Raw genomic sequence first — 144,179 nt, 5'->3', positions numbered from 1 at the left:
AAATTCAACCTAAAGATAGGTAGTAGCTAAAATTCTTTAGATTCCTCTCTATGGGCCCTTTGCTCTTATTCAGGCCCAAGTCCAACAAGTGCATTGGCCACCAACACAGAACATTTAAGCCAGGTTTAGCCTTCTTAAAGGGAAAATACCCTGACATAAGATCACTTAGCTGGGCTGAAGTAAAGAAGTTGCACCAAACTCTGAATGTACCTTTTTCATTTAAACTACATACGGACACATGTGAAGAAATTATGATAGTCTGACTTTCAAGGACAATTCACCGCACCCCACCTTAGGCTGGCAGTCACTCAATCCTTCCATCACCTAGTTCCATGTTAAGATGGATTTGGGAACCTCTGGCTTCCAGAGCCGCCAACCATAGAAAGCAGAACTTCTTCAAGATCCACAATCCATCAATATGGAACAAGGTGAGTGAGGGGTTGAACAGCAGTGTAAGGGGTGTCAGGCATCCCATCATGGTTTCCTCTCACTATGTGTGCAGATTAATATGAATCTGACAGGGACACTTCTGGTATTTTGGGTTTGGCTCTTTATTTAAAGTATTTAGAGGTTTAGTCAAAGCATAACAATATCACATTTTGTTATCACCCTGATAGAATAAACTTCTAAATAGGTGTATTTTGCCCTCCAATGGCTGTCCCTTTCCCATCGGTTTCTACATGAGACTGAAGCATTATTATAGCTGAGGGAATGTGACAGTGTAGCCGAGCGGTGAGGGCTGACAGGGAAGGAGCCCATTAACAGAACACGTGTATCGGAGGCGCTATCAGCCCAGCACTACACAAAGCAATCGCCCATAATCGCGGCTGAGTCGCTGAATGGCTACCGGTGCCTCCGACCCGCATATCCCGCCTCACCCTCTAGCGGCTTCCAAGCTTTTAATTAGTTTCTTGATCTTCCATATCTCCACGTTCCTATCTGCGGCACTCGGATCATCCGCCATCTTCTCTCCACCCTCGCTGCTCTGCAGAAAGAAAACGAACAGTTGGCCGCAAACTATAACCAGCCTACAGTGGCCCGCATTAAACTCGAAGCCGATCCCTAAAGATCCACCATATACCCTGTCCGCAGCGCAGCGATTCTGCCCAGAAAAGATCTAAATGAAGTCGCCCAGGCTCCCAGATGTGACGTAAAACCCGGCTTCTCCCTTCTAACTCGCTGCTACATGTGTTGCAATGCCAGCCAGCTCACATGGGCACAATCCGTCACTTCCGCCTGCAACAATTACCGCTCAGAGCGCACAGCGTCATGTAATAAAGCGGCCTCTCATTGGCTGCGGCCTCACACCTCACGCTTCTAAGCCCACCTTTTTTTTTTTTAACCTGTTTGTTGCTGGCCAAAGTTTGCTCCTCAGCATATTCCGACGGGTTTGCCGAGCGGATTTGTGGCATTTAACCAAGCACACATTTCCTAAGAATTTAGTAGAAATTTAGTAAGCTTTCTACTTATGTACAAATTAGTGGGTAATTACACTTCTGTATGAAAACACAGACGTGCAAGTATATTAAAATGAAATATGTGCTAACAGTAACAAGTAAACCACATTTTGAGAGTTTGAATATACATCTAATGAGCTGTCTGCTTTTAACCTATGTATCCACATGGCCAAAATGTGTGCACTTTTGCCTTCCAATTTGTGCCTGTATGTTATCCACCTACTTGGACTGTAAGCTCTACAGGGCAGAGACATCCTTCTTACTGTGTTTCATACCACATGGTACTTTCTCTTGTATTTATGATATTTCTCTTCCCTCTGTACTTCTGTATACTGTAAGATTTCTGCATATCATTGTAGCACTTTATAAATAAAGTTATACATTTCACTTTTGAATAGGTTTTTTTTTTCTCTTTAATGGGTGACGTATGACCAAACATTGCTGAATGCAATATTTGTAAACCAACAACTACTTTCTTGTTTCTGATAAAGTCCCTAACCACATGCATGATTCTGTAACAGGGTTACGTGCAGTGTCGGACTGGCCCTCAGGATACCAGGAAAACTCCCGGTGGGCCCAGGGGTCAGTGGGCCCTCCTCCTAACCATTTGGCCTACTTCATGGTCATTCACTATTTCTGAATGGGAACAATGAGAAAAAAAAATGGAAGGATAGATGTTAGCATGTAAATAAGAGAGACTTGGAGAATAAAGTGGTTAAGTGAGGAAAAATAGTTTAGAGAGTGGGCCTATGGTCTACAGCAGTGATCCCGAACCAGTGGCTCAGGAGCAACATGTTGCTCCCCAACCCCTTGGATATTGGTCTCAGTGCCCCCAAACCAGGTAGTTATTTTTGAATTCCTGACTTGGGGGCAAGTTTTGGTTGAATAAAAACAAGATTTCCTACCAAATAAAGCCCCCTGTAAGCTGATATTGTGCATAGAGGCCCCTAATAGCCAATCTTAGCCCTTATTTGGCACCTCCATGAACTTTTATGGTGCTTGTGTTGCTCTCCAATACTTTTTACATTTGACTGCGGCTCACAAGTAAGAAAGGTTGGGGACCCTTGGTCTACGGTTTTCTGGTAGGCCCCTGGGGTCCCAGTCTGACACTGGTTACATGAAAACTGAATCTTGAAAAGAGCCCATCAAGCCCATCTTGGTCTAAGTCTCTAAGGAGACCCGAGATGTTCCTGATGCTCTGAATAGGCTAGGATAGCATGAAGTGCCCCTAATGCTTAACAATTCTCTGTCACCAACATCGTAATTACATTTTGATTACAAGAGGTTTTTTGGTTTTTTTCTCCTTAAGGCCAGCCTTTGAGACAGGACAGCCTCAGCCACTTCTGAGTGTAGACTTCAAGTATGAATGGAAGAGCAGGATCAAGATGAAAAAGGATTAGGACAGAAGTAAAGTAGTTTATCAAAATCTGTACAGTACCATTTTAAGCACTTGCAGTGTCTCAGTTTCTCAGCATTCCTTGGTGGCACACCCTTGGGTGTGAACCTATGGGTTCATAGCGCTCTAGCATTTGTGCCCCAGACATCAGTAAATCAGTTGTTAAAAATGTATTTTTTTTCCCCTCATTTTTAATTTGTTGCTGATGGGTAGTATAAATAGGCTGTGACATCAAATAAGTGAATTGTGTGACTACACTTACCACCAGCATCAAGGGGCATAGCGGCAACCATTCAAAGGAGAAAAGGTACAGGTTACTCAGCAGATAACAGATAAAACACCATTGTACTCTACAGAACTTATATGTTATGTAACCTGTGCCTTTTCTCCAGTTTGAACGGCTGCCCCCATGGTTATACAGCAGTGTATTTATATAAACTATAGCAGTATTTCTGAAGGAAAAACACAAATTTTACTACAACAGTACATTATATTATAATTGCTATAAAACACTTTACATTTTTGATGTTACTGTTCCTTTAACTATGCCTGGTAATGTATGCTCAGCTACTTACCAAATAAGTGTTGTAATGTATGACCCATAGGAACTGTAAATATAAAACTTACCTGGAGATGGGTTTTCTAAATCAATAAGTAACCTAGATATTGCTCTGTTTGCAGATCTTCAGATGTAAAAAACAGATATCTGTGGTACTATATTTCATTGACTACCTCACTGGGTGTCTTAAATTATTTAAACACTGTAGGAACCCCTGTAAGATGGTAAAGCTATTTTGGCAAACTAAAATGCAATCATCAATGTAACTTTTATAGATGCAGTACACAGAATGATATAGTTAAAAATTAGACAAACAGTAAACTTATAGTTAAAAATAGCAATGGATGAACATTATAAAAAACATGCAGCTGATAATTTAATGATTACTCCTGTATTTTTCTGTCTGAATTAGCGCTCTGTGAACTTTGTTTTACTGCTTGTCTGAAAAAGGTTATAAAACTCCTATTTGAAAGATATTTCTTTGGAATGTTAACCTTGTTTAGTGGATGTCTTTCTTCAATTATTACCTGTTTGTGTATGTGCTGTATTGATCCAAGTTTGATTTCCTTTTGAACCCATTAACCCAGAACTGGTATTCCCTGACCTTAACTGTCACTCGTATATTCATCAATTTCAAGTCTTTGTCTTACATGGCTTATGGGACTTGTAGTTTCTGATATAACTATACAGTTTTTCGAAGCACTGGTCACACATTACCATGGCAACCACAGATTGGCTGTCTGATCAGATAAGGGCTGGAATATTGTGATAATGAAAACATTGAATTATGTGAAATGAATAACTAGAGTTGGTACGAAGCATTATTATTTCCCACAACAGAAATATGAGACCTAGCTGTGTAGTTTGATTTATATGGAATTATCAGAAGGCTTTATTGCCAAAGATCCTGGATCCTTTCTTTAGGTAGAGGCGTCATGCACACAAACCCTCTACTCTCCACAAAAAGGTGCATAAATCATTGAATGATCCCACTGGCAGACCTATAGTGAACCCATATCTAACCTTGCTATACCTAGATTTGTCTGAATAGCTATCTGTCCTTGAATTGTTTTTTGTGAATACTTCTGTGCAAATGCATTTGGTTTATTATGATTAAGTTGATGCATTCTTATATATATATATATGGTTATTAACTATGTGATTCTTTTGGTTGTTCCATCTTGCTATAAGATAATATAATCTGTGACTAGGTAATAGTATTGTTTTAGATAGATTCTAAATATAATTGGGGGCCCCCATTTATCAGGAAAATAATTTCCCTGGATCAGCTAGCGTAGCGCATTCATGTATATTTGATTTTATGGATATGATGGTTTTAATTATGTATTGATGACACTGTGAGATATGAAGTAGGGTACACCAATAATGTATTATTGGGGGATCACCTTGTAAAATTTATGATGCACACAGGTAATTTGCACACTATGCGATGTAAAGTAATATATCACATAAATAGGAGACAGGTTGTTTCACTACATCACTTTATTAATGTTTTATGATATTTTAAACATCATGTTCTGTATTTGAGCACTTACTGTTCATTTTTAACATTTTAACAATTACTATTTATTGCACGGATCACTTTGCAGCATTGACTGCTCACTTTACTGCAATAGTCACTTTATGGCTGATGTCATTTCCTGTTTGTTTGGTCACTATGGGTATAAATGGGTCATGTGGTTGGAAAGCATGGGTGCCTTGAGAAAGGTCCCGACGGGGACCGAAACGTAACGTTGGCTGTTCATGTATTTTTCAATATATAATTGATTGTTTGCAATAGATCCGGTGTTGCTGGTCTTTTTTTCAATATATATATATATATATTATGAGGCATTATTGACTATATACTTAACCTTATCCGCGCTAAACCAATGTTAATACCCACCGTGTAGATTGTATTAAACAAAACACCTCACCAAAATTGTGAAAATAAGTAAATAAGTAAATAAATATATAAATAGTGCTGAGCAGCTGCCTTCCTCCAAACTAATCCCAATTCAAAGCACAACTATCTAAAACCAGAGTTGGCGCTCTCATAAAACAAATTACCAAGTGTTGTGAATTGATTCAAAACATTTTGTATTTATTGAGGATTCACACTAAAAATGTATATACATAATTACACCTTACATTAAAAATCTAGATAAACTACAATAATACACAGGACAATCAGAAATTCATTTGAGGTACTAAAATAAATCAATTTTAACCAGCCTGATAGTTCATAGAATGATTACATTAATATAGTATAATAATGGAATCGATATGAAATTAGCACAATCAGATTATATAATGAAATAAATTGAATAAATATAGAATACAACTATAAATAACAAAAAGAAAATAAGATTGCACACATGCCCTATCCAGAATTACACAGTAATTATGACTTCAGTGGCATCTACTTGCCAACTTCGGCACACTATAAAAAGCAAGTCAATCTTTAAAAAACTTCCCCAATAGCACTCAGTCGGGGGAAAGACTAACCGGAGGAAATAAAGCGCACGGCTTATGGCGTATAAGTTTATCACTAGCGCTGAATAGTCATGGCTAAGCGCAGGTGCGCGAAACGCGTCGGTTTTTGCCACCCAGGAGGACCCGTAGCTCCCACTTCGGCTCACAGCGGTGACTTCACTTCCAGGTACCGTACGGCGTTGCGCCGTGTGTAGAAGTGGGCTCCTCCGACGGGGCGACCCTTAAGTAAGTTCCCGGCCGGGATATAGGGTATTACTTGATATATTTTACTAAGCATGGGGGGAATCACCATTTAGTTTTTATCGGCAAACTCTTGAGTGCTATACGTGCGCACAGCCTTTGACTATTCAGCGCTAGTGATAAACTTATACGCCATAAGCCGTGCGCTTTATTTCCTCCGGTTAGTCTTTCCCCCGACTGAGTGCTATTGGGGAAGTTTTTTAAAGATTGACTTGCTTTTTATAGTGTGCCGAAGTTGGCAAGTAGATGCCACTGAAGTCATAATTACTGTGTAATTCTGGATAGGGCATGTGTGCAATCTTATTTTCTTTTTGTTATTTATAGTTGTATTCTATATTTATTCAATTTATTTCATTATATAATCTGATTGTGCTAATTTCATATCGATTCCATGATTATACTATATTAATGTAATCATTCTATGAACTATCAGGCTGGTTAAAATTGATTTATTTTAGTACCTCAAATGAATTTCTGATTGTCCTGTGTATTATTGTAGTTTATCTAGATTTTTAATATAAGGTGTAATTATGTATATACATTTTTAGTGTGAATCCTCAATAAATACAAAATGTTTTGAATCAATTCACAACACTTGGTAATTTGTTTTATGAGAGCGCCAACTCTGGTTTTAGATTATTGACTATATATCAAGATCTGGAATTAAAAATAATTAATTTGAGAAAAAGGTTAATTCATTTTGATGTTTTGTTTTTGCCAATAATCACTTTAAATACAGGGCGTGGCTATGGAGCAAAATGTGCCCAAGCTAAGTCAAACCGTATATGGGAGTCTGGAAACAATGGCTATCTGGTTTGGAGGAACTTCAACATACACTTGTGCCACATCATGAAGTGGCACATGAGGTTAGATATTGTCTTCCTAATCCGGTAGGGTCCTGAGTTCATGTTACAGTGGTTCACTAATCAGCTTGCAGACCCCAAGGGGGGAGGGGGTTAGGTGGCCACAGCAGGGATCTCTTGGGGGGTGTAGGGCCTCCATGGTGGCAGCCCCGGTGGGCCCTTCACCCCTAGTCCGACCCTGGTTATGGATAAAACCTGTGGGCTAAAGGTTAATATTTTAGGTTATCTGCAGGGTAAATTTCGGACTATTGTTCCCAATTCACTTTTCAATTCTGGAAAAGCCTTTATTGGGGTCTTCAGATACAGTTATCTTTTTCTGTGGCCTTGTACCTACTGACTAATGGTCAAAAGAGCAGATCAATCAGACCTAAGAGCAATATATAGGATGTTGCTCTAACTGTGCTCAAGTCAAAAGGAAGAATTTGATAAATCATCTACAAATAAACTCCCATTTTTTCCAAATTTTAGATTTCATCCCATCTCATTTCCAGGCCTTTATGAGGTGTCTGTAGGCTATGACTTCTACATATAATTTGTGGCTCCTTAAACAATGTGTTAAACAACTAAATTCCGACTCAACCGCCACTTTTCCGTTTTTGGTGAAAGAAAGATAGTTTACAGACACTTTTATGAATTTGTCATTTAAACGGCATTTATACGACGTTTTAACAACATTTTTTCCCAACATTTTCAAAATGGAGTAAAGCTCAGTGTAACTCCGTGTAAGGTACCTGCTCGTCGTGGCCGTCCACCTGGTCGCAAGGGGGTGCGCTCTGACGCTGGCGCACGCTATGACGCCGGCGTGCGTCTTGACGCCAGCGCGCGTCTTGACGCCGGCGCGTGCCTTGACGTCTAGGCCTAGGCCTAGGATCACTGCGAAGTGATCATTTTCCTTGTGAAAGACGCCAAGAATTGTTTCCTGATTGATATTTGTTATTTTGACCCGGCCTGACTTCCGATTCTGAATCCTGCTGCCTGTACCGACCTATTGCCTGCCTGACCATCCGATTGCCTTCCGTTTTTGCCTAAGACGCCTGGTTCGGCACTCCTGCCACTCCTTCACTTGGCTCCAGTCCTGTTTCATCCCCAGCGGCTGTGTTCCTTAGTGGGAGGTGTAGGAGAGGTCCTTCCTCAACGACTTCTTCCAGTGACGTTTCCTGCTTAGTCGTGACAGTATCACTTCGCCAGTATGGAAGGAGCTGAGGAAATCCCGGCCATGCAACTGCTGACTCAGCAAATGACCGCCCTCACTCAAGCGGTACAAGAACTCCAAGCCGGGCTGCATTCTGTCCAGGCTCAATTACAGCCTTTGCCTGGAGATCCCGCTGATGTCCCCGCTGCTCCCTCACCCGGGGCTATTCAGCCAGCGACGCCCAAGCTCAAGCTTTCTCTGCCAGAGCGCTTTTCTGGGAACCGCAAGAAGTTTCGGGCCTTTATGAATAGCTGCAAGCTGGAATTTACTTTGAACCCCTATACTTATACGACTGAACAGTCTAAGGTGGGGTTTGCCATTTCGCTTCTATCCGGGGAGCCTCAGACATGGGCCCACCGTCTTCTGGAACAAGACAGCCCGTTGTTCAGTGACTCTACTGCTTTCTTTCAGGCGATGGCTGTACTGTATGACGACCCCCAAAGAGAGGCTTCAGCTGAAGCTGCGCTCAGATCCCTCTTCCAGGGTAGACGCCCGGTTGAGGAGTATATCACAGATTTCCGCAACTACGCTGCGGACACCCAATGGAACCAAGCGGCTCTGAAACACCAGTTTAGAATTGGCTTGTCGGAAGTTCTGAAGGATGACCTAGCTCGTGTCGGAGTTCCTGACGAACTAGAATCGCTTGTTGGGACAGTGATCCAAATTGATCGGCGTTTGAGGGAGAGGAGACTGGAGAAATCCGGGGTCTCGCAACCAAGCTGGTTGCTCCCCAAAGCACCCCTGTTCCCCAAATCCACCTCAACACCTCCCACGGCTGCTTCTTCGTTGTCTGAGGAGCCTGAACCCATGCAGATCGGCCTCATCCGCTCTCCATTAACACCTGAGGAGAGACTACGCAGACGACGTATGAACTTATGCCTCTATTGTGGTGCTTCGGGCCACCTCCTTCGCAGTTGTCCTGTGCGACCTAATAGTAAGAATTCAGCACCAGTTCTTCTCAGTGCAGAAGGGGTCAATGGACTTTCACTTATGTCTGTTGTTGCTGTTTTACAGTGGTCCGGAAAGACGCTCCAGGTTCCAGCACTGATTGACTCCGGGGCCTGCGGTTGCTTTATTGATCGGGAGTTCGCCCGATTGCATTGTATTCCTTTGAAACCCAGATCCAGCCCATTGATGGTGAAATTGGCAGATGGATCTGATATTTCTTCTGGTCCAGTTTTGATTGAGACTTTTCCTTTGTTAATAAAGATTCAGAAGCACAGTGAGACTCTTTCGTTTGATGTAGTTTCCTCTCCATTGTATCCCCTCATCTTGGGGTTCCCGTGGCTGAAGGCACATAATCCTCTCATCAATTGGGACTCTAATCAAATAACATTTCTTTCCGGCCAATGCTCCCGTCATGACTGGGCCTCGAAGGAGTTGTCGGTCCTGTCTTCCGATCCTCGGCTTAAGCTCATTCCGGAATCCTATCACGAGTTCCTAGACGTCTTTGATGAGAGAGGAGCGGATGTACTACCACCGCACCGGATTTACGACTGCCCTGTGGACCTTCTTCCTGGCGCAGCTATTCCTTTTGGGCGAATCTACCCTTTATCAGAACCTGAACTTACCGTTCTTAAGGACTATATTGAGGAAAATCTCAAAAAGGGGTTCATTCGTCCATCCACCTCACCTGCCGGAGCAGGTATATTCTTTGTTGAAAAGAAGGATCACTCCTTACGCCCCTGTATTGATTATCGAGATTTGAACAAAATTACCATTAAGAATCGATACCCTTTGCCGCTCATACCGGAATTGTTCCTGAGACTACGCTCCGCCCGAGTATTTACTAAACTGGACCTTCGAGGGGCGTATAATCTGGTCCGTATTCGACAGGGGAACGAATGGAAGACGGCCTTTCGCACACGTTACGGACACTTTGAATATCTGGTTATGCCTTTTGGCCTATGTAACGCTCCAGCAACGTTCCAACACTTCGTGAATGATATTTTTAGGGACTTCTTGGATCTTTTTGTTATCGTCTACTTAGATGACATTTTGATCTTTTCGTCCTCCTTGGAAGAACATCGACGCCATGTCAAACAAGTTTTCTCTCGTTTGCGAGCCCATAAACTGTTCGCGAAACTGGAGAAATGTGAATTCGAGAGATTAACTATAGAATTCCTGGGTTTTATCATCTCCCCTGAGGGAATGTCGATGGACTCTCGTAAGGTCTCAGCGGTTCTAGATTGGCCCACACCAAATAGCCGCAAGGCTGTGCAGTAGTTTGTTGGTTTTGCCAATTTCTATCGAAAATTCATCAAGAACTTTTCTAAGATTATTTCTCCTATTACCGCCCTTACCAGCTCGCTAAAGAAATTCTGTTGGACGCCTGAGGCCCAGCAAGCCTTCTCTGATCTCAAGAGTCGCTTTACCTTGGCACCCATTCTGAAGCATCCTGACCCCACTCGTCCATTTGTTCTAGAGGTAGACGCCTCGGAGTATGCCATTGGAGCAGTGTTGTCACAAAGAAATGAGGTACAGAGTCTGCTTCACCCTATTGCATTTTTCTCCAAGAAACTATCCTCTTCTGAGCAGAACTATGATGTGGGAGACAGAGAGTTACTCGCCATTAAATCGGCGTTCCAAGAATGGCGCCATCTGTTGGAGGGGGCTGCTCACCCCATCCTAGTATTCTCTGACCATAAGAATTTAGAATACCTACGATCTGCAAAGAGACTTCGGCCTCGTCAGGCCAGATGGGCGCTCTTCTTTTCCAGATTTAATTTCCATGTAACCTTCAGACCTGGTTCCAAGAATGGGAAAGCGGACGCTTTATCTCGCCTGTTCCCTGCTCCTGAAAACAATTCGTCTTCCAGCACGATTCTACACGCCTCCAACTTTCTCCTACTTCAGGCGGAACTACTACAAAAGATCCAGTATGCTTCTGAGTCTGTCGTCAACCCCCCGGGGGATGTTGTCCGCCAAGAGAAGTACCTCATAGCAAATAATAAAATTTTTGTCCCTGAAGACTTACGCCTTGAAGTACTTAAGTTTATTCATGACCACCCGGTGTCTGGTCATCTGGGTGTTTACAAGACACAGGAACTTGCCAAGAGACATTTTTTTTGGCCTGGGATGATGAGAGACTGTGCTAAGTATGTTACTTCCTGTCAAACGTGTGCCCGGTTCAAGAATTCACATTCACGCCCAATGGGTCTACTTCAGCCCCTCCCTGTTCCTGAAAGACCTTGGGAAAGGATCTCTATGGACTTTATTGTGGATCTTCCCAAGTCCGCTGGGTTTAACACGATTATGGTAGTGGTTGACGGGCTGACTAAGATGGCTCATTTTATACCCTTGTCTGGCTTACCATCGGCTGCTACAACGGCGGAGGTGTTCATTAGAGAGATCTTCCGGCTCCACGGCCTACCCAAGGTGGTAGTTTCGGACAGGGGATCACAGTTCACCTCTCGGTTTTGGAGATCTTTGTGCCAAGGGCTTCATATTCGCCTCGCTCTGTCTTCCGCATTCCACCCTCAAACGAATGGGCAGACTGAACGCACCAACCAAACCTTGGAGCAATACTTAAGGTGTTTTTCCTCTTATTCTCAAGAAGATTGGTCTACGCTCTTGCCCTTAGCGGAGTTTTCGTATAATAATGCTATACATACCTCGTCCAAACAGACTCCCTTTTTCTCCAATTATGGCTTTCACCTCACTTCTCTGCCAGGTCTATCTGAAGTGTCGGTTCCTGCAGCTCAAGACAGACTTTTATTTTTAAATCACAATTTTGATTTTCTTCAACAAGCTGTACGAGAAGCACAACTTAGCTATAAGAGACATGCTGATAAAAAACGGAAGCCAAATCCCGAATTTAAGGTTGGTGACCTTGTCTGGTTATCCACTCGCAACCTTAAGCTCTCGTGTCCTACCAAGAAGTTGGGCCAAAAGTTCATGGGACCCTTCTCGATTGTTGAACAGATCAATCCTGTTACCTTCAAATTAAGATTACCTGCTAATCTTCGGGTTCACCCTGTCTTTCACGTCTCGCTACTAAAGAAGGTGGTAGGAAATCCATTCCCTGGTCTTGTGGAGATGCCTCCGGAGCCGGTAACTGTGCAGGGTGTGGAGGAATTCGAGGTCCAGGCTATCCTTGATTCCAGATTCCATAGAGGGCATTTGCAGTACTTGGTCCAATGGAAGGGTTACTCGCCGGAGAATAATTCCTGGGAGTCCGTAAGAAATGTCCATGCTCCTCGGCTGATTCGATCTTTCCATAGGAGATGTCCTGGAAAGCCCGCTCCGGTGCACGTCCGGAGGCCGTGCCTTGGGAGGGGGCAATGTAAGGTACCTGCTCGTCGTGGCCGTCCACCTGGTCGCAAGGGGGTGCGCTCTGACGCTGGCGCACGCTATGACGCCGGCGTGCGTCTTGACGCCAGCGCGCGTCTTGACGCCGGCGCGTGCCTTGACGCCGGCGCGCGTCTTGACGCACGCGCACGCTCTGACGCCGGCGTGCGTCTTGACGCCCGCGCATGCGCCTTGCGCTTAAAGAGACGCCAGAGGCCTAGGATCACTGCGAAGTGATCATTTTCCTTGTGAAAGACGCCAAGCATTGTTTCCTGATTGATATTTGTTATTTTGACCCGGCCTGACTTCCGATTCTGAATCCTGCTGCCTGTACCGACCTATTGCCTGCCTGACCATCCGATTGCCTTCCGTTTTTGCCTAAGGCGCCTGGTTCGGCACTCCTGCCACTCCTTCACTTGGGTCCAGTCCTGTTTCATCCCCAGCGGCTGTGTTCCTTAGTGGGAGGTGTAGGAGAGGTCCTTCCTCAACGACTTCTTCCAGTGACGTTTCCTGCTTAGTCGTGACACTCCGTCCGATCAATTCTAAGCTCTTTTGTTTTGTTTCACCCAGTCTCCAATTCACACCTAAGGTAGGGGGTAATTAACATAATAATGGGGATTAGCAGCCTATTGTTAGGGGACAAGTTTCTGTCTAACCCTAGAATAATATGTGCAAAAAGCCTCATTAACATTTTATAAACAAGTAAAACACTGATTAAAAAAAGTTCAATTTATATCTTATATTTAAAAAGTTTTTACCTGACATTTGCATGATTATGCTAGTTTTATAGTTTTAGCTTAATCAGTGAGGCAATAATAACATTTTGTGTGAATATATTGTAAACATTTTTATTAAAAAGAAAAGTAAAGCCTCCCAGGAAAATTTTTAGTTTTAGCAGCAGTGCCCCCTCTTTATTCACTTCACAGACATTTGGCCCAACTTATCTGCGCCCCCATAGCATGTCCAGAACTACAGAGCTGCTTAACAGCATTGGTCCCTACCTGTTTCCAGCAGCCATCTTGTTGATCAGCAAACAGCACATACACACTGGCACCCAAACTGGGATACTGGGGTGCAGGGTTGGACTGGCCCAACAGGGCACTGGATAAAAACCCGCTGGGCCCTAGTCCGGTTGGGCCCCTTATCACCAGGTATGTTGGTGTGGGGGCCGGATTGCTGCTGACCAGTAATGAGTAGGGGCTAGAGAAGACGGTATTTAGACCCTTAAATCCTGTTACAGAACTGGAATTACACAGAAATACAGAAATCATTAGAAAGCCCAGATTCTCCTGAAAAAAATGATGTATAGTTTTCCTATGCAAACTAAAATTACCCCTCAGGAAATGCCCCCAAAGTGAAATGACAAATGGCATATGAAATGCAAAATTCACAAAAGTGGAGATAGAGGTTTGTGAATTAGGTGGAAAATCTGACAAATCTATCTCCACTTTTATTTTGTCTCAATATCAGCACTTTTGTGAATTCCCCCCAAGGTATTCAATAGTTTACTTGTGGCTACTTCCTTATGGGCGAACTGCTTGCATGCCGGGCACAGGGTCACATGGCTCATAGTCATGTTACTCCTTCAAGATGACGAGTATACCAAATGCCACAGGCTACATGCTCTTAACCATTAGATGATGTATGCTAACTTTATATATAACGCTTATTGGATCCTAATCGTGAGAAAGTATCACTCCAGATGTACTGGACACAAATATTGACAGAACTTGTTATGCAGTCTAGATAACGAGCAATGTTTGTTATCAAATTACATTACTATTTTTTTGGACACATACAGTGTTATATAATAAAAGGTACTAACCCTCATATGTAATAAAAGACACTAAGTTTGTCCAGTATCAGTAACAGATAGCAACCAGCTGACATTATATATATATTATAAATAAATTGTTATTACAGCGGGGGGCCTTCTGGATCTATGAACTAGACTGTGTGGTCCCTAGGGGCCTCAATGAGCAATTGGTGCTTAGTTAAATATACTGTGTGAATACGTAGTCAAGGTGGCTTACATAGGTTTAAAATGAGAAACATACAAGGGAATTGTATTTTATATAAAAAAATATATATTTTGTTGTTATAGATATATACACCATATGCACATTCTACGGATTTCAAACTGGAAGAGTCATACTGGCACCTATTGGTGAGGGACAGAAATCACATTGACTTTTTTATGTATTAACACTATATATCATTGGATTGGTTAACTATATATATTTAATATATATTGGATTGGATAATCAGTCTATGCAAATTATGATGTCAGTGAAGTTTCTTAATTTTTTGTATTACTTAAGTTTGTATTTTTCACTTGCACAATGTCCTTGATAAAGGTCCCAGGAGGGACTGAAACGTTGGAACGCACAATGAACAACTTTAGTATGTCAAATTAAAATGAGTTTCTTGCTCGTATCCCATATTTTGCACATTTAGACATTATACATGTTAAATGCATTATTATATCTATACTCTGCCACTATTAATAACATTTTGTGTACGAGGTAACCATTAGTCACTGAAGCTGTTGCCGTGATTAAGTCTCCAACATGGAAACCTTATATCGCTTTATTATCACTAGGTGTCTTAGGAAAAAAGTTTCATATCTCACTTAGTAAGGGTATTTCGTTTATGTCACATTGGAACCTAGTATCTTCGAAACTTTCCATTAGAGTTAGGGAACTTATAGTAGAAAAAAAGATAAAGGTGAAATAGACTGTCTCAGCATATATAGTAATTATTATTGAACACCCTGATTTTCAACATTTAAATAAACAGTTACAAAATAAGATAAAGCAGATATATTAAAGCTAAAAATTTGCTTGAGACAAAGATGACTATGACAAGGATTAAGTGTATAATTGGTCCAGGTTTAATAAGCGGTTTATCAGCAGGACTCTAGTAGTCTTTTCTTAGGGCAAAAAAGAAACGTGAGGTTACAGTTTTGAATGTTCAGATGATATTGGGCATATACCCAGCACTGGATATATTTACACAAAGAAGTAAAGAAACAAAAATGACACAAAAAATACGTATCAAAAGATGCATGCCAAATGTGAAGATACAGAATCTGTCAACATTTTGATACAGATTTAGCACATGATAGTCCTGATATCCTTTGTGATGTGTATTTATTAAACTCTCCAATACCATTTGATTACATAACAGGAAATAAACATTGTAAAGAGTAGGTTGCAAGTAGTTTGTTGGTGACTAAAAATCAAATTTAAACTAAATCAAGCAGTACACTTAGGCAGACCTTGTGGTGGCCAATCCTACCAATAATATCTTAGATGACCGTCAATACTGTATATTCATGAGCTATACAATCAACTTTGGTTTCCATTCTAAGCTACAGTATGTACAGCAACTGGTTTATGCGGTAACTCCTAGGGGGGTTATATCCAGTCCTGGTTGTTATTCTATAAGATATTTGCTGTACAGTGGAGGAAATTATTATTTGACCCCTCACTGATTTTGTAAGTTTGTCCAATGACAAAGAAATGAAAAGTCTCAGAACAGTATCATTTCAATGGTAGGTTTATTTTAACAGTGGCAGATAGCACATCAAAAGGAAAATCGAAAAAATAACTTTAAATAAAAGATAGCAACTGATTTGCATTTCATTGAGTGAAATAAGTTTTTGAACCCCTACCAACCATTAAGAGTTCTGGCTCCCACAGAGTGGTTAGACACTTCTACTCAATTAGTCAACCTCATTAAGGACACCTGTCTTAACTAGTCACCTGTATAAAAGACACCTGTCCACAGAATCAATCAATCAAGCAGACTCCAAACTCTCCAACATGGGAAAGACCAAAGAGCTGTCCAAGGATGTCAGAGACAAAATTGTAGACCTGCACAAGGCTGGAATGGGCTACAAAACCATTAGCAAGAAGCTGGGAGAGAAGGTGACAACTGTTGGTGCGATTGTTCGAAAATGGAAGGAGCACAAAATGACCATCAATCGACCTCGCTCTGGGGCTCCACGCAAGATCTCACCTCATGGGGTGTCAATGATTCTGAGAAAGGTGAAAAAGCATCCTAGAACTACATGGGAGGAGTTAGTTAATGACCTCAAATTAGCAGGGACCACAGTCACCAAGAAAACCATTGGAAACACATTACACCGCAATGGATTAAAATCCTGCAGGGCTCGCAAGGTCCCCCTGCTCAAGAAGGCACATGTGCAGGCCCGTCTGAAGTTTGCCAATGAACACCTGAATGATTCTGTGAGTGACTGGGAGAAGGTGCTGTGGTCTGATGAGACCAAAATAGAGCTCTTTGGCATTAACTCAACTCGCTGTGTTTGGAGGAAGAAAAATGCTGCCTATGACCCCCAAAACACCGTCCCCACCGTCAAGCATGGGGGTGGAAACATTTTGCTTTGGGGGTGTTTTTCTGCTAAGGGCACAGGACAACTTATTTGCATTAACGGGAAAATGGACGGAGCCATGTATCGTGAAATCCTGAACGACAACCTCCTTCCCTCTGCCAGGAAACTGAAAATGGGTCGTGGATGGGTGTTCCAGCACGACAATGACCCAAAACATACAGCAAAGGCAACAAAGGAGTGGCTCAAGAAGAAGCACATTAAGGTCATGGAGTGGCCTAGTCAGTCTCCGGACCTTAATCCAATAGAAAACCTATGGAGGGAGCTCAAGCTCAGAGTTGCACAGAGACAGCCTCGAAACCTTAGGGATTTAGAGATGATCTGCAAAGAGGAGTGGACCAACATTCCTCCTAAAATGTGCGCAAACTTGGTCATCAATTACAAGAAACGTTTGACCTCTGTGCTTGCAAACAAGGGTTTTCCACTAAGTATTAAGTCTTTTTTTGTTAGAGGGTTCAAAAACTTATTTCACTCAATGAAATGCAAATCAGTTGCTATCTTTTATTTAAAGTTATTTTTTCGATTTTCCTTTTGATGTGCTATCTGCCACTGTTAAAATAAACCTACCATTGAAATGATACTGTTCTGAGACTTTTCATTTCTTTGTCATTGGACAAACTTACAAAATCAGTGAGGGGTCAAATAATTATTTCCTCCACTGTATATATTAATCTTTCTCCAACAACACTTGATGTGTCTGAAGGTATGAATTGTAAGGTATGTAGTATGGGGGGGGGAGAGATAATATCTATGTCATCCATGTATTAAAAAAAATAGTTTTTCTTTGTTAGTGGTTGTCTCTAACTAGTTCATGTGAAAGATGTATTATAATTTATGTTTGACTAGGGGTATTGGAGGAGAATCTGTTGAAAGCCACTGTTGAAGGATCTTTTCCTGGCCATGGCAGCCAGCCTCTCTGCCAAACCCCATTCTGAGTATGTTAGGTCTGTCTGTTGAGGAGGTATGTTGAAAATGCTAATGTTCCAATACTCAGCAACGTCCTCCCAAAATTTATGGGTATGGGGACACAGCCAAAGACAACGACAAAGATCTGCCTGTGGAGAATGAGATGTGTCATACAGTTGTCACTTGTAGATTGTAAGCACTTTTGGGCAGGGCTCTCTTCACCACTTGTATTGGTTATTGATTGCTTTATATTTTACTCTGTATGTCCAATGTATGAAACCCACTTATTGTACAGCACTGCGGAATATGTTGGTGCTTTATAAATAAATGTTAATAATAACAGCTGAGAGGTGTGAAATATTAAATTTGTAGTATTAGTAGGGTCATCTCCTGATATTTACTTATAGGTAAAGTCTTTATGGCACAAGAGGTATTGGAGTATTGTGGCTGTGTCAACATTGGGGATGGTAGATGTAGAGGATTTTTTCTTATGTATTATGATTCTTATTTTATGATAGATCTCTGAAGTTGTTTTATCTGCTGTACAGTTCAGCAAGAGAGTTTATAGGATTATTCTTATCATTGTCTGTCAGGTGTTAAATTGTTTGAAAAGCAAAGTGTTTCATTTGCTTAAGTGGTTGGCTAGGAAAGGAAATTTCTGCACAAGATCAGTGGGGTATAGTACAGTTAGCAGGTTTTGATGATGCCTCTTATGATTTGTATATATTGTGTTTGCCATACACAGAGAAGTGTATTATTTTTCCCTATTGGAAATATTGTGTTTCCAAGCCAGGTAAAGTAAATTGATTTGTAGAGTGATCATTTGAATCTACATTGGACCAAGTGCCAAGGGTTGTAAGTACCTGCAAATAAAGAACTGTTTTGCATGACCAGAGGGATACCTTTTAAAGGGGAGTGGAGTAGAAGGTTTAGGGAAAGGCCATTCAGCGCCGGATTTAAAATCCGAGCGCCCGGAGGCCACCCAACGCAGCCGCCCCCCGCGCATGCGCAACTCGCCCAGAGCACGCATGCGCAACTCATCCCCCCCCAGCGCATGCATGCGCCGATATGAACACATACGGAGCAGCGGGGAGAGGTCCCCGCTGCTCCGTATGGGAGCAGAACTTCGGTGCGGCGGGGCGGCATGCCGCCCCTAAATGTTTGCCGCCCTAGGCCCGGGCCTTTGTGGCCTCGCCACAAATCCGGGCCTGAGGCCATTAGTTTGGCATTGATCTATTTCTACCCTCATATACCTGTCTCTGTGTAGAAGCTAATCCCCTGCATACCGTAACAAAGCGACTTTGTGATATTCTTTTGTATTGGGGAAACTGCCCCTCCAGTTGGCTTGGGTTGTTGTCCTAAGCTAATCCTCTGTCTTTAATAGTCCGTTTGTAATATACGTAAGCATTTGGATTATGTATAGCAATTTGGGGAATATGATCATTTTTATCAAATGTATTCCTACAAAAAAATGTTAAGGTGGATTTTTCCCATCTCTGTATATATTGCTTGATTGTGTCTATTGTTTGTCGGATATTTAGAGATATGGGGGCCGATTCACTAAAGTACGAAAACGCTTATTGCATGCTTTTTTGCGTTAAAAAGCATGCGATACCGATTCATCAAAGTCATTTTGCATGCATTAAGACGTATATCGCATGCGCAAAAAAAGCACTATCGCATGCGTTATTTACCTCGAATTGCGTTAATTCTCGCATAGATATAATACTAACGCATGATTCACAAACACATGGAGCATGAAATGCGCTAAATATTACATTAGTCTGTGTGAAAATGAACACCTACTTGGGGCAGGCGGTACTTAAAGAAAATTTTTGTAGTGAGCTTTTGGCAACACAACATGGAGTTTGCAGTGGGATTTTTTTCAAGTCTGTGTTGGCCCTAGAGTGATGCATCCTCCAGTTTTCAGGGAAATGGTAATTTGCAGAAAAGTAGTTTTCTGAAAGTAATGGTTACGTGCGTAAAATCGTGCGCTAATAAAGCAAGCTGTGAAATATATCGCGCGCAGCGGGAAATAACGCACGCGGCGGGTATTAACGCAAGAAAAACGTTCATTGCGAGTTAAATAACGCAAAGAACATCGCGTCTTAATTATGACGTGTGTCCTTTTAGTGAATCATGTGTTAAGTCACAAAAAATAAGAAGCAATAACATTTTTAGCGCATGCTATAAATAGTGCTAATTTTTACGCACTTTAGTGAATTAACCCCATGATGTTGTGATGTTTTGGTAGTTTGTGAAGCCTGATGCTTCTGATTTCCCCAAGTTGATTAAAGGTGTCTAGCTGAGTATTAAAGGTGTCTATAATTTGTAAGATGAATGGTAGTGCACTGCACAATTATGTAAAAGTAGTAGAATGTTGTCGGTGAACACTATTACTTTATGGTATGTGTGGCACAGTTGTATCCCTCTGAACTTGGTGTTTTGTATCAGATGTCTAATTAATGGATACAGGGTAGTGTTAAATAGTAGGGGTTATAGGGGATAGCATTGACCTGTGCTTTGTTGAGTCAGAAATCTATCCGAGTTATATCCATTAACAGTAAGGAACGTTTGAGGCATATAGGGCTTTGAGTAGGTTAACCCTTTCACTGCCAAGCACTTACGTCGTGCTTGGATTCATAAGAATGTGTACTTTAAAAAAATAAATGTTTTTCAGGGGTACATTTAGGGGTTCTTACGACACAATATGAAACAGGGGGTCTTATTTGCCGATACTGAGTAAGCAGCCGAGAAAATTCAAATGCACTAATTTTCATTTGGGGTCTTTACATATAACATACTTTGGTAAATCTATGCATATTGAGCATGAAACAGTTCAGTAGACCTTTGGCTTTTATATTTAGGGTGTTGTGTCATTGTAAGAAATCCTGTAAGATAAATGCGGCAAACTGCAAGCGATTTTCAGAAAAGTCATAAAAACCGCTAACTTTAGGAAAGCTTTGCAGATTGGTACTATGGTGTAGAAAGGCTTCTTTACCAATGTTGGATTTATATAATATATAATATGCAACATATTTAGACGATTTTCAGAAATGCTGTCAAAACCGCTAACTTTAAGAAAGCTTTGCCATTTGGTAGTTTGGATTAGAAAAAAATATTCAGCCAATTTGGATTTGTCTGATTGTGTAATATGTAAAAATATATGGTTTTCATGGGCCACCCTACTTTTTTGCATCTTTTATGCCATATAAAACTGCTGGGTGTTTATGAATTAGGTAAAGGTAAGCCAGGAAATTAGGATGCACACGGTATGTTTTGGGGTCTCTGTGTGCCATGTGCTTTGATAAATCTATGTACAGTGGGCATCAAACTTTTCACTAGACTTCTGGGGTTCATATTTAGGGTGTTTTATATGGTTACCTAATGACCTGTAGAAAATAAGATGCTGCAAAGTTTTGAGGTGATTTTTGGAAATATCATCAAAATTGGAAAATTTTGGGAAGCTTTGGGGCTTGGTATTTTAGTATAAAAAGAAATGTGTACCCATTTTGAATTCAGCAGAACGTATACTTTCTAAAAATATATGGCTTTTGGGGGTGAGCGTACTTTTTTTGTTACTTTATCCCACATAAAATGATGTAAATGTGCTGATTTTGCAGGAGCTGAAATGACAGAAATGATAGATCATATGGGGTATGTTCACCTTGGGGCCCCCTAAATGCCACATAATTAGGTAAACCTATACATATTACATAAAAATTCCTGGGTAAATTAGGAAAGGCCACTAAAGTGAAAGAGCACAAAATGTTTAAAAACTGTCTGGCAATAAAAGTTCCGCCTTGACCAAATTTGCTGGCAGTGAAAGAGTTAAGGACGTGAATCCCAAAATGTTGAAATGTTAAAAGTCTGATATGGGTGTGGAATATTCTATTAAAGGCTTTATCAGCGTCTACATTTATCAGTGATCAGTATTTTCTTTTTTCCAGGTTACCATAATATATGGCTGCAATCATTTTCTGAATTGCTTGAACCGGATGTCTACTTTGGAGGAATCCTACTGGATTTGGGGTAAGTATTGTGGGTAAGGTGTGTTGTATCTTAAGACCCTAATTAAGTAGGTAGATGGCCTATATGAGGAGAGGTCTGTGGGGTCTATTCCTGCCTTTGGGATTAAAATTATTCTTGTTTTTTGCTAGGTCCCAGAGTGGTAACCCACAGACGACTTTATTATATGGTGTGGCTTATATTGGAATTATTTCGGGACTAGTAGTTTGTAGAACTCTGCGCTGAATCCGATGGGGCCTGTGGATTTACTATTTTTTACTATTGTTATTGTTGTTGACTATTCTGTTTCATACCTCCCAACCTTTGAAAAATTTAAAGAGGGACAAAAAGAAATACATGTATCGGACCCCTTATCTGGAAACCCATTATCCGGATAGTTCCAAATTACGGGAAGGCCATCTCCCATAGACTCCATTACAAGCAAATAATTCTAATTTTTAGAAATGATTTCCTTTTTCTCTGTAATAATAAAATAGCACCTTGTACTTGATCCCAACTAAGATATAATTAATCCTTATTGAAGCCAAAACAATCCTATTGGGTTTAATTACAGTTTAAATGTTTTTATAGCAGACAATGTAGGAGATCCAAATTATGGAAAGACCCCTTATCCGGAAAACCCCAGCTCCCCAGCCTTCTGGATAATGGGTGGAAAAATAGCAAACAGCACCTTCTTCTCTCCATTAAAAAGCCTTTATTTAATATACATGGCTTTTGGATAAAGCAACATTTGAAGCCTACATCTGGCCTTTTCTCAAGCTTAAAAGTTATTAACTTATGTTGCTAATGTGTCTGTAATTTTTATTTTTTGTATGTATGTATTTGTATACTGTAGTATTTTGGCCAGTAGTTTCCTGAATTTATTGACCGCCTATATTTGTTTGATGTTGAACTTGCTTAGCCAAGAATGTATTGAACAGATTATTTTAATCTGTGGGTGAGTTTGTGGTTTTGATCAATTTATAGTGGTTCCTTAGTTCTTTCTGTAACGATTCGTATTTTTCATTGAATATTTTTTTTCCGTCTAATCAGGTAAGAGATTGTATGTCCCGCATCACTGGTTTGACTGTGGCCAAACCAGGCTTGGGTTGTCCCAGGGCTCTAAACTATCATCAATATAATCAGATCACTGTTACTTTAGATATGTTCTCAAATCCTCATTATGATACATATATGAGGGAAACCTCCAATTTTTAGAAGTGGGGTGTGGTTTGGCTGGCTTTAGTATCAGGACAATGGAATCAGAGATATCTATATTCCTGGTATGTACTGCAGTGACGTTAGAGAGAAGAGTGACAGGAACAATCTTTTCTAAAGTGTAAGTTGTTTGACTCCTGACTTCTGAATTTGTAGCTACAGCAGCAGAAAAGCCTTGAAACATTAGAAGACAATGGGTTCTGTAGTTGAGGTTTTTGTTTTTACTGTATGTATCCAGAATATTAATTTTCTCTGCATAATTAATTCGGCCTGAAAAACATGAAAGCAGATGTTTCCCAGGCTGACCTCCAATCTTAACCTATGTGTGAGCCTCGGGCAGTTGCTATAGTCCTTAATTCAGACACACAGAAGTCTAGGGAAGCGCATATGCTGGCCGAAAAAAACACAGGGCTGAGAGAAGCAGATATACACTGCGTGTGACCTCGACTCTTACTTGTTGAGTTCAGGTGGCTGTGTCATTAGGGGGTGGGCTGATTCTATTATTCAACTAGATAAAAGTCTGCTTCTGTCTGGCTTTGCTCTTGATTTTGCTTTTTGTCTTTTGTTTTTGATTTGGTAGATCTTTGTGGCATTGTTGGTTTTTGTCCTAAGTATTTCTCCGTACTCTGAATCTAGTGTGGTCTGTGCAAGGAATGACTGTGTCTAGGGATGATTTGTGATTTCTCTCCAAATTAGAGCTGCTCCCCTTTGCCACACCTAGCCTATGGCAGCGTTGTGGTACAGTGAGGCTGTGGTCGCTATGTGGATTTTGCCATTAGTGCATTTTCTTAACTGGTTATTGCTCCTGAGGAAGTGTGTCGGATACACGTGAAGCGCGTAGAGCTGTTTGTTATATGAGTTATATGAGTAGCCTGTATTGTTGCAGGATTGCTTTTAATAAATGGTATTACACTATTCTTGTTCTCTTTTGTATCTCTAATCTGATGGAGGTTCTGAATTACACTTCAATCAACATCTAGTCTTATTTATCTCTGCATATCAAATCTGCCATCTGGTGAGTGTGTACTTTTACCGCATCCAATGGTGGTGATCACATGAGCACTTCACTCTTTGTTGTTTCATTCACATTTTGCACTGTAGATGGTTCCAACAAATTTTACATATTACACTATTGTGTATTTGTTTTTCACTTTTTTATTTTCATATGCTTCTATTGTATTGTTTTTGAACACGTTTGAGACCCATTCAAGGGGGGTACTGTTTGAGGAAGCAGCAAGTGATCTAAGCACCATATTCACTGTCTACATTGAAAGAAAAGGAAATAAAAAGCTTGGAAACCATTAGCGCTGAGTATTACCCATAGTTTTTCTCAACTACGTTGGTTTTCATCTGAGCCCATACTAGTGTATATCTTTAAAGGAAAACTATACCCTCAGAATAAATACCTAACCAACAGATAGTTTATATTATGTTACGTGCTCTATTAAAGAATCTCGCCAAACTGGTAAATATCCTTTACCTTGAGCCACCATTTAGTGATGGGCTATGTGTTCCCTCAGAGATCACCTCTATGATACCAGGAGGTGGCCCTTCATTCTTAAAATGGCAATTTTCTATTTAGGAGTACCCAATAAAACATACTACAAAAGAAGTATATTTTTATGAAAATGGTTTGTTTAGATAAAGCAGGGTTTTATATATGAGCTTGTCTATTGCAGCACTCAACTGTAACAGGGCTTGGACATTTGGTTTTAGAGGTGAATTATCAAATACATATTGCACACAAATTAGGTTTCCAATAATTGTGTTTTACACTATTTTACAAATACAGGCCTTGGTTTTAGGACACTGGGAAAGCATTGTTGATGTTGTGGTCAATTACTGTTTAGAACATATGCATTCAGTTCAGATGGTGGCCAAAAGTGTCCCTCTGGAAGTCCCAAAAACAATTTAACAGTCACTGTCTTGATGATCTTTGGCACATGTATGTCTGCATTCACCCACAATACAGATTTTATTACAAATCAGGCGCAACCTATTTCCAAGTCTGTCAGGCGTCATTACAAGTGTTCAGCATGCAAGTGACTTGTGTGCCCTAATTTTGGTGCAACTGAACTGGGATTATGGTAGAGAGACAGAAAAAGTAATATTAATAATATACATACATAAACTTTTGGGGTACCTCCCTAATGGTAATAGGTCAGTCTGGATATAAAAAGACCCTGTTATAAAGATCACATTATAGGACTTTAGTAAAACCCAATCTACAAGTCTTTGTAGTTGAAGTAGACATGAAAGATCAATGAAAAACTCTAATCTTGCAGGCAATTATGTATAATATATGGTGCTGGTTTCACTTGGGTCAAAAATGAAAACAGATATGGGATCCGTTATCTGGAAACCCAATATCCAGAAAGCTCCAAATTACGGAAAGCCTGTCTCCCATAGACTCCATTTTAATCCAATAATTCAGATTTTTAAAATTGATTTCCTTTTTCTCTGTAAAAATAAAACAGTGCTTTGTATTTGATCCCAACTAAATATAATTAATCCTTGATGTAAAATAATCCTATTGGGTTTAATTAATGTTTTATTGATTTCTTAGTAGACTTAAGGTATGGAGATCCAAATTACACAAAGACCTTACCTTATCCAGAAAACCCTTGGTCCCGAACATTCTGGATAACAGGTCCTATACCTGTATTGGAGCTCAATATAGATTCTCTCCAGGTCCCTGTATCAAATGAGAGGTGGAAGTGTCCTAAAGGTCCCTGCCAGAAGCACAGTAGGAGGGGAGTAGCCAATCACACAGCGCTGGATTTCTAATCCGGGCGCCCCCTAGGCCAGCCCCATTTGTTGCCCCACCCCCCATCGCACCTGCGCGATCCCCACCAGTGAGCGCATGCATGCGCGAAAGTTCAAGATCGCATATGGAGCAGTGGGGAGAGGTCCCCATTACTCCGTATGGGGGAAAAATGGCAACACTTTGGTGCGGCAGGGCAGCATGCCGCCCCCAAATTTCTGCAGCCCTAGGTCCGGGCCTTTGTGGCCTCTCCACAAATCTGGGGGCAGTATGCCGCCCCCAAATTTCTGCAGCCCTAGGCCCGGGCCTTTGTGGCCTCTCCACAAATCTGGGCCTGCAATCACAGCCCTGCAGTCACACAAGCAAAGACTGGCTTCAGTTCCCTCTCAGTTGCTGATTGGTTCCTATCCTATAGTGCAATGTGCTAAGTGCCCCTGAACAGTAGCGATGTGCGGGTTGACACCTTTTCTACCCTCACCTGAACCGGCCCGCTGCGTTGCGTCTATATATAGATCCGAACCTGCCCCACCTATGACATCACTGAGGGGACGGGGCAGGCATGTGCCTATAAATAAACACCACCAGCCCCAAAAGCGGGGCTCAGTTAGGTTGCAGGCAGGGAGGCAGAAGGGCTTGACCCACCCGCCGTGACCCACTTTTGATGTTGCGCTGTCAGCCCGGTCCTGTGGGTTGCAGGCTAGCCCCGGAAAGGAGGAATAACTCCGCCAAACCCCTAGTTTTTAAAGCACGTTCCTTCTATATTTAATGAGTACAATTCATTGACACAATATTAGTTTTCACACAATATGTCCCCTTCACTTTTCCCTCTTACTTGAGGTTTCTTTGTCAAAACGGTATACACTTTTAACCAAGGATTTTGTTTCTGCAAATGTTTAAAATAAGTGGCATCCCACAGCAGCCACCCTGACATTTGCCACATCCCCAGACTGCCACTAGGGTCCTGTCAGTAGGAGAGGGGTAGCTGAGGGTATTGCTTGCACTCAGCAGGGATTTGTTTCCTCTGCTGCTGGAAAAGTCGCATCTACTAAACATAAAATACGGAGAACAGAGGTGACTGTGGCGCCTACAACTACTGCAGACCACTAGTATACATATAAAAAAAGTCATTTTGAGTTTTGGTGAACTCTTAAGAGGGAAGCTCAGCTACTAGCAGGCATTCCTTGTATCCACCACGAAAAAAGTCGCTTATTGTATTTTCTTTCTAGCCCTTCAGTTGTAGAAGGTGTGAGCACGGAATAAACCCAATGGCGAGGAGACGCCACACGTTACTAATCGCTTTCCCCAGACTGGAGCGATTGCGCGTCCCTCCCCGGGCGTCTCCGGGCTGGGTCACATGACCATCCTGTGACGCCACACTCTCAACTCGCGTTATTGTGAGGGAACTCCGGGAGAGTTGGCCTTCAGGTTCCGAGGAGCCGGGCAAGGGAACGGCGGTGCGGGACATTTGAACAGGGCTCCCGTCTTGTGCGCTCCGTAATGGCAAAGCCAGAGTAATGGGCGGTATGGGTGGCTGTAGCCTGTGTGTCTGGGCTGTGGGACCCTCAGTGACGGCTAATGATGTCTGCCAGCCGGAGCATCTGGGCGCATCGCTCTATTACTTTACTAACTAATCCGGATTATTGACTTCAACTCTCTACTGCTACTGCTGCGCTGGGGAGCAACTGGCTAACTTCTTCCAAGTGCTTTTGTGGGGGTTAGACATAGCTTCAGTGGATTACAAGTCACAAATAGTACTAACCTCCACACAAATCACAGCGCATCCACTATGTCTGCCAGCATTGAACCCAGGTTTAAAGAAGCCTTGAGGAAAAAACCCAAGGAAAGGACTCAGGAGGTAAATGTGCTTTTGTTATGATTAAATGGTACCCTAATATGAGAAGATAACTTTGCCTTTTCACCAAATATGTATAAATTCCTGTTAACTTTACAGTCATTAGTTTCTTTTACCCCATTATATACACTGAAGTGTTTTCCACAGTGAAATCCAAAAATGAAGTCCCCCAAAGCAGTAGTTCTGTCACCCCTTATGGGTAAAGGTTTGAGGTCCTGTCTGAAATCCATTGTATCTGTCGCTTAGCAGCTGATTAGCAGATTGGCTGAGAAAGTTCAGTAAGTAATAGAAACAACTCTGCTGACATTTAAGGGCTCTGGCACACGGGGAGATTAGTCGCCCGCGACAAATCTCCCTGCTTGCGGGTGACTAATCTCCCCGAATTGCCATCCCACCGGCGACAATGTAAGTCGCCGGTGGGATGGCACACGATGCGCAGGCGATTTCGGCATATTGCCGAAGTTGCCTCGCGAGGCATTTTAGTCGATTTGCCAAAATCGTGCCACCGCGTGTGCCATCCCACCGCTGACTTACATTGTCGCCGGTGGGATGGCAACTGATGGCAACTCAGGGAGATTAGTCGCCCGCGAACAGGGAGATTTGTCGCGGGCCCTGTGTGCCAGAGCCCTTAGGGTGAAGATACACAGAGCAACTGGTAGCAGCTACTTTTTCACAGCTACTAACCGCCAAAAAATACCCTGCCATAGACAATACTGAGAATTGCCTCTGCTAAAACACATAGAGACAGTTATCAGTAAATGATCAACATTATCTATTTTAGTAGCCACGACAAGTAGCTGCTACTAGTAGCTCTGTGTGTCTTTAGGGCTCTGGCACACGGGGAGATTAGTCGCCTGCAACAAAACTCCCTGTTCGCGGGCGACTAATCTCCCCGAGTTGCCATCACCTGCCATCCCACCAGCGAAAATGTAAGTCGCCGGTGGGATGGCACATGCGGTGGTGCGATTTCGGCAAATCGCCGAAAAAGCCTTGCGAGGCAACTTTGCCGAAATCGCATGGACAGCGTGTGCCATCCCACCGGCGACTTACATTTTCGCCGGTGGATGGCAATTCGGGGAGATTAGTCGCCCGTGAACAGGGAGTTTTGTCACGGGCGACTAATCTCCCCGTGTGCCAGTACCCTTAAGATACTACATTTTATGAAAAACTCCTTACATTTATCTGAGAAAACAAATATGTTAATGATAATGGAGTTCTGGATCTTACCCCAACATAGGCGAATCCACATGGACCCCATATTGATGGCAAAAGAAATTTGGATTTTTTTGGTCCTCCAGTCAACGGTATGTTCAGATTCGAAAGCTGTGCCCAATAAAATCTGCCAACGGACATATTGCCATCATATGTATAGCGCCCTCATATGTGCCTTTCCGACTGATATCTGCCAAAAAATCATCTAGATGTAGATTGGGCTGATTTACAAATCCCATTAGATCAGGGATCCCCAACCTTTTAGGGCTCTGGTACACGGGGAGATTAGTCGCCCGCGGCAAAACTCCCTGCTCGCGGGCGACTAATCTCCCCGAGTTGCCTTCCCCCTGCCATCCCACCGGCGACTTACATGTTCGCCGGTGGGATGGCAGGGGTAGGCAACTCGAGATTAGTCGCCCGCGAACAGGGAGTTAATCGCGGGCGACTAATCTCCCCCGTGTACCAGAGCCCTTATACGTGTGAGCCACATTCAAATGGAAGAAGTTGGAGAGCAGCGCAAACATGGACAGAGTTCCTGGGGGTGCAAATAAGAGCTATAATTGGCTATTTGATATCCCCTGGTTATAAGCTCTGTTTAGCTTTACACTGGGTTTTATGCAATCAACACTTGCCCTCAAGCCAGAAATTAAAAAATGAGCACCTATTTTGAGGCCACTGGGAGCAACATCCAAGGTGTTGGGGAGCAACATGTTGCTCACGAACCACTGGTTGGGGATCGCTGCATTAGATCAAGGAGCTTATTGGTTGGTTGATGTGACTCTTGCCCTGACAGCCTACATCCCTTTAAAGAAACCGTAACACCAAAAAATGAAAGTGTATAAAAGTAATAAGAATATAATGTACTGTTGCACTGCATTGCTACAACTGGTGTGTTTGCCTCAGAATTTAACTCAGTATTTAACAGTACATAAATGATGTGCTATGTAAACATCTGCCTTTGTGCACTATTCAACTTGAATGGCTCCACCTATGCCTAAAAATTAAAACACAAAGCATGAAAGGATGTTTTCACCCGTTAATTCTAGCTTTATATTGTAACACAGAACTCTTCATGTTTTTGGGGACATGCTATCAATTGTCCATTGCCTACACAACAGCTAATTTATATAAACTGTAGAAGTGCTTCTGAGGCAAATACACACATTTAGAAATACAGGATAACATTACATTTAACGTTATATCACTGAAAAACATTTTTATTTATTAATTTTTACTGGTACAGCTGGTTTACTGGTAGTTTCCCCACAGTGTCTTCTGGGGTAAATATGGCTTTTGCCAAATTTTAGAGACTAAAATTAGCAAATATGCCTCACATTATCTGCACATTATCTATGTATTTGTACTGTGTTGGCATTTTACCACTAGATTCCATCAGAGAAGTAGAGTTAACTGCCCAAACAAGTGTTCTATTGGTCAGAAATATGCCCATTGTCTTGGGTACTCTGTTGGGATGATTGTGGGTGTTTTTGGAGTGTGGCTAGTTGGATTGGGGTATGGCCAAGCATGAAAATTAGTTGCCCAGCTTTTGGAGGAGAGAGCCCTAAAAACTAGGCAGTATGTGCCCTATCGTTTCTGATAATAAAGCCTCTACTCTAAATAGTATTTATAACAAAGTAAATGTAAAGCAATGACAAATTGAAGCCCCAAACAAATCAAAACCCGTACCAAATAAATATAAAGGTCTGGGTGTGAACACCCCAGACCTAGCGCAGTTGTGAAAAAACTCTAGGGGGCCCCAATGGAAATTTGTAATTAATGCAGAATCAGAAAAAGCTCACCAGAGTCCACAGTTGGTCCGGGTGCTCAGGGCCCCGAACCCGTAGCTGAAGGGAGAAGTTATATCATATACAGTTGAGTAGTGCTGGGCGGTATACCGGTAAAAACCGATCACCGGTTTTTTTTTTGAAACCGATATAAATTTTTGACATACCCCCATACCGGTGTGCTGAATACTTCCGGGTGCGCACGTGACGTCAGCGCGCACGTGACGTCAGCGCGCACGTGACGTCAGCGCGCACGTGACGTCAGCGCGCACACTCTACAAAAGCGCCATCGCTAGGACGCATTCAGAGTCGGATACCAATGTGAGCTGTCGGGGGGGTGCCTGGCCAGTAATTATATTTTATGTGAAGGGGATGGGTGGGGGTGGGTGGGTTATACTTATGTGAAGGGGATGGGGTTGTGTTTGGGGGGGGGTGGGGTGGGGGGTTATATTTATGTGAAGGGGATGGGGGGGTGTTTGGGGTGGGGGTGGGTGGGTTATACTTATGTGAAGGGGATGGGGTTGTGTTTGGGGGGGTGGGGTGGGGGGTTATATTTATGTGAAGGGGATGGGGTTGTGTTTGGGGGGGTGGGGGGTTATATTTATGTGAAGGGGATGGGGGGGTGTTTGGGGTGGGGGTGGGTGGGTTATACTTATGTGAAGGGGATGGGGTTGTGTTTGGGGGGGTGGGGTGGGGGGTTATATTTATGTGAAGGGGATGGGGTTGTGTTTGGGGGGGGTGGGGTGGGGGGTTATATTTATGTGAAGGGGATGGGGGGGTGTTTGGGGTGGGGGTGGGTGGGTTATACTTATGTGAAGGGGATGGGGTTGTGTTTGGGGGGGTGGGGTGGGGGGGTTATATTTATGTGAAGGGGATGGGGGGGTGTTTGGGGTGGGGGGGTGCATGGGGGTGGGGGGGCTGCGTGCAGATGGGGGGGTGTTTGGGGTGGCGGGGGGGGGTGTTTGGGGTGGCGGGGGGGGTGCGGGTGGCGGGTGTTTGGGGTGGTCACCTAATTATGCATGGGGAAAAAAAAATACCGTCAAATACCGTGATACCGATATAATTTTGAAAAATACCGTGATATAAATTTTTGGTCATACCGCCCAGCACTACAGTTGAGCTCCAAACATCTCCGGACACGACATGCTGCTAAAACCAGGTCTTTATTGTTCCATCTAAAAACTAGACGCCTGACATGTTTCGTGCCACGAAACATGTCAGGCGTCTAGTTTTTAGATGGAACAATAAAGACCTGGTTTTAGCAGCATGTCGTGTCCGGAGATGTTTGGAGCTCAACTGTATATGCTATCGTTTCTGATGGTGTATTCCTGAGATAGTCCAGGAGTGCTTGGTTCAGTCATTTAGGTGCTAAGTGTTTCTTTTTTAGTGTTTTTACGTGTTTGTTACGTATGGCCATGCTAGATGTTCTGTGCACTTTGCCAAATATGTGGCCAACATGTCCCTGAACCTGGAAACAACAGGTCTGTACAATCTCACAATGCTAAAGAAAAAGAACAGTCAAACATCCCCCAAACTCATATAGACCCTCCCCTTATTCCTCCCTCAACCCACAAATATATAAAACCCTCAATAAACAGTGCTTATAATAATGACCACAACCGAGGCCTGAGCCAAGGGGCCCTATGGAGGACAGTAGTCTGTGCCTATCACCTGCCTGTATTCTACGCATGGCTTTTATGGCAATAGTATCTCTGCTAGTCCCCACTGTCAACATTTTCTGCCCAAGGAAACAGGCCCTTTAAACAATCAAATATAGATGTCATTTGAGGGTTTTGCATTCTCACTTTTGACTATCTATTGATGCAGCAAACATTTTTGGGAGTACCCATCGCGGTCAGGACTAAGGACCCTTGCCTCCCATAAGCACACAGATATCGCTTATACGTGCTGAGTCCATGTATGACTCCACAAATTAGGTTGATTGTACAATCTAAAGCTATTGTTATGCCTCTCTAGTGGACAAGGGTCCAGTACCGTCCTGCATATAACTGCTGTTACAGGTGGGCCATAATGGTCATGAGTCCTAATTGTGAAAAGTACATTTTTGATGCTCCAATGAATGTCTAAAAATTAGGACGTACCCTCTGATACTATGTAGTACTTGGTGCCTGGCTTAAATATTGCTCTGGCATGAATGAAAGGAACACTGAAACAACTTTGTCCTGCTCTCAAGCTCTTTTTGCCATTATGGAAACATGCACAATCCACACATTACACTTGGTTCTCCCCGTCTGTGCTGCTTCATTCATAGGCTCTGTTGCTTCTATTCAAGGAATGCAAATATTTGCTTTTTGTTTACACGTCAGTAGCTATTCATTAATAAATACCCAGCTCCAAGGATTGCTTATATGCTTATTCATTCATACGTCTCTACTGTGGCAGGGCCCTCAGCGAAGAATGGAAAAAGTCCATAAAAGACGGATGCCTCTCTTATTGTTTTTCCATCCTTGTGTTTTTTAGTTTACATAGCTCATTTTGCACACTACCTTCCACATTCCTTCATTGCAAGTAGTGCAAAAATTCCATCAAATATTGGATGACAGGGATTTTTGTAGGGGTTTTAAAACTTCGGGGGAGATTTATCAACGTTCAAATTTGATTTTCTTTTACAATTCAAGTTTTGGTTTTTTTTTTTTGCACTAAGAAAAATTAAAATTTGGGTTGGGTTCAAAAACTCGAATATTTGGTATTTATTAAGTGCAAAAAGCCAAAAACTCGAATGTAAAAATTCGCCATCTAAAAAACACAAATTTAAGTTAGCTAAAACAATTTGAGATATTTGAGTTTTTTATTTATTTTATAAGGAGTTTTCCTTATTAGTAAATAAGCAAGCATTCGATATGCACGTTTATTCAATTTAGAAAAACTCAAATTCACAAACTCGAAAATTGATATATCGGCCCCATATTATTTCTCTGCATATAGTGGGACATGTACAGTACTCACAAACTGCATTCAGTAACTGAAGTAAAAGCATCAGTGCTGAGAATTGTTTTTAATTTTATATTCATATTCGTATCTGTAGAATCCTCTAGTGTGCAAAGCACGCTAAGGGGACCGATTCATATCTGTAGAGTCCTCCAATGTGCAAAGCATTCTCAGGGGACCGATTTATATCCGAAGAATGATCTAGTGTGCAAAGCATACTTAGGGGACCGATTCATATCTGTAGAGTCCTCCAGTGTGTAAAGCATGGTAAGGGGACCAATTTGTATCTGTAGAATCCTCCAGTATGCAAAGCATGCTAAGGGGACCAATATGGATCTAAAGAATCATCCAAACATGCTAAGGTGACCGATTCACATGCTCACCCAAAGATGGCTTTTTATTTCCCTGCTAAATGGAAACCTTTTTTCCCCACTTGAAGGCAAATAAGTGAAAATTCATACAGTAAAGAATGATGTAATGATGTTCTTATGGCATGACTTGGCTTATCTTCTCCAGAGATCTTACTGGCTGCCCCTACAGATTCTACCTTGTTCTGCACTGTAAAATGATTTCTCTGCCTTGTTTCCTTAACTTCCCTCCAGTGTGTTGTTTTATACTCTCTAAACAAGCAACAAGCATTGGTTCTGGCATCAGACTTCGCTTAGACTAAAAACTGCTAAAAATGATTTAGACCCACAACAATAACCACATACTATAGAGACATACTATAGAGGCAAGGGGTTCACCGGCGACCTGTACATGTGCTTCATTTAAATTTTGTAATATATATTTTTTTCTTGTGCCTTGCCTTGAAGTACACTATTTGGCCAAAAGTATCCAGACTTCATTGCCCTTCTAGAGGGAAGCGTTTGCACAGCAGGTTACTACCAATACCATGCTTCACTGTTGTGATAATGTTTTTCAGCAAAGCATAGCATTTTTGTCTCATCAGGTCGTTGAACGTTCTTTAAGTTGTCTTTAAAGTCTCCCACATGCCATCTGACAAACTCTAGGTGAGATGTTGTAGGTTTCATGGCTTACTTTTTTCCCTCTATTTCTTAAAGCTGTGACTGCTGAAGAACCAATGTCTCCAGTCACTGAGGCTTGTATATCGTTAAGAGTTGTTATAGGTCTCTTGGAGGCTTCCCTCATCAATTTGGTGTCACTTTTGGTGGATGGCATGTTCTTTTCAAATTTGGCATTTTCTTTCAATTTCTTGATTAAATCAACAGTTCTAAGGATTTCCTTGTGTCCATCCCCTGGCTTGTGCTTTTAATCATCTTTTCATGGTGTTGCTTTGAGTGTTCTTATCTTCTGGTGAGTCAGTATTGTGCCATAACCTTTATGTTAGTAGGACTTTTCAGATACACTTGTATTATACTGTATGTGTTTGAAACCCCCTCGACCAAACACCGGTGATCACAATTAAACTAATTATGTGACTCATTGTACTGAATTGATATACTTAAGGGAGATCAGTGTAGAAGAAGTAGAAGTGGTAAATCCACTTGGATTCAATGGGGGAATTCACAAATATGGTGATAAAAAAAAAAGTTGATATAGATTTGTTGGGGTTTTCATCTTATTCACAAACCGCTCACAAATCTCCACTTTTGTGAATTTGTTTTTTAAACAGACAGTTTTCAGATTTTGGATGACATTTTACTGACATTTTTGTTATGAATTTGTCTTTCACTCTTTTTAAATCTGTTGGTGTGCCGTTCATTCATTGCCAGTCATTTCACTTTAGGGGCATTTCCTGTTTGGTTGAAAACGTAGTACACTACCAAAATTTCAAAGCACCGCTACAGAAATCAGCATCCTATACTTAAGATTTCAAGGTTCACCCCAGGAAACCATATATTTTTGGAAAGTACATATGAGAAATACAAAATGGGTAAATATGGCTTTCTGTTTCAAACTACCAAACTATAAAGCTTTCCTTCATTTGGGGTCTCTAAATGCAACATGGATTTCAACTAGAAACATGCACACAGTGTCAGACTGGTGTGTTTGGGGGCTCATGGGAAGAACTGAATCAAGGGGCCTACTTCCTGCACTACTCTGCCACTGCACTACATCTCTACTGCCACTTATTACCAGTCAACAGCAATCCTGCTCACCCACCAACATGCCCAGTGATAAGGGGCCCAACAGGACAAGGGCTCACCAGGTTTTTTCCCAGTGCCCTGTTGAGCCAGGGCAACCTTGAATTCACAGTACCCCAATATCCCAGTGCGGGTGCCAGTTTGCATGTTCTGCTTGCTGATCACCAAGATGGCTGCTGGAAACACGGGAACAATGCCGTCTAGCATCTCTGTAGTTCTGGGCAAGCTATGGGGGCACAGATAAGTTGGGGAAAGTGTCAGTGAAGTTATTGCTGCTAAAACTAACATTTTTCTGGGAAGCTTTATTTTTTCTTCATACAATATAGGCACTTAACTTTATTATTGCCTTATTAATTAAGCTAAAACTAGCACAATAATACAAATGTGAGGTAAAAACTTTTTACATACAAGATTGTATAAATTACACTTTTATGTTTAATTAGTGTTTTACTTGTTACTAAAAACATTAGAGGCTTTTTGCATCTATTGTTTAAGGTTTATACCTGCTGATCCCCATTAATACCATTAATATGCCAATGATCCACCAATGGTGCCCTTACAGGAGGTGTAAAATGAAGACTAAGTGAAACACAGCAAAACGGAAGAACTTAGAATCTACTCTGAGTTACTCTGAGATTTACTCTATATTGAAAATGTCAGGGACAAAAAAGGGCCTTCAAATGATGTTTAAAAGACAAAGTCACAAAAGTATCTGTAAACTGTCTTCCTTCACTGAAAATTGGCTATGTTATAGCTCTACTACGCTAATAAAAATGTAGAATAAGTTTGAACTTTAATGAGTTCCATTTCTATAAATGTAAGCTCTTCTTTTAAATGGTTCCCTATAGAAACAAGTTTTTTTTAAATACTGACTACTTAAGCAGCCCTAAGCGGTATGTTTCAGTACATTTAAACTACTACTTCACATTTTCAGTTCCTGCAAGGTGGCTTTCAGACTCATGATGTGTGCTTCATTATTGCTAATCTTGCTAAGCTTCAATATTTTGTTTTTTCTTGGTCATAACTTCCCTTTTGGCTTTTGAAAACCTCCACTGATATTACAGCAGGAGGATTTACAGGAGAACTAAAGCCTAACTAAAGAATAGGGCAGAAATGTTGTACATTATGTTTTGGGCTTCTGTACCAGCCCAAGGCAATCGCAGCTCTTTAGCAGGGAAGATCTTTGCCTCCACAGATGCTCCAGTAGCCTCCCATCTTCTTTTCTGCTGATTCCCTGCATATGTTCTGTGCTGCTGTCACTTACTGAGCTTAGGGGCCAGCTCAAAATATACTGCATAAATAGAATATAGTGCATTTCATTTGCACTAAGCTCCAGACATTTTTTTTATACATTTTGTGCTCTCTCACTTCAGGGGCTTTTCCTAGGAGGTTTTTAGTTTACCTTGGAAAGCTATATATATATATTTTTTTTTTAAGGAAAACCTGAGCTTTCTAAATCCATCTCCGTTCTAAATCCCCCTGAACAATTTGATATTTTTATGATATAGGGGTTTACACAAGAAAAATACTTGATTTTATGCACAGCAATTCAACTGATTTGGAAAGCCTCATTTCTCCCGAACGTGCCAATAACATAGTTTTATGGAGATTTCTGATTTCTATGCGTCAAAAACTCCCAGCAGTAAATTACCGAATTTTCAAAGCATTAGAAAAATAAAAAAAATTTACCCCCCCTGATTGTGGTAATGTAGCAAATAAGTAAGGCGATTCCAGAAAACGTCATATTTTCAAAAAATACACATTCTGCCAAAACTAAAATAGCTAAATATGTCTTTGTATGACAAAGCTATTCTAAACATAGCTCTGTGTCTGGCATTTACTGAACAGTTTGATGCCCAGTATGCATAGATTTACCAAACTATGTGGCGTACAGAGTCACCCAAATTTAAATGGTGCATATGAATTTTCACGTCAGATACTTTGCTGCAGTATAAGCTCCCGGTATGTGTATTATGTGCCATAAGACCCCCTAACAGTGCGGAGACCCTAGGAAACTGACGGTAGGAACCAGAGTAGATCCTTCTTGTCTTGATGCAGTGTGCTGGAGCTGAGGGGTCCAGGAAGTGCAGGCAGCAGCAGACACGTAGTCTGCACGTGATTTCTATGAGGCACCTGGGCGATCCCACTTCAAGGGACACTTGTTCCTTGCTTCTGCTCCTTGCTTAGGGGCTGAGAAAAGAGTGGGAAACAAAGGAGCAGTTTTAAAAACTCCTCTGCTCCCAGACCTGGAAGTGCAGCAGAACATAGAATCTATGATCTGTGGAACTTATGTACTTTGATCCACAAAACATACATTCTGTGTTTTGTGGCAGGTAAAGGGTTAAGACTAACGCTACAAGTGGCGGATTCTTGGGCTGCGGATAAACACAGGCTGAGAATACACCCGTACCCTTGAATTGGTGCGCTTGTTTTAATTTGCTTGGTCTGATTTTGACACCCAGGTGTTGGGTTTTATCAATGTAACATCACCCAGTTGGGCGTTTTTTAAAATAGCACATAAACCCAACCAGTTGTTAGCAGAGGCGGGTTGAGGGCAGGTGTCAGGCCAAATACACTGTCGCACTGGGCCATTTCCAATTCCTCCCTCACCTTGATCAATGTTGAATTTCATTTCAATTTTGAAGTCCTTCTTACCAGAGTATGCCAGTGTAAGGGATGTCCCTGCCAGACTATCATGGTTTCCCTCTCAAATAATGCTGAGTGAGTTTTACTAAAGATTTTTTTCCCCTACTTTTCCCTTAAAGTTTTTCCGTTTAAGACCCTCATCAGTGTTTAAATTTTGAAGTCAAAAAGGGGAAAAACATACATTAGCATTTTTTTTAAAATATTGACACAAGTTATAGTTAATATTTTCATGGCAGAACAATGAAGCATTGTATTACCACATTAAAGGTTGGGTGATCTCATCAGAATATACACATGGGGTGTGGTTTTAAACTCTCATGCTTTTGATGTCAGCTTTAATTTGTTTTCTCAAGACTTGGCAGTTTCTGTAAAATGCTCCTGTGAGCCACTTTTAACAACATTCGCAATACTACTCATTTTATTTTTGAGGTTTTTTGAATATCTCATTGTTGGGGGCAATACATAGACATACCCGGTTACACAGGTTAAAATTAAACCATGATGGTTTGTCATTGGGCTCACTTGGACCTATTATTCATCTCTCCATCTCACTTAAACAAAATATATAAATAAATAAGAACTAAATGAACACTGTTACACCAAGCGAGGAGCAATGGAGTCAGAGCAATGTTTGACCAAAATCGCCTTGAGTGGAGATTTACATTCTAGCCGTTGGGATGGCATTTCGGGGAGATTAGTTGCCGACAAGGAAGATTTGTCGCACGGCGACTAATCTCCCCATGTGTCACAGCCCTTAAGGGTGAAGACACACTGAGTTACTAGTAGCAGCTACTTTTTCACAGCTACTTAACTCCAGAAAATACCCTGCCATAGACAATACTAAAAATTGCCTCTGCTAAAACACACGTGGAGACAGCAGTAAAAGATTAGCATTGTCTATTTTAGTAGCCAAGACAAGTAGCTGCTACTAGTGCTCTGTTTGTCTTCACCCTAATACCTGCCTTAGCCAAGTAATAAGTGCAGGACTCTTTTTGCACACAACAGACACACACACAAGGGATCTTTTCATAATTTGTAAATCTACAAAAAATGTAAACATTAACTAAACTCAATTAGATTGTTTAGTCACCAATATATCACTTTATACTTTGCAGTCTCAAATGTTGATTTAGGAAGAGAGAAAAAATTGTTAACTGGATATATATTGCAATGATATTTTATTAAACAACGTTTCCTCTTGTTTTAGGATCTGAAAACTGTTTATTCATATATGCATAGAATGGATATACTCTCACATCTCAGAGAACATCAATTAAGGTAACACCATTTTTGTCCTCTCGTATGGTATACTGACATGGCATTTCTTTTTCCTTTCTTCCTTCCTGGTATGGGATCTGTTATCCAGAATACACAAGACCTGGGGGTTTCCGTCCTTTTGATCTCCGTGCCTTAAGTCTACAAAAAAGTAATTTAAACATTAAATAAACCTCAACAGGATTGAAGCCTTTGTTTTTTGAGTTGCTGTTAATGTAAAAAAAGATTACAGACTGTAGCTGGGGAAAAGGTGGCATTTTAGTTAGAATACAGGGGGTATATAATTAAAGCCATTCATTAGCAGAAAAAGTATTCACAGTGCAAAAATGTATTCCTTTGTATGAACCATTTCTTTTCATTAATTTAATGTTAAGTGTTAAGGACATTAAGTTATTGCATCCAACAGGTGAAGAAATGTTCTAATTTGCACCCATGTACAGTGTATGTAATAAGTTATTTTTACACCAGGAAAGTATACAACCTTTAAGCACACCTTAAAAGTGCCCTATGTACAGTGAAAGGACAAGGAAAGGGAAATTTACTGGGGTGCCAATGTGTTAGGCACCCCACAGAGAATATTATTCCTAATCTTAGACCCCAGGCTGATGACTCTTCTTCTGAAAAGTGCACTGAACTGGGGGTCTGCCATGTTTTTGTTGCCCCAGAGATCCAGTGCACTGTCTGGGTAGCACACGTGCACAGAAGTGTAAAATTTGCTGTCTGATGAAGAATATTACATTGTAAAATGCAAAGTTTTATTGTAAGTTATGCAATTTTTTGCCTGTTTTAGGACTTTTATTACAGTTCTCCCAGAGTCTTCTCAGTGGACTGCTGATTTGTTTTGACTTTGCTCATAGGAACCTGGAAGACTCCCCTGTTTAGTAAAAGACTAACAAATGCCTATAATTTTCATAGGCCAAAAGCATGCTCAACACAAGCTCTATTCATTGAACTCATGTTAAAAAAAAGGAGATACACTGTCCCTTTAATGCGCCTCTAGCTACGGAGAGCCTCTGTGTTGTTAACCAAAAATATATAAATATATATTTTAAAATATAAATTTGTTGTTTTTTCCACATTGCCTTGTGTATATTTCTCTTCTCTTTAACTAAATAGGACATCTGCTAGTTTTGTTTAAAGCCACTGTAATGTTTGCCTTTATAGCTCCTACAATCAATAAGTGACTAGATCGGTGTATCCAGCTTATAAAAACACTATTGTGTTATGTCATCGGCCAAGAGGAACAGCGGGAAGTTGTGTCAGCAAATAATGAGCACTTTGTGCATTGCATCAGGGCATGTTTTGTTTCATGGCAAGGGGAATATCATTCAGATGCAGAGGAAAGCATGTGCAGTTTAATATCAGCACTTTTTAAAAGTTTCTGCCACACTTTCAGATTTTTCCGCCACCCCTTCAGCGTCGGTTATACTGACGTATCTGTTTGCTCCCCCCAATTACATTCAATTCAACATGTCTTTCCCCAGATAGCATTCAGCTCAATGGCAATGACTGCAGGGTCTGCATTTGGCTTTGCAAAGTATGAAGTAGAGGGGCTTTTCTGCAGCTTTGCAGTTAATACCTATACTAATTCCTAATTAACTATTAATAATGTAGATTTAAAATACAAAGCACAACAAATACTTTAGTGTGCTTATATGGCAACACCAGAGAGTCTTTTTTGGCCACAAAGCAGCATAAGTGGGTGCCAAGCCTATAATTGCTGTGGGTAAAACCCTCACTGCATCATTTTGAGACACTGATCCAGTGTTGTCTGGGGCATCTGCAGTAGGAAACTTTCATTCTATGAAATTAAATTCGTATGTTCTTAATTTGCTTTGTTATCATGATTTATGTTTGTAGTGATAATTTTCAGAGTTGATTATTGTAAGTAAGACCATTTACCTAAGCGGCACAACCAGCTTCTGATATAAAAAGTTATGCAAACCTAACCGTAGCTTTTTTTTTTATTATAGATTGATGTCTGCAACAGCACGATATGAAAGATACAGTGCAAATCAGGTTCTATTCTGGTAAGCTTCTAATGTGCTATGTGTCTAATGTGCAACTAGTTTTTGGAGATTTAATGGTAAAATTTGTTTTTAGATCTTGCATCTGCATCTCATTTAAGTGCCCCTTCTCTCATTTTCATTTGTGAGAGTGTTAAAAGACAAGAAAAGTTTATTGGCCTCCCTCCCATTTATTCTAATCACTTAGCGCGTATTGGTGCTCCTCTTCTTCAAAAAATGTACTGCTAGCTGAGTGCTGCACCATATTTTGCTTCTGCTCCTTCAGACATATTATATCAGTCTGGTGAGCGCATGTGCAGAACAGAACTTAGATGTGCTGTATACACCCTGAAGCATTGCAGAAAGGGATACCTAGCAGAAGAAAAGATGGCAACGCAGTACTTGCAGGCAATAGCCTTCGCTGCTGTTTTTTGTTTTTTTTTGCTTGTTTGTTTGTAAAAGGTAAGTGACTAGCATAACTGGGGGGGCTGCCAGCAACTTGGCAAGCCGCTAGTGATATTATCTTCTCTTCTTTACATGTAATCACTGTCAATTCCTGTATAACAGGGGTGCCCAAAAGGTAGATTGCGGTCTACCAGTAGATCACTTTAAAGTTTCTGGTAGACCTTGAGGTGCAATGCAGGGAAAAATCCTGCCACTTCTTTTATCCCCCCAGCTTTTGAGTGCAGCTGCTCAAACCATCCGTCTTTGTAGTTTCATTCCAGTATAGAAGATTGTGCCCACCAGGCCTCTGTATATATTTGTTCCCACTTTATATATGTTTCTGTGTGCAGACTACAAAGTGGGCCATGAAGAAGAGAAGGAGAAACTACTCCAATCCTTTCACATTAACCTTGAAGTTGGCACTTGAATAATGTTATGTGGGCATTAAATGTGAATTTGGCACTGCATTTAAACATCGAATCGTACTTTTTCTTGCTTATTGCTCCAAATGATAGACGTTGCACTATTTTAAATGTAGTAGATCTCATGACGGAGGCCAGGTGGCAAGAGTAGATCACAGGGTGACAGTCTGGGCACCCCTGATGTATAATAATTAAAGGAGGACCAAACGCAGGTACTAGCCTTAAGTGGACTAGATAAGTGGTTGCTAAACTGTAGGGATTCTCAAAGCTATGGGTAGGTTGCCCAATGTAAAGGACCAGTTGGAATGCTTGGATACTTAATAAAATTATAGCTAGGTATCTGGTATTTCTGCCTTGCATGGCCGGAATCCTGGGTTACATTCCAGCTGCAACATGATCTTTAGTGAATTTATTCTCCTTGTGCCTGTGTGGGTTTCCTTCAGGTACTGTGGTTTCCTCCTGCACTCCATACGCATGGCTGCAGGTTCATTGGCAACTGACAAGCATAAAATAACTATGTTTGTGTCAATTTCTAAATTTAGGGGCAAACTTAAACGGTTTTGAGCTGAATTTAGCTGCAAAATCTTGACCACAATATTCGATCACAAATTCTCCCCAAATGTTATTTTCCCTAAGAATCACTGCAAAATCACTACTCAGTAGTTAATACCTTTGCCTCATAGTATTTCTATATGAAATTTCCTAAAATTGCTTTAAAACTCCTCATTTACAAAATATGTAAATGCTCTACTGCCTCTTTCCAGCTTTAAAATGGGGATCAAACCCAAAAAACTATCAACTGTGAAGCTACAAAATAAATACAATTCATTACTTTTTATTCAGACCCTTTCCTGTTCATATTCCAGTATCTCATTCAAACCGCTGACTAGTCTCTAGGATAAATCGGACAGGAAATCTACTGAACAAAAAGGGAACATTTTCATAAAAAATAAGAGTTTGAAGACCTATTGTCCCAGAATATCATTATCTTTTATTCTAAAAGTGAATTTAAAAGTGAGCTGGAATCTCAACCATAAAGCAAATAGGACTGCTGTTCCTTTAAGAATATGTCACAGCTGCATGGATATCAGGAGATGCACTGTAAAGTTATATATGTGAATAAAACTTTCTGAGAAATTAGTTAGTTTAATTATTATTTGCATTAATGCAAGAACACATACTGTATATCATATCCAATTAATATTTTCTGTTTTTCTGTTTTAGCTCAGAAAGTTTGGCTAGATGTTGGTACATTCTTCTTTCTGGTTCAGTTCTGGTAAAAAACTCCATGTTTTTGCCTCCATGCAGGTATGAAATATTATTGTGTCAAGCCACTTTGTTTTTTTATAATTGCATATTTTGTAGTAGCTACTCACTCTGTAGTACAAGTATGGGACTAATTATCCAGATCCAGGGATCTTTCTGTAATTTGGATTTCCATACCATAAGTTTGCTAAAAATCATTTAAATATTGAATAAACCCAATAGGCTTGTTTTGCCTCCAATAGGGGTTAATTACTGCTTAGTTGGGATCAAATACAAGGTACTGTTTTATAATTACAGAGAAAAAGGAAATAATTTTTAAACATTAGAATTATTTTCTTATAATGGAGTCTATGGGAGCTGGCCTTTCCATAATTCTGAACTTGGGTAAGGGATTCCATACCTGTACTTCAAACAATGAGAGTTTCTAGTGAAATGTAATGCCTTACTGAAACATACATCTTCTAAAATCAGATTTCAATAAGAACCTGAGTCTAAAGGATACTTTTGGTAAACATGACAGTAATGCATCAATTGCTTAGGAGAACTGGAACCTGTCCATTTCCTGGTTAGTTGGTGACATGCCTAAAATTTGAGTTTCTATTTTAACTGATCAGCTTTGGGGTAATCACACCAGAGATGAATTAACCACATTTATATCGAATCACATGCACACATAGTAATGTTTAATTCAATTCGAACTGTAAAAATAGTCTGCGCCTGTTTGTGACTTGGGTGTCCATCTACAGAAGTTTCTAAGGGCTGTGGCTCACAGGGAGAGTAGTTGCCCACAACAAATCTCCCTTGTCGCAGGCAACTAATCTCCCCGAAATACCATCCCATCGCCTGTGGGACGGCATACGCGGCGCCACGTAAGTTGCCTTGAGAGGAAATGAGATGCGTCGCGTATGCCATCCCGCTGGTGGGATGGTATTTCGGGGAGATTGGTCACCCGCGGCAACTAGTCTCCCTTGTGCCACCGCCCTAAGAATTGTCTATATTTCTTTGGCAATTAAAGCTGCAAATGTTCTTGCATTTTTTCCAAAGTCCAATGCAACAAATTTGTCTTGCGATAAATGCCGTTATCTACGCAAGTGTAACAATTAATTTCAGTTTTAATAACAGTAACCACTTATTTTCATTGTTATCTATCGTTTCTCAAGTAATGCATTTCTAAATCTTCCACAGTGGACTTTTAAAAAGAAATTTTTTCAACACGATCAGCAAAAATTTGCATCATCTCTTCCACCATATAATTCCTGGTCTTTTTTCCATTAACGCCACTCTGTGGGTGTCAATAGAAATTGTGACAATTTTGTCTTTGTTAAGTGATAATCCTGGCTATAGTCTTAAGTAAACCTTGCGAAACAGCTTATGTAATGTGGATTCGATAACAAGTGAAAACGAATATGTGTGCCAGAAAATCCACAATGGCAGAAGTGTTTACACTTTAGTAAACCGGCTCCAATATTTGTTTCTGATGCATGTCATTATGTCTATCTAGCCCACTTTAGTTATCAGATTTTGGTCAGTAATATTGATAAAACTGACATTATTCTGTATAGAAAATGTTGGAAAGACGAGCTTTTCATGTACTGTTGGGTTCATAAATTCTTGATATAGGAGCAGGATCTTCTACTAGGGAAATGTTATTCTTGCCATTAGTAAATTAGTTGGAGCCATATTAACTAATGTGTTTTGGGGAAAAAACATGTTTTCCCATGAGAGTATCTCTTTAAAAACCAACATAATTTTATTGTTGAAAACTTGCCGTTGGAGCATCTCTGTCTTTCTGTTGGCCATATTCATGGAAATGCCTTGCAACTGGATTGCTTTCAATGGCTGATTTAGGCTCATAGATTGCATTCTATTACAGCACCTGCTTTATTTTACCTATGAACATATGTAAGAGCTGTATGTATACATGGACATTTTATCCTACAAATCACAAACATAGATTCAAGAGTTGCCATATTGGAATAGGTGTGTTCTTTAGGGGATTCTAAAAACGTCTGTTACATGGGCATGTCCTTATTTTTCTGTGTAATTTGTAGTAACACCATCTTAGGATCATAAGATGGCCTTGCACTGTAAGATTTGCTTGTTTTGGCATGGTCGCCAAGTGAGTGGATCTTCTCCCAATATGCCCACCTATGGCTAATTTGAGGGCCAAACAATCAAATTAAAATGGCAGGCATAGGCGCCGTCGGTTCAGGGGCCACACCAACAAGCTGATGCAGTCCCCGATCCAATGGAAAAGTCAAACCTGCCCGCCAATTTCAGGCCAGATGTCGGTAGTGGAGGCCGTCTGTGTTGCCAATACATGGGCAGATCAGCTGCTGAATCGATCTAAAGGACTGATATTGGCTACTGAATTCGGCCCGTGTATGGCCACCTTAAGTGTGCGCTAATGAATTTCTGATCTGGTGTGTTACCTCATACCCAAGGATTTGAATACTAAATATTTCACAATCTTTATATTGGTTTTCAGTTTCCTTATCCTATCTCTGAATTTCTAACACTTTTCTGTCATCTTTCAGCTTACTCTTTGAATTTTACTGCTATTTCATTTCCATTCTCCTATTTATGAAATCTGGATGTTGCACAATATATTCCACTCCCAGTAACAAAGATATTTGGACCTCTTTAAAGGGTAGGATGAAATAAATCATACTGTAATAATGTTTTTCTGTCTGTATCTTTACAATAAATTTGTCAAGAGACCTCCTTTTTCTTCCTTCCCCTTCACAAAAAAAAAAAAAAAAAATATATGGCATGAAAAATTCCCTGTCCATATTGCAAAAGCATCTTTAGAGGAACAAAATCGACACATGCAGAACCTGCTTAACATTGTGCCTATATATATGAAATTATTAAAAAAAAATAAGCATATATGTATATATAGTTTATATAGTATAGTTCATATAGATGGGCAACCTTCAAACCCTTGGTTTTTGCTATGGAAATAGAGAAAATGAAAAAGTAATTTTTTTTAAACAGTTTTCCCTGTGTTGCCCTATTCAATCTAAATAACACTTTTCAAGTACAATACATGTAGGAAAAAGAAGGTTTAAAGGACCAGTAACATCAAAAAGTGAAAATATTGTCTTTTACATTTAAAGTGTGCATATTTTGGTCACCTACAAACAAATATCCTCTAGATCTTTGCAAAATTTAGTAGATGGTTCATTATCCACTATATACCTGCAGCAACATTTACCAGGTTTGCATAGGGTGCCTGAGCCCCCTAGTCCCACCCTCCAGTTCATGGTTGTTTAAGAGGGAGAACTTTTTCCCCTGTCAAATGAGTCTCCTAAAGGGATGATTATTTAAAAGCCAAAAATTGGAGATACACAGCCAGTTACTACAAAGGGTCCCCTTTTGAGATAGTCAGAGACAAGGCTTCATTTGTATTTAGAGTCCAAGCCTTTTATGTTCCAGCAGTGTATATCAAAGGCATTCAAGTTAGACCTTGGGAGGTCTTGGTGGACTTTGCTTGGGAAATACGTGTTTGCAAACAGGTTTGTGACTTGACATTCATATACAACCTAACAAAGCATTCAAAACAAGAATAATAAACAGTCCCTATTACCTCTACACCCTCTCTAGCCACACCTACCTCCAAACATGAGTGGGTCTGATACCTATAATGTTGAACAGCCTGTGTCAGACAGATTCTGCTGTAACATGCCAGATATGGTTTCAAAAGATTACCTTTCGTTACCAATAAAAGTCAGAGGGAGATAAGTTTGTAAGCACTGCTCAGGAACAAAGGTGTGTCCTTAAAGATTTCCTGCCAGTTACAGAGAAAGTTTAGCCTGTGGTAGTCTTCAGACCAGTACCCAGAAGAAACAGAATATAATAAATCAGAAGCGCAAAGAAAAAAAAAGATGGATTACCCAATTGGACTAGTTGTTGGAGTGTCCAGTAGCTCAGAGGGGCACAGAGGAAGGAGGATTCTTTGGTTGGTTAGTGAAGTGAAAAACTAGGTAAAATTCCCTGACAGCTGAAAACTTTTTAAAATTATTTTGTAAAATATATATTTATAATTTTTTTTGTTAATGTAGTGATAGTGTATCCTTTATTACAGAACACATGAGAATGTTTTTCTTGTTCTTATTATACGGTCTCTACCATGGCTTACCCATAACTGAGGACACATGGGTTCTTAATATTATAGATTATGTTGAATTTGTATTTTTTTGTGTACAGCATAAGGTATTTTTTCCTATCTTAGGCAACATATCTTGCAGAGAGAAACCTAAAGGTGCCACACGCTACAATTACGATTTTTCCCATGACCATTGGTCGTAGGAATGATCTTTCCTCCTTTTTACTAATATTAAGAGCTGAATCGTCAGATATGCAGGTAAAAACAAAGGAGTTCTTACCATTATCTGATGATTCAGAATTCACTTTTACAATGTTCGAGCACCTTCAAAGGCTACCGATCAAAAGTTTCAGTTCTGCCCGATTAGTGAGGTGACAAATATCGGTGGCCACCATCAATCTACCACCATGCACACACCGATTATCAGTTTTGTACAATAATATCAGTGCGTGTATGGCCACCTTAACACAATTTTTTCCTATCTTAGCCAACATGTCTGCTCTGCAGAATAGTCTGATGAGCCACTTCTACCTGCATATAAAACAAAATCTGGATACACTTTATTGTATTTTTTTAAATTTTATTTGTCTTTGTGTTGCTCATTGTGCACTCTGACACATACTTTATTGCTGACACTACACTGACCCACCCACAGCAGTTACAAACACTGTAATGCATTAGTGTTTTTGATGCATGTGGGATTTGTTTATTTCCTATCTGTGTGGCTTTATGCTGTCAACACACAAAGAGAGAGCATTGAGATAAGTAAATGTTTGCACTAAATGCATTAAAAATGATTTTACCCTTCAATAAAATATCCTTGCATTTTTGAAAGATCAGTGGAATAATGCTGTCTATTTTTTGAACCGATAATACCTTAGGATGTTCACCCCTCCATGGGATTTACAATATTCACATTTCTTTTACAGTTTTGGCAAGCAGTCAGGTGGCAAAAGGGGTTGTGATTGCATTGTACTGGAACCTTCTGAAATGATTGTGGTAAGAAGCATTATTTTTCCTTTTAAAGGGCACCTATTACCCCTATATTGTTTCCCCCACCAGAGGGTGTGGCCTAATAGAGCCTTTATTCCAGTTGTGGGAACAATAGTTTGTTTTTTTTTAATAGTTTTAAGAAACTCCCACGACACCACAGGAGCTTTCGGTATGGACGGCCATGTTGGTTGGCGCCCAGCGCCCCCAACCAGAGTGTGTGCTCTATTAGCCAGCACCTCTGGTGGGGAAAACAATATAGGGGTAATGGGTGCCCTTTAAGTTATATTGCATCGTCATTACGTACAGTGCATTTTGCAGAGCAGGAAATATGTCCGGGTTGTGGACTCTTTAGCAGTGATCCTGTTGAAAAAAATACTGGTAATGCACATAACCACAGCGCTTTACAAAGATTATACATTATTCACATCAGTCCTTGCCCCAGTGGAGCATAGGGGAGGGGCACATTTAGTGAAGGAAAGCACATGCACTGTTATCCGCTCTTTCACTGAAATACACTGAGCGGATATTGGTGCTTAAACATATATAATCTGCTCAATGTTGCTCCACAGAGGCCATTGCAATGCCTGTCAATGGGGCAACACAACAGAGTGAATGGCAGTGGCTCATTCGCTCTTTCTATAAAATGCAGGATGAGGAAAGCAAATGATCTATGCAGTGTACCACTGCTCTTACAGTCTAAGGTCCTTATCACATTAACAAAAAGTAGGAACAGTTTTATCAGGAGATATTTTTGGGTTTTGGACTGACCCACACATCATTAGAAAACTGATAGCTTTACATGTATCCAGTAAAGTAGATTTTCCCCCTATTTTTTTTAATGCAATTAACATAGATCTTGATCCTGTTTTTGGCTCACCTTTTCTTATAAAGAACTATAGAGACCTGCGTAGTAACCTAGTTACATAGTTAAAGAAACAGTAACACCAAAATATAAAAGTGTATCAAAGTAATTAATATATTATATATTTACTATGTTTGCTATAGAAACCCTACTATAGTTTATTTAAATACCCTGCTGTGTAGCCATGGGGGACAGCCATTCAAGCTGGAGAAAAGGTGCTGGTGACATAGTAGATAACAAATAAAACACCATTTTTTCTACATGACTTATCTCTTATCTGCTCTAATCTCCTTTTTTCCAGCTTGAATAGCTGCCCCATAGGTACACAGCAGGGTATTTATATAAACTATAGCACGATTTTTTAGCAAGCACACAAATTTTACCAGTGCAATAGTACATTATATTGTAATTAGTTAGATGCATTTTCATTTCTTGGTGTTACTGTTCCTTTATTTTGTGTTGAAAAACAAAAGTCCATCAAGTTCAACCCCTCCAAATGAGCCTACTATACTGTGGGGAATAAATGCTGAATGCTTTGTTGGATTAAGAAAAGCTATATTTATTAAGCAGCATTTTAAAAAATTCACTTTTCTTTGTACTTATTTTTCAACTGAAAAAAAATGCATAAAAGAAGATTTAAATTCTTATCTTGCCGCTAACTACATGTGCTAAATATTATATAGCTGGAAATTAAACAAGCATTTAACAATGAGCCTTAAAAAGTTGAAAAGAATTGTATTAATATGGAAGAACTGGATGCTTACGGTATTTTGCCCATATGTTTTAGGTGGAAAATACAGGAGAAAACAATGATGGCATTCTGCATAGGGAAACTTCTATTAGACAATCCCGGCGTCGGTATCGAAAAATCAACCAGCATGGAGAACGCCAAACAATTACAGATAATGGGGATGCTGCTAGTTATGTCTTGGTAAGCTGGGAAAACAAGATAAAATTATGCATTTACTTAGGCGCTGCTTTTATTTATTAGTACAGGTATGGAATCCCTTATCCAGAAAGCTCCGAATTACAAAAAGCCTGTCTCCCATTGACTCTATTTTAATCAAATAATTCAGAATTTTAAAACTGATTTCATTTTTCTCTATAGTAATAAAACAATACCTTGTAATTGATCCCAACTAAGATATAATTCATTCTTATTGGATGCAAAACAATCCTATTGGGTTTAATTAAAAAATTTAATTGTTTTTTTAGTAGACTTAAGGTATGGCAATCCAGATTACGTGAAGACCCCTTATCTGGACTACCCTTGGTCCAGAGCATTCTGGATAAGGGGTCCTATACCTGTATGGCAAATTATATTTGTGTCCTGTGTTCCAGCTGTGGCATCTCTTTTCCTTGAATTCATTTGTATTCCATGTATGTTAAGTTGAATCTATAATGCTTTTAAGCAATTCCTTTTAATAATGTAGTTGCAAGGTTGTTAACTTAAAATCCCACAAAATTGATTAGTTGAAGAGATGCATAGCACTAAAGAAGGAAACAAGAGTTGATATTTTTACCGTCAGATGCAAACAAACCCCCAGAAAAGTCTTTGCAGTGAAGCCCAAAAAGAAAAGTTGCCATTCTGCCTTTAGCGCAGTGGGGAAGCATACTTTATTGTAAAGTTACTATTAGGGTGATAAGGTAAATTCAATTAAAAAAATAAAATTTTCTTGAGCAATAATCTAAGGAAGATTCGGTTCGGCCCAGATCATGGATTCTGGTGAATCCAAATCCGGATGAAAAAGGCTGAATCCCCAACTAAATTCTGGATTCGGCGCATCCCTAATGTGTATACCATCAATGGCATTGATTATATTTTACATTTACATCTTCCTTATTTCTAGGATTTAGTGTAGAAAACAGAATCTAAACTAGAGAACACACTAGAGGTCCCAAATCATGGGACTCGCCCTATAAGGTAGGGTGCAAAGCAGTAGAAGGGCAGCTGGCAAGCTGGCCATCAGGTAATAATAAGGTGTTTTGTTACCAATAGCCATATAATTGAAGGGAAATAGAGTAAAACTAAGCAGTTTTAGTATTGTTCATGTGTCCTCCAGTTCTGTAGGGCAATTTCTTAAGTTTATCCTATGAACTGGCTAATATATAAAAAAAAAATGATAATCTAATATAATCAATAATGAATTGTAATCCCTGAAGGTGTTGAAGGATTTAAATAGTTCAGTGCTCATTTATGATTGCAAGTGCAATGTGGAGAGTGCAGTTTTTAACCAGAATGCAGAATTTATGTCACAATTCCACCATCGTGTCACAATATGCATTCAAATGTGCACAATTCCATTCAAAATGTTCCAAGTGGGAAATTTATGTTTGGGGTTTGCAAAATCACATGGACTAAATAAATGCTGTGGCAGTCCTGTTTTGGGAAAAAATAATTTGATGGTGTCAAGTATATTGTAACATACTGTGGTAATAGTATGCATTTCAAAGTTTTCAGAAGCCCTCTTTTTTATGGTTTTCTCTTGAATCTCCATACTATACATTTACTAAAAGTAATTTTAACATTAAATAAACCTAGAATGATTGTTTTGCCCCAAATAAGGATTAATTATATCTTAGTTGGTATCAAGTACAGGTACTGTTTTATTATTACAGAGAAAAGGGAATCATTTAACCATGAAATAAACCCAATAGGGTTGTTCTGCCCCCAATAAGGGGTAATTATATCTTAGTTGGGATCAAGTACAGGTACTGTTTTATTACAGAGAAAAGGGAATCATTTAACCATGAAATAAACCCAATAGGGCTGTTCTGCCCCAATAAGGGGTAATTATATCTTAGTTGGTATCAAGTACAGGTACTGTTTTATTATTACAGAGAAAAGGGAATTTTTAAAAATGAGACTCCTTTATAATCAAATAATTCTATGGGAGATTGCCTTCCTGTAGTTTGAAGCTTTCTGGATAACAGGTTAGCAGATAACGGATCCCATACCTGTATTTGTATATGTGGTATGGCATTTTCTGACAGTGAAGGGGTTAAACATGAAGTTAGTGCAGGTTAGCTCTGCAAATTTTTTTTTTTTTTTTTTTTTTTTTTTTTAACCGCCATGTGTTCTGTGTCATAAAAAATGAAGTTAGCACTGCATCCTATGTACCCTGAGCCATGTATACATCATGGTGTATATGTTGATGTTAAGTGTTTATAACATAAAATAAGCCTTGGCATCTTTCATTTATAGATCAGTGTGTATTTAAAGTGAGTGTTTATTTTTGCTGACATTCCTGTCCCTTAAACAGTTATTCTAAATGTCACTTGCTTTATGACTTTTCCTTTTTTTTCTTCTTTCGGAGATCCCCGTGGAAGGTTTAATGTAGACGCTCTTGAGTAAAGAGCCTGCCAATTTTATTGTTCTCTATTTCTGGTTCTAAATTTAGACAATGACATAATAGCAGCTTTTATACCAGCCTTCCCTTATCCTTCCTTTTCCCTAGGGATGGATCATATTTTCATTTTAATTCTAAAAGATTTCAGCACTGTGTGTTAGCTGCTATCTCCAATCATGAGAAACGATCCTTCTTATAAGCAGAAAAAGGCAAATTTATTGTACATTTATAAATATTGGGCATGAAACTGGAAATTTGAGCAAGGCTCAAACAATTCTGATACATACACCTTACTGAAAGCTCTTGTTAGGTATAGGATTACATTACAATTACTCGACTATAGATTGTAAGAAAGGAGGGGTACAATTTAAAAACAAGGAAATATTTTATCATCATGTCTTCAGGAGCTGACAGATTAGTAACTTTAACCCTTTCAGTTACAATTAGTGTTTTCATTTTAGTTGTTTTTTTTGTTTTTTTTAGAAAAACTTGTGCTTTCTGTTTTTTAGGGGTGTTTATATAGGAGAGCATTGTTTATGTTTATGTCTAAATCCACTTCTGTAAAAAGATATGACACTTAAATACCTATAAAGTTACACTCACATACATCTATACACTCGCATACAGACCCATACTGACCCATCTATACACTCACATACAGACCCATACTGACCCATCTATACACTCACATACAGACCTATACTGACCAATCTATACACTCACATACAGACCCATACTGACCTATCTATCCACTCGCATACAGACCCATAATGACCTATCTATCCACTCACATACAGACCCATAATGACCTATCTATCCACTCACATACATAAACCCACACTGACCTATCTATACACTCACATACACACTGACCTATCTATACACTCACATACATAAACCAATACTGACCTATCTATACACTCACATACAGACCTATACTGACTTATCTATCCACTCACATACAGACCCATACTGACTTATCTATACACTCACATACATAAGTTCTGTTCCTCTAATTTAAAAGGGGGGTGGGGATTGCAATTGAAGCCCAGCTACTTTTACAAACGGAAGAAGCTTCACAGCCACTTTTGGTTGTTATAATGAGCATATTCAAATATCTAGCCATTCACAAAAGTAATGGGGTGGCCAAGTCAGAAAAATCACGTGTTTTATCCACCAGTGTACTTACACTGGTTTGATATGGGCCTTAAAGACTGGGCTTCCCGCACCCGGATGAAAGAAGACAGAAGAGAAATAAGATCAATGTGTAGGTACATTGGGGGACAAAAGCAGTGATCTGCTTTCTTCTCCCTGCCTTTAGCATGCACTGACAGATACAGCATTAGCTGGCAGGTTTTGATGCAGAGACATGAAAGTATGCATTTTCGCAATGAAATCTGCCCCTGTACTAGTAGGCTGTTGTTTTAGTGCACACTGAAATTGTAGAAACGCCACCAGGGGAAATATCTGGTGTGGCCTTGCCCTAAAAACCCATATCCTCTTCCTAAAACAGAATAGTCATGTATTATTCTCCCTAAGTTTCCAACTGCCTCCCTAATGGATGTGGCAGGGGAATATATCTTACATAACTTTTCTAGGAGTCCCCACCTTTATTTTCTCACCTAGTTTTCTAAAATCCTTCTTGAGGGCTTTCTCACGTATTCATATGTTAGTACAGTGAGAAAATGCATTACTAGTTATCCCAGCACTAATGGCAAAAAGCACTCAGTCAACATTGATATTATGTATGTATGTATAACTTTATTTATAAAGCGCCACAAGGGTACGCAGCGCTGTACAGTATTACAGAATACAAAATTACACACAGGGAGGACAAGTGATATAATAAATAAATACAAAAAATACATATATATATGTATATATATATATATATATATATATATATGTGTCATGTGGTATGAGACACAGTAGGAAGGAGGTCCCTGCTCCGTAGAGCTTACAAATAGAGAATACATTTACTTTATTGCAAAGATGATCTCTTGGGGAATCCCATTTTTGCTACAATACAAAATGTAATTTATTTTAAAATTCCATGTCACTGTGAGTGAATATTGCAGTTGTATGTCCTATATGAGACAACCGTAACGGTACTGTTTATATGTTCAGGTATTTTTACGTCACTGATCAGTTGCATTATGGCTTGGCTAAACGGAATTACATTTCCCAAACCGTTTCTTGAATTGTAAGGCTTCAGTGTATAATGATGATTGAACAGTGTTTGTTCAAAGTTAAAAGTCTATATCAGGGGTCCTCAAACTACGGCCTGTGGGCCCCCAAGGTAATTTACTCGGTCCCCGCTGGGTCCTCACCCCTGGCTACTACCTGTCTGCCTCAACATTGTCCTCGGCCCCATTGAGTCACGTTACCAAATCCCTCCGGCTGTAGTTTGAGGACTAACTATAGTCCGACCCCCCAACAGTCTGAGGGACCGTGAACTGGCCCCCTGTTTAAAAAGCTTGGGAAGCCCTGGTCTACATTTAACAAAAATATAATATTTTTTTTTGCCAACTGCTTTAAAAATCGGAATTAGGTAAAAAAAAATTAAAAATCCATAGCCCCCTTGCTTTACCCCAGATGTTACTGAAAGCTGGGAGCTTTAAAGTGATTTTCAAAAATTTCTTAAAATCCACTAAGTTTAGCAAGGCTAAAGGGTAGCAATAAGAAAGGCATGTCTAAATGTATACTGAGCATCAAACTAATATATAAATGCTAACCTTAGCTAAGCTTTGGATTTGGGTAGTATGGAACTAAAAAACGTTGATTTTGGATATATCAGAATGTGTTCTCTCCAAAAATGTATTGTTTTCTGTGGTGAATGTACTTTATGTCACTGTTACCAGATTTAGTATTTTCAGATCGGTTGTATTCTTCTGCATAAAATAAAACTTCTGATACTACTTTGTTATGAAAAATGCCTATGAGGGGTGGAGGGGTAGAGGGGTGGGCGGCACATAGATGCTCATCTGCCCCCTGCCTTGTGTGGTATTGAAAGGCAAAAGGTAGGGAGTGGTAGGAGGTGCACCCAGCATTGGTGCCCTCTCCTAATTGCCTGGACAGGGCTTGTCTTAGCTTCCCAGAGCTGCTTTCTGCAAGGAGTGCCAGAAATTTGATTTGATGCTCGCTGCAAACCCCTGGGTGCAAGTGCTACTTAGATGGTACTAAGTAGAGTGCTCTTGCACTTGCACCCAGGGGTGTTGTAAATGACTCCTATTGTCTTTTTACAAAATAAGTCAGGCAGATTAGCAAATTGCTATGTGTACTTCCCAGAATTCCAGCACCGGGGGATGGGAGTTGCACCTCATGCAGTTGTGCCCAGTGCAGCAAAGTTAGTGCAGTAGCAATTGCACTTCATTGCAAATCGGATGCAGTAGTACTAAATACTTTCAAAGTCTGGTCGCCATTATTTTTAAGTCCTCAGGGTGCAAATGCTGCGTGCACCCTACTCTTTGGGAACAAGTGCACTGTGTCCATTGAGGGAGCCCTGGAGCTCTCATCCCGTCTGGAGGTGGCGGTAGCTCCAGGGGTCCTCTGCGTCATTATGTGCAACTGTGCTCAGTTTGGCATGGGAGGCAGAAAAAACTAAGATACAAAATTGCAAGGCAATTTGCTTGACTGCAACTGTATTTGTGGCTAACTTGATCCCAACAAAAGGTCCCCATAAACGGGCTGATAGTAGCTGCCGATTCGGCAGCTAATCGGGCCGTGTATGGGCGGAAACGAGCGGCCTGGCCGACCGATAACTGGCCAGATCACGATCGGCCAGGTTAGAAAATCCAGTCGGATCGGGGACCGCATCGGCATCGGATGCGGTCCCCGAACCGACTGTCCCATGGCCGCAAATGTAATACGATCGGATTTTTTTTTAAACCACCTTGCTACCCGATATCGCCCACCAGTAGGTGGGGATATCGGGTGAAGATCCGCTCGCTTGGCGACATCGCCAAGCGAGCGGATCTTATAGTGTATGGGCACCTTAAGATATAATGAATCCTTATTAGAGGCAAAACAATCCTATTGGGTTTATTTAATGTGTAAATAATTTTTTAGACTTGAGGTATAGAGATCCTTATCCGGAAAACCCCCGAGCATGCTGCACAACTGGTCCCATGCCTGTACAACTTCCCAAAGATCTATTACAATTTGTCCACCAAGATATTTTGAGCATTTATTTATGCAGCAGGTTACAGAAATCCTTCTCTGGTTTATAATTGTATTTCATACATCTGATGGCAATATTAGAAATGGGATATTTGAGGACAGGTAGCCGTAGAAATACAGAATTTGCCCTGTATATTTTAAAATGTTCTTCAGCTAATAAACATCATATTTCAACAGAGTGTGTTTTGCCACCCATCTATTTTAGTGTGTTATTAGGTGCATAAAGCTGCGCTGCTGGCTGAATCCTCGGCTAGCCAATTGATCTAATGCAGCCTCTAAAGGCTTTCTGTACAGGTGATGTCATCCTTTTAGCTCTGCTCCCCTCCCACTCTCCCCTCCCCATTAGATATTTCATCTTGCTGCGTTCATCCAATCGATGCTGGCTCGTCCTAAGGGACCTGCTGAGAGATGCTAGCAAGAAAAAAAAGACTGTAGTAAGACTCAGGACTTCTCTGTTCCACCGTTACTGCAAATGGAGCATTTTTTTAAAAAAAATGTTTCATTTTTATTGAGAGTAACTAGACCTTCTGAATGTGACTGCTTGTATTCGAATGCTCGTTATTGCAACCCCCAATGCAAATGGAAGAGAAGTATTCCACTTTATGCAGAAAAGGATGAAACATCCCTGTAGAGGATATCTGAAGAAAATACAAAGAGGAAACTATCTAAAATTTGGATCACTGATCCCTGAAGATCTGAAAATTCTGCAAGGGACTGTCACAGGCGTCAAGAGGGGAGTTTATCATAAGGAATGTTAATTTCTGCAGTGGTTATTGCCTTGTCTGGGAACACAATGCTTTTATTTTGAGTCTTTATGGCACAAGCAATTGAATGGAAAAGCCTCTGCATTACACACTGCATCCTTTACTAAGTGCAGTCCTGGCTGCCTCTCTGCAAGGACCATCTGCTGCCCAGCTAGGAATACATTCCTTATGAAGCAACACCCAACGTGTCCAGTGTGAGAAGATCTGGGATTAGCAGATCTCTTGTGGATGCTTCGTTTTGTCTGCTGCTCAAAGGAAACTTTGAAATATGGCATTCCTTGTAAGATGTTATGCCAACTGTCTGCAGCCATGGGCTTCGAAAGTAAGGCTTTCCGCGGTGGGCGGCTTTATCTGTAACCTGATGAAATTGCTTGGCTGTGGTCTTTTTGTTTGTTTGAGACATGCGTGTTGTGGCAGTTTTATCCAAATTCACATAAGGTTGATTGAAAAATTTGTCGATTTTTATTAAATATCCTATAGCCTGTTGTTATCTGTGAATTGTGTTGATTCGCGTAATTCTGCTCCATGTTGTGTTTATGCATTCCATTTTCTGCATCTACTTCCTGCTATGTTTTTTGGCTAGAGCCTAGTAATCATAGAATTCCAAAAGAAATACATTCCTATTGTTTTTCTTACAATGCAGGTAGTAGTCTTCTGCTGTTAGGCCATTATCAACACAGTAAGCGTTTGAGAGACAGAATGGCCTTCTTCAGGCCAAAAGTTTACTAACAAACCTGGAAATGCCTCCTGTCAACCCTTTAAAGTGACAGTGTTTGCATTTAGAGCCAGACAGTGTTTGAACATTTTGTGCTGTCTCTCTTTAGGGATATTTCCTGGGAGGGCTTAAGCTGGTCTAGCCAAACAATTCTAAGTTTTTTAACTATTTTTCATAATACAGGTATGAGACCTGTTATCCAGAATGCTTGGGACCTGGGATTTTCCACATAAGGAGCCATTCCGTAATTTGCATCACCATACCTTATGTTTTTGCTTTCAATAAGGATTAATTTTATCCTAGTTGGGATCAAGTACAGGTACTGTTTTATTATTACAGAGAAAAGGGAATCATTTAACCATTAAATAAATTCAATAGGGCTGTTCTGCTCCCAATAAGGATTATTTATATCTTAGTTGGGATCAAGTACAAGGTAATGTTGTGTTATTAAAAATAGTTTCCCTTGTCAAGAATTGGAATTGTTTGATTAAACTTTTACTATGGGAGATGGTCTTCCTGTAATTTGAAGCATTTTGGATCTGGGTAATGAATCCCATACCTTTATTGAAAAAACCCATGCCCCTTGGACATGCCATACAAAATGTGTAATCTTCCTGGAGATTCCTGACTTGTTTAAATCAGACACCCACGGCACCACAAAGCTACAAAGAATGCCACTAATAGTAAGTTGTGTAAATTACACATTTAGACAACTCCTTATGTGTCTCTTTACCCTAAACTATCAAACTTCAAAGCTGTACTAAATTAATGGTTTTACCATGGTGTATGATGTCGGCAGTAATATTCTGAGGCAATCAACAATTGGTTATTTGTGGTTTTTAAAATATTTAGCTCTTTGCTAAGCAGTTTTGGTTTACAATTTCAGTAGCCAGCTGGTTGCTAGGGTCCTGTTTTCCCTAGTAACCATAAAGTCATTTGAATGAGACACTTACAAATAGAAAAGGAAGATAAGCATGGACAACTAACAATAACAAATTGTAGTCTCTCAGAGCAACCCTTTTTTTTTGGCTGCTGTGGTTCATTACCCCCACTGGCAAGCTCGAAAGAGGCAGAAGAGGAATGCAAAACTTAAACATAAAAATGTTATAAAGAATATGGCATTCTATAACATACTAAAACTTAATTTAATGCTAATGTATATGACATTTATATTTATAGACCTCAAAATGAAAACCTTGCATTACATTTTGGCTAACTATTTGGCTACATTGATATATGTACACTGGCTAAATGTTGTGTCATTATTTCCCCTGAGAGTAAGTCGACCCTAGAAAATTATGGGGCCTGTTTATGATTGCTCAATCCTTTCGGCTCCAGCAATCATAAGGGAACCCCCAAAAGAGTTAAGGAACTAACACAAGGTTTCAGCAAAAATACCTCATTAGATTTTCTTTCCCGAGCTGGCTTTCTTGAATAATAAAACCTTCAACAACTTTTAGGTGCTGAAAATTGCCTCCAGCTTTTGTTTTATAACACAGGGAATGGACCTGTTATCCAGAATGCTCGGGACCTGGGGCTTTTCAGACAATTTTGTTTCTATAATTTGGATCTCCATAACTTAAGTCTGCTAAAAAATCATTTAAAGGATAATTAAACCCAATAGGATTGTTTTGCTTCCAATAAGGATTAATTATATCTTAGTTGGGATCAAGTACAAGGTATTGTTTTATTGTTACAGAGAAAAAGGGAATCATTCTAAAAATGTCAATAATTTGATTAAAATGGACTCTATGGTAAACGGCCTTCCCGTATTTCGGAGCTTTCTGGTTATCCCCCCCACATGTCCTTAGGGAAAAAGATAAAGCATTATACAAGGGGTGTTGCAAACATTTTAGGGTTGATTCACTAAAGTGCGATAAGCGTTATTGCATGCTTTTTTGCGTTAAAATTGACGCAATTCGCTAAAGTATTATCGCGTGGGTTAAATAGCGCGCAACCGAATGTGATTCACAAACACTTAGACTCCTTAAATATTGCATTAGTCTATGTGAAAATTAACACCTACTTGGGGCAAGTGGTAATTATAGAAAAGTACAGTTCATGAGCTTTTGGCAACACAATATGGACTTTGCAGTGGGATTTATTCAAGTCTGTGTTGGCCCTAGAGTGATGCAGCCGCCAGTTTGCAGGGAAATGGGAATTATCAGAACAGTAGTTTTCCGAAAGTAATGGCATGCATGGCTAATATGGTGTGTGGTTTTTCGCACGCGGCGACAGTTTGTGCACGCTGCGTTAATTAGTGCGCGTTGCGTCAATTACCGCACAAAAATAGTCTTTGCGACTTAAATAACGCAAACAGCATCGCGTCTAAATTAACGCAAGTATCCTTTTAGTGAATTGTGCGTTAAGACACGAAAAATTAGACACAATAAAATTTTTAACGCATGCTATAAATAGCGCTTGTTTTAATGCACCTTAGTGAATCAGCCCTTTTGTCTGTTTAAATTGTGGGGTCTCCTCCTAACACATATTTTGGTAATCCTATGTATATTGCATATTATTGTTGATTTTAAAAGAACTTTATTTTTGGAAAACGTTAGTTGTTGTGAATTCGATATGGTTAAAAATCTTTCTTCTACAAATTACAAAGCTGCTTTGAATTTAGTGGTTTTTATGAAACTTTTGAAATTCCTCTCAAAACTTACATTTTACAGCTGGTCCTAATGCGACCCCTCTCTTTGTAGGCCTCCTCTCTGCTAGTCACTTGGGTTTTTGTGTGCCCAGGCCATAGTTTCTACAAACTATGGCACTAAATCTAATGTGCTTAGTTTTTCCTTCTTAATCATTCACCATTTATAAAGTTTAAAGACAGCATTTGATTAATGCATGTTGCAGGATTTGTAGATTAAATCTAAGCATTTGGTTTTGTTAGGCTTTAAAGATAAGTATTTGTTTAAAAATATAAGTATTTGTTCTTATTGCACACTAATAGATGATTTCCATCTAGAACAAGTCCTGGTTATGCTAAATGACAGCTTTAGGATGGTGTGCCTGATAGGAGACTGTGGCAGTACTGGGATTATGTTACACTGGAATCAATTTCTGTTTTTAGGTCTGGCTACATGCTTGGCATTTTAGAATTTTGTTTTTTATCAGCTTTGTATTAGTGTCTGTTTCTTGTATTCCAACAAGAAGGACAATGGACACCCGCATATGATTTACTTTTAATTATTGTATAAGACCACCCCCCCCAAGCTTTATTTCAGTTACTAATGAACCTGACCCTTGTAAGCATTTTTGGCAAGTCTATATGACTAAGCCCAGGACAGGCCCAGGAACCTCACTTGACATCAGGGAGTGATGTAGGATGCCCTTGTGCTGCAAATCGCACAAAAGTTTAAAAAGTCCACTAACGCCAGTGGACACTGTTCCTTAGGGCTCCCTGCCTGTGTTGTGTCCCCCTGTTCTATTGCTGTGTTATGTTGATTCCTGGTATTGTCTTTTTGACTTGATCCTGACTGCATTGTATGGTGCCTGCCCTGACATTTGCTTGATCTTGGGATGTTGTACTTAGAGTTGTAACTAGAGTTGCATGACCTGAAACCCACAGGTTGGGCTGGCACAACTCTTTCCTAGTGGGTTGCAACCTTGCACTACTATATTTCCCCCTTAGTCCCACTGGCAGCTTTCTCATGAGATCAGCTATAGGCAAGTTTGTGCAGAGGTATATAAATGATAATGACAAGCCGAGTCTGATTGCCAGCCATTGCCTTTATACATGCCTTGCCTGCCCAAACTGTCCCGGACCCATTATCTAATTTTGTGACTTTTTTAAACTTCCTGCGTGCGTAAGTGTGTTTCCTTGTTTGCCTGCTTCCTCCTTGGTCGGTACTTCAAATTTTGGACCATCTAATCCTGACACATATTAGAGCTGTTTTTCTGTGAAACAAAGCATGGGTATGTTTCCAGATGTTAATGTGCCCAACAGCAAAGTCTTTTAAAATAAACTTATATTGAACATGCAACAGTAGCAGCTTCTGCTTCCTCTGTAGTTCCCCTCCTATTTGTTTCCATGCATGTAAGATTGCCTCTGGCTAGTATTTTTGGTGCTTACACACTTACATATAGCAAATTCTTAGCTTTGTTTGCAGGTGCTTGCTAGCATAACATTCTCTGTATCGCCTCACATTGACTTTTCTTTAGGATTGTGCGTAACTGATGGCAATTCACTGAATATGTTTTCATGTTCCCTGTTGCATGTGTGGGGCCTTTGTCTGTTTTCATCCAGTGTTAACACCATTGTTAACTATACAATTTGTATGTAGGGCCATTTATTCAGGTTAAGCATATACACTCTTTGTCTGGATTTCTCATTGTATTGTTAATTGTTTTGCATTCTGAGGTAACGTTTACATATGAAAGTCAGCAATGCATGGGCTGAGATTCAGAATAAGCTTTGGCAATTTAAGTACCTTCTGAAGGTCCCAATAAAAGCTCACATTTATGACAGCTCAAAACAACTCCTGTGGCATTTACAAGAATATTGTGAACTGAATTCAACTGCATTCAGGCCCAGGATGGTTAAACTGGTTATATGAACAGTCTGTTAATTAAAAGGTGAACAACCCCTTAATGTATAACTTTACATAAAGTTTTTGATAAATATTTGAAAGCTGGAAAAATGCAGAAGAGAAAAGCAAATTAAAAAAAAAAAACGTAAAAAATAAATAATGAAGACCAGTTGCAGAGCTAGTAGGGATAGGACATACTTAAAGGGAATTCACTCTACCATTTAAAACTTTATTTTTGAACCAATATAATGTATTTTTAGCTGTAATATTGATGTGTAGGTGCCATCTCAGTGCATTGTGCCTGAGTCTGAGCTTTCAGAAGGAGCCAGCGCTATACATTAGAACTGCTTTCGGGTCACCTATTCTTTCTTCTACTCCCATGTAACCGGAGGAGTCCCAAGCTGGACTTGGATTTCTAAAGGTTGCCACACAGTTTAAGATCTCGCCAAGCAAGCAGATCTTCTCCTGATATCCTGACCTATAAGTGGGCGATATCTGGCTAATTCAGTCATTTGGTCCTGGGGTCAAACTATCAAATTGGAACGGCGGGTGTAGGCACCATTGGTTCGGGGGCCACATCAACAAGCCGATGCAGTCCCCAATTCGATGGAAAAAATCAAACCTGCCCTATCGAGATCTGCCCGATTTCAGGCCAGATGTTGGTTCGGCAGGCCCATCGTTTGTGCCCATACACGGGCCGATAAGTTGCTGAATCGATCTGAAGGACCAATATCGGCAGCTAGAATCGGCCCCTGTATGGCCACATTTACTATTGAGTGCTATTCTGATACCTACTGGTATCAGCTGATCAGCTGCTGGGGAGCAGGAACATTTCACTCCAACTTGCAGCTTAGCAGTAAAGTGTGACTGAAGTGAGCAAAGTTCACATGGCTGGGGCACCCTGGGAAATGAAGAATATGGCGAACCCCATGTGAAATTTTAAAATTAAATATTTAACGTCTCACATTTTTTCCCATGACTGTATTCCTTTAACATAAAGTTGAGCCACCCCTTAAGGGCTCTGGCACACGGGGAGATTAGTCGCCCGCGGCAAAACTCCCTGTTCGCGGGCGACTAATCTCCCCGAGTTGCCTACCCCTGCCATCCCACCGGCGAACATGTAAGTCGCCGGCGGGATGGCAGACGCGGCGGGGCAATTTTGCGCTAATCGCCAAAAAAGACTCGCAAGTCTTTTTCGGCGATTTCCTGAAATCGCCCCGCCGCGTCTGCCATCCCGCCGGCGACTTACATGTTCGCCGGTGGGATGGCAGGGGTAGGCAACTCGGGGAGATTAGTCGCCCGCGAACAGGGAGTTTTGCCGCGGGCGACTAATCTCCCCGTGTGCCAGAGCCCTTATACAAATATGGAGCAGTTTTTTGTGGTTGATAGTGAGATTTTCCCAGGTTGCAGTCTGCCAAAAGTAAAACATATGGTTTGCTTTATAAGCATCTGTTTGTGGTACCTTTAACTCTACTGTGCTAAATAGCCAATGCCTTTCTAGGCTGGCATGTTCTGCTGTGCTGAGAAGGCTTTGTTTCTTTCCCTTTCTGTTTGGATGTTTATTGTATCTGAATTTGATAAATGCCATGGACCTATTGTGATAGAGTCCTGGGACTCATATTCACAATTTAAAAAAAAAAAAAAAAAGCCCAGTGGCCAGATCCCTGCTGCACTATTTGTGCCTATCTGTTGGTATGGTACTCTAGTGGCATATACTTGTGTGTGTAAAATTAGAAAATCATCCATTACTAATAGACCAATTGCATTATTTATAAAGATGTGTCATTACACCATTGTGTGATGGGTTTAATCGTCAGACCCGAATGGATTCAGTGTGACCAGGGAAAAAAATTCTAGTGTAAATGACGTAAAAAGCAGTTTTGATAAACCCCAGTTTCTTTTTAAGAGCTTTTTTTCCCCCTTTTACCAACCCTTACTCCAAAATGTATTAGAAAGCTTTAACTAAATTTGATTTTTTTTCACATGTAAATGGAGACATTTAGGGGCAGATTTATCAAAATGTATGTTTAGAGCTTAATACAAAAAACTCACCCATGTTCTATTTATTCCTATGGGATTTTTAGAAGCATATTTATCAAATGGTGAGTTTTAACTTGCACTTATTGATAAATACACTTCTAAAAATCCCATAGGAATGAATAGAACGTGGGTGAGTTTTTTTGTATTAAGCTCTAAACTCACATTTTGAGAAATCTGCCCCTTAATGTTTTTTCTTTATACATTTCCTAGTCTGCCCCATATAATCTTCAAACATTTTTTTTTTAATACAGAAAGAGAACTCTAGTATTGATTTGTTTACTTGCTTTCTGCAGAACACACACCCATTCAGAAAGCCTATAATTATGATGAACAATATATACAGTACATATTTGACATCTGGTATACAGCAGAGAGCAGGCAGTGCGTGCGTAAAATGTGTGTAACTGTAAGAAGGGCAGCTGTCTCTATATAATCTAATTCTCTCTGCCTCCCCTGACCTTACTCGCTTACATCTGACCTTATATCCTGGATGGCCTTTGGTCACTCGCTGGAGATCATTTTTCTTCTCAGTTACAAAACCAATGTTCTTTTGTTTTTTTATGTGATTTATAGACTTTACCTTGGTGAATGTATGTACCCAAATCCATTCTGTAATTCCATGAAGCTATTTAATGTGTTGTTCATTGCTCATGTATAGACATGAAATTGTGAGAAAGATACACTAGCATTCATTATTAGTAAGTATTTGTAAAGCACCAATATATTTCACAGCAGCGTACTATAAATGGCTGTACACATTAAACATACAGATACTTGAAAATGAAAAAAAAAACAATTCAAGAGGCTTCTGCCCAAAAGAACTTAAAATCAAATCTAAAAATTATACATTGTAAGAGTGACTCCAACCCCATTTTTATGAAATTAATGATCCTATAAGCCACATGTGTCAAACACAAGGCCCGCGTGCCGAATACGGCCCTTCTAGCTGTTTTATTTGGCCCCTGGGCGCAGAGCACCAATTGCCTGACTGCACTGTGCCTGACCGTACAGTATCTTAAAGGAGAAGGAAAGGCAAAGTCACTTGGGGGTGCCAAAATGTTAAGCACCCCCAAGTGACTTTAACCGCTTACCTTGTACCCCGGGCTGGTGCCCCTGTTCGGAGAAAATAGCACCAGCCCGGGGTACCTGGAGCGCAGCACTTCCTCCTTTCGCCTTCAGCTTCCTAAACTGCCGGTGGCCGGGCATGCACAGTAGAGCGAAAAAGCCGACTTAAATGTTTAAGTTCGGCTTTTCACTCTACTGCGCATGCGCGCGCAGCGAAGCCGGAAGGAGGAAGTGCCGACAGCTACCCCGGGCTGGTGCTGTTTTCTCCTGACAGCGGCACCAGCCCGGGGTAAAAGGTAGGCGGTTAAAGTCACTTGGGGGTGCCTAACATTTTGGCACCCCCAAGTGACTTTACCTTTCTTTTTCCTTTAAGAAAGATGTTTTAGATTTCTGGCCCCCTTATGTGATTGAGTTTTACACCCCTACTATAAGCCATGGAGGACAAGAGGATCAGTGCCCACAGTTGCAGCCCAAGTTGTGTCCACTAAACCAGTTAAGTGAATATACACCGATTAAATGAATTTCTAACTAAGCACTCATTATGCCATCTGCTGAACGTAATGAATTTAATAACTGAGTCTTCTGCTTGCGTGGGGCCCAAGCTGTATGGTTACTTACATCACCCGGCAGTAACACAAAAAATGTGTGTTTTAAAGTCATTAAAATATATTGTATAATATACTGTTGCCCTGTGCTAGTAAAAGCTGTGTGTTTGCTTCAGAAACCTTACTTATAGCTTATATAAACAAAGCTGCTGTGTATGCATGAGTGGCAGCCATTTAGGGCTCTGGCACACGGGGAGATTAGTCGCCCACGGCAAAACTCCCTGTTCGCGGGCGTCTAATCTCCCCGAGTTGCCTTCCCCCTGCCATCCCACCGGCGAACATGTAAGTCGCCGGCGGGATGGCAGACGCGGCGGCGCGATTTCGCGCAAATCGCCGAAAAAGACTCGCAACAAATGTTTGTTGTTGTTGTTCCAATTCCCATGTCACATAGCAATACCCCCATGCACTTGATGAATGCAGACATATATTTTGAGATTCCTACATCATTATGCCCATGCTTTTGAATCCCTATTCCCTCTTTAGACTTGACATGTCTTTACCTCCAACTACAACACTACTGGACTGCCCAACCTCATGTAACACTTGACTAAGTCTTGCTTAAAGGCTCATTGATCTATTCTTCGCTTGGACCTATCCTATGCCTTGCACCTGATGTTAATCCATATGTTACTCTGTAAAAGACCTTACTAGACCGCTAGATCCTCACACATAACCTTAGATAACTTACTAAAATGGGAAGGGGGAAATGCACTTCAAGTACCTGGGCCAGGGGAAGCAGAACCCATTGACAAAGTGATGTGTGTGTATGTATATATATATATATATATATATATATAATTCACAATTGGTCCGCACTCCCTCCTTGTTCACGTGTCTGGTAGTCTCAATGGGTGCTGCATCTGGTTGTTCCATGTATACAATACTCCATGAGTTATGCGCACTCCACTTTTCAATACTTTATTGTAGATAGTTACATATTTATTACATCAACGTTTCGGTCCTGGTCTTGGACCTTGTTCACGATGTTATACCCTCAATACACAGTTTGTTCAATAAAACCTTATATGCATAATTAACCCCACCCACATGTTACGCATCAGCTAGAAAGCCCCACCACCCCCGTCCGGCATAAACTATGCTCGCACCGGGGCAAGTGGGACCCTTACCTACACAGATAAAAAAATAAACATATTATCCCAATTACATAATTAAACCTATAGATCACCTAACTGGTAGAAAACAATTAAGGGAACAATACTCATTTAGTCCTTTTGGTGCTAATGTGTCAAGTTTCTTAATCCAAAAGGATTCACGTTGAAGTAGCAGCCTAGATCTATCACCACCACGTCTCGGCATGGGCACATGATCTATGGCCTTATAGCTATATATATAATTTGTTATTGGGATGTTTAACTCGACTAATTTGTATTTGGGTAGTTTGGAAAACATCCTGGTAGAATCAGTTTTGGTTTCCAAGAATGTTATAATTATCTGGTGCCTTATTGTTTTGGACATATTGCGGATGTAAGTTTTATCTGCATCTACTATCACTCAAACATTTTGAAAAAACATTAATTTGGTATTTTTGCTATAATTTCAATCATTCAATTGAAACATTAAATTGAGCAGTTCCGTCATGGTGGGGGGTGGGGGAGTCGTTAGTCCCGCCACGTAATGACAAGCGTTGGGGGCAATGACAAGGGAGTGCAGACTATAGGCAGGCAGAAGAGGTTCCAGCCCTGCTTGTACTTGGATCTCAACTCAAATATAATTTATCCTTGTTGAAGGCAAAACAATCCATTTGGGTTTATCTACTGTTTGAATGATTTTAGAGTTGACTTAAAGTATGAAGATCCAAGACCCCTTATCCAGAAATCCAGAAAACCTCATTGGTCCCATACCTGTATCTATAGGTTTATACTACCTGTATATCTTTTATCCATATTGATTTAAAGAATAAGAGAAGTGACTCCATGACCATATACTTGGTTCTCTGCCACCCATCTTAAGCTGGCCATACACGCACCGATACTATCGTACGAAACCTCGTTTCGTACGATATCCGGTGCGTGTATGGCATCTCGGCGAGTCGACCGATATCGCAGGAAGCTGCTGATATCGGACGACTCACCGATCGGCCAGGTTAGAAAATTTTGATCGGGCGCCATAGAAGGCCCCTGACCAAAATCTGCCGTCAGGGCTGAATCAGCAGAAGGAGGTAGAAATCCTATTGTTTCTACCTCCTTATCTGCTGTTTCAGCCCTGACTGTGTGTGGCGGATCTGACAATGTTTCGTGCGACTGATGGTCGCACGAAACATTGTTAGATCGCCACGTGTATGGCCAGCTTTATCCCCCTATATCTGTGTTTTTGTAGTTTTTGTATAGTGTTGATCAAATGACAGAATGATTTCCAATGTTTAAAAGCAACAGTTAAGCATGGAGATGGTGGCATTATGGTGTAGGTACAGTGGCTTGCAAAAGTATTCGGCCCCCTTGAACTTTTCCACATTTTGTCACATTACAGCCACAAACATGAATCAATTTTATTGGAATTCTACGTGAAAGACCAATACAAAGTGGTGTACACGTGAGAAGTGGAACGAAAATCATACATGATTCCAAACATTTTTTACAAATAAATAACTGCAAAGTGGGGTGTGCGTAATTATTCAGCCCCCTGAGTCAATACTTTGTAGAACCACCTTTTGCTGCAATTACAGCTGCCAGTCTTTTAGGGTATGTCTCTACCAGCTTTGCACATCTAGAGACTGAAACACTTGCCCATTCTTCTTTGCAAAACAGCTCCAGCTCAGTCAGATTAGATGGACAGCGTTTGTGTACAGCAGTTTTCAGATCTTGCCACAGATTCTCCTTTGGATTTAGATCTGAACTTTGACTGGGCCATTCTAACACATGGATATGTTTTGTTTTAAACCATTTCATTGTTGCCCTGGCTTTATGTTTAGGGTCGTTGTCCTGCTGGAAGGTGAACCTCCGCCCCAGTCTCAAGTCTTTTGCAGACTCCAAGAGGTTTTTTTCCAAGATTGCCCTGTATTTGGCTCCATCCATCTTCCCATCAACTCTGACCAGCTTCCCTGTCCCTGCTGAAGAGAAGCACCCCCAGAGCATGATGCTGCCACCACCATATTTGACAGTGGGGATGGTGTGTTCAGAGTGATGTGCAGTGTTAGTTTTCCGCCACACATAGCGTTTTGCATTTTGGCCAAATAGTTCCATTTTGGTCTCATCTGACCAGAGCACCTTCTTCCACATGTTTGCTGTGTCCCCCACATGGCTTGTGGCAAACTGCAAACGGGACTTCTTATGGTTTTCTGTTAACAATGGCTTTCTTCTTGCCACTCTTCCATAAAGGCCAACTTTGTGCAGTGCACGACTAATAGTTGTCCTATGGACAGATTCCCCCACCTGAGCTGTAGATCTCTGCAGCTCCCCCAGAGTCACCATGGGCCTCTTGGCTGCATTTCTGATCAGCGCTCTCCTTGTTCGGCCTGTGAGTTTAGGTGGACGACCTTGTCTTGGTAGGGTTACAGTTGTGTCATACTCCTTCCATTTCTGAATGATCGCTTGAACAGTGCTCCGTGGGATGTTCAAGGCTTTGGAAATCTTTTTGTAGCCTAAGCCTGCTTTAAATTTCTCAATAACTTTATCCCTGACCTGTCTGGTGTGTTCTTTGGACTTCATGGTGTTGTTGCTCCCAATATTCTCTTAGACAACCTCTGAGGCCGTCACAGAGCAGCTGTATTTGTATTGACACTAGATTACACACAGGGGCACTCTATTTAGTCATTAGCACTCATCAGGCAATGTCTATGGGCAACTGACTGCACTCAGACCAAAGGGGGCTGAATAATTACGCACACCCCACTTTGCAGTTATTTATTTGTAAAAATGTTTGTAATCATGTATGATTTTCGTTCCACTTCTCACGTGTACACCACTTTGTATTGGTCTTTCACGTGGAATTCCAGTAAAATTGATTCATGTTTGTGGCTGTAATGTGACAAAATGTGGAAAAGTTCAAGGGGGCCGAATACTTTTGCAAGCCACTGTATATTGTGCTGGTTCTAAAGTTGGTGACCTGCATAGAGTGACTGGAATGCAGAATTAAAATAACTACCACATTATTCTTCACTTCCCAGATACTGATCCTAAGCACATCCAAGTTGTTAGAACTATTAATTATGAAGAAGAAAGGAACATGAAAATAATGACATAGCTAATTTATTCATCTGTTCTTCAGCCATTGAGCTGATTTGTTGATGAACTGGATAGAAAAAAGCCGACTAGTGCAGATGGTTTGTGGGCACTTCTCCAGCTCTATTGGAGTGAACTTTTAAAAAAGAATACCTTGAGCTTAACCTCTGTGATTACTGTAAAGCCTGACTATTTTTGTGAGTCCAGCATTTTTTGTTTACTTATGTTTGTCATTTATCATAGATATTTTTAGAAATGTCCCTTCTGTAACTTTTTTTCTTAATAAAAAACATACACTCTGTAGTGTAAATATACACAGAAATCCATGGTTAAAACAAACATGATATTTAAAGTGCTGTTCTCTGCATGTCAGCATAACATATTGGATCTCCCCAATAAATTCGGATTTCCTTGCCCTTTAAGGAGATTGCAAGCGTTATAACTGGGGTCCTAAAACTTTTTAAGCAGGGGGCCAGTTCATAGTCCCTCAGACTGTTGGGGGGCTGGACTTAAGTCCTCTCCCCACTGTTTCCTCCTGCTTCCTCCGGCTCCCTCTCCTGCGTCCTCGTGTCAGATCATAGTGGGGGCGGGTAAATTACCTTGGGGGGGGCGTAGTTTGAGGATGCCTGCTCTATAATAACTATAAACACAATGCACTTTAAATATGTGAATTTAGCATGAAACATTTGATTTTTTAATATTTCACCATATTCTTATATTCTATTTAAACATTATGGTTCTGTTGAATACTAATAAGATGTAGTATTTATAAAAGTGCTGCCATTTTTGAGCATTTTATTTTTTTATTCCTTGCTTTTCCTGAAAGACATATGAATATGCTGTGATGTTCTGAATTACCAGACATAAGCAGTTGTATTTTGGCATATGTAATCAAGCTAATATTTCTCTTTCTATTTCTGTATAGCTCCCCACAGACCTCTCCAAGATACACCTCACCGACAGTCCCCACCCACATGTTACACATGTGCCATCCAGCCAATCAGGATGCAGCATTGCAAGCGACTCTGGAAGCAGCAGCTTATCAGATATCTACCAGGTAGCTCATTTAAAATTGTACTGAAAGGGAATAAAAAAAAAAAAGCTAAAAAAAACTATTTCCAGGTGTTACTCTGGGGAATGTTGTTATTCAAATTAATTGTCTGTTGTGTAGTGGTTTGAGATATTTGCAGTTTAAGACAATTTTATACTTTTAGAAGTAAAAATAAAAATGCAAATATCTCTGAAACCAGTAAAAATAGAAAATTCCAGTAAATTGCAAAAGTGCCCATCTTCCCATAAATATAGGGGAAAAAGTAAACATGACTATGCTAATAAAGTAGCCAACTAAGGGGATTTTGTTTTAAGTTAGTGATTATTTCAAATGGAAAGTTTAAAATGATTTTGTGCCTGTAGTGTCTAGTAAAAGTCTTGTTTCATTTACAGGCAACAGAAAGTGAGATGGGGGATGTTGACTTGACAGGCCTGCCAGAGGCAGCTGTTGATTCTGAAGATGAAGAGGAAGATGAAGATATTGAGAGAGCTTCAGACACAATGCTGACCCGTGACATTGTGAGGGAATGTCTTGAGAAAGAACCCACAGACAGAACAGATGATGACATAGGTAAATTGTTGCAGTTCTTTCACCAGGTGTATTACTTTAAACTGTGATTAAAAAATAAATAAATAAAACATGAACATAATATTTCATGGTAAAATACTGCTTTAATACTGGGGTTAATAAAGCCTTTCTGGTTGTTTTCTACAAAAGAAAAGGCTGTGGCGTAATAGGAAGAGCTTTATAGATCTATAGAGGAGCCTGTATATAGCAGAGAGAATGTAACCATTTGCTATAATGGGAGGACTATTGAATAACTTCACTCTAGTATCTGATTATTTATTATGATATTGCTGGCCCTCACAAGTAAATTAGTGCAAGCCCCAACAGTACAGAGTTCCCTGGTGCTGAATGCTGTTTTTGGTGCTGTGTCTAGAAATATCTAATTTGAGTTGTTAATATTTAGTGTGGCAAGCCATGTTAGCTGTTGTATATAGTGTCTGGGTTTTCTGATGGCACTATATTGTGCGAAGCTATACTTTCTATGCAGGATGCTGCCACTTTGCAGAGATGTTTGACTACATTTCGGAACATGACGACAAACTGTCAAATGGGTTCAATGTTGATAAATACAAAGTTATACACTTAATAGTAGTGTGTTGGGTCTTCCTTAAGGAGGTATCTTAGTTAGCTGGAAAGAGGGCAGAGCTGGTAAATTGGTAAATGGTGTTAAAGGGGACCTGTCACACCCTAAGAAATAATTATTAATTGTTTTCTATTGTGTTTGTCAAGCAAAATAAACTTCAATTACACTATATAAATTATTTTAAACTTATATGTTTAGCGCTGGAATTCATGATTGCAGAAAACAGACAGGCTCCATTTTGTAGACACTGTTATTAAGGCAAGCTGTGCATCTTGCTAAAATCTTGTTTCTGTGCCAGTATGGGGGGCCTGATACCAATATCCATGCACTGGTTACACAATTAGATGGTGAGGAGTGAGGGGGAATGTGGGGAGGGCAGTGACATCTAAGAAGTTCTGAATTCTGTGAAAGTAACTGTCCGCCCCACCCCTATGCCTAAGGCATAGAGGTAGGGCAGGTAATATATGATTGACAGCTGGAACTTTTAAATGCTTATATAATGAGTACAAATGTGTTAACAAAAAAATTACTTTGGGTTACATGTTTAATTTGAAAAGGGCTTTTATTATACAGCTTTTTATGTCTGGGTGACAGGTCCGCTTTAAACTGTGACAAATCCTGATCAAAGTCGGGTTGTTTTTCTGGTAAAGGGCGCTTGCAAGGGCACCTGATAGTGGAGGTTAATTAAATAATATAGGTTTTCTCCCAAATGTTGTCTGGTGTGCATGGGAGCTGGCATGGGAACAAACTTTGTTCCTGCTGATACCCATGTGGAGCTGGACAAGGACTATTAGGGGCATTTAGATGGTCATTATGGCCAGTGATGGTTCGAGAGCTCCTACACTTCCCAACTGGTAAATCCATCCTATTTGTATGGACATCTTTTGTCTCATTTTTCTCTCCATGTGCTAATATATATATATCTGTACAAACAGAACAGCTACTGGAATTCATGCATCAGCTTCCAGCCTTTGTCAATATGACCATGTCTGTGAGACGAAAGCTTTGCTCGGTCATGATTTTTGAAGTTGTGGAACAGGCTGGCGCAATCATCATTGAAGATGGGCAAGAAGTAAGTAACAAAACATTAGCAGTGCAAATAAAAAGTATACATTTCAGAATATGGCACTGACTAAAGTCTACTTACAAGGTTCTCTCTCAATAATATAGTTTTACAAAGTGATAACAATGTTTTAAAACCATATTGTTTTTACTTTCCATCCAGTTGATGTGGATGGTGGATTATGGGGTTCTCCACTCATAATGCATAATTATATAAAATGTAATTTTATGCAGCTTTCCAACAGACATTAATTAAATGTTTTCAAAGTTATTTGTAAATGTATTTTCTGTTGAAAGCAGTATTAGTCTGGTTATCCTCTGCATTTCTGGCTGTGCTTAAACAATGTAGCATTAACTACTGGAGGAGAACTGACTTCTGCCTCATTCTTTTAAGGGTTGTGTCACAGTAATATCTGCATTGTGGGAAAAGCCGCTTTTCCTTCTGCTGTGACAGCATTGTGCACAGCATTGGATTGTCAATACACAAACTGGGCGGATCTCAGTGGGCAAAAACAAAAATATGCATTTTTGTGTTGAAATCCGCCTTGTCTGTGCACTGACAGGGCAATGCTGTGTGTCTGTCATTTCAATCGCATAGGGCAGAAAGAAGCAAAGCAGAATTTTCTCCCTGGAGAGAACGTATGCCAGTGAAGAAAACGCCTAGTGTGACTTGGTTACGCCTAGGGGCAGATTTACTAATCCACGAATACGAATGGGAAAAATTCGGATTGGAAACGAAAATTTCGCAATATCCCGAAAATGCTTACGGAAAAATCGTAATACTCACGATAATATCGTATTGGCGATCTGAAAGTCACAAAATTTTCATACTGACCATTGTAAACAGCGGCAGAGCCTTTCCGAATTTTTCGTGCGGCCGCGAAAAAATCTGCAAGAATACGCTCGGAGCGTTCGTGTCTCCCCCCTAGTGTGACTTGGTTACACCTAGGGGCACATTTACTAATCCACGAATCCGAATCCCGAATGGAAAAAAAAATTGGATTGGAAACGAAAATTTTGCAACTTTTTCGTCGCTGTCACGTTTTTTCGTATGTTGTAAACGGCGGAAAACCAATCCGATTTTTTCGCAACAGTGACGAAAAAGTCGGGGAAACTATATACAATAAAGTTGTAACGGCGACGAAAAAAAATCACAGGACATACGAAAAAGTCGCGACGGCGACGAAAAAGTCGCAAATATACCGATCATTACGAAAAAACGCGTTCGGACGCTTTCGGTCCGCTCGTGGATTAGTAAATGTGCCCCCTTGTGTGTGACAGTTGGAACTAGAGAACATGAAGGGATGTAATTGTATGTGCAATGCTGGTTGAAACTGCTGTCATGATAGTATGAGGTAAATCTTACTCCCCATTACATTTTCAAACATGGTATTCAGAGTTCCCCAGGGGTGCCAAATAAGGGCTTTTACTGGCTATTTGGCAGCCCCTATATTGGCAGCCTACAGGAGGCTCTGTTTGGCAGTACATCTGGTTTTTGTGCAACCACTATTTCAAAAATAAGCCCCTGCTTTTGGGACACTGGGAGCAACATCCCAGGGTTTGGTGAGCAACATGTTACTCCTGAGCTACTCTTGGGTTGTTACTGTCCAATTTTCATTTAACCTTCATTATCTAATTCTTAAACAGCTCATGATATTTTTTTTAAGCCACTCGAATTAAGCTGAAAATCTAAACTTTAGTTACCTCTCAGTGGCTTCATTTCATATCTGTTGTAGTAGTGTACATAACTGAAACAATCAAAATAGTGCCTCTGTCCTTATATTGGACCTGACTGTACTTCACATGTCATTTATGGTTCTTTTGTTTGCTTTTTTCCCTTCAATCTAGAGATATGGTTCACACTCTGAAACTGTGGAAAGCACCTTATGAAACTGTTTACTGTAGCCTTTCTAACGCCAAAGCCACATATATTCTAAAGCGAAAAAAATAAATAAAACGTACCTTTTAAACTGGTTGTGTAAAACCAGGAGTTTTTTTACAGAATATTATGGCAAAGAAATGTAAATGTACTCTTAATCTTAAGATTAGGATTAATTACACTAATTATATTAATTAAAAGGCTAATTAAAATAAACATATAATGGAAGTGGTGACTGCTGTAGCCTTGTTTTTTTTAATGTATAAAAAGGAATTGGTGTTTTATTAGAAATTCATTTTGGGGTCTTAAATGTTTTTGGAAATTGGTAATTGAAAAATCATTATATGTATGACACTAAGGGCTAAACTCCTAAAGCGTTTTTCGACAGATTTTATGGGCGAGATTTAATCTGATCCTCCATGTAACAGCATGTGATTTTATAGGATCCTACAAAATTTGATCTCCACAGCTGTAGTGTAGATTTGGATCAGATAAAGTCACAGGCGACAGTCAATGTATTTCAGTGCGGAAAAAAAAGTTGCTTCGACTGGACGCAACAATTTTGAGACAGACACAGCATGATGCATTCATATGCGACAGTCGTGCCGAATGGAAAAAATTACATGTAGTTTATGCATCTGAGTTTTACATCAGTCTCATTATATTTTGAGGTGCGTGACTCAAAAACCGCGTCTGATTTGTCGCTTTGACTTCATCTTAAAAAAATGCTCATGGAGTTTAGTCCTAAGTGCTCTTACAGACAAGCATTTTTACCTGCATTTCTCTGCGCTGGACCTTTTGATTTGTTCCAATAACGCAGGCCTGCATTTTGTATGTGGCTGTTGTCATTGTGGCACAGGCAAGCACCGTCTGGAAACTGGAAAAAACATCCAGCGCTGGAACTCAAAGGTAAATCTGCTTGTCTGTAAAGAGCAATGTTATGTTAGTTATGTTATGTATTTTTGGTATTTATATAGTGCTGAAACATTTCTGCGGCATCCTCTTTCTTTCGTTCTACATTTTTATTTATCTTTTTCTTAGCTGGACTCTTGGTATGTCATTCTTAATGGGATTGTAGAAATCAGCCATTCAGATGGCAGGATGGAAAACCTTTGCATGGGAAATAGCTTTGGCATAAACCCATCTTTAGAAACACAGTACATGGATGGAGTAGTAAAAACCAAAGCTGATGATTGCCAGGTATGAGTTTTTCTTTACTAACATCATGTAAATCATGTAATATATATATGTGTATATATATATATATATATATATATATATATATATATAGTAACTTTCACAATATAATGATGACTTAGAATAGATCCTTACTTTGTAATGATTCTGCCTTTATGTGTATAGTGAAGATGATTTAAGCTGTTTTCAGTTAAAGGAACAGTAACACCAAAAAATGAAAGTGTTTTAAAGTAATTGAAATATAATGTGCTGCTGCCCTGCACTGGTACAACTGGGATGTTTGCTTCAGGAACACTACTATAGTTTATATAAATAAGCTGCTGTGTAGCCATGGGGGCAGCCATTCAAGCTGGGAAAAAAGGAGAAAAGGCACAGGTTACATAGCAGATAACAGATAAGACACCATTGTATTCTACAGGGTTTATCTGTTAGCTGCTATATAACCTGTGCCTTTTCTTCTTTAGAATGGCTGCCCCCATGGCTACACACCAGGGTTTATAGAAACTCTAATAATGTTTCTGAAGCAAACACAAAACTTTTACCAGTGCAGGGCAGCAGTACATTATAGTTTAATTTCTTTGAAATATATACATTTTTTGGTGTTACTGTCCCTTTAAGAGTTGTTACAATTATATTATTAACTTTATACAAAACACATGTTCCCTGCAGCTGCCTTTCCCTTGTACAGGTATAAGACCTGCTAACCAAAATGCTTGGGACCCGAGTGTTTTTAGATAAGGGGTCTTTCCGTAATTTGGATCACCATATTTTGTCTACTAAAAAAATATTGAAACATATAAAAGTGAAACCAATAGGATTGCTTTAGCACCAGTATGGATTCATACAGCTTTGTTATCATCATGTACTGTTTTATTATTACAGAGAAAAGGGAATTTTTTTTTTTTAAGAATTGGGAATTATTTGTGGGAGATGGCCTCCCTGTAATTCGGAGCTTTCTGGACAATGGGTTTCTGTATAACAGATCCCATACCTTCACATCTACTATGTCATTCAAAATCCTACATTCTGCTTATTTAATTTTAGTGTCAAAGTGATTATTGTAAGTATTTTAAAAATGGTGATAGAACCACTGCATCTTTTACATGCCAGAGAGGGCATCTTTAGTGTAGTCCTTGCATTTAGTGTAAAAGGTCTAAAAGAAATCTACTGCAGGCCTGCTGTAAAGGGTAAGCTTACATGTGATTTCTGCCCCTTTCCTTGTTTAATAGATATTTATAGCATTTGTTGTATGTTGAACCATTTTTGTGCCTGAACATTTTCAGCCCACGAGTGTGCTATATTTTCTGACTAACTGTAGAACCATGTTTAAAGGTGGTGGTTTATCTTTCACTATGTCACTCCACCTTTATTGCAAAAATGGCCATCTATGCAAAGCAGCTGAAAACAAATCAGATCCTTTTTAGTGAACGCAGAGATAGCAAAAATCATACAAAAACCTAGATGTGTGACTGTGTATATCCTTTAATAATCAAGGATGTGGCTGCATTCATGATCAACCAGTCACGTTCAGTCTCATCTCAAACAGAAGGTAGAATATGCCTTACATCAATTAAAATGGCTCTGCCTCAGGTCACATAAATTTGGCTGTTCCTATAGGATTATTTTGCTTGGTCTCATACTCCAAAAACGAAAAAAAAAAAAAAAGGATTTATCATTGAAGTATCAAGGTTGGACAATTAGGCCATAATCCCAAAAGGTATGTTGGTACAGAAATAACACAGCACTTCATCACTAGAACACCATCCCCACAGTAATGCATAGTGGGGCAGCATCTTTTGGGCTGCGTTTCATCATCTGGAACTGGTACTTTAGTCAAGGCGGATGGAATCAGGAATAGCTCCAAGTATCAGTCTGCTTTGTTACAAGCACCTGCTAGGAAGCTGAAGATGAAGAGGAACTTCACCTTTCAGCCTGACCCAAAGCATACATCTAAATCAACAAAGCAGTGGCTTTACCAAAGGAGGATCAATGTTCTGGAATGGCCCAGCCTGGGACCAGACTGTAATCCAGTTGAAAATCTGCAGGGGGGCCTGGAGAGAGCTTTGCACAGAAGACACCCTTGCAATTATACAGATCTGGAAACATTTTTGGAAGTAGGAGTGGGCAAAGATTGCCAAGTTCAGATGTGCCCAAAGGGATAAAGTCTCACCCAAAAAGACTGAGTGCTGTAATAAAATCAAAAGGTGCTTCAGCCAAGTATTAGCTTTAGGGGGTGATGATTCTTGCTTTTCCTGCTTTCACTAAACTGTTTCTAATTTGTCTTCAACTTCTTTATATAGATGATAATTTTGCAATAAAGGTGAAATACATTCTGACATGATTTATCTTCCTTTTTTTTTTTAATTAAAAAAAAAAACTGCCATTTTGGTGTATATCCTTTTTATATCCAGTGTAGAATGGCTAGTTCTAAGCTTTTCAATTGGTCTCTATTTTCTATTTTTTATCACTTTTGAATTATTTGCTTTCCTCATCTGTCTCCAGCTTTCATATGGCGGTCTGCTGACTGCTGCAGACAAAAAACTATTGCTCTTTGAGGCTACAATTTAATTGTTACCTTTTTTTTTTTTTTTTTTACTTATATTCCAGATTTTCATTTGCTCACTGCCTGGTTGCTAGGGTAATTTGAACCCTAGCAACCATATAGCTGCTAAAGTTCCAAAGTGGAGAGTTAATGAATACAGCTAGATAATTTAAAAACCACAATAATTAAAAAATGAAAACCAATTGCAAATTGTTTCAGAATAGCACTCTCTACAACGTTCTAAAACTTAATTTAGGTTAATTTAGCTTAATTAATTTATTAGGGAAGCTTCCATGGGTGACATGGTTATTAGCATTAGGCAGTAATCATTAGGCATTTTGAATGTACATATTTGCTAAACCTGTCTTGTTCCTTGTTCTCTATTTTGACCACAACAAGGACATTTTCTCAGACCAAGAATAGTCAGCTAAAATATTTCACATTCTGTATAAATGTTTTTAGGAAATGATCTAGACCTTTTTCTGCTTTGCTTTAAACTCTTCAATTTCATTTCCATATTTTAAAAAAAGCATGTTTTCCAACACTCTTAGCCATTTTAGTCTCTGTGGTTTTTTCTGCTAGTGAGATGTAGAAGCATGAAATGGTGGTGAAGCAAGTTCTGAGTCAAGTCATCTGTTGTTGTTGGACTGCACAGTTGCTGAACCAGTCTTTTTATGTACTATATATTTCTTAATTACCCTCGTATTTTTTTGGGACAGTTTGTGTGCATAGCACAACAGGACTACTTTCGGATATTAAACCATGTGGAAAAAAATACCCACAAAGTCAAGGAAAAGGGGGAGATTGTTATGGTTAATGAACACCGAGAACTGGATCGAAGTGGCACTCGAAAGGGACATATAGTAATTCAGGTAAGATATATGGGGTTTATGTAATAAAAGGTGCAAAATTTGCTGCAGATCTAGTCACCTATTGCCACCTACAATCAGCAGGTAGCATTAACTGGCCACCTGTTTAAAAGGAAACATCCTATTGGGGGGGGGGGGCAGAATATTAATTCTGCCATTTATGAGTTGTAACAAAGACATTGTATAATTTACAAATTTGTTAAGATTTAAAAAAAAAAAAAAAAAAAAAAAAAATATGGACACATTCACTAATTCATTCCTATTAACTTTTTATATCTGAGTTAAGCCACATAGAGTGGCCCTTAATGCTTGTGGATTTTTTTCCTAAGGGAATACATTTAGAACAATTGTTTAATATCACTTTGAATGACAACCAATTGTTTTTTTGCTGAAAACCTCAATGTCCACATAGAAGATTTAAAGATTTTATAGATGTTAAAGGGATTGTGTCATGATTTGTATGGTATACGTTTTATTTCTGAATTACACTGTTTACATAGCAAATAATTCACTCTGCAATTTAAAGTTTGTTCTTGAACCAACAAATGTATATTTTTAGTTAAAATATTGGTGTGTAGGTGCCATCTCAGTGCATTGTGCCTGAGTCTGAGCTTTCAGAAGGAGCCAGTGCTACACATTAAAACTGCTTTGCTTTCAGGTAACCTATTGTTTCTCCTACTCCCATGTAACTGGAGGAGTCCCAAGCCTGACTTGGATTTCTTACTATTGAGTGCTATTCTGATACCTACTGGGAGCTGCTATCTTGCTGCTTTCCCATTGTTCTGCTGATCGGCTGCTGGGAGGGGGGTGATATCACTCCAACTTGCAGCGCAGCAGTAAAGTGTGACTGAAGTTTATCAGAGCACAGTTCTTATGGCTGGGGCACCGTGGGAAAGGAAGAATATGGCTAGCCCCATGTCAGATTTTAAGGCTAAAATAAAAAAATGTTTGTGTTTTTGAAAAATGGATTACATTGCAGATCACTAGAGCTAATATGGCATCAACAACAATCTGCCATGTAGTTGTCATGCAGTAAATCTATGAACTTGTTTCCATTCACTGGGCCGGCAGTATTATTATTCCCGTCAATAACTGGGCAGTTATGTGCAGTCTTAATGTGCAGTAAGAGGCTTTCTCCTCCTTCACTTTGCTTAGATGAGGGGTTCTCTGGTATACTCCTACAATTAACTTGCCTGTCACTTTACAATCTGTGAAAAGTTTAACTCTCTCTTATAATTCTCCTCGAGAGATTATTCATTTATTCTGGCTTTCTAATCATGTTTATTCAAATTCCTTCTCATTTGCTATTTCCCCAATCCCCCAGAAACAAGAATTAGCCCTATATATTTTCTGCTGACTCATTTAGTTGTCTCAACAGTGCTAATAAGGGGTGGTTAATTAATCTGAAAAAGGAGAAAAAACACAGTTTACATAGCAGATTAGCTCTGTAGTATACAATAGGTTAGGATTTGTGTAGACTAGAGGAGCTAAACCCATTGTATTCTACAGGGGTTATTGGTTATCTGCTATTTATCCTGGGCCATTTTGCCATATTTCAACTAATTTTGTGGTGCTACTGTCCCTATCGCTCTCCTTTATCCCATCTCCTTTTTCAGCCAGTGATTTTAATCATTATGCCCTTATGGGCATTATATCTAAAGTAATAAAACACTGATCTGTTTCATTGTAAAGCAGCTTCAGCTATAAGCCTAATTAGCAGTGACTAACAGCAGCTAATTTTTGGCCCTGCTCAGGAACAGAATTTGTTCTCAAATTGATGACCATATCCTTTAGTTATATTAACATTTCCCATGGCATAGCATACAGTACCCTAAACCCTGGCCTTTGTGATCTGTTTTTAAGACTGCTAGCTCTGCTTTACTGGACTGCTTAAAACTCATTGTTTATAAAAAGTTCAACTTTTTTCTTCATTAATTTAGGGGACTCCAGAAAGACTCATCTTGCACCTAATAGAAGAGCACTCTGTTGTTGACCCAACATACATAGAGGATTTTCTATTAACATACAGGACATTCCTTTCAAGTCCATTAGAGGTTGGGGACAAGCTTTTGGAGTGGTTTAAAGATGACAGTCGTCGTGACAAGGTTTGTAAATTTGTTCACTAAGGGTTGGGAATATGAAAAGCAATCTCAAACCAGTTGTGGTTTCTGCTGCTTATTTCATGTAAAAGGGTTAGCATTTGCTACGCTGTTTCCTTTCATGTGAGTATATCATGTGGTGCTTTTATTTGCAATTGTATGTTTACTGCGACTCCCATTTCAGTTAAAGCCATAGCTGTGTCTAGATTAGCTGAGTTTATACTCCCATCTTGCTTGCTAGCTACTGTATAAATATGTGGAGGCCATTAATAATTAGGCACATATTAATTATTTAAAGGAGAAGGAAAGGCTAAATCACTGGGGAGTGCGAAATGTCAGGTACCCCCCAGTGATTGTAATTGCTTACCTTTTACCCCGGGCTGGTGCTTCTGTTAGGAGAAAACTGCACCAACCCAGGGTATATGCAAGCAAATTCTTCAGAGTCCCAGGGCTGACACATGCGCAGTTGAGCGAAAGGCTGGCTTTTTTGTTAAAATCGGCTTTTCACTCTACTGCGGATACAGGAAGAAGGAGCGCTTGCATACACCCCGACTGGTGTGGTTTCTCCTAACAGGTGCACTGGCCGGGGGTTTTCAGGTAAGTGATTAAAATCACTGGGGCTGCCTAACATTTTGGCACCCCCCAGTGATGTAGCCTTTCCTTCTCCTTTAAATGCCACAGAATGTAAAATAAACATGAGTAAGCCTAATACATGCCAAATGTTTCTGCTCAATGAAAACCTGTATTTTTTTGCCAACACGCTGTTCAGGGGTTATCAAGTGATTACAGTCACGGGGAGTACCTAACTATGGTAACCCCCCTGTGATTGAATCTTTCCTTCTTTAAGAAGCTTCACAAACATATATACAAATCCTGCCCTCTTGTTTTAGGCATGTGGCAAATCTGACAAAACTTCACCATGCAGAGTTTGGTTTCTTCTCTGTAATGTGTCTGGGACTATTTCACATGCTGTGATCTGTTCAGATTGGCAGAAGCAAAGCTATGCAATCCGTATAACAAGAGAATTTCCAATCCTGATATAAAGCATAACATAAATCACATTTTTGAATAAATAAATGCCATTGATGACAAATGTAAAAAATCAAAATAAATAATGACGATGTTTTTGGGTCATGAACTTGGTGGGGCAATTAGTTGAAAAGGGCCAAGTCTGGCCAGTCACGTAGCCTGCATTTGCTAGTTTGCTGGTAACTTTTATATACATACATTTGCTGTTTATTATTCTAAGAACTGTATAAACTGAGGTTTTGCTTGGTTCCATAGGTAACACGAGTTGTCCTTCTTTGGGTTAACAACCACTTTAATGATTTTGAAGGAGACCCTGCCATGACAAGGTTTTTGGAAGAATTTGAACGGAATCTTGAAAATGCGGTATGTTCTATTTTATGCAAAGACTGATCTGCTGCTAACTTTTGTTAGGTAATATGTATCATGCATCGGTAGATTGGAAAGTAAGGAGGAATCGTAGCTCCTTTAACTTCCTGCTCTTTTGGCTGCTTGGGTTGTAGGAAAAACTGCAACAATAAAGATGTGAATATACTTTGCATAATCGTTAGGCCATAGGCCTATGCTGGTCACATAGTGTATGGTCACCTTTAACATTATATGTGTTCATTTTAGAATCTGCTTTTCTGTATGACATAAACATATTCACCTTTTTAACACAATTGCAATGAATAGGGCTTCTGCTGTTTATACTTATCACCTATTGTTTTAGTCATGTAAAAACTCTATGGTTTTTGTTATTTCTTAAAGGAACAGTAACACCAAAAAATTAAAGTGTATAAAAGTAATAAGAATAAAATATACTGCTCCCCTGCACTAGTACAACTGGTGTGTTTGCCCCAGAAATGTATGTAAACAAAGCTGCTGTTTAGCCACGGGGGCAGCCATTCAAAGGAGAAAAGGCACAGGCACATAGGAGATAACAGATAAACACTATTGTATTCTAGAGAGGTCATCTGTTATCTGCTATGTAACCTGTGCCTTTTTTCCAACTTTAATGGCTGCCCCCATGGCTACACAGCAGCTTATTTATATAAACTATAGTAGTATTACTGTAGCAAACACACAACTTTTACCAGTGCAGGGCAACAGTACATTATATTTTAATTACTTTAAAAAAACTTTCATTTTTTGGTGTTACTGTTCCTTTAAACTGAAACACGGCACCCAGGGAAAGTGAAGCCACTCCATGTTTAGTGCTTGCAAAGTAGATAATTAGATTCCCAGTACACACACAATGCACTACTGTTACAAGAAGGGAAGAGGGTTGTACACTGGGAATCTAATATCTACCTCACAAGGACCAAACAGAGACTTTAAATGTTCCCTTTTGTCCTGTTTAGCATAATACAAAAATGGGATGGGATTAGCAAATCTGAAGGCACTGCTATGCAAAAGTAGCTTCAATGATGGTTTAACATTTGTATTGAAACTGCTGGATGATCCTGAAGTTATATTGGGTAACACAGTAGCATCAGAAAAATTTAGTATTTTTACAATAAGAATTCTGTACTATATCTAGTGGCAGATTTAAGATCTAGACTAAGGAAGAAAATAAGAGAAAAGGCTATGTCTTGTATGACAGAGATAAGAACTGAATAGCTAAAGCATTAGCTTCCTGAATGGACTTGCATGATGCTTTGCTGGTCTTGGAACTGCAGTGTATCTTCTGCTATCCTTATATTCTGCAGCAGGGGGTACAGTATTATTTGTTTCATTGATTTATGTCACCACCGTGTAAATTATGTGACATAAATCAATGAAACAAATAATGTACCCCCTGCTGCAGAATATAAAGTTTCCAATTCTAACCGATAATTTATATTAAGTATATATGTATATACTTTTACACACACACACACTTATATATACATTCATACATAAATGTATATACAAAACTAAACTAGTTTGTTAATAAAATGATTTCTGTCTATTTAAACTAGTATGACTTTTGAGAACGTACTTAAATTGATAATAATCTGTGCCCCACAGAAAATGAAGGGTCATCTGCGACTGCTAAACATAGCCTGTGCTGCAAAGGCTAAACTGAGACAGGTTACATTGCTTAAGCCTTCCCGTGAATCGCCTTTTTATTTCAACGTCGTTGGGGGAAGCGACAAAGGTTTCGGCATGTTTATTGAAAGTGTTGAGCCTGGAAGCAAAGCAACAGAAGCTGGATTAAAACGCGGAGATCAGGTAAGATTTTTTTGAGTTTGGTTCAGTTATATCTGTTACTGTAAGTACATAGCATATAACATTAACTATGATGTCTATTTTTTCTTTTTGTTATATTGGTAAATACATACAGCTCATTATAGTAGTATTTGCCTGTGGTTCTCCCTACTGTTACACCCATCATTCTGTGTATCTCCAAATCCTGGTTGAAATCAGAGGCTTTAAAATGTAGCAATCAGATTTTGCAGATAAAATATTTTGCCTGAGAAATGCTTGCATCAGTTGGTAGGGAGGGCAAATGATTCCTCTCCATGTGACGTTAGCCTAAGGGGTCACTGGCTTACATAACTGAAGTCAAAGCTCTGGTACATTTGTGAAAATAGAAGATAGAGTCCACAGCAGTGTAGAGAAGACTTCAAGAAGCAGGGCTAAATGGTCATGTAGCAGTTAGGAAACCTCTGCTTTGACAAAACAGGGTTAGTACATTTGCTTTGGGCCATGAAACAACTGGACTCTAGTAGAATGGAAAAGTCAAAACCAATATTTATAGACAGCAACTCCTATCCAGCGCTCAGTACAAAGTTCCTGATGTGAGAAGGAACATGAGAAGGTCACATGTTTATTAGACACAGAGAATGACTGCTTGGAAATAAGAGAATTTTTTTTTAGAATAGATCCACCTAGGTTCAGCTAAGTACAGTGAATAGAAATCTATCGTCCGAGAATCAGCCCCTATGCTGACATCAGCTTTTCCCTGTGTCTGCGCCAAGAGCCACTGAGCCGGCCCATGTGCAGACACACGGATTGGATTTTAGCATTGAAATCTGCTCCATGCGCCTGAACCTAAACAATTTTTTGATATTTCTTTGCTATACATTTCTATCTTAAGATAGAGTTATTAGCTAACTGATGCTGTTCCTTTTTCCTGTTGTAAAAGATTATGGAAGTCAATGGCCAAAATTTTGAGACTATCGTTTACGCCAAAGCCCTGGAGATCTTGAAAAACAATACACATCTTTCCATCACTGTCAAGACCAACATTTTTGGTGAGTTAATAATATAATAATATAGACATGTTCTGATGTTGGTAGTGTTCATCTTCCTGTAGTTCTGCAAAGAACTTTTTACACTTCCTGCAAAATAATATAAAAACTATTTGCCCCATTATGTGTGTGCAATCCATTAATAAAGGGCCAGTAACACCATAGATTAAAAGTATTATTATGCTGTAATTATAAGTGTAAATCATGCCAAGGGCAGGTACCTCTTCTGCCTACCCGTAGTTTTCTCTCCTACCCCCGCTGCCAGCCTGAGTCACAGGTCCTCGTTTAAAATATGATGCTTTCAATGCCCATTCAAAAAAATTATAGGCTTAGTATTAATTTTATGATTTTTTTTGTCTCTCCATAATATAATTGAACCATAGTGTTTAAAGAGCTTCTTAATCGAATCGGGCAGGAGAAAAAAAATGGAGTCCCACACATCCCCAAAATTGCAGAGAAGAAGAACAATAGATATTCCATCCCTGATCTCCCCAATGATGTAGAACAGATGTTTCCACGGGATCGCGCAAGCAAGAAAATGAAAGCCAATACGGTGTCTGGAGGGCGGAATCGCATCCGGAAGATTTTGGACAAAACACGTTTTAGTATATTACCACCTAAGCCATTCAGGTAAATAGATCTAATTGACTCACAGGTTCTGTAATGCTTTATATACAAGCACTATTACAATAAGGCTATAGGGAAAAATATATAAAAAAATTGTATCAAAAATTTTTCACAAATCTCTGCATCTTGATGGCAGGGTATAAATTTTTATATAAAATTGCGTCAGAATTTGGAATGTCAGCTGTTGCCCTCTCTGCGATGCGGCCCCCCTCTGTCAAATCCCAAGTGAGGGGGGCAGGATCCTATAGGCTGCCACAGGGCAGCACTAGGGGATGGAACGCCCCTGCAGGGCACCCAAAGATTTGCACCTGATGGTGCCTTTTTTTGGCATGTTACACTATATCTGGATCCCATATTGTTCTATATTGTGTTTAATTGCCATATATCTGTATATCAGGGTACATATATTTATTTTTCTTGAAAATGACTTGGCTACTGCAGAACCATTTGTTAACCAGGCTAGACTGCTGTTCATTTACCTGTGTTTAAATGGGTTGTTATCTTCCAAACTCCCTTTTTTAGATAGTACAATATAAATAAACAATTACTTTCTAAAATCAAAGATTAAAGTTTCACATAGCGTTTTTCAGGCTACAGTTTAACCCAGGTGAGCTGTTACAATGTGCTACATTACTTGATACATTTCTTATAGCAACTAATTTTAATGAAATTTAGGGGTTATTTGTCAAATTAGAACAGTTTACAGTGGCTGTAACCACCTCTGATCTGCTTTAAATGAGAAGGTAAAAAATTCTACTTTAAAGGGGTTCTAAATAAATATATCACCAGTGTGTTTGCTTTAGAAATGCAGCACTGTTGCAGAACTAGGCTAAAATTTGGCCTGTTTCCCACTCTGACCTGACAGCAGTTCATATTGATAATCTGCAGAGAAGGCATGTTTCTCTGATGCTCATCGAGTTTACATATTTTGGGCAGTGCTGCAAGCATAGCTGGTGGCCATCGTAGATAATGCTGTAGTACTTGTGCAGTTAGGGGCAGTATTTTGGTACTGGGGTTCTACCTAAAACATAAATGCGTATATAGCAGTCATGGAACTTATGAATGAGTGAATATGTTTGTCAGCGTTCTGGTCCTGCTAAGAGGAACTTTCTTAAGACATGCCAAACACATCAGAATCCCACAACCCAAAATATGCACTTTATAATGTAAATTGGCATCCAACTCACTCCTTGTAGTGTGATCACCATGCAGTATATACAACAGTGGTCCCCAACCAGTGGCTCATGAGTACCACCCCCCTCCCAGAGTCCTCAAAGTAGGTGCCCGTTTCAAATCTCTGGTTTTGGAAGCGCAGAGAGATAGACACAGAGCCTCCTAGCAGTCCACATGGGGCTACCAAATAGCCAGTCACAGTCCTTATTTGGCATCCTCACAAGTAAAAAAAGGTTGGGGATCTCTAAAAAAAGAAAAGGAGGCTCAGGATCAGTTACCAAAGAAAATAAAAGCCCCTCAGGCTCAATCATAAATTGATTGTCACTATAAAAGCGGTATATGGCAAAATGGAGTCACTTGTACAAAGTATCAAGTGACTGGGCTTTGTGTAGAACTATTGTGGTTTCCATAACAACCAAAATATCGTGGACCACACGCACCTTCAGAGTCCAAGTATATAATTTGAGTATGTGCAACCCAAACATACAGTGCTTTGCTTAAGTATTCACCCCCTTGGCATTTTTCATGTTTTGTTGCCTCACAACCTGGAATGAAAATGGATTGTTTTGAGAGTTTGCACCATTTCATTTACAGAACATGCCTACAACTTTAAAGATGTGTTTTGTTTTGTTTTTTATTATGGAGCAAACAACAAATAGGACAATACAACAGAAAACTTCAGTGTGCATAACTATTTACCCCCCTAAAGTCAGTACTTTGTAGAGCCACCTTTTGCGGCAATTACAGCTGCAAGTCGCTTTGGATTAGTCTCTATGAGCTTGCCACATCTTGCCACTGGGAATTTTGCCCATTCCTCAAGACAAAACCGCTCCAGCTCCTTCATGTTGGAATCGTTTTCGCTTGTGAACAGCAATCTTCAAGTCTGACCACAGATTCTCAATTGGATTGAGGTCTTGACTTTGATGAGGCCATTCCAACTCATTTAAATGTTTCCCCTTAAAGGAACAGTAACACCAAAAAATGTATATATTTTAAAGAAATTAAACTATAATGTACTGCTGCCCTGCACTGGTAAAAGTTTTGTGTTTGCTTCAGAAACATTACTAGAGTTTATATAAACCCTGGTGTGTAGCCATGGGGGCAGCCATTCAAAAGAAGAAAAGGCACAGGTTATATAGCAGCTAACAGATAAACCCTGTAGAATTCAATGGTGTCTTATCTGTAATCTGATATGTAACCTGTGCCTTTTCTCCTTTTTTCCAGCTTGAATGGCTGCCCCCATGGCTACACAGCAGCTTATTTATATAAACTATAGTAGTGTTCCTGAAGCAAATACCCCAGTTTTACCATTGCAGGGCCACAGTACGTTACATTTCCAATACTTTAAAACACTTTCATTTTTTGGTGTTACTGTTCCTTTAAACGCCTCGGGTGTTGCTTTAGCAGTATGCTTCAGGTCATTGTCCTGCTGAAAGGTGAACCTCCATCCCAGTCTCAAATCACAGGCAGACTGCCACAGGTTTTGCTCAAGAATATCCCTGTATTTAGCACCATCCATCTTTCCCTCGACTCGGACCAGTTTCCCAGTCCCTGCTGCTGAAAAACATTTGGGGAGTCACCCACATGCCTTTTGGCAAACTCAAAATGTGCCTTCTTATTTTTAATGTTACGTAATGGCTTTTTTCTGGCTACTATTCCATAAAGCCCAGCTCTATGGAGTGTATGGCTTATTGTGGTCCTATGGACAGATACTCCAGTCTGCTGTGGAACTTTGCAACTTCTTCCTCTCTGATTAATGCCCTCCTTGCCTGGTCTGTGAGTTTTGGTGGGCGGTCCTCTTTTGGCAGGTTTGCTGTACCATGTTCTTTCGAATTGAAGATGATGGATTTGATCCCTACTTTGGAGAGCTCCTTGGCCTTCATGGTGTGATGCCTCTTGCTTAGTGGTGTTGAAGCCTCCAGGGCCTTTTAGAAAGGATGTGTTTATACTGACAGATCATGTGACACTTGCACACAGGGGGACTTCATTTGATTAATTATGTGACTTTTGAAGGTAATTGGTTGCACCAGGACTTTTTAGGGGCTTCATGGCAAAGGGGTGAATACATATGCACATAGTAACATAGTAAGTTGGTTTGAAAAAAGACATGCGCCCATCACGTTCAACCATAATGCCTATATATAACCTGCCTAACTACTAGTTGATCCAGAGAAAGGCAAAAAACCCCATCTGAAGCCTCTCTAATTTGCCGCAGAAGGGAAAAAATTCCTTCCTGACTCCAAGATAGCAATCGGACCAGTCCCTGGATCACCTTGTACTAAGAGCTATCTCCCATAACTCTGTATTCCCTCACTTGCTAAGAATCCATCCAGCCCCTTCTTGAAGTTATATAATGTATCAGCCAGCACGACTGATTCGGGGAGGGAATTCCAGAACTTCACAGCTCTCACAGTAAAAAATCCTTTCCGAATATTTAAACGGAACCTCCCTTCTTCTAAACGGAGTGGGTGCCCTCGTGTCCGTTGGAAGGACCTACTGGTAAATAAAGCATTAGAAAGGTTATTATATGATCCCCTTATATATTTATACATAGTTATCATGTCACCTCTTAAGCGCCTCTTCTCCAGTGTAAACAGACCCAACTTGGCCAGTCTTTCTTCATAAGTGAGACTTCCCATACCCTTTACCAACTTAGTTGCCCTTCTCTGGACCCTCTCTAACTCAATCATGTCTCGTTTGAGCACTGGAGACCAAAACCGAACAGCATATTCTAGATGGGGCCTTACCAGCGCTCTGTAAAGGGGAAGAATAACCCCCTCCTCCCGTGAATCTATACCCCTTTTAATACAGCTCAAAACCTTGTTTGCCCTTGCAGCTGTTGCCTGGCATTGCTTGCTACAGCCAAGTTTATTATCTACAAGGACTCCAAGGTACTTCTCCGTTATGGATTTGCCTAGTGCAGTCCCATTAAGGGTATACGGGGCTTGCATATTTTTACATCCCAGGTGCATGACCTTACATTTATCCACATTAAATCTCATCTGCCACTTAGCCGCCCAGATTGCCAGTTGGTCACGATCCTTCTGCAAGGATGCCACATCCTGGACAGAATTGACTGGTCTGCAGAGTTTTGTGTCATCTGCAAACACTGATACATAACTTATAATACCCTCCCCCAAGTCATTTATGAACAAGTTAAACATGCTAACTTTCAGTTTTTATTTTTTTTTTTAATTCTTTTTATATATATATATATATATATATATATATATATATATATATATATAATATTTATTTTTTTATTTTTTATTTTTTCTCATTTCGCTTTAGACTTCAACTATTTTGTGCAGATCCATCACATAAAATAAGATTAAGAAACATTTAAATTCCAGGTTGGAATGTAATGAAAAATGCCAAGGGGGGTGTACCGTATATACTCGAGTATAAGCCTATCTGAATATAAGCCGAGGTACCTAATTTTACCTAAGAAAACTGGAAAAACGTATTGATTCAAGTATAAGCCTAGGGTGGGAAATGCAGCCACTACTGCTAAGTTTCAATAATTAAAATAAATACCAATAAAATTACATTAATTGAGGCATCAGTGGGGTATATGTTTTTAAATATTTATTTCAAAGAAAAACAGTAAACTAGCTCTGTAAGTGTAGAAGAGGGGCAACAAAAACAACAGGCACTGGAGGGTCTGGTTGTGGGTGGCCTAATTTGCACACAAAGGACAGAGGGTGCTAGTCTGGAGGGGCCCATGGCACCCGACTCGAGTATAAGCCCATTTTGGGTGCTGAAAAACTAGGCTTATACTCAAGTATATACACTATACTTTAGCAAAACACTGTATGCACTGTATTTGTAAGTGTTATTAACCAAACTCTTGATCAGAAATAGCTAACCAATCATCATTGTGCAGCAAATGTGTCTATAATGTGTCTATTTGTCTCAATCCCTTGTCTTGCTAATGGTTGAGTAGATATCTATGGCAACTAAGCAATCAAAAAGCTATTGAATGGAAAAATGATAGGGGTAAAAGGTGTACAAAAAAGTGCACTTCTTTCTTTAGTCTTAATAAATGACCCCTTATATCTGTTTCTGTATGGTTTAAGGGCTCTGGTACACGGGGAGATTAGTCGCCCGCGGCAAAACTCCCTGCTCGCGGGCGACTAATCTCCCCGAGTTGCCTTCCCTCTGCCATCCCACCGGCGAACATGTAAGTCGCCGGCGGGATGGCAGACGCGGCGGGCGATTTCGGGAAATCGCCGAAAAAGACTCGCAAGGCTTTTTCGGCGATTTGCGCGAAATCGCCCGCCGCGTCTGCCATCCCGCCGGCGACTTACATGTTCGCCGGTGGGATGGCAGAGGGAAGGCAACTCGGGGAGATTAGTCGCCCGCGAGCAGGGAGTTTTGCCGCGGGCGACTAATCTCCCCGTGTACCAGAGCCCTAAGAGTGAAGACACACGGAGCTACTAGTAGCAGCTACTTGTCTCGTCTACAAAAATAGACATTGCTGACCATTTACTGGTAGAGGAATCGGACCCCTTATCCGGAAACCCTTTATCCAGAAAGTTCCAAATTACGAAAAGGCCATCTCCCATAGACTCAATTTTAATAAAATAATTCACATTTTTTAAAATGATATCCTTTTTCTCTGTAATAATAAAACAGAACCCTGTACTTGATCCAAATTAATATATAATTAATATAATTAATCCTTATTGGAGCCAAAACAATCCTTTTGGGTTTAATTACTGTTTAAATAATTATTTTAGTAGACTTAAGGTAGGAGATTCAAATTACGGAAAACCCCAGGTCCCGAGCATTCTGGATAATGGGTCCCATACCTGTAATTGTTTCTACGTATATGTTTTAGCAGAGGCAATTCTCAGTATTGTCTATGGCAGGGTATTTTCTTGCGTTTAGAAGCCGTGACAAGTAGCTGCTACTAAGTAGCTCTGTGTGTCTTCACCCTTAGCTTGTCAGTGCTGGCAGCAGTGTCAGCAATGTTATTTTGCATACATAAGTTCTTTTTAACGTTGTTTGTCTTCTGTTTGTGCCTCACTTACTAAGAGGATTGTTTGGGTAAGCGATGGCCTCATTTGTTACAGTTACTAAGCACTGCTCAAATTCAATGTTACTGCATTTCTGTGATAGTGAAGAATTAGTATGCTTCCTATTGTTTCCGAACTACACCATCTGTCTGCTTTTGTGGTGTTTGTTTAAGCGTCTTGATATTGCCCTCACTGTGTTTGTAATGGCAGTGTTATGTGTGGGATTTGAACTGTTCATCACATTCCATGTGTTGCACTAAAAACTCACAGAATAAATGTGGCTGGTTGTGAATATTCTAATGTTACACCGTGCCTTTCAATATAAATTCTTACTGTTTCTCATAAAATGTTCACTTCTGACTAAAAACAGGACAAGACATTTTTGCACTTCAGTACATTCATTTGTATTTTTGGGAGTAACATGTAGATGGTGCTCTTGATCTATCTTGAAACATGCCATGCAAAGTTTTACTGGGTAATCATAAGGATCAATAACACAAAAATAAATAAATGGAGTGACTTATAATGAATTAGTACTTTGTGCTACTCCCACCCTAGAAATGAATGAATGAATGACAGATTCTAGTCATATTGTCCCTGAGGCATGGGAAAATGCAAATCTGCGCTACTGATCAGTTGCAGAAAGCCCATATAGTTTAAAAATTGATCCTTCCTTGTCCCTACATTGGATTTTTTACAGCGTTTTGGGAAATTAGTGTTGCAAAGCCAAAGCAGTCATTTGGCTGAAGCATGTCTAATAGGCAAAGTTAACATAACATCACCAACTTTACTTATTTTTAAAAATTTCTGGGGTTTTTATTACTTGGCTTTCTGTTTTGCCTGTTTCCCTTGCTGTCCTGCGTGATTTGGCTCAGCGCACTTATATCTAAAAAAAAAAGCACGTGTGTCATTTGCATGCTGAACACCGGTAAAGTGCAGGCACAGTTACACTGATTTGGACACATCGCTGGCATTTACATCAGGTGCAGCACCTGCTGTGGTCACAATGCTGCTGGAATCTGGGAATTGCGCTTGAAATTGCATTTTGCTCACTTCAATTGTGGAGGTTAATGAGCCCTCGTGTGTTTCCTTAATCTTCTGGGTACGTTTTCTGATCCCATACAAACACATTCTCTTTCATCTCTATTCTACTTATTTAAGTCACTGATTATGTTACGTGAGGCCATTAAATATGACAAACAGTGAAATAGCACGCGTTACTTATGTTATTTACATATATTATTTATTCAGCACCCATATATCTGTTAAATTCATTAAGGGCTCTGGCACACGGGGAGATTAGTTGCCTGCGACAAATCTCCCTTGTCGCGGGCTACTAATCTCCCTTAAATGCATACACGGCGTCGCAATTTCCCCGAAATCGCAGAGGTTGCCTTGTGAGGAGATTAGTCGCCCGCTACAAGGGAGATTTGTCGCAGGCAACTAATCTCCCCATGTGCCAGAACCCTTAATGCTGTTGGATTCAGTCAACATCCATAGCTTCCTTTGTTGCTTTAGACTGAGTACACAGTATATTTGCTCTTGGTGAGATGAACAGCCTTATAGCCCAAACCTGGAATATAGTAAATGCCACAGAACACTCTCTATCGCGTCTTAAATTTGACTGCAGAGAAAAGTGTTGATGCTTGGTAATTGATTATAGATGAGATTTGTGTCCAGTCCAAAGACATTCTCTACAGTCAGGTAGAATTAAAAGTATCCCCTTGAATTTGCCGTGCAATAGGGGAACTGTAGGATCAGACACCAGCACATACCCAGAGGAAGCAAAACACCCATGCATACACAGTCGTACAGCTGGATTCAATGATTCATCCATAGGTACACCTAATTAACCAAATATTCTGTCTCATTAACTCTTATGAGCATAAATAACCCTCTTCCTTAAATTTCAGTCCTAACAGACTTTGTCTTTTTCTCTTCTTTTTTTCCTTTTTCTTTTAATGTTCCACTGAGATTAGAAACTATCTGTAAGATTATATAAGTTGGATCAGAAAGCAAGTGCTCATACATCCAATAGAATTAACTTGCAAGCAGTCTGATATCTGATTGACAGGAGTGGAAAAAAGTGGTAGTGTAAGCCCCACCTTCCAAATGTTGGGCTTATATCCCCTTTAAAATGTATTTATTAAGCCTTAAAGTGACCGTGACACCTTCATACAATTTGTGGCACAGGTATGGAACCTGTTATACAGAATGCTCGGGACCTGGGGGTTTTCCAAATAAGGGTCTTTCCGTAAGTAGGTCAATGTAATTTGTCTACTAAAAAATCATTTAAACCCAATAAAATTGTTTTGCCTCATATAAGGGTTAAATATGTCTTAGTTATGAACAAGTACTAGGTACAGTTATATTATTACAGAGGAAAAACATAATTAAAAGTATAATTTAGAGAATTTACTTATTATTTAGATTCACCTTTAAGGCTAATGCCACATCCAAATATAAATACAAGAGAAACAGCCTGCTGTGGCTGGATTGTGAGATCTATAATACAGTTACTGTATATTATTATTATATTACAGTAGATAAAGTCATTGTTAAACCTCCCTGTTACTTGCAGTCCAGTTGAAAGAAATTGTATCATTTTTGCCTTGTGTGTTTTTATCAGTAAATTTATACCAGATCAATGAAAGAGGAAAAAATGTAATGTAATTCATATACTGTAAGAAGCTGAATGGCCAATCTGCTTTTAGACTGCATGCTTTTGTGCAGCTATGTAGTAATCATGGGTGTTTCCGGAAGTGCACCTAGCATACTTTACCACTAGGGGTGATTTGGTGCCTCTTCCTGCCCCGAGGAAGGCCTTACGATTCCCCCCCCCCTGCTCCCTGCGCCTGCTAGTTCAGAGAGTGCAATTGTGTTCTCTGTGCTTGGAAGAGCCAAAATTCTGATTGAAAATTGAAAGTTCAGTCTGCAGCATGCAATGAATCCAATCCAATTGCATTTAAATGCAATATGTGGATTTTATATGAATCAAGTTATATGCTACTTTATATTATGTACATATGCTGGCATTACCTCTTATGAATGGACTATAAGCTGGGCTATGTTGAAAATTTGCAGACCAACATTTTTTCCTCTTTTTCTTAGATTTGCCATTTACAAACCTGGGAAGTTGCTAAAAAAAACAAACAAACTGTAATTCCCCCATGTGTCATATGCCACATGACACACATACCAAAATAAAAATATGTGTATGTGTTATTGAGGGCGAGGGAGATGAGATATATCCTGCAAAAGCTCCTCTAAAGAATAAATTAGTAATAAATTGATAATAAAAGCTATATGCTGGCAAATGTTTGAAGGTATTAGGGTCTCTTTGAGTTAATTGATGGACCTTGGAAACCTTAAGTTGACACTGACAGTTTAGGCCAGTTCTTGCCTCCTAATCAACTTGCTTTCATTTCTGTTTCAGTGATGGCCATGTTATCCAGTCCCAGGATGACAGTATTGTTGGCACCAGGCAGTGCAGGCACAGTGTGGCTATAATGCCCATTCCGGGCACGCTCTCTTCAAGCAGTCCAGACTTGCTTCAAGCTACAACAAACATATTGGATTTCTCCAATCCTACTGGTAAAACTGCATGTGCAAAATTGTAATATCCACATATATGGAGTAATACACCTTACATTTCTGTGACCATATACATTTTATGGAACTATGATAAATTAAAATAAATTTGATTTGATGTGATTTTAATACAGCATTTGCTGGTAAGACACCCCTGTGTCAGATTTTGAATGGTTTAATGTTGTTATTATATTTAATGTATGAATGATATATAAAAAAATAAATATCCATAATCAGTCATATGCTCATGTTAAAGAGACAACTTTTACATTATTACTATGTGTCATTAGTACCATCCATGGTGGCTTCAAACTAGACAGCTAGGCAGCTTTCTGAAAAAGAATGTACTAAACATATGGGAATATATGATGCTGACTCTCTTAAAGGAAAACTATACTCCAAGTAATGCAGGTCTCTATAAAAATATATTGCATGAACAAGCTCATATGTAAAACCCTGCTTCATCTAAATAAACCATTTTCATAAAAATATACTTTTTTAGTAGTATGTGCCATTGGGTAATCCTAAATAGAAAATTGCCATTTTAAGAATTAAGGGCCACCCCCTGGGCTCATAGGATTACCAGTGCACACAAACAAGCCAAGGCACACTTACATGCTAGGTCACATCAGCCAAATAAAATGGAAAAGTTCTGCCTTTTGCTTCCACACTTCTTCCTGTTACAGTTAGAGCTGCATTATTTCCTGTCAGGTGATCTCCGAGGGGGCACTCAGCCCATCACTAAATGGCAGCTCAAAGGAAAGGATGTAAAAGGGCAATATTTACTGATAAATATATATTCCAGTTTGGCAAGATTCTTTAATAGGCCACTTAACATAATATAAACTATTGTTGGTATTCTGGGGGTACAGTTTTCCTTTAAAGTGCCAGTATCCCCCCTTTTTAAAATTAATTCAGCGAATACAACTTGTTATGAACTGCTGAACAAAATTGCTTGCCTATTGATTTAATGAAGGTAGATCCACGGTTTTTGTTATATTCTACTTCCTGTTTGTACAAGCTCAATCAAAAACACATTTGCTACTCACTGATAAGACCTTTGTATAACAACTGCTCCTTATCTGAAAGCCTAACATAGAATGCAATTTTGGAAAGGGGATGTTGTTTATACAGAGGTCTTCTCAATAGACTACTAATTTGTTTTGATTGTGCTCAGATGAAAAGGAACTATAATGTGACTTAAGTTTCAATTTCAGATTCAGTTTAGTGTAAGAAGTAGCAAAACCAAACATAATTCCTAATTAAAACAATGTGCAAAAATGATGTTCAGCACAAACTATTTGCTGACCTTGTTGAAAAAGGTGATATAGTGCCTGTTTAAGTGTCAGCACTGTATATTTTATGATCTACAGCAATATAGTGCTAACAATAATTTCATCAATTTGCATTGCATTTATCAGTCTGTTTTTCTTTCTCACTTGCTTACAGCTTTTGGATTTTACTGTAAGTATAATTATTAGATAGTCTCTGTTTTTTGTATTTTCTAAGTCCTTTGTTAATTAATTTCAGTATTAGAGATGATTTAAAGTACAGGTATGGGACCCATTATCAAGAATGCTCAGGACCTGGGGTTTTCCAGATAAGAGATCTTTCCGTAATCTTAACCTTAAGTCTGCTTAAAAATCATTTAAATATTAAATAAACCTAAAAGGATTGTTTTGGCACCATTAAGGATTAACTATATCTTAGTTGGGATCAAGTACAAGGTACTGTTTTATTATTACAGAGAAAAAGGAAATAATTTTAAAAAATTAGAATTACTTGCTTATAATGGAGTCTATGGGAGATGGCCTTTCCGTAATTCGGAACTTTCTGAATAACGGGTTTCCAGACAAGGGATCCCATACCTGTAGTTAAAATGCATTGTACTGTTGCCCTGCACTGGTTAAACTTGTGTGTTTGCTTTACCTTATTTAAATAAGCTGCTGTGTTGCCATGGGGACAGACATTCAGGTTAAAATAGGATAAATAGCAGATGCCAGCTCTGTAGAATACTGTGGTTTTACTTCTTACACAGGAATTTAAACCCTTTTAATTCTACAGAGCTTATCTGAATGTAACCTGTGCCTTCAGATTTACTGGGTGTAAGGTTTTTAGCACCTTCAGTGAATAAATCTTTCCTTTTGCTTTAAAGGACCAGTGGGCAGTTATTTTGACTTATCACCTAAACACTGTTTCCCCCACTGGAGTGTGGGCTAGTAGAGTCCTGCAGTCTTGTTGGGAGAAACAAAAACACAGGGAGGGAGCTTGTGTTGCAGACAGAGGGCTGCCTATTGTTTCCCCCCTACTGGAGTGCCGGTTCTAATAGCTTGCCCCTCTGGTGCGGTCAGCAGTATTTTTAATGACAAGTGCCCTTTAAAAATGTTTAAAATGTTATCCTGGGCATGTAAAATATATTTTCTAAAAAGTAGAGGTTCTTGTCTTAATGCACTGGGATTGCCATCAGTTCTGCTGTGTTTTGCTCTACCAGACTATTGTATGTAGTAAAGCCTTTAATAAGACATTCATGATTTGCTCCCAAAATCCTTACCAGAAAAAAGTACAGGTATTTTTAAACAAAAATATCATACTCATTTACTGAATGAGTGCAACATGCAAACCATTATAACAGTTTGCCGCACCTGCTAAGTACAATGTTGTATGTGCAACTGGTAAATTAATTCACAATTAGTTTTATATTTTTCATTAATAACACCATTATTTTAATGTGAGTGTTTAATGTAGTATTTATTATTTCATCTGATTTGTAGATATTCCAGACCAAGTTATACGAATATTTAAAGCAGATCAGCAGTGCTGCTATATTATCATCGGCAAAGACACTACTGCAAAGGAGGTGGTGATACAAGCACTTCATGAATTCAGCCTTACTGGGTCAACAGACACATACTCTCTCTGTGAGGTCTCGGTCAGTCCAGAAGGTGTCATTAAACAAAGACGGCTTCCGGATCAGCTTTCTAAACTGGCAGACAGAATCCAGCTGAATGGAAGGTAAGAGCCTTGTATTGTATAAGATGTATTATCTTAAAAAAAAAAAAACATTATCTGGAAACCTGTTATCTAGAAAGCCATTTGGAAGTGCAATGTCATTTAATAAGAAAAGTATCGGAATAAAAAAAGGTGAACTACTCCTGTAATGGATTATTCTGTGTGTGCTGTTCAACTAATAAACACAATTTAATGTAATTTTATAAATGTAGTTGCCACACGGTCACTTTTAAGGAGAGGAAAGTCTAAATCAATAGTGGGCACCCCCAGGTGATTGTAATTTCTTACCTGATACCCTTGGGTGGTGCTGATAACTGCGGCCCGGGGTTGTTCTTAGCAAGCACCATGAAGCAATGTCGTCTTCTGCATTTTTATTCTTCAATACCCCAGGGCCGATGCATGTTCAGTAGAGTGAAAAGACTGGCGTTTTTATTACAGTTCTGCTTTTCACTCTACTGGGCATACACACCAGCACGGAGAAAGAAGATTTAGGAAGAGGATCACACTGTGGTGCTTGCCCAGAAGAACCCCCAGACTGGTGCAGTTTTCTGCTAACAGGAGCACAGCCAGGGGTATCAGTAAGTAATTACAATCACTTGGTGTTACCCAACATTTGGCACCCCAAGTGATAAACACTTTCCTTCTCCTTTAAACTGAATGACACATGATTTTACTTCTTGCATGGCTAATTAGCTGTTACTTTTAATACATGCTGCAGACTGCATTGCTTTTAGGCATGCAGGATGTGTATTTTACTTTTGTCTTCACACTACCTGTTACACACACAGCACCATTAAAAAATTCTGGACTGAGAAAAGCCAACGTTATACTTCACATTTTTTCCTACGAGGCAGTGTTAAACTCTATTTATTCTTTTTGCTCTGCAGGTATTATTTGAAGAACAACATGGAGACCGAAACGTTGTGTTCAGATGAAGATGCTCAGGAGCTTCTGCGTGAAAGCCTCATCTCTCTCCTTCAGCTTAGCACTATCGAGGTGGCAACACAGCTTTCTATGCGGGACTTTGAACTCTTCCGCAATATTGAGCCCACAGAATACATAGATGACCTTTTCAAGATAGATTCCAAGACAAGTGCTGCTCATCTGAAACAGTTTGAGGAAGTGATCAACCAAGAGACATTTTGGGTGGCCACGGAAATTCTAAGAGAACCAAACCATTTGAAGAGAATGAAAATTGTGAAGCATTTCATAAAGACTGCCCTCCATTGCAGAGAATGCAGAAATTTTAACTCCATGTTTGCTATAATAAGGTATGGTATTTTGGTGTATAGTAAAGAACAGACTAAAATGAACAATTACCTGTCTTCATAATCATGCTGATTTAAGACCATTGGTGCCAAATTTGCATATGTGCAATCCAGGAAATACAGTTCATACAATTTATGATTCAGTGCTGTATATGATAGATACCAAAGTTGATATAGTTCCAAGGTGAATGACAGCTAGATGTCAAACAGTCCTGGCCCTAGTTCTCATTAAGTTTCATAGTTACTGGTAAGTGCAACATACTGCCTTGTTAATGTATCTCACCCAAAGCTGCCCTCTTGTGTCCAAATGTTGTCACTGTGTGTCACAATAAAATACCTGACTACCAGGGTCTGGACTGACCGTGTGTGGTAATCTGCTGCCACTTTAATAATTATAGGGTATGATCTCTCAGGACTCTTTCTTTTAGTGAAAATAAATTAAGCATTTTCATCTTCTGTTTTTAAAAACAATTATTGTTGAGATCCCAATAGGCAATGAAATGTCAGTTGTGCCTACTAAAGGTCTAGACTGTGCTGGTCTTCCACGTTTTTGCTCACCAAGCACCTGGAGAAAAAAGTGAAAGCATGAGTGCTGTTAAAGACTTCGGTTTTTCAAATGTGGTACCAATGCCAGTATGGTAGCAGATCATAGGTTGGGTAATGGGCTGAAATGTTTGTGTATTGCTGTTACACAAAACTGAAGTGTGTTAAGGGGTTTCAATTGTAAATCAGCTTTTAGTATGATGTAGACCAGTGCTCTCTAATTTATTACATATTGTGGGCTGATTATTTCTCATACATAATGTTCGATGCCCTGTAGTACAATAATGTAATACAATGAAGTTTATGGAGTCCTTGGGCAGGCTTTTTTATTTTAATTTTTATGTTTATTGTATAGTAGAAAGAATAAGGAATAATATGTAACATAATTGTAGCCTAAGGGTCAACTGTAAACTGAGACAATAAAAAAAAATGAAGAGCAGATTAGGACATTCTATAGCATACTGAAGCTTAATTTAAATGCAAACTACTCCAGTGTTCTCCCCAGGCCCAGTCCGTCTGGAATTTTTTACCCACTTCCAGTTTCCCTTCGGCCCCCTACCTTGCACCATATTAGAATTCTTCTTTCAGACGCCAGTAGGGTTGTACACTTTATTTGCAGAAGTGCCATGTCCTGTCTGCTCCTGCAAAAACAACTCTCATAGGGCAGAAGAGGCAAGGGCATGTAATTACATTTGTTTTATTCTGGCAGAGAGAATTTTTCTTCACTTTTTTTCTTTTTATCACTATACTACTTTCAATTATTTAACATACAAAGAGGATCTTGCCATTATTTAGTATGTAGATAGCACCATGATTTTATCACTAGAGTAGTCAACATGCCGGTAACAAGTAAAGGGAGAAAGTCTTCCCTTCATCACTAGAGCAGAAAAAATAGTATTATCTCTTGTAGAGAGCGGAGCTTGCCATTTTCTAACACGTGGATAGAACCTTGCCTTTATCACTAGAGTAACCACATTGCCGTTATCTGAAATAATGGAGGAATCTTCAGTTTATTACTAGAGTAGTCCTTCAGCATTGGGAGAGGGTCCTGCCATTATCTGCGCCAGGTGCAACACCCCCTGGTGAAGTGATGCTAATTTCTGAGAAATGCAAGAATTTCCAAAAACTAATTGAAGAAAATTGTAAAGAATCTGAAATAGTGGTGGTCATTTGGGGTGGGTTATTAGGATATTTATTTATCTTAGGTACTGAAAAGGGAATTGGAAACACACAGGATGTTCAGTAATGATATTCTAATGTGTCTTTTATAATATAGCCTGTCATGTGCCCCAGTCTAGTCAAGTCTTGAATTAGTAGTGTATTTGTGTATATATACTTATGTATATATGTGTATATATGCACATTAGCACCCTGATACCATCATAAAGGGCTGCCATACTATTTATTATGACAAGAAGGCACCCAGAATATTAGTAATGATTTGTCATGGTATTTCTGTGGGTACTTATACCAAGATAACCAGATGGGGGAATCATTTTTGTTGGGGGGGGGAAGGGGGGTAGCTGCAAAGAAGCAAATGGAAAAGGAGAAAAAGGACAGTATAGAGGTCACTGGGTAATGAGCCATAATAGGTCGTAGTACAGTAAACTTACATATCTTCATATTTGTGATTCTACTTTTAGTTCTTATTAGTCTTTGTGGTTGAACCTCTTTATTTTTTTTTTTTTCTCTCTCCTCTTTTCTCTCTATAAGTGGGCTCAATCTTGCACCTGTGGCTCGGCTTCGAGGAACTTGGGAAAAGTTGCCCAGCAAATACGAGAAGCTGCTTCGAGACCTGCAAGATCTCTTCGACCCCTCAAGAAATATGGCGAAATACCGTAATATTCTAAGCAGTCAGAGCATGCAGCCCCCCATCATTCCTCTCTTCCCAGTCGTCAAGAAGGATATAACATTTCTTCATGAAGGTGATTAGAAAATGTAGAAGGTGGAATAATATTTAGCACAACCCTTGTTTTAAGACTCTACAAATGATAAATCAAGTAGGGAGTAGGTTATGGCAAAATGTGTACTGGGAAGTTGTTTAACGTAACCTTTTCCTTGCAGCGGGAAATAATTCCTTTTTTACAAAGCCTTAGTTTACGCACAGTTGGTCCTGTAAAAAAAACATAGTATTGTGATTTTAAATGTATACTAGTAGCTCATTGCAAAAGCTTGACTACCAATGTTAAACTAGCAGCCTTTGGCTGTCATTCTGAAAACAAGATCTTTTTTTTGAATATTGGCACCAGATTAGCAACTTCCTCATCTGTCGTTCCCATGCCAGGCAGGTAAATAAAGTGGATTGATTAGCTGAGCTCTTTTTTGTGGTACCCTGGGAGACCTAACATACCTGGCTATTGTCCTTTCTTGCTTTTATCACCTTAGTAGAGGCTGTTCAGCATTAACTCCTCCTGCATAGTGTTAATTAGAATGTTTCATAGGATGACATAACAACCCTAGGATAGGAACATAGGAAAGCTGCATTTTTTTTTGTTTCTGTTTTTCACTGATTTTCTATTTTGTTTTTTTGCAATTTCTAGGAAATGATTCAAAAGTTGATGGGTTAGTAAATTTTGAGAAGCTGCGAATGATTGCAAAGGAGATTCGACATGTTATTCGCATGACTTCTGCTAATATGGATCCAGCAGTTATGTTTAGGCAAAGGTAAGAAAAATTAACGGGCATACACTATTCTCCCCTTTTGGTTATAATGAGCACTCCAGTTAATGGCTGGGATACAGATCCCCCCCCCTCCCTTTATCTTTTCAAGCATTGCCATACACTGGCTGATACTGTATGGTGTTTGACCAAGCACTCCTAAGCCAGTTGGACAGATACCATACAAGTACTGTAGTAACTTGGGTGCACCACGCACCCCTTTCTCCTACTTTTCCCCCTGCAAAAATATCTAAAAGGGAAGAGAGGCCAGGGAGGAGGGACTGTGATACAGCAGACCCCGTGGTCCAGGCCAACCCACAGGGTCTGCTGTAAAGGTAGCTACCCCACTGCATGCAAGTAGCCATACACATGTATAGCCAACTTCACATTGTTCCATTCATTCAAGCCAAAGGTTTTGTGGAAGATTCTGTATTCAGCATACTCCATAATTTCTGGAATTGGTGGATCCACAATTAAATTATTTGAATAAAGATTTGATATAGAGTCAGGACATACTGCTGATGCCCCTACACCAACTGTGTGAGGCTAATGAAAATATACCCTCTGTTGTTATGGGTATATAGATAGTGTAGATAGTCTACTAAAAATCATATAAATGTTAAATAAACCCAATGGCATTGTTTTGTCTTCAATAAGGATTAATTTCTATCTAGGTTGGGATTAAGTACAAGATACTGTTTTATTATTATAGAGAAAAAGGAAATCATTTTTAAAAATTAGAATTATTTGTTTATAATGGAGTCTATGGGAGATGGCTTTTACGTAATTCAGAACTTTCTGGATAATGGGTTTCCAGATAAGGGGTGTATTTTCTAATTAAATCTACTGCTACTATAATTGAATCAAATACCATATAAGCCATTTCCTGTATATACTGTAATCCCTACTTCTTAGCACCGGCATGTTTTTATAGATACATAGACCTTCAGAACTGTTAAGATGCTGATACTGTGCAATCCAGCAGCAATGGTATATGCCAAGGGAATTCTCCTGGTATGGAACAGTTTGTGGAACCTTTGGTTGTAGCTGGATTTCTGCACTAATCATAAAAATGATCTTCATCTAGTCTTCAGTTATAGACTAGGTGACAATTTTAACACACAAACTTCTTCAAACTTTCATCAGTTTCGCAGCCATATGATTATCCATAAATGCATTATTTAAAGGGCATGTCAACCCCAAAAATAATGTTTTGCATAATGAAAGAAAACATAATTCTAAACAACTTTCCAATATGAAATAATTAAAAATTTGTAGCACTTTAAACGTTATTTGTAAATGTAATTGCTATTGAAAGCAGCATTTGCTGAACTCCTGGTTGTTACATTTTAAACAATGTTGCAAAGGTCTTGCTTCTCCAGCAATACAGGTCTGTCAGGCTGCTGCCTTGTGTTACATTGTTTCAACAGTCTGAGCCACCAGGGCAGAGAATAGAAAAGGACAGGCAAAAAATTATATTTTGAGTTGCCTTGTCCTTTAAATTTTGGGGATTTTCATGGAGGCTATGTTAGTTTACCTAAAAAACGATATACCATTTATAAAGCTTAAGTGAAACTGAAAACTCTTCAAAATATTAATGTACATTAAAGTTACCTATAGGTCATGTTGCTTGTGTTATGCTGATAGGTCTGTTTTTGTGGGTCATTGTTACTTGAAGTTCTTCAGTCTAACTTTACTGTCCCTTCTCAGTCAGTCAGTTAGAACAGACATCTGCAGGGCAAATATGGTGGCTCCCTCATAGAGTAACATGTGTATGTGGAAAGTACATGCATTCATGTATATTCAAGCATTAGATCTGTGTTTCTAATCCAAACTATTAAACAAAAAAAAAATCACCTTATTGCTTGCCCTTTATAGGATCTTTTCTCTTTATAAAATAAGATATGAATGCTAGGGGTCTTCTGAACAGATTGATTCCCAGTATTCATAGGATCATAGGTTTGTGACATGTAGAAATCCCAAATGAAGCATATAATTATATTGTTGTGGATGTCACTTTCCAAGACCACCACAATAAAGGGGAAAAAGTGTATTCTTGCAAATAGGTGTACACTTGCCAGAGCCAGGCCAGCACCAACTGCACCTAAGGCAAACTCCAGGCTCTTCCTTTCACCCTACACAACTCTTCCATCACCTCCTCCACACTGTCACTGAAACTGCCCACTGCTCTTCTCTCTTCCCCGCTTCCATACTTACTGCAGTTCTGACTTTAACATATAAAATGTGGTAGAAAAAGACAGAGCTCTCACCATTCATCTGCTAATGTAACTTAGAATGTATGTGTGCCCTTGGTTTGTATGGAGCCCAGTGAATCATACGAGGTGGAGGGGCCTTAGTGCTTAAAATGTTCTGTTTAGGATTGTTCTTTGAAAAATACTACATGAAAATGGGCTTGGTTAATTACAATGATGATGTCATATAATCAAGTCTCTGGAACCTTTAAGCAGATGGGGGCCATGAAAACCCTTTTGGACTCAGTTGGCCACCCCTAATTTAGATGAAGCAGTATTTTACATATCAGCTGTTCTACACATTTTTTAATAGAGACCTACATTGTTCATAGGGTATTTTTCGCCTTCCCTTTAAAAAGGGGTTTTTTTTTTGTTTTGTTTTTGTTTTTTTAAACCGCATCAGGTAATAGAGCTTCTCTAGCAAAATCCTGCATTGAAATCTGTTTTTCAGAAACACAAACAGATTTTTTTATATTTATGGGGCTAGCCATATTCTTCATTTCCCAGGGTGCCCCAGTGCCAAACGATCAAATTAGCCTACACGATCCCCGATATCGCCCACCCGTAGGTGGGGATATCGGGTGAGGATCTGCTCGCTTGGCAATCTCGCCAAGAGAGCGAATCTTAATGTGTTTGGGCACCTTTACTGATGCACTGCAAGTTGGAGTGATATCACCCCCCTCGCTTTTCCCCCCAGCAGCTGATCAGCAGAACAATGGGAAGGGAGCAAGAAAGCAGCTCCCAGAGGTATCAGAATAGCACTCAATAGTAAGAAATCCAAGTCCGGATGTGTAGCGCCGGCTCCTTCTGAAAGCTCACACATCAACATTACACCTAAAAAAATACATTTGTTGGGTCAAGAATAACATTTTAAATGGTAGAGTGAATTATTTGCTATATAAACAGTGTAATTTAGAAATACAAATATACCATAAAAATCATGGGAGAATCTCTTTAATGTACTGCAATGGTTTATCTAAAACTCTTATCTCAACCCATGCTTTGAGATAAAAATATCATGGAACAATTTCAGTATAGGATTTGTATTTTAGTGAAAAGAGAGAATTTGGCAAGTCACTGTGTGTTTCTTTGTGTGGTACCTGTCTGTCACCATGATAATGCTGTGTTTCCTTGTTAGTCTAAACCAGTGTTTTACTTCCTTTTTCCATAAAGTTCTCAACATTTCTGTTCTTGAAATTACATTGAAATTCATAACTTTTAGAACATCTAAACATCATTACTCATTTTTTTAGTTTAATGTATATGCAAAGAATATAGTTTATTCAACAGATACTGCGATGTACACCCTATTTTTAGTGGGTCAGCTGCCCAAATTTCTAGGCCTAAATCACCAGGGAGAGCTGAAAGTTACGTTGCTGCTTACTTTTCTACTTTTCTCCGTGGAAGACTTCATCAAGCCCTTAAATGCCTCTAGTCAGTAAGGCTACACATTGTGAGCTGCTGTAGGGCAAAACACAGAGCATTTTATTAAATGTGCAATCTCTAGCAAATTATGTTCCTTTGATGTATCATTTTAGGTTTGCCACCATTGTTGGAAACAAAGTCCAAACAAGTGGAGTGGGGTGGTGTTATGGGGTGGGCCGGTGACGTTGTGGCTGGGGCAGGCATGTCTTGGGTTGGTTGAAGGGAAGCACAAACCAGGCAGTGGGTTTAGAACTGAGCAGCCCCTTCATCAAATGTTTCAAACTGAATGGTGCCAACCCTAGTTACTATTCCAACTTTGCTGCTACCTTTTTACCATTCATGGTTTCTATGTAAAATCTGAAATCGGTACCATACAAATAAAGTTATGTGAAACTCAAAGGTGTTCTTAATTAATGATATCCCCTGAGCTAGAGTGGCAATTTTTGCAGACTTTTAACATTTCCCCTCCCATGAGCCTGCTTGGTACTGTGTGGCATCAATACTTATTTACTGGGAAGAGTGGCTTTACCAAAACAAACCTATGTTATAGTACATTGCACATCAGAGAGCTTTGCAATGATATGCAGTATTTATGTAAAAACCAATGTTCCTGCTGTTCCTATAAGCAGGTAGTGTAAGCCGAGCAAAAAACAGCATTTTAAATTTTGTGTGCACATTTTAATAACTGTGTTCTCTGAGCAATGGGAGGATGTGCACTGGTGAGAAGGCAGAGACATTTCTTTCTACTACAAGGAAAGAGCATCACACACGCGCAGTGACACCCCAGCTGTCTGCGTCAGATCTTGTCAGATTCTGTCATGTGTAGCACATTTGTTTCTCATGGATTTTTCTTGTTTTTCTCTTTTACATCTTTGTCTGATTCATAACTGTGCTTTCTTCCTGTGCTTTTCTGTTCAAATACATGCTTCAATGTGTGTGGCTCTTGCTTGCAGGAAGAAGAGATGGAGAAGTTTAGGGTAAGTACTGAAATAAACGTGAGGAATCAAGCTTGTTCTTTACTCATGACTAAACGCATCCTGCATGCATCTGAGATCCAGCATGCATGATATTAACATTCCCTACTTACATTACAATGGCTCATAAGACCTGTTCATACTGTTCATAGTAGAAAAATGCATTTCTCTTTTCAGCAAATATGCAAACTAACTAGAGTCCATCATTCCATAGGGCAGGGGACCCCAAGCCTTTTTGCACATGAGCCACATTCAAATGTAAAAACTGTTTGGGAGCCACACCAGCATGGCAAAACATGCCCGCGAGTGCCAAATAAAAGCTGTGATTGGCTATTTGATTGCCCCTATGTGGACTGGCAGCCTACAGGAACTTCTGTATAGCAGTACACCTGGTTTTAATGCAACCAAAACTTGCCTCCAAGCCAAGAATTAAAAAACAAGCCCCTCCTTTAAGGCCACTGGGAACAGCATCCAAGGGGTTGGTGAGCAACTAGAAAGAAAGTGCTTCAGAGTATGATTTTTATGTCACCAACACATTCTGTGGCCTTGCTTTTAACTGGTAAATTTAAAGGGAATACTGAAACATTATTACCCAGAAAGACACCTGCAGTACTTGGGGGTTTTCAGACACAGGGTATTTCTGTAATTTGGAGCACTGTTTTGCCATTAGTATTATTTCACACTGGTTTTTATTATTTCAATGGAAAAGCATATCCTTAAAAAATGGACTTGCTTTTGTGTGGCTAATGGCATTCTTGTATTTTGGCATTTGGGTTTCTGGATAATAGATCCCATACATAAACACACCGAAATGCTGACCTTATTGCATAAACATTCTGTGGGTGCAGTTCATTCCATAAATGCAGGTCTGGTATTTTATTATGACCACCAGGCGTTGTCTGGAGTGGATTCAATGAAAGGGGGAAACAAAAGAACATACATGACATGGGCATGCCCCTAGCAGGTTGAATATAAAATGTAGCTTTTAGTAGTTGAGTTAAAAACTCCCATAAATAATATAAGGCCCAAAGGACAGCATCAGATTCTGGTCAATTCAGTGAATAAGCACTTTTAAATATGGGGGAAAGGCCATAAATAATAGTGTGCTTTCTACACAAAACCTCAGTGATACTACTGCCAGGATCCCAACATTGAGCTCCAGTGTGTACATAGGGAATTTATCAAGTGCTGATTTACATAGGTGGGGATAATGTATCCCAAAAAGACCAGATTTAATCACCTGCCAACCACTCTGAAATTAAAATATCCCTTTAAATCATCAGCCCTGTTTACCCAGGAAGCCTTGCTATATATAGATATATACAGGTCCTTTTCAAAAAATTAGCATATTGTGATAAAGTTCATTATTTTCTGTAATGTACTGATAAACATTAGACTTTCATATATTTTAGATTCATTACACACAACTGAAGTAGTTCAAGCCTTTTCTTGTTTTAATATTGATGATTGTGGCATACAGCTCATGAAAACCCAAAATTCCTATCTAAAAAAATTAGCATATTTCATCCGCCCAATAAAAGAAAAGTGTTTTTAATACAAAAAAAGTCAACCTTCAAATAATTATGTTCAGTTATGCACTCAATACTTGGTCGGGAATCCTTTTGCAGAAATGACTGCTTCAATGTGGCGTGGCATGGAGGCAATCAGCCTGTGGCACTGCTCAGGTGTTATGGAGGCCCAGGATGCTTCAATAGCGGCCTTAAGCTCATCCAGAGTGTTGGGTCTTGTGTCTCTCAACTTTCTCTTCACAATATCCCACAGATTCTCTATGGGGTTCAGGTCAGGAGAGTTGGCAGGCCAATTGAGCACAGTAATACCATGGTCAGTAAACCATTTACCAGTGGTTTTGGCACTGTGAGCAGGTGCCAGGTCGTGCTGAAAAATGAAATCTTCATCTCCATAAAGCTTTTCAGCAGATGGAAGCATGAAGTGCTCCAAAATCTCCTGATAGCTAGCTGCATTGACCCTGCCCTTGATAAAACACAGTGGACCAACACCAGCAGCTGACATGGCACCCCAGACCATCACTAACTGTGGGTACTTGACACTGGACTTCAGGCATTTTGGCATTTCCCTCTCCCCAGTCTTCCTCCAGACTCTGGCACCTTGATTTCCGAATGACATACTTTGGACCACTGAGCAACAGTCCAGTGCTGCTTCTCTGTAGCCCAGGTCAGGCGCTTCTGCCGCTGTTTCTGGTTCAAAAGTGGCTTGACCTGGGGAATGCAGCACCTGTAGCCCATTTCCTGCACACGCCTGTACACGGTGGCTCTGGATGTTTCTACTCCAGACTCAGTCCACTGCTTCCGCAGGTCCCCCAAGGTCAGGAATTGGTCCTTCTCCACAATCTTCCTCAGGGCCCAGTCACCTCTTCTCGTTGTGCAGCGTTTTCTGCCACACTTTTTCCTTCCCACAGACTTCCCACTGAGGTGCCTTGATACAGCACTCTGGGAACAGCCTATTTGTTCAGAAATTTCTTTCTGTGTCTTACCCTCTTGCTTGAGGGTGTCAATGATGGCCTTCTGGACAGCAGTCAGGTCGGCAGTCTTACCCATGATTGCGGTTTTGAGTAATGAACCAGGCTGGGAGTTTTTAAAAGCCTCAGGAATCTTTTGCAGGTTTTTAGAGTTAATTTGTTGATTCAGATGATTAGGTTAATAGCTCGTTTAGAGAACCTTTTCATGATATGCTAATTTTTTGAGATAGGAATTTTGGGTTTTCATGAGCTGTATGCCACAATCATCAATATTAAAACAAGAAAGGGCTTGAACTACTTCAGTTGTGTGTAATGAATCTAAAATATATGAAAGTCTAATGTTTATCAGTACATTACAGAAAATAATGAACTTTATCACAATATGCTAATTTTTTGAAAAGGACCTGTATATATCTTACACTGGCAACAATATCATTGTGAATTCTTACAAATAATCCATTTTAAGTGGCTGATGCATGTTAACATGAGTTTTTATGACTAGCAGGTGGTGGATAAGAAGTGTAGGACCTTTCTATAGGACTTCAAAGATACCTGGTGTCTTCATTCCATAATTCCACTTTTTATCCTAGAGCTATTTGTAGTAATGTAGTATACTCTTGGAAAATGATTGTAGTTTGGAAAAACATACTTTACCTTTGGAAAAGATTGTAACTTTTTGAGCATGCATGACAAACAAATCACGCAGACATAAAAAGCTGTGCAATAAAACTCCTTTTCAGAGTAAGCATGAAACCAACATTCTTCTATTAAAACATCCATACTTGTTATATATGTATATATTTAAAAATCTCTGCAGCTCACGATATGTGGCCTTCTCTGTCTCTATGCCTTAGGCATAGCAGTCACTTTCACTTTTCATTCATCACTTCCTAGATGTCACTGCACTGCTAACATTTTCATTCCCTCCTTACTTCCTATAATTGATACTGTGGAATTCTCTCTCTAAAATGGTTGTACTGGCAGATATATATACATACATCAAGATTGTTAGCAAGGGAGAAAATACAGGGTTACAGAAATAAGCTTAGTATGCATTTGTTCCAGGGATTGATCCGATTGGTATCTTGGAGTCAGGTAGAACATTTTCCCCCCCTCTTTTCGCCTTCCTCTGGATTAACTAGCAGTTAGGCAGGTTTCATTTAGACACAAAGATTGAACTTTATGGATGTGTCAATTATTTCTTATTTTCGGTAACTTTTAAAGTAGAACTGAAAATACAATGTAAGTAACAGATAACTAAATAAGTAACCTACCATACAGTCTTATCAAATGGGCATATCGGCATTTCTCTTTAACCTTTTTACCTGAACAGTAACAGGAAGAAAATGTTCTAAAGTGTTCTAACTTTAATAAGTGTAAGACTAAAACGCACGTTTCTTTGCATTTATTGGCTGCTGTAACCTTGCATATATTCATACCCTTCTATTGTATGCTAACACAAAGCCTGATAAGAGCCAGAAGGCTTATTTTTATTAGAAAAATATATTATCCATGAGAAGGCTTTCTTTATTTGAAACTGTTTAAATATGGGCTGTTCTATGTAATGGGTCTGATGATCAGATTCCTGTTAATGGGTCTGCGCATAAGCAAGTTGAAATCTAAGTTTACTTAAGTGAATTTATATGGACATTGTTTCCTCTATTTTAGGTCCCTAAGCCAAGGCAGCACAAACTCTAACATGCTGGATGTTCAAGGAGGTGGTCACAAGAAACGGGCTCGGCGAAGTTCATTCCTTAATGCTAAGAAGCTGTATGAAGATGCACAGATGTCAAGGAAGGTAAAACAGTACATCTCCAACCTGAGTGTGGAAATCGATGAGGAGAAGATCCAGCTAATGTCACTGCAATGTGAACCAGCCTACAGCACTTGTAAGTATTATTCTTTTGCAGTGGCTGCTAAATACAGTCAGCTACTGAGCAATCTCCCGCAACTCAGCCCTTACCAGTTTTCTTCCTCAGCTGCTCTGGTAGGAGATGTGGGGGTGATGTTGGGGATAGCTTCACTAGTGTAGAGAGCACACCTATGCTAGATGAGCCAACACAAAAAGTTACTATTTCATTGCCCTGCAGGAGTGCCACCTTAGAAAGGGTTCTAACATCAGCATAGCAAACTCCCAACAAAATACTAATTTGAAGGCTCAACACTGTGCAGTAGAACTCAGGCAGTTCTTCTAGAGAGGTGTTACAGATAATAAGGAAGGCAAGTAAGAGAGGGATCAAGTAAAAAGTAAGCTAAATAGTTTAGTTACACTATTCTGCAGGATCAGTGCAACAGAGAGCAAACTATGCTTACAGTGCCCTCTATAATGTAGGTATATTAAAGCATTAATGCTTAGTACTTTGTTGCATATCCCTTGCATGCAATGCCTGCTTTCATAGACATTAGCAGGTGCTGAGTATCTTCTGTGGAGATGCTCTGCCAAGCATTGAATTGCTTGATTTTAAATTTTACACTGAGGAGCAGAGGGGTAAATCGAAGAAAAATCTATGTCTTTGTCCCAAACATGGAGGGCACTGTATTTTAAAGAAAAAGGAAAGTCACAATCACTTGACAATACAAGTCATATAGGCTGGTGTTGACACAGATGTTCATTGCTAATTTAACAGAGGTATTTGGGTACTGACATGTTATCTTATGGTTACTGTATTATTTGTTTCAGTCAGAATTGCTTTTCCAAATTTAGTGTATTCTCATCCTGGTGTGTATGGATTGCATGATTTGGGGCTCACTTGTTTTTTTGCAATATTTTCTCTTATTTTGAAAAAAGCTAAATATTGTGTTATAAGTATCATGTTCATTGTTAGTTTGATTTTATCTGCGATGTATAATAAAAATTCTGGGTTCTCTTTGACTGTAGGGATCTTTTCCAAATACTGTTGCTCAGTCTGATTGCTTTCCCACCTTAAATCTGTATTGTACTCCAATCTTTTCCCAGTGGCAAAGAATTTAAGTGAGAGAAGATCTGCAAAATCTGACTTGTCTCCTGCACCTTTGAGGCCATCAGGCCAAACTACCAAAGCTCACATCCATCAGCAAAACAGAATGAGCCAAGTATTGCAAGTCCCTACAGTTAACTTATATCCAATGCGAAAGAAAGCACCAACCAAGGAACATCTTCCATGCAGTAAGTAAATTCAGTATACCGTATTTCTATTTTTACATGTTGGCAGGTAAACAGATCTTGAGAGGTTAGCCGTCCTAATAAATCTCTGCTACAGCAGGTGACTAATCTCCCTAAAAATCCTTTTCACTGTGAAAAAAAGAAATTGCTGCTGGAAAGGCCTATGCATCCCTTCATTTTTCCAAAGTCACACAAAGTTACATAGTTACATAAGTTTGAAAAAAGACCAAAATCTATCAAGTTCAACACTTCCAAGTGAACCCAGCACACACAAACCTATACTGACCTATCTATATACTCACATATAGACCCATACTGACCTATCTATACTCTCACATACAGACCATAATGACCTATCTATATACTCACATACAGACCCATACTGACCTATCTATCCACTCACATACAGACCCGTACTGACCTATCTATACACTCACATACAGAGACCCATACTGACCTATCTATCCACTCACACACAGAGACCCATACTGACCTATCTATCCACTCACATACTGACCCATACTGACCTATCTATACAATCACATACAGACCCATACTGACCTATCTATCCACTCACATACAGACCCACACTGACCTATCTATCCACTCCCATGCAGACCCATACTGACCTATCTATCCACTCACATACAGACCCATACTGACCTATCTATACAATCACATACAGACCCATATAATAAGAGACACAAAAATCATTCAGCCCATTAAGCCATCGAAACCAGTCAATACCTTTTCTCGTTCCATTAAATTAGCCAAATCTTTGTCTATATTTAATCCCTAAAGTGTCACAGTGTCCAGTTCATAAATTCAGTATGTCTCCATCTTGTTCAACAGACTTAACCCATCACAGCCTCCTTAATCTGGAAGTACCACCTCTGTCCCAGGCAAATTTGGGAGGTAGTTTAATAGAGGGGAGGTTCACAGGGCCTGTTTTGCGTAGATAGCCCCAAAGTTTTCTTTTTGTGAGGGGCTCAGGGTCAGGAAATGATGCACTTGTTTTTAGGATGTTATAAAAAATAGTGGGGAGCCTTTCCCACATAATTAAAACAGAGGACAAATGGCCACCCCTTCAGACATAAACAGAATTAGTACCTTAACTATTTTGCTGCCAAAAGAATTTCACACTTTTAGGTATGTGTATTGCCATACGGTTTTTCAAACATTTTGTGCTCTTTCACTTTAGGAACACTTCCTGGAGGAGACTTTTAGTTTACTATCTGTTTTTTTTTTTTTTTCAAAATAAACTATGTAACAAGATATTATATCTAAATGCCAGTGAGTGTGAGTTCAAGCGGCCTGTGGCAGGGAGTAGGGAACAGAGAGTGAGTGGGTGAGATGGAGGAATGAGCAGCTTTTTCCTAAAGAAGGATTTGATGCAGGCTAAGGTAGTCTCTGGAAAAAAGTTCACTTTTAAGCTAATTTTTAGTATGTAGAATAACTCTTAGCAACATTTAAACTGGTCTTCATTTTTTATTTTCTGTAGTTTTTGAATTACTTCCCGCCCTCTTCGGACACTTCCCATTCAGGCCCTTTCTCTTTCTGGCCCTCTGCCTGGTTGCTAGGGTAATTTAAACTCTAGAAACCAGATAGGAACTGAAATTCCAAACTGGAGAGCTGAATAAGAGCTACATAATTTAAAAAGCACAAATAATAAAAAATGAAGACCAATTTATCACTCTCTGCATCATAATAAAAGTTACTTTTAAGGGAGTTTAGGAATGAAGTATACCAGAAATTTGCGAAACACAGTCAAGGACTGAGAAAACCATATATAGACTGGCTGTGTCAATTGTAATGAAAGGTGTCATAGTATAGCCTAAATCAGTGCTGTCCAACTGGCGGCCCGCCACTGTGTGGCCCCCCCACCTGTCTGGCTGCTTTGATGGCGTACTCTTGTGTAAGCTTTAAATGGTATCAGTACTGTGATTAACTGCCCCCCCTGCATGGTTCTCACCTCAGATTCAGGCTGTAAGGCTGTATTGTTTAAATATGTAATCCTCTGTACTGTTCACACCTTTTAATCTCTGCATTGTTCACCCCCTGCAGTATTCACACCACAGGCTCAGGCTGTAATCACCCCCCATTGTTCCCCTGTTCACACCTCAGACAAGACTGTAGGAGCAGTAGAAACCCACAAATAATCCCTGCATACTACAAAAAGAACATATACTGAGGTGGTACTGCAATTAAAAAGTTTTTTAATATATAGTTATTGTGCAGACTGTAGGAGCAGTGCCAGCATTGTGTCACTGTATGCTGCCTGTGTGTGCCATACAGCATAGGGCAGGCAGAGTATGGCACACACAGACAGCATAGGGCAGGCAGAGTATGGCACACACAGGCAGAGTAGGGCAGGCAGAGTATGGCACACACAGGCCAAGTTTGGCACAAACCAGCCAAGAATGGCACACACAGTGAAAGTATGGCACACGCAGGCAGGGTAGGGAAGGCAGAGTATGGCACACACAGGCAGGGTAGGGCAGGCAGAGAATGGCACACACAGGCCAAGTATGGCACAAACCAGCCAAGAATGGCACACACAGTGAAAGTATGGAACGCAGGCAGGGTAGGGCAGGCAGAGTATGGCAGGTTTTTGCTGTACTACAACCATTAATATGGGTATGGTCATGTGATAACATGGGTGTGGTTTCAAGTGGGGGTGGTTTCAAAAAGGGGAGTGGTCAAAACTGGCTTCCATTATCGGCCCTCCACCACATAGGTCAGAAAAATTCCGGCCCTCGGTACAACAGAAGTTGGACAGCACTGGCCTAAATCATAGTACAGGTATAAGACCCGTTATCCAGAATGCTCGGAACCACCGGTATTCCGGATAAGGGGTCTTTCCATAATTTGGATCTTCATACCTTAAGTCTACTAAAAAATCAATAAAACATTAATTTGTTGTTTTGCATCCAATTAGGATTAATTATATCTTAGTTGGAATCAATTAAAAGGTATGTTTTATTATTACAGAGAAAAAAGGAAATCAGTTTTAAAATTCTGAATTATTTGATTAAAATGGAGTCTATGGGAGATGGGCTTTCCGTAATTTGGAGCTTTCTGGATAACGGGTTTCCGGATAAGGGATCCTATACCTGTATAGCCTAAAGCAAATTCAGCAGTTTTCAGACCATTATCATAGATATTAGTATGCATAGTGAAATAGACAGACAATGCTTATTATTGTGTGTTTTTGTAAATAATAAGTAGTACTGCAAGACTGTGCAAAACTGTCACTTTCAAATTATTACTATAATACTATAATTTTTTTTATCCTTTGTAGCTTCAGGATCTTCACAGAAAATATCTGGTTTGACAGATGAGGTTACAGTTAAAGCACAGTTAGAAGACTCTGTTTCTCTTGTGTCATCATTGCATTCCAGCCCAGCCGCATCCCCTCAAGGATCTCCACATAAAGGTAAAGCAAAATAAAGGCAAGCAGGCAAGGAAGGAATCCTCAGTATTCTTACAAAAAGACATTTATTCTTCTTGTATTTAAGGTTATGAGATCACATGTGTATATGTAGGGGACCTAAACAGTTAATTTGGAACTGGAAACTTTTAAAAACTTTTCGGATTTTTGCATAATTTTCTTTAAAAACACATGTGAGTTGTTTTTTTTTTCACAGTTGTTAACATTTCAAGATCAGAGAATTCCAGTCATATGAACCTCTCTGGATCCTCCTCATCATTAACCAGTGATCCCAACCAGAAGATCTGCAGTCGGCGTGGCTATGGAATAGGTGGGTTATTATTGGTATTTTAACATTAAATAGATGCAGGATAATAGTTTGCCACCAATATGGATTCACGCAGCTTAGTTATGATTAAGTACAAGGTATTGTTTTATTATTCTTAAGAAAAACAAAGTAAACTTTGAAATTAGAAGTATTTGCTTAAAATGGAGTGTATGGATGTAGCAGTAATTCAGAGCTTTCTAGATAGCGTTGTTCCAGCTAAGGGATCCCATACCCTCTGTAGCCTACATGAGTCACTTCAACTTCACAGTTGTTTGGAATATATTATATATTTGAATAGCTATTGACTGAGGAGGTTTCAAATGACCAGACATGTTCATGCTATTGTTTTTATTAACTACACAGAAAACCTTTGAAATCAATAATCCCTTGTTGTTGTTCAATAATCTTAGGCAAAACATGGTTCTAACATTTCACGGTGGAGCATGGTCTCAGTATTTCAGGACACAGTGGCCCCAGCAATGTAAAATAGGGACCACAGCATTTTATGGCACTGCTGCCCAAGCAATTCACAGCACTATAGGTAGAAATGCATCACACAGTGGTTCCACTATTTCATGACACAGTGACCCCAGCATTTCATGACATAGTTGCCCAGCAAATATGGCAACTAGCATACTAAGGTGCATGATACCTCTTCATCGCACAGGCAGTGATCCCGCCTCATCCCCTTCCTTTCTTCAGCAGCGGCTATTTGCTGCTATCATATTACATTAGAGAAACCAACAATTATTTTAACAGTTAAAAATAATGTTGTTTCTCTCTTGTGCTTATGGGAAATGTATGATAAATGAGGTGTGAAAATCTTCATTAGCATTTTGTTTTGAAGTTTTTCCATTCTAATATAGGGTTATAGATTTGATCAGGCTTTGCTCTTTTCCTTAAGTAACACCCTAAAACAGTTTGTGTTTGTACTAATGACATTTTAGGAGATAGAAACACTAGGCAATGAAATGCCACGAAATGCAATTACACAACCAGTCCACGTGGTCTATACACTAAATTTCTGCTTCTTGACCTTGTGAGGGCAGATTGTAAATATATATCATTTTAGCTTCCCCTAAAAGCAGCCTAGATTTTAGATAGGCAGATGAGATTAGCAGTAAACTATGATTTTATTCTTCATGATTCATCAAAGAGCAGTCTTCCGATATTTGTTTTTTATAAGATATTTTTTTTATTGCTTTTTTAAACAAACAGATATGTTAAGAGAGACAGCAAAACAGAGGAAAGTTGGGACCTCTAGTGAGGCCTCTGAGGGAGGAAAAAGCAGAGAGATGTAGAAGGAGAAAGAAAGGAAAAGAATGTGAGAAGAGATGAGTTCACTTGGTGGACCACACAATCAAAGGATTATTTACTTATGCAGTGAATGAGTGAATAAATAAAGACAAATAACAAAATTCAAAAGCACTTTGTCATTAGTTTTTGATGTCTAATTTACCGATATGTAGTGATCAAGAACTGCAGATGAGTGTGTCTCATTGGCCGTGTCGGTGCTCACCGATCGTGCATCCTGCCTGTCCTCCAACTATCCCCCCTATATTCTCTCAAACTTCTCCAGGCGACCTCTTCTTGTTGGGCTGTTCAAGAAGCTGACACTGGGGTCTGTCAAAAAAGAACGCAATTAAATCAGCATTTGCAAACTGTCATTTTCCTAGTTCGCTGTGTCTGTTCAACGTCAGATTTATTCACCTCATATTACAGGCTATGCCCATAACCCCTCGGCCAAATCTGATAACTTCTCAGACTCAAGCAACAGTGAGATCTCGTCCCGATCAAGCCTCGTCAGCAACTGCTCAGTAGACTCCATGTCGTTGACCCTGCAGGATGAAAAGTGTGTGCCTCATTCACATGCTGAGTCAATGGGACTATCAGAAAGAAAAGACGTCCATCCGTCCTCTGAGTATAACCAGCCCTGCAGTAGGTAAGGGCTATTAGTGCTCAGTAACCATTTAAAAAAATTTCTTTTTCTTATGAATCTTTTGAAACCTTTTTATAATTGTAACTTATACATTACTAATGTAATAATGCTAATTTTAATTAAGGAGAGCGGAACCCAAAAAATAAATACAGCTAGAAATGGCATATTTTATATACTTAACTTACTGTACCAGCCTAAAGGTTTAGATGCTCTGTAACAGTAATGGTCACTCTAGGCCTTCAAAATTGTGCACAGGGAGTTACCATCTAGGATTTTGTTTGGAGTGTCAAGCAGAAAATTAGGTTTGCTTGTCACAGAAGCTACACAAGGTTCTCAACCTTCCTAATACCGCAACCCTTTAATACAGTTTCTCATGTTGTGGTGACCCCTAACCATAAAATTATTCCTAAGACCATCAGAAATATGTGTTTTCCGATGGTCTTGGGCGACCCCTGTGAAAGGGGTGCAGACCCCCAGGTTGAGAACCGCTGAATTAAAACATTCTAATAATACTAATTTCAGTGGTTTCAGAGCTGCCATGTACTAATATAATAATCTGTATATATAAATAAAAATAGGGTATCCCTGACAAAAGTTTCTGTGTGAGACTTGGTTGGTCACAATAAACCTCTAATTATTTTTGAAAATCCCTTGGGCTGGTGCAGAAAGCCAAAACCAGTTGTGTAACTACTCAGAGTACAGGGTAGCAAACTCACCCAGCCCCACCCCGTCACCTATAAATCCCCACCCACTCTCCTACTTAAGATCTGGCATGGAGCAGAGATTTACATGCAATCCTGCATGGTAACTAACCCCCCACAACCACAGGGTCTGCTTTCTCTGTTACGCCACAGCCCAAAACATAATATGCAACATTTCTGCCCTACTTCTTTAGTTAAACTTTAGTTCTCCTTTAAGTCTGATGCCCTTATAAGAGCAGTAGCAGTTATTACTGGTGGTGTGCAAGGCCAGTTCTAGCACAGGGATGTTGTATTTGAGTAAGGGTGAAGACACACTGTGTTACTAGTAGCAGCTACTTTTTCATGGCAACTAATATCCAGAAAATACCCGGCATAGACAATAGGCATACCATAGACAATACTGAGAATTGCCTCTGCTAAAACACACGTAGAGACAATTATCAGTAAATGATCAGCATTGTCTATTTTAGTAGCTGTGACAAGTAACTGCTACTAGTAGCTCTGTGTGTCTTAACCCTAACTTGCTCTGGAGCAATGGCTTGCCATCATTATCATATGTAGCTAACCTTAATTTCTGAGCTCAATCCAGTGATCCAAAGTACTAGTGGGTATTCTGTCGTCATCTTAAAGGGGCATCAATTCACATAAACATATGTGGCTTTTATTATTTCTGGAGCTAAAGAGGGCAAACAGGGAGATGGCTGCTACTCCATGTCTGGTCCTTGAGGGGTAGATAATTAGACTATAAAACTTTATTTGTTAAATTTGAAAAAATAGAAATAAAAAAATAAAATCAGTGCACAGATAATCCCCTTGTATAATGGACTTCCGCTAATGAAACACAAGGTAGGGGCTTAAGCCAGTTATATTCTTAAATAAACATGTTATAGTATATACCCCACTTTGTGGTATATCTCGCCATGTAGTAGATTAATCCTACCCCCCTGCCCTTATAACAGATGAAGTTAAAATATGCACATTGTTTGTGTCTGTTAAAGCTTAGGCTGTTTTATTACATTGACACACATGCTGATCTGTTTATAAATCTTCAACATATAATTTCTTTCTCATAGCTGGCTCCATGCAAGGCACCCTGCAGTCCGGAATTTCATAGCTTGCGCAAGCAGTGAGGACATAGCTCATGACCACATATCGGTAGAGCCGGTAGACAGTGGTCGGGGCAGTTGGACATCTTGTTCTAGCAGTTCACATGACAATTTCCAGACTTTGCAGAAGGGACTGGACCGCTTAAGCACTTACCGCCAATCACACATTGATTCCCCAATTGCTGAGACAGAGTCCGCAAACTGCAGCACAGATGAAACATGTAGTGAAGACTGTACCAAAGGAAAAAGGCACTCAAACAACAGTTTAGAACTAAATGAATCTCGGCAAAGTTGGGCTTCATCTAGCTCAATGTCAGATACTTACGAGACGAACTATGGCACAATCAAGCGGAGAGTATTGGACACAGAGGAAAAAACAGAGGCTTTGGGCCAACAATTAGATGTCTTTTATAAAACAGTTACTTCCACTACTGAAAAAGGACTGATAGGTAAGAAATGTATATTTGTTTGATTATTGCTGCAAGGGATATGCATAATGGCTTATGCCCTAGGTCTATACCGTGTGGCTCAGCAAGAGCATTCCATTGGGCTTACTGCATTCAAGGAGACCTTCATGAAAACGTTGCTCAATAACGGCAGCTGCCTCCTCTAAAATGATTTGCAGAGAGTATCACAGGATAGTGCTTAATTTCTGCTGCACTTCCAGGGGAACCACCGTGCTGATTTAATGGACTCGTTGGTTAACTCAACTCCTTATTTCAGAAATGGCTGCTATGATATATCATCATCAGATATACAAACATTCTTTCTCTGCGCTATTAAAGTATCAAATTCAGGCTCTAATTGTTCAGTCAGTTGATTGTTCAGATAACCTATTTCTTGAGAAAGCAGAAATCATTTTTTTTTTTTTTTTTTTTTAAAACCACCCCAGTGACAACTTTTGACAGTTGCATGCACACTAGTCCAGATTTTTCTCTTGACTAGTGATGAATAAGGATTTAATATCCATCACAAGGGAACTTTCCCAAAACAGTCAATTACAACATAGAAATGTTGAAGTCATAACTACAGTAACTGGTAAGAGGTAAGAAAGAACGGTATATGGGGAGAGGAACCTGTAAATTGGGTAGCTGGGTGCTGATCATCAGCCTAGGCCTAAGAAAGCAGAAGGATGTAGGAAGGCAGCTTTTTTTTTAACTTGTGCCACTATAATGCTCCCATGGAAGCCATGTAGCTTCTTTCGTGCTGTTTTTGCTAAAAGCCCTTCAAACCTGGCTAGCTCCCTGAAGGCCAAGGCTATGGTAGGACTTTCTATGGAGAGGTATCAAAAGTTTTGTTTCATTTAGGGAATCGGAGAGGCTGGTGGTTGGCATTTAACATTACTGAGTTTGTGTGTGTTGTCCTCCGATAAAGAATCTGATTTTTTTTTTTTTTTTTTTTAATTATGGCAGATGATTTGGGTAAATTTTGCATTTATAGATTTATTTAACTATAACCATCAAAGCTTTTTACTCAAGTGGTTTTACTGTTGTGTTTAGGGCCTGCTATCTGGCTTAACTAATAATTTGGGTGGGCATTATAATTAATATACCAGTGCTTCCAGATGATACTATATAGAAACTATATAGCCCAGTTAAGGCCCCATCTGGAATACATAGTGCAGTTTTGGTCTCTGGTGCTCAAACACAATGTATTTTAATTAGAGAGAGCACAAGGAACAGCAAATAAGCTGTTAAAGATATGGGGGGAAAATACTGGAGTTGTTGGGGGTTGTTTACACTGGAGGATCTTAAGGGGAGATTTGATAAATATATGAGGATCAGATAATATCTATTTAATGCTTTATTGGCTAGCAGTATTAGGTTCCAGCAGACACAATGGCACCCATTCCATCTTAATATTCAAAAAGGAGTTTTCTTCTTTACAGTGAGAGCTGTGAAGTTGTGGAATTCCCTCCCCGAATCAGTCGTGCTGGCTGATACATTATATAATTTTAAGAAGGGGTTTGGTGGCTTTTTAGCAAGTGAGGGAATACAGGGTTATGGGAGATAGCTCTCAGTACAAGTGAGGGAATACAGGGGTAGGGGAGATAGCTCTCAGTACAAGTGAGGGAATACAGGGGTATGGGAGATAGCTCTCAGTACAAGTGAGGGAATACAGGGGTAGGGGAGATAGCTCTCAGTACAAGTGAGGGAATACAGGGGTAGGGGAGATAGCTCTCAGTACAAGTGAGGGAATACAGGGGTAGGGGAGATAGCTCTCAGTACAAGTGAGGGAATACAGGGGTAGGGGAGATAGCTCTCAGTACAAGTGAGGGAATACAGGGGTATGGGAGATAGTTCTCAGTACAAGTGAGGGAATACAGGGGTATGGGAGATAGCTCTTAGTACATCTGATCCAGGGACTGGTCCGATTGCCATCTTAGGGGCAGGAAGAATTTTTTTCCCCTCTGTGGCAAATTAGAGAGGCTTCAGATGGGTTTTTTTTTGCATTCCTATGGATCAGTTAGCCATTAGCCAGGTTTCAATGAACTTAATGGAGATGTGCGTTTTGTTTTTTTTTACCTAAATTACTATGTTACTATGAATAATATTTGCAGAACAGCAAGACATGTTTGCGTGTTCTGAAGAAGAAATACATTTCCATGTTTTAGTGAGAGGAATGAAAGGGCTGACATGTAATTGATTATAATTTTTTTATTTCCTAAAGATTAAATCCCAGGAGGTAACCTTTTGTGTGCTGTAAGATATGAGATTACAAATACAGTCGAACCCCGATTTTACCTTTCCCAGGGGGCGGCGTCAATACAATGTAAATTCTGAAAGCAGGGAAGCAGCTTGTCTGTATGGGGCCGCAAAAAACAGGCATAATTTCCAGGAAAACATAAAACCCGGGTACATAAAATTGGTATCTACATGCAACACTTTTATTTCTGTTCTTCTGCCATGATTCGCAAGGCATAGGGTTGGAGCTGCCATCATAACCAACTTCCCTGCATTTGCCTTTTTATTTTGCTTTCATTTGGTTACCAGTCTTTGTTTTGCCATTGTAACATTTCAGTTTTTATTTATTTATTGTTTTTTTCAAAAACCTTTGTTCTCTCATTAACATTAATTTCATTGCTTGTCTCCCGCTGTGCTAGTGTACTGTGTCACCTCATCCCAGAAGGACAGTAGGTATAGGGAGCCACCTCCCACTCCTCCAGGCTACCAGGGGATATCATTAGCCGACATAAAGGAAGGACAACCCCACCAAGCGCACTTAAAACCTCCAGATTATAGTGTGGCGATACAGAGGTCAAAGATGATACATAAAGACCTCTCTAGGCTTTCATCAGCCTGTGTTGAACCAGTCTCATGTGTCTCACAGAAGATGATAACCCATTGGCATAACCGGCATCAGCCTTATCCTAATGTACAGGCTGACAGAGATAGTAAAGAAGATGGTAGGTTGAAAGCCGTCTTTCTATAGTAAAAATTTAACAACATCACATTTTAATGTCAGAAAAAATTTCACTGCACGTTGTTGCCTTCTCTCCATTCTCCTTTTCTAAATGTAAAACCTGCTTGTAACAACCTGGCTTATTCATGGCTCGAAAGCACAATCATTATTTGTTTATGATTTACTTTGACTTTGCATGTGTTTAACAGCTTTTAGTTTGAAGTGAGATCATATAGTGAATAATTTACCCCCTGTTGTAAAATATAAGGATATTACAAGTCACAGAGGAGTTCCGTGACTATATAAAAGCACAAGGCTGAAGGCTGACCAATTTTAAACAGGTCATGGAACTCCGAGGTGACTTCTACTATCCTCATATTTCCCAACACGGGGTACATTATTTATTATAATACACAGGTTTCAGTAAGTTGTTTGAAATGACATCACTAAACACCTGTTATAACTGTTTACATCACCAAGCACCATTTGTATGGATAATATTCATGCTCTTGTGTATTATAATAACATTCCTATTTTCACAAAGCCTTATATAAAAATCATGAGAGGCAATGAGAGGTCTGTGTTAGTTGGTATCCTCCAGTACGAGGTCCAATTCTGCAGGGAAACTCACAGTGTAAAAAACTCTAAGCCAGTGGTTTTCAGACCTTGTGTTAAGCTTCCCTTTAACCCTTTCACTGCCAGCCGTTTTGGACAAAGTGGAACTTCTACTGCCAGACAGTTTTTGAACATTTCGCACTGTTTGACTTTAGGGGCCTTTCCTCGGGGGGACTTTTATTTTACCCAGGAAAACAATATATTGTTTTTTTCCGGACAACCTAAGCTTTTAAAATATGGTAGAATTTGTGTAATTCCAATTTTGTAACAAGATATAGGCTTCTAAATGTCTAAAAAATGAAAAAAAAATAATATTTTCCATAATATAAACACATATACCAGAAACAAAAAATATTTTATGCATGAAAATACACCTGATTTAGAAAGTCCCATGTCTCCTGAACGTGCCAATACCAAATATATATAGTTTTATGGAGATTTCTCACTTGTATAGGTCAAAACCCTCCAGCAGTAAACTACCAAATTTCCAAAGCACTGCTCCAGAAAGCTGCATACTTTAGATTTTAAGGCCCAAAATTCCGCTAACAGAAAGTTTATCCCAGAAAATTTACATTTTTAGAAAGAACAGATTCTGGGGAATCCAGAATAGGCACAACTGTCTGTCTACTCCAAACTATCAAGTCACAATGCTTTCCTAAAGTTATTGGTTTTTATCAAAATTTGTAAAAAATTTTAAAAATCGCTTCAAAGCTTCCAGTCTATAGTATCTTAACTCCTAAAGGTCAAAAAGTAACCAAATAAAACACCCTAAATATGAACGCCAGGGGCCCACTGAACAGTTTGATGCCCAATATGTATAGGTTTACCTAAGAATGTGGCATGTAGGGGCCCCAATGTGAACATACCCCCATATGATCTATCATTTCTGTCATTTCAGCTTCTGCAAAATCAACACATTTACATCATTATATGTGGGATAATGCTAGTAAAAAGTACATTCACCCCAGAAAGTCATATATTTTTGGAAAGTACACATTCCCCCGAATCTAAAATGGGTACCCATGTCTTTCTACTCCAAAGTACCAAGCTGCAAAGCTTTCCTAAAGTTGGCAATTTTGATAACATTTCCAAAAATCCACTCAAAGCTTCCAGTTTCCAGCATCTTATCTCCCACATAGCATTAGGTACCAAGATAAAACACCCTGAATATGAACGCCAGGGGCCAGCTGAACATTTTGATGCCCAATATGTATAGGTTTACCTAAGTATGTGGCATGTAGGGGCCCCAATGTGAACATACCCCCATATATACTTTTTCAGCTCCTGCAAAATCAACACATTTACATCATTATATGTGGGATAAAGCTACAAAAAAGTACGCTCACCCCAGAAAGTCATATATTTTTGGAAAGTACACATTCCCCCGAATCTAAAATGGGTACCCATGTCTTTCTACTCCAAAGTACCAAGCAATAAAGCTTTCATAAGTTTGACGATTTTTATGGCATTTCCAAAAATCACCTCAAAACTTCAACTATGCAGCATACAGGTCATTAGGTACCAAGACAAACCTCCCTAAATATGAACCCCAGAGGTCTACTGAACAGTTTGATGCCCACTGTACATAGGTTTATCAAAGCACATGGCACTTAGAGACCCCCAAATATACCTTGTGCACACTAATTTCATGGCTTATCTTTACCTAATTCATAAACACACGGCAGTTTTATGAGGGGTAGAAGCTGCAGAAATGTAGGGTGACCCCTAAAAACCATATATTTTTGGAAAGTACACATTCTGACAAATCCAACAAGGGTAAAGAGTATTTTCTACACAAAAGTACCAAGCCGCAAAGCTTTCCTAAAGTTAGTAGTTTTTATGACTTTTCAGAAAATCACATAAAAATGTTGCAGTTTGCCTCATTTATCTCACACAATTTCTTGCGTACAAAGGCAACTCACCCCAAATAGGAACACCAGAGGCCTACTGAACAGTTTGATGCCCAATATGCATAGATATACCAAAGTCTGTGGTGTGTACTGAACCCAAAATGAAAATAGCGCATATGGATTTCTCGTCTGCCAACTCGGCTTTTGCACACAGAGCCCCTTGACAGCATATTATGTGCAATAAGACCCCCTAACTATACAGAGACCCCCAGAAAACCATATATTTTTGGAAAGTACACATTCTGACAAATCCAACAAGGGTAAAGAGTCTTTTCTACACAAAAGTACCAAGCCGCAAAGCTTTCCTAAAGTTAGTGGTTTTTATGACTTTTCAGAAAATCACATAAAAATGTTGCAGTTTGCCGCATTTATCTCACACAATTTCTTGCGTACAAAGGCAAGTCACCCCAAATAGGAACACCTAAGGTCTACTGAACAGTTTGATGCCCAATATGCATAGATATACCAAAGTCTGCGGTGTGTACTGACCCTAAAATGAAAATAGCGCATAAGGATTTCTCGCCTGCCAACTCAGCTTTTACACACAGAGCCCCCTGTCAGTGTATTATGTGCTGTAACCCCCCCCTAACTATACAGAGACCCCCAGAAAACCATATATTTTTGGAAAGTACACATTCTGATGAATTCAAAATAGGTAAAGTTATTGTTGTACACCAAAGTTACACCTGGCAAAGCTACGCTAAAAACAGATCAGGAATACTAATATAGGGATAAAAATGCAATAAAACCACAAAAATTGTGCAAATCAATGAAACAACAAAATAAGTCACATGACAGTGTAATTAGTGGTTAGAATATCTGATCCAATAGTCACGCTGTCCAAATAAACAGTTTTTGTGGGAAATAAAAAAAAAAAAGAAGAAGTTAAATGGAAAAAAAAAATTTAAAATTTTTTTTGTGAGTTTGTGTATACATGTGCACATGTAAAAGTTGTGTGAAAGTGTGTATATGAGTGTATATAAGTGTATATAAGTGTAAATAAGTGTGCAAAGTGGAAAAAAAAAAACCTGTGCTAAATTGTGTTGTATGTGTGTATAAATGTATATAAATATGTGTAAGTGTGTGTAAAAGTGTGTATAAATAAAAATAAACTCACACTTACCTGTCCTGAAGATCAGATCGATTCCCTGCTCCAACAATCTTGCAGCCGTCTGGAGGAAGTAGGTAGGAGGCGGCTCAGGGGGGAAGCAGGAAGCAGTACAAGCAGCAGATGCGATGCGATCGCATCTGCTGCTTGTAGGATGGTCCTGCGGCAATCGCATCGCAGGGCCATCCCCCCCAACCCCCTCGGCTCCTTGCCGAAGGGGTTGGGGGCACATCTGTCTCTCTGCACCGGCGGCTTTTGCCGCCGATGCAGAGAGAAGCGCTCTGCCTGAAAGAACGTAGGTACTACGGCGTTGGCAGGTAACTGCTTTTTTTAAAACGACGTAGTACCTACGGTCTTGGCAGTGAAAGGGTTAAGGACCAATATTTGTATAGGGCCCATTTAGCCCTTAAAATTGTTACTGACATATGAAAAATTGCGCTGTGTCAGTCACTGAGCCATAGTTGCAGCATATCAAGTATGTGTTTTCCCCAAACCTTGCTCTGACTGACCTTCAAGATGGCATTCCAGAACTATTATATATAATAGGCACTCTACGCAAATATGTCCTCATCTGGCCTTTAGGCTGAGCCCCCCCACCAACCAAAGCTTTGAGCCGCACTAGTGGGGGGGGGGGGGAGCCTCACAGTTTTAGGACCACTGCTCTAAGCAATGCTAAGGTAACTACTTCATTCGTGCTTTCAATAGTCACATTTTCTGGCAGATAGAAACAGCTGAGAAGGTTAATGCAACAGGGAGATTGCATTAAATATATGGAAAACTCCTGGTGGGCCCAGGTGTCCGTGGGCCCTTTTGCTTCTAACTATTTAGCCTATATCTCCTCAGGTCATAGGGCTTTTGAACATTAACCTGCTCAGAAATGAATAGAACCAGAGACAGGATAAGCTGCTGTTTAAGTATAAGTATCATCCAATGAGTGAGGAATCCAATAAAGAAGCCTCAGTAGCCCTTTTCCTTTCTGACATGTAATCAACTCTAGAGCTGGTTGCAAGGCATAATATCAAACACAGCAGTTTATTTTTTCCAAGCCCTTGTACTTTTTGTCTTGTATATTTTTTTGTAAAGAATCTGTTAAAAAAAGAAAAAAAGTTACCATTTTTCAAGTGATAAAATTAAAGACTTTTCCATACAATTACTCTTTAGAACACCTAGAGATTGGTATCTGATATCTGACTCGGTTTTCTACTGGTAACATCCCTCCCAATTTTTTATTTTTATTTTTAGAAATCTGCATTTTCTTGAGAATATCTATGAGTATATTTAATCTATGATTATATTTAATCATACTGACAAACACTTACTGCTTATAATAAGAGGTGTTACCTTAGGAAATAAAAGGTTAGGAGCGAAATATCAAAATTATATCTATTTAAAGGGATAATATCATGTTCTCCTTCAGCACAAGGTAGAAGTAGTTGTCGGCTGTGATTGCATTTACAAGCCCCTGGTGTTCAGCTGCTTTTGGGGTGAAAGTGTGTACGGTACTTATACAATATGCAACTTTTGGTAGTTAATGGAGTGCATCAGGGAGTAAATCAGACTGCCATTCCGCACTAACAGCTTTACAGTCAGCATGTAAAACACACACAAGTGTAGCTTAGGCATATTAGTGTAGAAGAGTCTGACAGACTTGGACTTAAGGACAAAACACTCCATCCAACTTTATCTGATCTGACTTTACATTACAGCCCATGGAGATCAGATTTTTTAGGATCTTACAAAATGTAATGCTGTTGCATAAAATCTGATCCACAAAATCTGATCAAAATCTCACAGTGGAGTTTAGCCCTAAAGGTATTATGCTAAGCCCTTGAATTGCTGTTTTAAGAAGAAAAAAAACATTTAATGAGCTCCCGAACACAAATACACAAGAAGCAAATCTGGCCAAGTCTCAATGTGCACAACTTTTGAAACATGATTTACAATTTTTTTGTACACACAACTATATATTTATATGGGCTATATACCTCCACTAAATGCTTTACATCTGGGTCATACAGCATACCATGGCACGACATATCATAATATCCATTTATATATGGCGATATTTTTATCCTTGGGTAACACGTTGGCTTAATTGCTCTTAATTACAAGTTCTTGTAAAAATTAAATACAGTTTATAAATGAGTCTTGATATGAAAGCTTAGCTCCAATAGCCAAAAGGCAGATATATAGTTCTCCCTGGCCTGTTCCTTGTTGCTTGCATTGTGTTTGTGCAACTGAATGCGTATGGCACGTGGGCTATAACATATTTTCTTCTTTTATTTACAGAAGATGAACAAATGTCAGCAGTTTAAATGCTTGTTGTTTACATGGCAATAAAGAAGACTTGAAAATGTTAGTAATGAGGCTGAATCAATAAGAGCGGAAGCTGATCCCTTGCTGCTAGTAACCTCCATCCACATTTGTAATTATTATTAAATTGGGTGTCTCTGCATTTAAGGGCATTTTAGCTCCACTGTACCTGGGCAACAAGATCTGTATTGAAAGTCATTATCTGAAATAACCCTGTCTCTCCTGTGATCCATAATAATCATACTGCAGATCCACAAATCTTTCAAAACCTTGGTGTTCAGTACATTACAGGTATAGGATCTGTTATCCAGAATGCTGGGAACCTGGGGTTTTCCACATAAGGGGTATTTCTGTAATTTGGATCACCATACTTTGTCATTTAAATATTAAATAAATCCAATGGGATTGTTTTGCCACCAATATGGATTCATGCATCTTAGATACCCTCATGTACAAGGTACTTTTATATTTTTACAGAGAAAAAGAAAATAATGTATAAATATTTGAATTATGTGCTTAAAATGGACTCTATGGGAGATGGCCTTCCTGTAATATAGAGCTTCCTGGATAATAGATCCCATACCTGTACTTACCCTTAAATCAAGTGCTATTCACTTTTGCCTTGTTTTTTTTTGTTTTTTTTACGACCATGTTGATATTAATAAAACTCAGGTAATGCTGAGAAAAAAAACACATTTTGCAAATATATGTGTGTATGTAAATATAAAGAATGGTTACAGTTATTTATTTCCTTCTGATTTGGAAGACTTTATTTTTAAGATTTCAGATTTGTTTTTATATTGGTTTGGGAATTTTTAAAGCAAACGTTAAATGTACTAAATCCAAACAGCCATTGCTAAAAGCTGACATTCTTAAATGATCACTGGGAATTAGGAGCCCAGTATAAATAACATGTATATACTGTAAGTTAGTCATGTGCTCCCACAGTCCGGCTTAATAAGCTGATTTATACAAGTGGAGAAAGTACTTTTAGTTCTTTTCATTTTTAAATAATCACTTAGAAATCGATAAAGGGAAACCACTGTGAAAGTAACATTTCAATAGAAGCTTCATCTTATGGAAACGGGAAACTTTCATCAATTGGAATTCTAATCTGTGTCTGATATAATCATTTTACTCTTACTTGGTTATTTTAACAAATAGTTAAGGTGGCCATACACGGGGATGGTAAAAGCTGCTGATTTGGTCCTTCGGGCAGGTTTAAAATTCCCATCGGGGCAAGGAACACATTGGCTCATTGATGTGGTCTTTACCCCGATGGCCTGCATTTACTGTTGTCATTTGGTCCCTTGGTGACATTGTGACAATAAACCAATGTTGCTAACTAATTATGAATGACAGGAAAGGTGGCCATACATGGGCCGATAAATGCTGTTGATTTGGTCCTTCAGTACAAAGTCAGCAGCTGATTGGCCCTTGTATGGGGCCCTCTTACTGACCTGCCCAACCAATATCAGGCTGAAAATTGCCCAGATATTCATCAGGCCGGTTTAAAAATCCTATTGTAGCATGGATTATATTGCCATTGTTGATTCAGTTCTCAACCCGATGGCCGGCATTTACCGTTGTCTGAATGATCGGATCTGCTCAGATACCGCTTTCCTCACCTCAAGGCGAGCATATTGAGAAAAGATCAGCTCATTTGGCAGAACTTCAAGTGTATGGCCAGCTTAATATCAGTACATTGTCTGGGCAAAGGGAGCAAAGCACAAACCAATTTATTTGAACTGCCAATCTGACTCCAACTCCTGCTTGAAAATAGACAGAGTGCTGAGAGGGAAATACTGAAGAGTAACTTTATTTTGTTAAGAAACAATACCATTTAATTCAGTATATTTAGAAATCTTTATTACCATGAGGCTGAAGCTTGTATTCAATTGTTATTTTCAGATAGTACCCTTTTTAAATACATTGTACATTTGAAAAAGCCTTAAACTGAAAGTTAAATAAATAAAAGTGCTCATGTCTTCCTTGAACACTATATTTATTACAGTATTATTTGCAGTGTTTTGTATAGGTGGCAGCCTCCTGATCATGAACTGATAATATAAATAATATTTTACCCATATGTCATTGAAAGTCAATGAAAGTTTTTGGAATACTCTTAAAAAGACTTTTGACCTTAAAAGTAACTTCTAGCATCAGGCAGACATTCCTATCTGATGTTGATTAGTTTTATTCTTTGAGTATTTTGAATTTAAAGGAACAGTAACACTAAAAAATGAAAGAGCTTTAAAGTAATAAAAATATATGCACTGTTGCCCTGCACTGGTAAAACTGGTGTGTTTGCTACAGTAACACTACTATAATTTATATAATAAGCTGCTGTGTAGGCACGGGGGCAGCCATTCAAGCTGGAAAACAGGAGAAAAGGCACAGGTTACATAGCAGATAACAGATAAGTTCTGTAGAATACAATAGTGTTTTATTGGTTATCTGCTATGTGCCTGTGCCTTTTCTCCTTTTAATGGCTGCCTCCATGGCTACATAGCAACTTATTTATATAAATTATAGTAGACTTTCTGAAGTAATCACACAACTTTTACCAGTGCAGGGCAGCAGCACATTATATTTTAGTTACTTTTATACACTTTCATTTTTTGGTGTTACTGTTCCTTTAAGGTTGGATCGTTCCCTGGTTGCTAGAGTCAGCCTGTACATCATCATCATCATCATCATCATACTGAAAGTAAATTTGTAAGGTGATCTGCCACTGTATGAGTAGCTATCAGCAGAACTCCTAAGCATCTATGTAGAATGTATAAATGATGCAATGGCAGTGCCAAAACAGAACTACTATATTAAATGCAAATACTGTGGCTGGGTGAGGCAATGGGGCAGATTCATCAGTGATCGTTTTGGATTCATTTGTTCTAGTGTATCCATTACAAACACTAAAATTTACTACTGTAAAAATCAGTTTATACAAGTCAATCTAATGCTATTGTCCATCCTAATCACATCTGCACATCCAGTAAATTAGATCTGATTATTAACTTTGGAGACGCCAACGTTTTGTTATTACAGCATCAATAAACTTGAATGGAAATTCCACTGGTTTAGCAGAAATTGTTTCAAATTGTTTCAAAATCAGGCATTGATAAGTGCACCTTCCTCGGCCCTCTACTTGGCTAATAATCTGCAAGCGCTCAAGGGCTTTTGTTACACACTTATGAAATCAGCTGCCATGACAAGGTAAACCCTATATAGTGGTCCTAAATATTCATCTCTGGTCATTTATAGGCTGGCACCACCTTTCTTGGGTCACCTGATGAAAGTATTGTCCTTGTAGGCTGGTTCTCCTTTGCGTTCATAGATGAGAGATTTCGAAGCCAAACACCCACTATTAAATGAAGACCATTTGGAAGAAATGTGGTCTATTTTTCTGCAAAACAAATTTGATGAAATACAATAATAAATAAAGCCCAATTAAGCAGAAGTAATCTTAAGGTCCCCATACACGGGCCGATAGCAGCTGCCGATATCGGTCCCTTGGACCGATTCGCCAGCTAATTAGCCCGTGTATGGGCACTTCCGACGGGCCTGCCCGACCGACATCTGGCCTGAAATTGGCCAGATCTCGATCGGGCAGGTTAGAAAATCTAGTCTGATCGGGGACAGTATCGGCTCGTTGACCTATGCCCGTCATGCATAGGTCAGGGGCCAAACGATCGAATTACCCTGGATTCTCCCAATATCGCCCACCCGTAGGTGGGGGATATCGGGAGAAGATCCGCTCGCTTGGCAAACATCTCCAAGTGAGCGGATCTTATGGTGTATGGGGACCTTTGAATGGAAGTGCAACCAATTTAGTCAAACTTCATTTTCTAAATGTATGTACTTGTGAAGAATGAATTAGTGCAGAAGTGGGCCTTGGAATGGGCACTGATCACTGCCTTTCTTTTGTTTGCTTCAAGTTGGAATCTGCACCTAAGTAACATAGATAATGTTCTTGATGCTAGCCACTCGCTATATCTATTATTTTATGGTTAAAACTGGATCTATTTTGCTGAATGCTAAGGGGCATATTTATAAAGTGTGCATAAAATGGCTTTAGAATGCACCAAACTCACCAATTCAATGCCACAGTACACTGTATAAAACCACACATATTTATAAAGTTGTGTAATGATTAATGTAAATGTGTAGCCAAATGTAAAATTCTGGAATAAATGCTTTATTTTGCTATTATTTTTTTAAGAAGTGAAGGTAAGAACTGTCACTGTGTATCTTTTACACAGCATTTTGTGCCACTTTTCTCACCAGAAATTCTCTGCTGCCCGAGCTTCTCTTTTTGATCTCCCCCAGCCCTTTGTAATGAATGAATTCTGCCATTGCAATGTATGGTGTTCATTGCCGCTTAACCCTGTGAGTATGATAGATCATAGAATGTACTGCACTGACAGAGAAGCACCAATCTACCCGCAGCGTGGCTTCTGTTTAACTCTATGGAGAAACCATGTCGTCCAGCAATGTGTGCTAGCGGATGGGATCACCATGGCCACCGGTTAAAGGGTTAAGGACTACAGTGAAGTTTTCTAAAGCACCATTTATTTTGCAACAACTTTTAAAACTTTTTTTTTTTTTTTTCAGTTAAAGATTTTACACAACTTTATAAATATGACTCTTATGGGCTTATTTATCAATTTTCGAGTTTGTGAATTCGAGAGTGTTTTTCTAATTTGAATAAACTTGTGTTTTAAAAAAAATCCAGATGCTCGCTTATTTATTAATAAGAAAAAAGAAACTTGAATATCTCAAATTTGTGAGTAAGGGAAAATCTTGAACTGAAAATAGGGCTCGGCTTTGCCTAGAACAACGCCCAATCATTTCTACAGACTCAAAAGATTTACATTCAAGTTTTCAGATCTTTTTCAGCCATTGGAAGTGATTTATATGTTTTTATTAAAAGACTTTAATATAAAACGTATGGTTTCAAATATGGGATCAGACAGCACATAACTCAATAAACACCTCCCTGCTTGAGGCAGGATACAAGGTTCTGCTACGGTGGTACCTGGTCCCATCTAGACTCCATAAAATTAACAACCAATGTGACCCTCAATGCTTTAGAAAATGTGGAAGTGAAGGTACGGTTCACCCATATATGGTGGCAATGTCCCAGGGTACAGAGGTTCTGGACTAGAGTTTACCAAATGATATATTCAGTTACGGGTATAAACTTGCCTAAATCCCCAGAACATGCACTACTGGGAAAGAAAATTCCTAACATAAATAAAAACATAAGGACGCTAATAAACCAAATCTTTACAGCAGCTAAGTTAACAATAGCTAAAGCGTGGAAATCTCCACTTCTGCCCATACCACAATTAAAAAATAAGATAAACTGGATACTAGTTAATAAAAAATTAACTAGTATCCTCACGGACCGACAAGAACGGTTTCAAAAAATATGGGCCCCTTGGATACAATACTCTGCCTCCCCTAGTTGAATCATGCCTTCACTCTCCATATATGATAAAAGAAAATCTGAATAATGGGAAAAGACTTTAATATATTTATATATATTAGGTCAGTTTTGGCCAAATTCCTTTTCAACCAATAAACGCCTCCATTATTCTATGTTCAAGCCATGTAAAAAAAGAAAAAAAAAAAAACTGGACTGTTGGGAGGTTTAAATAGAAGGCAATAAATATACTTACTGAACAGTTGTTTTTTCTGAACTGTATAATAAATGTCATAATGGTTTTCAGATCAAATTCTATAAAGATGCCTTTTGACTTCTTAATAAAATGCCCTTGTGTTTTTTTCTGGATATTTTTTTTCTCCACAGTAAAATCTGTATTGTATCCGGTATTGGATAGCCCCAAAGTTTTCTTTTTGTGAGGGGCTCAGGGTCAAGAAATGATGCACTTGTTTATAGGATGTTATAGAAAGATAGGACAAATGGCCACCCCTTCAGACAGAAACAGAATTTGTGCCTTAACTGCTGTCAAAAGAATTTCAATCGTCAGGTATGTGTATTGCCATACGGTATTCAAACATTTTGTGCTCTTTCACTTTTCATTAACTTATGAAAACTATCTGGTTTTTTTTTGTTTTTGTTTTTTTTTTCAAAACGACCTGTTTTCAAAATATACTAGAATGTTTGTGTAATTCCACTTATGTAACAAGATATTATATCTAAATGCCAGTGAGTGAGACGCCTGGGGCAGGGAGTAGGGAACAGAGAGTGAGTGGGTGAGATGGAGGAATGAGCAGCTGTTTCCCTAAAGAAGGATTTGATGCAGGCTAAGGTAGTCTCTGGAAAAAAGTTCAATTTTAAGTTAATTTTTAGTATGTTGTAGAATAACCAACTCTTAGCAACATTTAAACTGGTCTTCATTTTTTATTTTCTATAAATACTTCCCGCCCTCTTCTGACACTTCCTATTCAGGCCCTTTCTTTTTCTGGCCCTCTGTCTGCTTGCTAGGGTAATTTAGACTCTAGAAACCAGATAGGAACTGAAATTCCAAACTGGAGAGCTGAAGAAGAAGCTGCATAATTCAAAAATAATAAATAATGATAATAATAAAAGTTACTTTTAAGGGGTTTAGGAATGAAGTATACCAGAAATTTGCGAAACACAGTCAAGGAGTTCTACCTCATTTCTAATACAGACTGGATTGTTTCTCCTCCTTTGGCTATATCACAGACCTCTACATACAACTTTTAATATAACACATATATTGGCCTTTTGAGCCTTCATTAAAATGTTGCAGTTTAGCAAGAGCCAGAGAGTGTATCTGGGCCACATGAATGGATCGTTTATGCCCTTTGTATTGTGTTATGCATAGTGCAACAGGGGATGTCTACGTGCCTCCCTCTGCTCTCACTTCAGTTATATACAGTCAGTTACACACAGTGCTGCTGAACACAGGCTGCAATGTATTCTAGGGACAGGAAAGTCTCAGTGAAACCTACATGTAGTGCATGGTGAAATGTGATAAAAACATGGCGCATTGCACATTTTTTTGCACAGATTTGGGGTTGCGTCGTTCTGGTCAAAAACTATATTCTCTTTTTTATAAATGTTCTTCTGTAGTTTGGTACCATGTAAATGTCATACGAGATAAATGTCAAAGAGATAAACAGCAAGAACAGATAAGAATTAAAGGAATAAACAGAAAAAAACAACTATCCGTTGACATATAAATGAAATGAAAAGCTATGGCAGGAGACCCAGGAGTACCCCATTGCTGACACAGAGACATAAAAAAGCAAGACTACAGTTTGCCAAAATGTACTTGAGTAAGCCACAATCCTTCTGGGAAAATGTCTTGTGGACAGATGAGACCAAGATAGAGCTTTTTGGTAAAGCACATCATTCTACTGTTTACCGAAAACGGAATGAGGCCTACAAAGAAAAGAACACAGTACCTACAGTGAAATATGGTGGGGGTTCAATGATGTTTTGGGGTTGTTTTGCTGCCTCTGGCACTGGGTGCCTTGAATGTGTGCAAGGCATCATGAAATCTGAGGATTACCAAAGGATTTTGGGTCGCACTGTTGAGCCCAGTGTCAGAAAGCTGGGTTTGCGTCTGAGATCTTGGGTCTTCCAGCAGGACAATGACCCCAAACATACGTCAAAAAGCACCCAGAAATGGATTGTAACAAAGCGCTGGAGAGTTCTAAAGTGGCCAGCAATGAGTCCAGATCTAAATCCCATTGAACAGACCTGGAGCAGTTTGCAAAGTAAGAGTTGTCCAAAATTCCCGGTGAGAGGTGTAAGAAGCTTATTGATGGTTATAGGAAGAGACTGATTAGAGTTATTAACCAAATATTAACTTAAGGGTGCCAATAATTTTGTCCAGGCTATTTTTGGAGTTTTGTGTGACATAATGTTCTGTTCCAATACTTTTCTGTGAGAAATACTTGATTTTCTGGAAAAATTTCTGGGGTGCCAACAATTTGGGCCATGTCTGTGTATGTATATATATATATATATATATATATATATATATATATATATACACACACACACACACAGACAGTGAGCCGCACACACAGGGACTTTGCAAAAAATCACAAATTTATTAAGAAAAAAAAAAAGGTCCAACGTTTCGAGCACCAACTGTGCTCTTCCTCAGGGATGAACTTCATACAGTTCATCCATTCTGAGATGAGAATAAAGTTCTCCTTTAATGATAAAAACAGATATTTAATCAATGGTCAATATTTATTTTAAAATAGCAACACCCTATATATTCCTCACAATGCAACTACATTGTTTTTTCCTGGTAGCATTGCTGTGTTTCATTTTATTTGGGTTACGTCACTGCTAGCTGGGCCTCCCCATCCACCCCTCCAGCTTGCAGAGTGACGCTAGCAATGCCCAACGTTTCCAGCCTCTGATGATGCGCAGGTTACATAGGGTGCCGCTGTATCGTTGTCCGCCCTCCTGTCCCTCTCCTCGTGCACGCTACAGATTATGTTGCTTCTCGTATTAAATCCTTTCTCAAAAGTCGAAATGGAAAGCCCCATGGGAAAAAACACAGCTGAACTCTCCCTAGATTACCTCTCAATTCAAACTCTCAGGAGAGTTCAGACATTTTTTCCCCCATCTTTTCAGTTTCGTTTTACATTATATCAGTCCATGTTCTTATAGCTCAGATTGTTGCTGCAACTCTCACGTCTTCATTTTCCACCACCTTTGGGTGTCCCTGGAGTTCAAATTGATTTTGCAGCTCTGGGTATATCTGAGGCTTTGAATACTCCTAAGTGTGGGCCTGTATAACTGGTTGCTTTTGCTGCTCTGGGTTCGACAGCAGCTTTGGATGTATTTTCATGTATTTCTTCTTTTTTCTTTAAGTGCGAATTTTCCTCCAGTTTTTGGAGTTCCTGCACAATTGGATGTTCTTTCTGCTCTGGATTTAACTGCAGCTCTTGATTTTCTTGCACATTGAGATCCTCCATTGCATTTACATTTTCTTGCACCGCTGAGTGTTTGTGCAGATGTACAAGTTCTTGATTTTTTGGTTCTTCTTGCACATTTGAAAGCTTATTGGGTGGCTGCTCCTTTTTAGATTCACCCAACATCCTGTCTTTTTGTAGTTCTAAAATAAAAAAATGCAGGGTTAGGTCGGTTACTTTTAGATACTTGCTCTCAAAGGACAAAGTATAGTTACAGTAGTGTAATGTTAGGACTTTATTGCTTACCAAAAGAATTCATGTATTGCTTTATTCATTTTTTTGCAAAGTGTACAAAAGGGCACCTTCCAAAAAAATATCTAAATAGTACTTGTATTAATAATGAATTGCTAAAAATAATGGGTTTAAATTTTGCCTTCCAGCATGCAGTTCTGTTGCCTATCTGAGCTAAATATCTATAAGGAAAATTACCAGTGACACCTGTTTATGATCAGAAAGGGTTGTGCTGCTACTGCAGTCTAATGGAATTTCCATTGATATAAGAGTTAAATCTGAGTTGGATGCCTCTCCAATTTTTTTATAATATTGAATCCCCTGATGAATTTCCTTACCTTTCAATCTCTTCATTCTCTTTATATGAGCAACTATCTCCTTTTGTGCCAGAGATGCTTTGGGCTGTTTTCTTATAAACTTGCTCCTTAGTAACTCTTCGGCTGTTGGTCTACTAAACTGATTTTTATTCAGGCAGCATGCAATGAATGTCTGGAATTCTTTAGACCTAAAAAAAGAAAATGTGATATTCAGATTAACACATAAATTGGTCGTTAATTAACTTGTCAGTTTTTATTCTCCTTATCATTAGATAAAAATCCAAATATAGATTTTATACAAATGTATTTGAAAAACCATATGCACAAATCCTAGGCACTAAACTTGAAAATATCTTGTGTGATGTGTTGGGGGAACCCCTAGTGAATACCATGCTAACCCTCAATTGGCCACAGTGAATGTCCCTTTCCTTGTCCCCTAATATTGTACCATAAACTAACAATATTGGTAAAAGAAAGTGTATCTTAAGACTGAACTGCCCAGATGGCTTTTACTCCACCAATATAATTTTGCCAGTTACCATGACATATTCCCTTCTCCCTCCCATTCGCTTTAGACCACAGATGCTCTTTCAAGTGAATGGGAGGGGGTGTATTTGGGTGCTTTTTTACTGGCTAAAAAACACAGGCTAGGGAACACCCTGTCCCCATGTATTTTAGAACCCACCACCCCTGTCCATGTGGAAACATAACGTACAATATTTAGCTTACTGGTATAGAAAAAAGGTAAATCAGAGTAAAGTGTCACTCACCAGACATCCGCATTCAGAGTTGGAGGGTCATTGTTAACAATCATTGCCTTTACTTGATCCTTGGGCACCTTGCTGTATGCTAAAGATTGTGAGAAGTAATTATTAGAAAAGACATTTATTGAACATAAACATTTGTTATGGCTGCTGTACACTGTCGATTTCATATATTGATATTGCAAGCCGTATATAGTATAGATGAAACTGTATGAAAGTGAGTTGGAACAGGAAGCCCGAGGAAGCATTTGGGGATCTAATTCTTAACTTTCTAAGCTTATTTTAGCGCATTCTTAGCACACATATTCCCAGCTTTCATTGTTATTTATCCCAGCCTGTCCAACACCTCTCAAACACATGTGCGATGGTTACAGGTTACTCAGAGCAATATATGGATAAATGATACTTACGTGCGTTTCCTTCTGCCATTTCAATGGCAGTAATTCCTAGAGACCATATGTCACACTAGAAATTAGAATAAAAGACAAATATTACAACTGATGGATGTAACAGAAGCAATTAAATGTCAGTTTGAGAACAAAGTATAATACTAAACTATTTTATTGTAAAAGACTTCTAAGGGCTGACTGTGGCTTATAAGCACCCTAATATATAACAGACTTATATTGCATTATTGTTAAGATAATATAATAGGTTCTACGTGGCATCAATATTATTATTGCTTAGTTTAAAAATAGAAATCAATCATCCTTTTTATATGGGAGCTATAATGTCTATAGTTATAGCGAGTAGCATATTCCACAAAATATTAACTTACCTTGGTGTTATACGTTACTTTCTGTTTTCGGTGAGAGAGAAGTACTTCAGGGGCCATCCATCTTCGGGTCCCTGCAGTACCTGTAAATCTAGCATCTTTGCTGCTTAACTGTATGGCCAGGCCGAGATCAACTAAAAGTTAAATATTGAACATGTAAATTAGAATTTTACATCTGAAAATGAATAAACTAGAAAAAGAAAGCTGGGTTATATTGGCTCAGCATCTCAAGGCAAATGTGTGCTGAAAGAACTGGGCAGCGGGCAGCACATTGGTACCTGCTGTCTCTCTAAAGCTTTAATGTGCACTACCCAGGACACACAGTGCTTTGGGCACTGACAGGCCAGCATAGAACTAAAGAAACTTTAAAAAAAGGCAAAAAAAAGAGAAAAAAATCATACTCTAAAATCCTTTACTTACTTATCTTTACTTGCGCTTTGGCTGTCAGCATGATATTCATAGCCTTTAGGTCTCGGTGGATTATACAGTTCTTATGCAAGTATTTCAATCCCTGAGGGGAAGCAAACACAACTTGTTAAATGTCTCTCAACTCCTAATATATTTATAAGACTTGTTTCCCACTGGAAGTGATTAATACAAGTAGTAGCATTCTCTCATAGTTATTACACTGCTACTACTACTTCCAGTGGTTACAAAAATACAATAAGAGACATACATAATACATAATTTATCATAGCCAGTCATACCATTAGCACCTGCCGACAGAGGTACTGTATCCAGTGTTCTGGAAGGGTCCTTGCAACTTGCTGGCTCATAAGGTCCCTAATGGAACCCCCTTCGCAAAGCTCCATGACGCACTAGAGTACAAAGAATAGATGTTAGGCTCATGTTTACTAAACTTATAGTTTTATTGG

The 144,179-nt window shown here is 39.4% G+C and overlaps 3 protein-coding genes across 11 annotated transcripts in view; 1 reads left to right on the top strand and 2 right to left on the bottom strand.

The window, feature by feature from the left end:
* The window catches only part of etf1 (eukaryotic translation termination factor 1), a 24,445-nt gene extending 23,237 nt beyond the window's left edge, over nucleotides 1-1,208 (bottom strand). Inside the window, exons 1-2 of the mRNA NM_203704.1 lie at nucleotides 1,082-1,208; nucleotides 879-985 (exon numbers count right to left, since the gene is read on the bottom strand). Coding sequence (NP_989035.1) covers nucleotides 879-964 — 86 coding nt within the window. The 5' untranslated portion in view covers nucleotides 965-985; nucleotides 1,082-1,208. The remainder of the gene's footprint in view (nucleotides 1-878; nucleotides 986-1,081) is intronic.
* A 25,025-nt stretch (nucleotides 1,209-26,233) lies between these two features.
* On the top strand, nucleotides 26,234-134,273 carry rapgef6 (Rap guanine nucleotide exchange factor 6). 9 transcript variants are annotated; one of them, NM_001374789.1, is given in 31 exon segments: nucleotides 26,234-27,658; nucleotides 39,562-39,632; nucleotides 41,603-41,659; nucleotides 43,726-43,809; nucleotides 48,805-48,874; nucleotides 50,518-50,661; nucleotides 72,084-72,215; nucleotides 72,602-72,779; nucleotides 74,295-74,431; nucleotides 77,342-77,500; nucleotides 80,759-80,911; nucleotides 82,849-83,013; nucleotides 84,292-84,399; nucleotides 86,026-86,229; nucleotides 87,146-87,254; nucleotides 87,635-87,881; nucleotides 97,509-97,666; nucleotides 99,113-99,127; nucleotides 100,435-100,675; nucleotides 101,560-101,943; nucleotides 104,197-104,408; nucleotides 105,024-105,147; nucleotides 109,772-109,795; nucleotides 113,958-114,178; nucleotides 115,246-115,434; nucleotides 118,733-118,867; nucleotides 119,079-119,192; nucleotides 120,912-121,131; nucleotides 122,903-123,384; nucleotides 126,039-126,341; nucleotides 132,260-134,273. In NM_001374789.1, coding segments are annotated over 31 exon segments (4,935 nt in total). In that variant the 5' UTR covers nucleotides 26,234-27,589; the 3' UTR covers nucleotides 132,286-134,273.
* Nucleotides 134,274-140,365: 6,092 nt separating this feature from the next.
* Nucleotides 140,366-144,179, bottom strand: part of LOC116409475 (traf2 and NCK-interacting protein kinase-like) — a 6,591-nt gene continuing 2,777 nt past the window's right edge. Inside the window, exons 6-12 of the mRNA XM_031898129.1 lie at nucleotides 144,012-144,122; nucleotides 143,725-143,815; nucleotides 143,308-143,438; nucleotides 142,940-142,994; nucleotides 142,536-142,614; nucleotides 141,787-141,953; nucleotides 140,366-141,360 (exon numbers count right to left, since the gene is read on the bottom strand). Coding sequence (XP_031753989.1) covers nucleotides 140,975-141,360; nucleotides 141,787-141,953; nucleotides 142,536-142,614; nucleotides 142,940-142,994; nucleotides 143,308-143,438; nucleotides 143,725-143,815; nucleotides 144,012-144,122 — 1,020 coding nt within the window. The 3' untranslated portion in view covers nucleotides 140,366-140,974. The remainder of the gene's footprint in view (nucleotides 141,361-141,786; nucleotides 141,954-142,535; nucleotides 142,615-142,939; nucleotides 142,995-143,307; nucleotides 143,439-143,724; nucleotides 143,816-144,011; nucleotides 144,123-144,179) is intronic.

This window comes from Xenopus tropicalis, chromosome 3, assembly GCF_000004195.4.
Source record: "Xenopus tropicalis strain Nigerian chromosome 3, UCB_Xtro_10.0, whole genome shotgun sequence".
NCBI lineage: Eukaryota > Metazoa > Chordata > Amphibia > Anura > Pipidae > Xenopus > Xenopus tropicalis.
Note: the sequence above shows the minus strand (reverse complement) of the source record. Positions and strands in the feature narration are given on the sequence as shown.

Excerpts from the sequence above, each read along its gene's own strand:
- rapgef6 (XM_018092131.2), top strand. The coding sequence starts at position 27,590 with ATGTCTGCCAGCATTGAACCCAGGTTTAAAGAAGCCTTGAGGAAAAAA. Across the intron at positions 41,660-43,725 it reads GCAAATCAGGTTCTATTCTG|CTCAGAAAGTTTGGCTAGAT; the intron begins GTAAGCTTCTAA and ends TTTCTGTTTTAG. Across the intron at positions 109,796-113,957 it reads AAGAGATGGAGAAGTTTAGG|GTCCCTAAGCCAAGGCAGCA; the intron begins GTAAGTACTGAA and ends CCTCTATTTTAG.